The 133,348-nt window shown below is 38.4% G+C and overlaps 5 protein-coding genes across 9 annotated transcripts in view; 2 read left to right on the top strand and 3 right to left on the bottom strand.

Moving 5' to 3' along the window:
• Positions 1–17,544: 17,544 nt before the first annotated feature.
• Positions 17,545–30,073, bottom strand: LOC121958645 (uncharacterized). Of its 3 annotated transcripts, none has more exons than XM_088070119.1 (6): positions 29,867–30,073; positions 25,276–27,947; positions 22,863–22,956; positions 21,976–22,028; positions 21,730–21,795; positions 17,545–20,648 (listed from the first exon to the last, which is right to left on the bottom strand). In XM_088070119.1, exons 2-5 carry the CDS (start codon positions 27,940–27,942, stop codon positions 21,748–21,750), a joined length of 2,862 nt encoding a protein of 953 aa, XP_087926245.1. In that variant the 5' UTR covers positions 27,943–27,947; positions 29,867–30,073; the 3' UTR covers positions 17,545–20,648; positions 21,730–21,747. The 3 variants fall into 3 exon arrangements, with proteins under 3 accessions (XP_087926245.1, XP_042363649.2, XP_087926246.1); XM_042507715.2 differs by having other exon boundaries at positions 21,976–22,025; XM_088070120.1 differs by lacking the exon at positions 29,867–30,073 and adding an exon at positions 29,691–29,841.
• Positions 30,074–32,970: 2,897 nt separating this feature from the next.
• Positions 32,971–78,320, bottom strand: mpripb (myosin phosphatase Rho interacting protein b). Of its 3 annotated transcripts, XM_042507292.2 has the most exons (25): positions 77,348–78,320; positions 71,343–71,420; positions 70,962–71,027; positions 63,686–63,837; positions 62,588–62,672; positions 61,491–61,662; positions 60,931–61,369; positions 58,205–58,331; positions 57,157–57,261; positions 54,157–54,213; positions 53,031–53,099; positions 52,401–52,490; positions 51,740–51,849; positions 50,600–51,167; positions 49,630–49,767; positions 45,354–47,957; positions 41,719–41,866; positions 40,779–40,896; positions 39,778–39,937; positions 38,348–38,461; positions 37,218–37,304; positions 36,937–37,099; positions 35,924–36,009; positions 35,464–35,538; positions 32,971–34,114 (listed from the first exon to the last, which is right to left on the bottom strand). In XM_042507292.2, exons 1-24 carry the CDS (start codon positions 77,468–77,470, stop codon positions 35,497–35,499), a joined length of 5,901 nt encoding a protein of 1,966 aa, XP_042363226.2. In that variant the 5' UTR covers positions 77,471–78,320; the 3' UTR covers positions 32,971–34,114; positions 35,464–35,496. The 3 variants fall into 3 exon arrangements, with proteins under 3 accessions (XP_042363226.2, XP_042363225.2, XP_042363228.1); XM_042507291.2 differs by lacking the exon at positions 35,464–35,538 and having other exon boundaries at positions 77,348–78,319; XM_042507294.2 differs by lacking the exons at positions 35,464–35,538; positions 45,354–47,957 and having other exon boundaries at positions 77,348–78,311.
• Positions 78,321–78,926: 606 nt separating this feature from the next.
• dhrs7cb (dehydrogenase/reductase (SDR family) member 7Cb) lies at positions 78,927–86,258 on the top strand. The gene is made up of 7 exons (XM_042508397.2): positions 78,927–79,095; positions 81,312–81,468; positions 83,081–83,193; positions 83,764–83,974; positions 84,099–84,191; positions 85,241–85,402; positions 85,547–86,258. The coding sequence occupies exons 2-7, from the start codon at positions 81,315–81,317 to the stop codon at positions 85,744–85,746; spliced, it is 933 nt and encodes a 310-aa protein (XP_042364331.2). The 5' UTR covers positions 78,927–79,095; positions 81,312–81,314; the 3' UTR covers positions 85,747–86,258.
• Positions 86,259–110,910: 24,652 nt separating this feature from the next.
• hs3st3l (heparan sulfate (glucosamine) 3-O-sulfotransferase 3-like) lies at positions 110,911–129,558 on the top strand. The gene is made up of 3 exons (XM_042508145.2): positions 110,911–111,694; positions 125,750–125,979; positions 127,308–129,558. Exons 1-3 carry the CDS (start codon positions 111,216–111,218, stop codon positions 127,694–127,696), a joined length of 1,098 nt encoding a protein of 365 aa, XP_042364079.1. The 5' UTR covers positions 110,911–111,215; the 3' UTR covers positions 127,697–129,558.
• A 3,524-nt stretch (positions 129,559–133,082) lies between these two features.
• The window catches only part of crym (crystallin, mu), a 5,181-nt gene continuing 4,915 nt past the window's right edge, over positions 133,083–133,348 (bottom strand). Inside the window, exon 8 of the mRNA XM_042508463.2 lies at positions 133,083–133,348. This exon is cut by the window's right edge and continues 713 nt beyond it. The gene's annotated coding sequence lies outside the window, so the exon portion shown is untranslated.

The following is a 133,348-nucleotide window of genomic DNA, read 5'->3' as shown; positions in this document are numbered from 1 at the left end:
GCCTTTTTGGTCATTTTTTCAACATGCTATTTTATGGGTTTTTCGGCCTTACTATGAAGTTTTTTCAACACTGTATGCAATAACACATTTCTATATGCTATACTAAGTGGTTTTAAGCTATTTTTCTGACATGTCAAATTTTGACATTTTCGCCATACTATAGCCTTGCCTTTTTGGTCATTTTTTCAACATGCTATTTTATGGGTTTTTGGGCCTTACTATGAAGTTTTTTCAACATGGTATGCAATAACACGGTTCTTTATGCTATACTAAGTGGTTTTCAGCTGTTTTTTGGACATGTCAAATTTTGACATTTAAGCCATACTATAGCCTTGCCTTTTTGGTCATTTCTTCAACATGCTATTTTATGGGTTTTTGGGCCTTATTATGAAGTTTTTCAACATTGTATGCAATAACACACCTCTATATCCTATACTGAGTGGTTTTCAGCTGTTTTTGGACATTTCAAATTTTGACATTTTGCCATACTATAGCCTTGCCTTTTTGTCATTTTTCAACATGCTATTTTATGGGTTTTGGGCCTTACTATGAAGTTTTTTCAACACTATATGCAACAACACGCCTCTTTATGCTATACTAAGTGGTTTTCAGCTGTTTTTTGGACATGTCAAATTTTGACATTTTCGCCATACTATAGCCTTGCCTTTTTGGTCATTTTTTCAACATGCTATTTTATGGGTTTTTGGGCCTTATTATGAAGTATTTTCAACATTGTATGCAATAACACACCTCTATATCCTATACTGAGTGGTTTTCAGCTGTTTTTTGGACATGTCAAATTTTGACATTTTCGCCATACTATAGCCTTGCCTTTTTGGTCATTTTTTCAACATGCTATTTTATGGGTTTTTGGGCCTTACTATGAAGTTTTTTCAACACTGTATGCAATAACACATTTCTATATGCTATACTAAGTCGTTTTAAGCTGTTTTTCTGACATGTCAAATTTTGACATTTTCGCCATACTATAGCCTTGCCTTTTTGGTCATTTTTCAACATGCTATTTTATGGGTTTTTCGCCTTACTATTAAGTTATTTCAGCATTGTATGCAATAACACGCCTCTATTTGCTGTAGTGATTGGTTTTCAGCTGTTTTTCTGACATGTCAAATTTTGACATTTTCGCCATACTATAGCCTTGCCTTTTTGGTCATTTTTTCAACATGCTATTTTATGGGTTTTTGGGCCTTACTATGGAGTTTTTTCAACACTATATGCAATAACACGCCTCTTTATGCTATACTAAGTGGTTTTCAGCTGTTTTTTGGACATGTCAAATTTTGACATTTTCGCCATACTATAGCCTTGCCTTTTTGGTCATTTCTTCAACATGCTATTTTATGGGTTTTTGGGCCTTATTATGAAGTTTTTTCAACATTGTATGCAATAACACACCTCTATATCCTATACTGAGTGGTTTTCAGCTGTTTTTTGGACATGTCAAATTTTGACATTTTTGGCCATACTATAGCCTTGCCTTTTTGGTCATTTTTTCAACATGCTATTTTATGGGTTTTTCGGCCTTACTATGAAGTTTTTTCAACACTGTATGCAATAACACATTTCTATATGCTATACTAAGTGGTTTTAAGCTATTTTTCTGACATGTCAAATTTTGACATTTTCGCCATACTATAGCCTTGCCTTTTTGGTCATTTTTCAACATGCTATTTTATGGGTTTTGGGCCTTACTCTGAAGTTTTTTCAACATGGTATGCAATAACACGGTTCTTTATGCTATACTAAGTGGTTTTCAGCTGTTTTTTGGACATGTCAAATTTTGACATTTTCGCCATACTATAGCCTTGCCTTTTTGGTCATTTCTTCAACATGCTATTTTATGGGTTTTTGGGCCTTATTATGAAGTTTTTTCAACATTGTATGCAATAACACACCTCTATATCCTATACTGAGTGGTTTTCAGCTGTTTTTTGGACATTTCAAATTTTGACATTTTTGCCATACTATAGCCTTGCCTTTTTTGTCATTTTTTCAACATGCTATTTTATGGGTTTTTGGGCCTTACTATGAAGTTTTTTCAACACTATATGCAACAACACGCCTCTTTATGCTATACTAAGTGGTTTTCAGCTGTTTTTTGGACATGTCAAATTTTGACATTTTCGCCATACTATAGCCTTGCCTTTTTGGTCATTTTTTCAACATGCTATTTTATGGGTTTTTGGGCCTTATTATGAAGTATTTTCAACATTGTATGCAATAACACACCTCTATATCCTATACTGAGTGGTTTTCAGCTGTTTTTTGGACATGTCAAATTTTGACATTTTCGCCATACTATAGCCTTGCCTTTTTGGTCATTTTTTCAACATGCTATTTTATGGGTTTTTGGGCCTTACTATGAAGTTTTTTCAACACTGTATGCAATAACACATTTCTATATGCTATACTAAGTCGTTTTAAGCTGTTTTTCTGACATGTCAAATTTTGACATTTTCGCCATACTATAGCCTTGCCTTTTTGGTCATTTTTTCAACATGCTATTTTATGGGTTTTTGGGCCTTACTATGGAGTTTTTTCAACACTATATGCAATAACACGCCTCTTTATGCTATACTAAGTGGTTTTCAGCTGTTTTTTGGACATGTCAAATTTTGACATTTTCGCCATACTATAGCCTTGCCTTTTTGGTCATTTCTTCAACATGCTATTTTATGCATTTTTGGGCCTTACTATGAAGTTTTTTCGACATGGTATGCAATAACACGCCTCTTTATGCTATACTAAGTGGTTTTCAGCTGTTTTTAGACATGTCAAATTTTGACATTTTCGCCATACTATAGCCTTGCCTTTTTGGTCATTTTTTCAACATGCTATTTTATGGGGTTTTGGGCCTCATTATGAAGTATTTTCAACACTGTATGCAATAATACACCTCTATATCCTATACTGAGTGGTTTTCAGCTGTTATTTGGAGATGTCAAATTTTGACATTTTCGCCATACTATAGCCTTGCCTTTTTGGTCATTTTTTTCAACATGCTATTTTATGGGTTTTTGGGCCTTACTATGAAGTTTTTTCAACACTGCATGAAATTACACACCTCTATATCCTATACTGAGTGGTTTTCAGCTGTTTTTCTGACATCTCAAATTTTGACATTTTCGCCATACTATAGCCTTGCCTTTTTGGTCATTTTTTCAACATGCTATTTCATGGGTTTTTGGCCTTACTATGAAGTATTTTCAACATGGTATGCAATAACACGCCTCTTTATGCTATACTAAGTGGTTTTAAGCTGTTTTTCTGACATGTCAAATTTTGACATTTTCGCCATACTATAGCCTTGCCTTTTTGGTCATTTTTTCAACGTGCTATTTTATGGGTTTTTGGGCCTTATTATGAAGTTTTTTCAACACTATATGCAATAACATGCCTCTTTATGCTATACTAAGTGGTTTTCACCTGTTTTTCTGACATGTCAAATTTTGACATTTTCGCCATACTATAGCCTTGCCTTTTTGGTCATTTCTTCAACATGCTATTTTATGCATTTTTGGGCCTTACTATGAAGTTTTTTCGACATGGTATGCAATAACACGCCTCTTTATGCTATACTAAGTGGTTTTCAGCTGTTTTTTGGACATGTCAAATTTTGACATTTTCGCCATACTATAGCCTTGCCTTTTTGGTCATTTTTTCAACATGCTATTTTATGGGGTTTTGGGCCTCATTATGAAGTATTTTCAACACTGTATGCAATAATACACCTCTATATCCTATACTGAGTGGTTTTCAGCTGTTATTTGGACATGTCAAATTTTGACATTTTCGCCATACTATAGCCTTGCCTTTTTGGTCATTTTTTTCAACATGCTATTTTATGGGTTTTTGGGCCTTACTATGAAGTTTTTTCAACACTGCATGAAATTACACACCTCTATATCCTATACTGAGTGGTTTTCAGCTGTTTTTCTGACATCTCAAATTTTGACATTTTCGCCATACTATAGCCTTGCCTTTTTGGTCATTTTTTCAACATGCTATTTTATGGGTTTTTGGGCCTTACTATGAAGTTTTTTCAACACTGTATGCAATAACACATTTCTATATGCTATACTAAGTCGTTTTAAGCTGTTTTTCTGACATGTCAAATTTTGACATTTTCGCCATACTATAGCCTTGCCTTTTTGGTCATTTTTTCAACATGCTATTTTATGGGTTTTTCGGCCTTACTATTAAGTTATTTCAGCATGGTATGCAATAACACGCCTCTATTTGCTATAGTGATTGGTTTTCAGCTGTTTTTTGGACATGTCAAATTTTGACATTTTCGCCATACTATAGCCTTGCCTTTTTGGTCATTTTTTCAACATGCTATTTTATGGGTTTTTGGGCCTTACTATGAAGTTTTTTCAACACTGTATGCAATAACACATTTCTATATGCTATACTAAGTCGTTTTAAGCTGTTTTTCTGACATGTCAAATTTTGACATTTTCGCCATACTATAGCCTTGCCTTTTTGGTCATTTTTTCAACATGCTATTTTATGGGTTTTTGGGCCTTACTATGGAGTTTTTTCAACACTATATGCAATAACACGCCTCTTTATGCTATACTAAGTGGTTTTCAGCTGTTTTTTGGACATGTCAAATTTTGACATTTTCGCCATACTATAGCCTTGCCTTTTTGGTCATTTTTTCAACATGCTATTTTATGGGTTTTTGGGCCTTACTATGAAGTTTTTTCAACATGGTATGCAATAACACACCTCTATATCCTATACTGAGTGGTTTTCAGCTGTTTTTTGGACATGTCAAACTTTGACATTTTCGCCATACTATAGCCTTGCCTTTTTGGTCATTTTTTCAACATGCTATTTTATGGGTTTTTGGGCCTTACTATGAAGTTTTTTCAACACTGTATGCAATAACACATTTCTATATGCTATACTAAGTGGTTTTAAGCTGTTTTTCTGACATGTCAAATTTTGACATTTTCGCCATACTATAGCCTTGCCTTTTTGGTCATTTTTTCAACATGCTATTTTATGGGTTTTTGGGCCTTACTATGAAGTTTTTTCAACACTATATGCAATAACATGCCTCTTTATGCTATACTAAGTGGTTTTCACCTGTTTTTCTGACATGTCAAATTTTGACATTTTCGCCATACTATAGCCTTGCCTTTTTGGTCATTTCTTCAACATGCTATTTTATGCATTTTTGGGCCTTACTATGAAGTTTTTTCGACATGGTATGCAATAACACGCCTCTTTATGCTATACTAAGTGGTTTTCAGCTGTTTTTTGGACATGTCAAATTTTGACATTTTCGCCATACTATAGCCTTGCCTTTTTGGTCATTTTTTCAACATGCTATTTTATGGGGTTTTGGGCCTCATTATGAAGTATTTTTAACACTGTATGCAATAATACACCTCTATATCCTATACTGAGTGGTTTTCAGCTGTTATTTGGAGATGTCAAATTTTGACATTTTCGCCATACTATAGCCTTGCCTTTTTGGTCATTTTTTTCAACATGCTATTTTATGGGTTTTTGGGCCTTACTATGAAGTTTTTTCAACACTGCATGAAATTACACACCTCTATATCCTATACTGAGTGGTTTTCAGCTGTTTTTCTGACATCTCAAATTTTGACATTTTCGCCATACTATAGCCTTGCCTTTTTGGTCATTTTTTCAACATGCTATTTCATGGGTTTTTGGCCTTACTATGAAGTATTTTCAACATGGTATGCAATAACACGCCTCTTTATGCTATACTAAGTGGTTTTAAGCTGTTTTTCTGACATGTCAAATTTTGACATTTTCGCCATACTATAGCCTTGCCTTTTTGGTCATTTTTTCAACGTGCTATTTTATGGGTTTTTGGGCCTTATTATGAAGTTTTTTCAACACTATATGCAATAACATGCCTCTTTATGCTATACTAAGTGGTTTTCACCTGTTTTTCTGACATGTCAAATTTTGACATTTTCGCCATACTATAGCCTTGCCTTTTTGGTCATTTCTTCAACATGCTATTTTATGCATTTTTGGGCCTTACTATGAAGTTTTTTCGACATGGTATGCAATAACACGCCTCTTTATGCTATACTAAGTGGTTTTCAGCTGTTTTTTGGACATGTCAAATTTTGACATTTTCGCCATACTATAGCCTTGCCTTTTTGGTCATTTTTTCAACATGCTATTTTATGGGTTTTTGGGCCTTATTATGAAGTATTTTCAACACTGTATGCAATAACACACCTCTATATCCTATACTGAGTGGTTTTCAGCTGTTTTTTGGACATGTCAAATTTTGACATTTTCGCCATACTATAGCCTTGCCTTTTTGGTCATTTTTTTCAACATGCTATTTTATGGGTTTTTGGGCCTTACTATGAAGTTTTTTCAACACTGCATGAAATTACACACCTCTATATCCTATACTGAGTGGTTTTCAGCTGTTTTTCTGACATCTCAAATTTTGACATTTTCGCCATACTATAGCCTTGCCTTTTTGGTCATTTTTTCAACATGCTATTTTATGGGTTTTTCGGCCTTACTATTAAGTTATTTCAACACTGTATGCAATAACACATTTCTATATGCTATACTAAGTCGTTTTAAGCTGTTTTTCTGACATGTCAAATTTTGACATTTTCGCCATACTATAGCCTTGCCTTTTTGGTCATTTTTTCAACATGCTATTTTATGGGGTTTTGGGCCTTATTATGAAGTATTTTCAACATTGTATGCAATAACACACCTCTATTTGCTATAGTGATTGGTTTTCAGCTGTTTTTTGGACATGTCAAATTTTGACATTTTCGCCATACTATAGCCTTGCCTTTTTGGTCATTTCTTCAACATGCTATTTTATGGGTTTTTGGGCCTTACTATGAAGTATTTTCAACATGGTATGCAATAACACGCCTCTTTATGCTATACTAAGTGGTTTTCAGCTGTTTTTTGGACATGTCAAATTTTGACATTTTCGCCATACTATAGCCTTGCCTTTTTTGTCATTTTTCAACATGCTATTTTATGGGTTTTTGGGCCTTATTATGAAGTATTTTCAACACTGTATGCAATAACACGCCTCTATTTGCTATAGTGATTGGTTTTCAGCTGTTTTTCTGACATGTCAAATTTTGACATTTTCGCCATACTATAGCCTTGCCTTTTTTGTCATTTTTTCAACATGCTATTTTATGGGTTTTTCGGCCTTACTATGAAGTTTTTTCAACATTGTATGCAATAACACACCTCTATATCCTATACTGAGTGGTTTTCAGCTGTTTTTTGGACATGTCAAATTTTGACATTTTCGCCATACTATAGCCTTGCCTTTTTGGTCATTTTTTCAACATGCTATTTTATGGGTTTTTCGGCCTTACTATGAAGTTTTTTCAACACTGTATGCAATAACACGGTTCTTTATGCTATACTAAGTGGTTTTCAGCTGTTTTTTGGACATGTCAAATTTTGACATTTTCGCCATACTATAGCCTTGCCTTTTTGGTCATTTCTTCAACATGCTATTTTATGGGTTTTTGGGCCTTATTATGAAGTTTTTTCAACATTGTATGCAATAACACACCTCTATATCCTATACTGAGTGGTTTTCAGCTGTTTTTTGGACATGTCAAATTTTGACATTTTCGCCATACTATAGCCTTGCCTTTTTGGTCATTTTTTCAACATGCTATTTTATGGGTTTTTGGGCCTTACTATGAAGTTTTTTCAACACTATATGCAATAACATGCCTCTTTATGCTATACTAAGTGGTTTTCACCTGTTTTTCTGACATGTCAAATTTTGACATTTTCGCCATACTATAGCCTTGCCTTTTTGGTCATTTCTTCAACATGCTATTTTATGCATTTTTGGGCCTTACTATGAAGTTTTTTCGACATGGTATGCAATAACACGCCTCTTTATGCTATACTAAGTGGTTTTCAGCTGTTTTTTGGACATGTCAAATTTTGACATTTTCGCCATACTATAGCCTTGCCTTTTTGGTCATTTTTTCAACATGCTATTTTATGGGGTTTTGGGCCTTATTATGAAGTATTTTCAACATTGTATGCAATAACACACCTCTATATCCTCTACTGAGTGGTTTTAAGCTGTTTTTCTGACATGTCAAATTTTGACATTTTCGCCATACTATAGCCTTGCCTTTTTGGTCATTTTTTCAACATGCTATTTTATGGGTTTTTCGGCCTTACTATTAAGTTATTTCAGCATGGTATGCAATAACACGCCTCTATTTGCTGTAGTGATTGGTTTTCAGCTGTTTTTCTGACATGTCAAATTTTGACATTTTCGCCATACTATAGCCTTGCCTTTTTGGTCATTTTTTCAACATGCTATTTTATGGGTTTTTGGGCCTTACTATGAAGTTTTTTCAACACTATATGCAATAACACGCCTCTTTATGCTATACTAAGTGGTTTTCAGCTGTTTTTTGGACATGTCAAATTTTGACATTTTCGCCATACTATAGCCTTGCCTTTTTGGTCATTTTTTCAACATGCTATTTTATGGGGTTTTGGGCCTTATTATGAAGTATTTTCAACATTGTATGCAATAACACACCTCTATATCCTCTACTGAGTGGTTTTCAGCTGTTTTTTGGACATGTCAAATTTTGACATTTTCGCCATACTATAGCCTTGCCTTTTTGGTCATTTTTTCAACATGCTATTTTATGGGTTTTTGGGCCTTACTATGAAGTTTTTTCAACACTGTATGCAATAACACATTTCTATATGCTATACTAAGTGGTTTTAAGCTGTTTTTCTGACATGTCAAATTTTGACATTTTCGCCATACTATAGCCTTGCCTTTTTGGTCATTTTTTCAACATGCTATTTTATGGGTTTTTGGGCCTTACTATGAAGTTTTTTCAACACTATATGCAATAACACGCCTCTTTATGCTATACTAAGTGGTTTTCAGCTGTTTTTTGGACATGTCAAATTTTGACATTTTCGCCATACTATAGCCTTGCCTTTTTGGTCATTTTTTCAACATGCTATTTTATAGGTTTTTGGGCCTTATTATGAAGTTTTTTCAACATGGTATGCAATAACACACCTCTATATCCTATACTGAGTGGTTTTCAGCTGTTTTTTGGACATGTCAAATTTTGACATTTTCGCCATACTATAGCCTTGCCTTTTTGGTCATTTTTTCAACATGCTATTTTATGGGGTTTTGGGCCTTATTATGAAGTTTTTCCAACACTGTATGCAATAACACACCTCTATATCCTATACTGAGTGGTTTTCAGCTGTTTTTTGGACATGTCAAATTTTGACATTTTCGCCATACTATAGCCTTGCCTTTTTGGTCATTTTTTCAACATGCTATTTTATGGGTTTTTCGGCCTTACTATTAAGTTATTTCAGCATGGTATGCAATAATACGCTTCTTTATGTTATACTAAGTGGTTTTAAGCTGTTTTTCTGACATGTCAAATTTTGACATTTTCGCCATACTATAGCCTTGCCTTTTTGGTCATTTTTTCAACATGCTATTTTATGGGTTTTTGGGCCTTATTATGAAGTTTTTTCAACACTGTATGCAATAACACGCCTCTATTTGCTATAGTGATTGGTTTTCAGCTGTTTTTCTGACATGTCAAATTTTGACATTTTCGCCATACTATAGCCTTGCCTTTTTGGTCATTTTTTCAACATGCTATTTTATAGGTTTTTGGGCCTTACTATGAAGTTTTTTCAACACTGTATGAAATAACACGCCTCTATATGCTATACTGAGTGGTGTTTAGCTGTTTTTCTGACATGTCAAATTTTGACATTTTGCCATACTATAGCCTTGCCTTTTTGGTCATTTTTTCAACATGCTAATTTATGGGTTTTGGGCCTTACTATTAAGTTATTTCAACACTATATGCAATAACACGCCTCTTTATGCTATACTAAGTGGTTTTCAGCTGTTTTTCTGACATGTCAAATTTTGACATTTTCGCCATACTATAGCCTTGCCTTTTGGTCATTTTTCAACATGCTATTTTATGGGTTTTTGGGCCTTACTATGAAGTTTTTTCAACACTATATGCAATAACACGGTTCTTTATGCTATACTAAGTGGTTTTCACCTGTTTTTCTGACATGTCAAATTTTGACATTTTCGCCATACTATAGCCTTGCCTTTTTGGTCATTTTTTCAACATGCTATTTTATGGGGTTTTGGGCCTTATTATGAAGTATTTTCAACATTCTATGCAATAACACGCTTCTATATGCTATAGTGAGTGGTTTTCAGCTGTTTTTTGGACATGTCAAATTTTGACATTTTCGCCATACTATAGCCTTGCCTTTTTGGTCATTTTTTCAACATGCTATTTTATGGGTTTTTGGGCCTTACTATGAAGTATTTTCAACATGGTATGCAATAACACGCCTCTTTATCCTATACTGAGTGGTTTTCAGCTGTTTTTTGGACATGTCAAATTTTGACATTTTCGCCATACTATAGCCTTGCCTTTTTGGTCATTTTTTCAACGTGCTATTTTATGGGTTTTTGGGCCTTACTATGAAGTTTTTTCAACACTGTATGCAATAACACGCCTCTATTTGCTATAGTGATTGGTTTTCAGCTGTTTTTCTGACATGTCAAATTTTGACATTTTCGCCATACTATAGCCTTGCCTTTTTGGTCATTTTTTCAACATGCTAATTTATGGGTTTTTCGGCCTTACTATTAAGTTATTTCAGCATGGTATGCAATAATACGCTTCTTTATGCTATACTAAGTGGTTTTAAGCTGTTTTTCTGACATGTCAAATTTTGACATTTTCGCCATACTATAGCCTTGCCTTTTTGGTCATTTTTTCAACATGCTATTTTATGGGTTTTTGGGCCTTACTATGAAGTTTTTTTAACACTATATGCAATAATATGCCTCTTTATGCTGTAGTGATTGGTTTTCAGCTGTTTTTCTGACCTGTCAAATTTTGACATTTTCGCCATACTATAGCCTTGCCTTTTTGGTCATTTCTTCAACATGCTATTTTATGCATTTTTGGGCCTTACTATGAAGTATTTTCAACATGGTATGCAATAACACGCCTCTTTATGCTATACTAAGTGGTTTTCAGCTGTTTTTTGGACATGTCAAATTTTGACATTTTCGCCATACTATAGCCTTGCCTTTTTGGTCATTTTTTCAACATGCTATTTTATGGGTTTTTGGGCCTGACTATGAAGTTTTTTCAACATGGTATGCAATAACACACCTCTATATCCTATACTGAGTGGTTTTCAGCTGTTTTTTGGACATGTCAAACTTTGACATTTTCGCCATACTATAGCCTTGCCTTTTTGGTCATTTTTTCAACATGCTAATTTATGGGTTTTTCGGCCTTACTATTATGTTATTTTCAACATGGTATGAAATTACACGCTTCTATATCCTATACTGAGTGGTTTTCAGCTGTTTTTCTGACATCTCAAATTTTGACATTTTCGCCATACTATAGCCTTGCCTTTTTGGTCATTTTTTCAACATGCTATTTTATGGGTTTTTGGGCCTTACTATGAAGTTTTTTCAACATGGTATGCAATAATACGCTTCTTTATGCTATACTAAGTGGTTTTAAGCTGTTTTTCTGACATGTCAAATTTTGACATTTTCGCCATACTATAGCCTTGCCTTTTTGGTCATTTTTTCAACATGCTATTTTATGGGTTTTTGGGCCTTATTATGAAGTTTTTTCAACACTATATGCAATAACATGCCTCTTTATGCTATACTAAGTGGTTTTCACCTGTTTTTCTGACATGTCAAATTTTGACATTTTCGCCATACTATAGCCTTGCCTTTTTGGTCATTTTTTCAACATGCTATTTTATGCATTTTTGGGCCTTACTATGAAGTTTTTTCGACATGGTATGCAATAACACGCCTCTTTATGCTATACTAAGTGGTTTTCAGCTGTTTTTTGGACATGTCAAATTTTGACATTTTCGCCATACTATAGCCTTGCCTTTTTGGTCATTTTTTCAACATGCTATTTTATGGGGTTTTGGGCCTCATTATGAAGTATTTTCAACACTGTATGCAATAATACACCTCTATATCCTATACTGAGTGGTTTTCAGCTGTTATTTGGACATGTCAAATTTTGACATTTTCGCCATACTATAGCCTTGCCTTTTTGGTCATTTTTTTCAACATGCTATTTTATGGGTTTTTGGGCCTTACTATGAAGTTTTTTCAACACTGCATGAAATTACACACCTCTATATCCTATACTGAGTGGTTTTCAGCTGTTTTTCTGACATCTCAAATTTTGACATTTTCGCCATACTATAGCCTTGCCTTTTTGGTCATTTTTTCAACATGCTATTTCATGGGTTTTTGGCCTTACTATGAAGTATTTTCAACATGGTATGCAATAACACGCCTCTTTATGCTATACTAAGTGGTTTTCAGCTGTTTTTTGGACATGTCAAATTTTGACATTTTCGCCATACTATAGCCTTGCCTTTTTGGTCATTTTTTCAACGTGCTATTTTATGGGTTTTTGGGCCTTATTATGAAGTTTTTTCAACACTGTATGCAATAACATGCCTCTATATGCTATAGTGATTGGTTTTCAGCTATTTTTTGGACATGTCAAATTTTGACATTTTCGCCATACTATAGCCTTGCGTTTTTGGTCATTTTTTCAACATGCTATTTTATGAGTTTTGGGGCCGCTTTGGGAATTTTTTTCAACACTGTATGCAATAACACCCCTCTATATATTATACTAAATCCTTCTCAGCTGTGTTTAGGACATGTGGAATTTTGACATTTTCGCCATACTAAAGTCATACTCTTTGTTCATAATGTGACATCTTTTGGCATACTAATGTGTGTCATCTTTGGTTGTTTTTTCCACGTTATGCCATGACGTGTCTCGATATACCATTTCCTGCAGTTTTTCCAACATGTTATATTTTGACATTTTTTAAAGTACTATACTACGTCATTGCTGGTTGTGTTTTCTTGTCAAAAAAACATCTGAAAACGACACAATAACGTATGTGAAGACATGTCATAGCATATCGTGTCAAAAAAATTGCCACAAAAGCTATCCACCTTACAACAATCAAAACAACGAGGAGGACTAGAAGCACCAAATTTCTAATACCACTACTTATCAAACCAGTTACAATACCTTATCAAATGAATCCACACAACCCATTACCACCACCCATGGCTTGACATAGAACAAACTGCATGCTAAGACATAACAGTTTCAAACATACCATTCATCAGTGACATAATCAAAAACACAACTGCTTCAAAAACCTTGCAATATCCACAACTCTGAACAGCATAGTGGAAAGACACCCTCTTGGCACAATCCAGACTTCACTGCAAATAAATCACCTCTAACAGGCACTGAATGGAAAGAGAAAAGCATCACACAACTCCACCACATCTTGCATCATAATATCCTACTTACATTCCAACAGCTCATCGACACATACGGCATTGATAAACAACAATTCTTATAATACATCACATTAAAACATTCAATTAAGGCAAAACTACATTCCACACACTTAAGACAACCACTACTACCGGACAAGATTTATAAAACAGCAAATTCAAATAAACAACTCTCAGAATTGTATAAACTCATATCCACTACTGACAGCAAACCATATTTTCCAATAAACAAATGGGAAAAAGACCTCAACATTCACACTGACAATCTGTAACAACATCTTCAGCATGTCCAGGAACACTAACATAAGACTAATACAATGCAAGATTATCCACAGAACTCTGACACACGCACCCACTGTACCCTTAACACAACTGACAACTACCTCCACACACTCTGCCTCTGTTCACCAATACTGCATTTCTGGCAGCAAGTAACTACCACACTATCCCAACTCCCTGGGTGCACTATTCCACACTATACCCATCTCTATGCATACTTGGTGATTTACATACACTCAACATATGTTCAGTCCAAGTCCTAACTATTGCCAAGTAAACAATAGTACTTAACTGAAAAAAGCAAACAGCAAAAGGGTAAATATTTCACAATGGTTAGATCTTCCAACACATCAGATATCACTGGAAAAACATTCAGCTCTACAATCGAATGAACTTGAAAAAATATATTCAACATTTCTCAGCTCCATCAAATTGCCGGTGAGCTGATGCCACAATACAACACAATTGTAAATGTAAACACAACTGTGTAGCTGTGGAAGTGAATGGAATAAAAGGAGGGGAAAAGGAGGGAAGCTGGAAAGGAAAAGAGAAAGAGGGTTTAAAAGAAGAGGGTTTAAATTTAAAAATAAAAAAATGTGTGTGTGTGTGAATAGACACCAGTAGAAAGAATAACGCCAGAACAAACTTACCCTGCAGCTCTTCATGAAATACAACTAAACCCAAGCGATCAACACCCTAGTCTCTGTTGTTTACTTTTTTTTTTTTATCTAAAAAGCCAAGAATAATATAGTATGGGGAAAAAATGGCCAAAGACAACACAGTAATGTATGTCGAAAAATGTCAAAATATAAAATTGGGAAAAAAACAGCTGAAAATCCCATAGTATAGTATGTCAAGACACATTCATAGTTTAGCATGTTGAAAAAATATACCTTAAACATCATAAGATAGCATGTCGAAAAAAAACCCGACACACAACAACACAGTATAGTATGTAAAAAAAATGTCAAAATAAGACATGTCGAAAAAAACTGCTTAAAACCACTTAGTATAGCATGTCAAGACACGTCATAGTAATAGATACATACATACAAAAAACAGCCAAAAATGTCATGATATAGCCGCTATATTATGATGTTTTTGGCTATTTGTCATCCAAAATGGCACGAAATTATATAAAAACGTCATAGTATGCCGTCCAAAAATTGCATAAAAATGTTATAGTATAGTATGTTGTTCAAAATGGTCTAAAAATGTCATATTATAGTATTTTGTCCAAAATGGTATAAAAAAGTCATACAATACAGCATAAAAACATCATAGTATGGTATGTCGTCCGAAATGGCATAAAATTGTCATGCTATTATATGTCGTGCAAAATAGCACAAAAATGTCATATTATGGTATGTTGTCCAAAATGGAACGAAAATGCCATAGTATAGTATTGTGTCCACAATGGCACAAAAAAGTCATAGTATGACATGTTTGCTGAAAAATTTCAAAAAAGTCTTTGCAGAGTACATCTTTTAAAACTGCATCACAAAGTTATAGTTTTCTATATCTTTTCACTTCATGTCACATAAAAATGTCATATTATAGTATGTTGTCCAAAACAGCATAAAAATATCATAGTTAAGAATATCTTACAGAATAGCACAAAGGCATCACTTTAGGGCTGGGCGATATGACGATCATTTTTTTCATATTAGTCGATATTGATATATATCATGATATGCATCAAATCACTATTTCTTTGAAGCTTAAAGGTTCCCTTTTACTCCTAAGTGAGATATGAAGATATCATAAAGTTAATTTGGGTTTGAATATTTAATTTCTGTCAGACATTGAACATGACAATTATACTGTAGAACAAGAATCACCAAGTGGCAGACCTATTCAACTAAAATTCAAAGAGGTCCAGTTTCTAAAATTCCCTGCCAGCAAAGGTCCGAACCTCATACCTAAAATCATCAATATCACAACTAATTGAACATTTTACTTCAATTACGATTAATGAACGATTGTTTCGCTTTTTATTGTATTGTTTTTTGCCCTCACAGTTCACTGACAGTTTCATTTGACCATGGTGTGTTGGAGTGTAATAAATATGATTTATTATTATTTATTAAACTGTCCAGCTTTATATAAAAACTAAAAGCTCTTAAATCTTAAATAAACTTGGTAAACAGGTCAATTTAAGCACATTGTGCTAAAAGGCCAACCTCTCCTGACTGCAGGACTCTGACTTGACTTCTGTGAAACTTCTGTGAAAAGTCGGTGCTATTAGTCATTTTAAACAGGCAAACAGCTTGCCAACATTCACAGTTAGAGAAAGGTTGAAAATAAGGCCATGTGCTTTTGGCCCCAGGCCCCAAAAACATTACATCTGGTAATAATAATGAGAGCTCAGCGCGAGCAGCGGGATGACACATGGAGTGTTGTGTCCTGGTATTTCTAAATGATTCCATCCAAAATCTGATTAAACCTAAAACTAACACAAAGTAGTCTGTAGATGACTAAAGAAGACACTCTTCGCCTTTGCAAATGTGGCTGTTTCAGACACTTTGGTGCTGTGAATAGCGAAACGTTGTGGGAGCACATACGACTTGGTTGTCAAACACTCAGCTGTATTCTAGATTCAAAGTCGTTCCCTGAATTTGGTTCGCCGTGGGGCTATTCTTATCATTCGCTGTTTGAATGGCTGGAATCGACATTCTATCAACTATTTCTCATATTTCAATAGAAGAAAAGTTTTTTATTTTCATCGCCTAGCCCTGTCATATTATACTTTTTGTCACAAAAGCATGAAAACGTCATAATAAAGTATGTCATCAAATAGCACAAAAAATTCATAGTATGCCATCCAAGTATCCATTAAAAAAAGATTATAGTATAGCTTGTTGTCTAAAATTACAAAGAAGACAGTTATGTATTTCTTTAAAAATAGCATAAAATTGTTGCTGTTTAGTATGTCAAAAAGCATCATGGCATGTTATATTACATCAGAAAAAGATTATGCCTCAAAAATGCAAAAGAACGCCACAATATAGCATTATCTCATAAATGGCAAAATTAAAGCATAGCGTGTCAAATAAACATCACAGTAAAGAGTGTAAGAACAAGAGGTCATAGTATTTTGTGCCAAAAAAGAAGTAAGTCTTTATATGTCATCATACAGTTTGTCTCCCACAAAAAAGTCTAGAAAAATGTAACAGAGGTGATTTCATAGGATGTCATAAACTTTCAAAAAGAATGCAATGTTGTAGTATGTCATTAAAGTCAGAAAATAAGTCACGGTGTAGTATGTCATCAAAATGAAAAAACAAAACTCATAGTATCGTACGTCCTTAAAAAATGTCACAGTGTAGTATGCTACAAAAAATTACAAATTTCAAAGAACAGGGCATCATAAACATGCAACAAATAAACTCATCTTAGGCCATAGTATGTATTAAATGCAAAATAAATAAATTTGTAAATAAAAGGCCATCATAGTATGTCATAAAAATGAGCTATAGTGCAGTATGTTTTGTTTAATTTAATTTTGTATAGTAGTTATATTTGTTTTTGCCTTTGGTGTTTTTCAGTGCATCAGTGTTATTCTTTGCTAATCTGCATTTTATTATTATGCTGTGTGCTTAGCACCGGTTGGTGATTAAGCAAGCAGCAAATCTGATGAAGCAACATGCAAACCACATAGTTCACTTCATTTTTTTAATGTAAGGGGACAATAATATCAGTGTCAACCTGAGTATCCCGGCTCGCACTGAAACTTCCTTTTTGGTTCATGTGTTTTATCTTGCACCGACTGCTAACAGAAGACAGACACAAGCTATCTTCAGTTATTTAATTTCACGTCTACCCGACATTGTTCCATCTGGAATTTTATATTATCAAAAACTACAGAATCTAAAAATTCGCCACCAGCCACCCAAAAACACAAATATCTCACACAATGTTGAACAAAATATTCATTGACAATTACATGACCTCTGATTCCCCAAGAGGTGAGCGAGACAGTTCAAAAAAGTCGCCATAAAATAAGGACCATGAAAAAAAAGTGGCATGGAATGTGATGAGTAGTGTGTACCAGGACAGACGGCTTTGCATCTGAGAAAAAAAACACATCCTGCGACATGTGTCATTGATCTAGTCAACGTAGGGTTAACACAACAAGCCCAGCACTCAGAAAAGAAAAAACACAAAATCAAATTTAAATTATTAGAATATCTGAGATTCAGCCCTGAGATTAACACACAGACAATTACATGGAGGAAGGGGGGTGGAGGGGTGGGGGGGTGGGGGGGGGGTCAATCCAAACATTCTCCAAAATCTGTATTTGGTACAATGCACACAGCTGACTGTTATTGAGAATAATAGCAGTACAAACGTCACCGCAAAGAAATACAAAATGCACAAAACATAAGGATGGCACAGATTAAATAGACTCCAGGATGTGTGTGTGGCTTGTGTCTTTTGCTGCTGGTGAGAAGCAGACATAGCTTTTGGATTCCTCTGTATGGATATCCGTTAACAAGGAGCCATGGCTTAATGGACATCAGAGAGCACAACGCTGCCCCTAATGGCGCTATACAAAATAGAGCAGAAGTGGAGATGTTACACCAGTCCTGATAGATGTTGGTGTAATGTCTTTAAAACAGACACGCAGGCTGACAGGCCAAAGCCCTGACCTCAGCACCGATGTCACCAAGTACTAATGATACTCAGTACATGGTTTACACAAGTCCTAAAGAGTGTGTCGAAGGGTGCATCAGGAATAGTAAAGTCTGCAGAAGAAAGTGCATGCAAGCTGCCTCAGTCATCAAGAAGTCCAAAGAAAGGTGATGTACATCCACTGATTTGTCATTGCACCACAAGCTAGTCAGAATAGGAGAAACTGTATATACCTCTTGTCTGTCAGATAAGGCCCTTTGTTTTTTTGATTTTTTTTTTAGAAAGGTTCAGGTGGAAATTCACCATTTAGGCCCAAGTCAAGAAAGGAAAATAGATTATCATGAATCTTTATATTACTTTATATACATGGCCGTTCCTATTTAAATTAGGATTCTTAATGTTAGCGTAGAAATCTGCAAACAAACAACCCTCTTAAACTTAAGTGACACAGGTGAAGCGGGGTGGTCCTTTAATTCCAAAAGAGGGTTTGTTGAGGTACAATCAAAGCAATGTGAATACTGTGCTGCGAAATTCAGAAAATGAAACTGAACAGAAATTATTTTTTGCAGTTCTGGGGAGGAATCCAAATAAACAGCAGGTGACTTGAAGTGAAAGGAATCGCTTTCCTAAGCCGCCTTTAATTTATTATCCCCTTACAGGGCTCTCAACAAACCCTATTGAAATCCCATTAAAGGGTAACTTCAGCATTTTTAAACCTGTACATCCATTATATGTGGTTATTTCTGCAACAGACAGGCTCGTATTGTTATGACTAAAATTACGTGTCTAAAGTGTCTTATCTTTCACTTGATCCAATCTGTTAGCTACAGTGACTAAGTCTCACTCAAGGAGAATTCTCATTTTGAAATCTCATGAGACAAATTCAAAGACATCAGCTAAAAACATTATCCATGACATCTAAAAACTTTTAAACAGCTCAAAGCTATGCTCTCTTCACTGCAACATAGCACACTTTTCACTTTCGCTCTCACGTCCTGCGTTGTCTTCCTGTAGCAAAACAGATTTCTGAGACTACAGAAAAGGACTTCTTAAATAACCACTTTAAATGGATGTACACCGATGTTGCACTACTGTCTCTTATGCTTACACTGCAGGCGTTACACGGCTGCAGCCTGCTCTCTCAACACTGGACCGATTTCAAAAATTGTTGGTCACATCAGTCATGTACACGCAATGACATAACAAAAAGAGTCAAAGTTGAAATATGCTGGAGTTTCCCTTGAAGGTATTGATTTAAGGGTCGTACACACAAACAACACAGGCACATTTAAATTCTCCCAGCCTAAGGCGGGGGGCCAAATGAAATTACAAGGTGTCAACCTGATTGGATGACCTGTGAAGCTCAAAGAGCTTCATATTTGAGCCTGAAGTAAATGATACGACAGGCAGGGAGGCAGAGGACCAGAAATGTTGAGTGTTACAAGACCTTCTTGCAAAAGTTTCTCACATGGGGGAAGAATACATTCAAACACACTGTTTAGTCCCCTGGATAACATCAATTAGACACAACATGTAGCATAAGTGTCATTTGGGTGCATTTGAGTTTAGCCTTTTGAACCACTCTTAGCGAAACAAAATGTAATGCCATGTGCTCTGATCCAAAAGGGGTTCTGCTGAATAAGGAGCCCTGTTGTGTTGACAGTTATATCAGGTACCTTGTTCTGTCACTGACAAGTCCCTTCTCTGTCCTACCTTGTAATAAAACCAGCATGTCCTTGACTGGCTTGATATTTCAGCATTTAAACTACTTTACCAATAACTTAAAAACACAAAATCAAACCTCTTGGACAACCGCTAAAGAAGCCAATAAGAAAACTCCAAGAATAAATAAACCAAATATAATCAAATACTTAAAAAAAATCTTTTTAAAAAAATTAAATACCTTTGATTGTTATTCATATTTCATCCAGGAACAAAAATTCCATATAAATAACTACACACTTATACCACAAACAACAAATTCAGCATTTAAACTTTATGTGAAGTTGAGAGGAGGTTTCGGCAGTCTGCAGGTGTTATTGGCGTCTGTTTAAGTACCGTAAGACTGGACTGAGGGAGGTTTTGGGTGACTGGGTGCCTCCAGCAGCCACAGTGCTCGGGGTTAACAGTGCAGTTGAAAAGCAGAGGGTGAAGTTAAGGTTTACAGGTGCTAGCTGTCAGTCAAGAGAACCCTGGTCCACAGTTACCATGGTGACCAGCAGAAGGGGAAGGAAAGCCTCTGCAGGATGCTGCAGCTGAATGTCTGCATGAATAAAGAGAAAAACATATTTCAAAGTAATGAATTCATTTGAACACATCTCTGCTTGTTTTGGAGGAAAGGGGCTCGACTTTAATACGTCTGATTTAGAAGTTAAACAGACGGCTCATACTTTTTGTCTGTAATGGCCAGTTGCGGTCACTGCCTCCGTCAGCACAAAGACCAAACAGAGACTAACTACCTGAGCTAACTGAGTTATTGACGTGAATCAAACTTCAAGTCAATAAAACTCACAGTGTGAAAAGCCTAGCCTTATTTCTTATTCTGTCTGGGTTTCTTTGTTTTTTGGTTCTTTTTTTAATCCACTCCCTTTTGCCATGATAAATTTCATGCATCGCACCATCATTTCAAATTCACCATTTCCTGTATCCGTTTCAAATTAAAAGCCCTATGTCATTTTGGTGGAGAGAATCCCTTTAATTTCTAAAAAAAAAAAAAAGGCTTCCATCGTGAAACATTTGCAGGATGTTGTTGTTGTGGAGAATTTAGTGGATTGCACAGTTTTATGTGGTAGTGTTAGGTTTGGAAAATAACTTTTTTGTTCACCTGTCACTGTTGCTGGTGAACTCAAAAATCTCCCAATCAATTACCAGTGGGTTTTTTTTGGCTTGTGAGTGAAGCAAATCTATCAGCCACTTTTATACTTTACATGCTGGTGCTAATTTTCAACCCGGGGTAGTATATGTAGCTCCTACCTTCAGTTGGCGCTTATTAATCTACAACAAAAACGGTTCGATTGAGACTGAGTGACTGTAATAATAATAGTTATAATAATAATAATAATAATAATAATAATAGTTATAATAATAATAATAATAATAATTTAAAAAAGAGGACAAGAATAATCTGATAATATCACACATAATGTAAAAGACAGCGAGCAGTGATTATTCGGTGACAAACTTGTGGCCTGTCATGTCTGATAGCAAAGACACTGCAAGATTTTATGACCGTAATGACCATAATCACCCAATCTGGCATAGTTACAGTCGAAGCAAACAAACATATCGTGTAGTCTGAACCTGCATTATACATTTGCAGTCACTAACTGCAGGTATGTACTAACCTCATGAGATTTCCTTTGTCACCTGCCATCGCGTCGGTTTCCTAGAGGGGCTATGAATGTCTTGTTCTGGGGATGGATGAGGAATCACAAATTATTTCGCTGATTGTACAGTCACACGCAATATCTTTCATATAGCAGACCACTGTTTTTCTGCGATAGCAAAAACACAACTAATTCTCCAGAGTTTTTTAATCAGCGTACATTTTCACTCACCACAGAAGTTAAAATGCAGTTATTTTTGCTCACCTTGTGCTTTTTACACTTCATGGAAAAGTTTTCTTCAATGAGTACACAGTCTGCTAGAACAAGAGCAGAACAGTCGGTAAAGACGACACACCGATTCACCCAATTGTTCAACCACCCACACATGCAGATTCAGGCTTTGCAGACAGCGAAGGAACGCCGCCCTGTTTGAGCCACAAAAAATACATAATCCTGATGATCATGATTGATATCCAAAGGCATTTACCTGAAAGGTGCTGTATACCATACAGAAATGATGATAACGGTGTATTTAGAGATGCAGACTTCCTTCTTCAAAATGGACCATAATTCTCTTAATTTCACCTTTTGTGAGTTTCTTCAAAAATGAACATTTCTATGTTAAAAGCCATCTGATTGTTTGTTATTGTATTCACAATTAATAAATTAACAAAGCAAATTGGATTGATTTCTTTCAGAAACATGGGAAGAAGGCAAGTAGGAATAAAAAAAAAAACCAAAGTTAAACAAAAGTTTTAAAAAAAACAACAAACAAGCAAGCAAATAATCTACAAGAAATTGATTAAAGATCACAGTAAGTCTATATATTTTTAAATATACAATTATGATAATTATAAAGATAGTTTTTTAGACTTTTTTTCCAACCAGAACAACCAGTCAATTTATCTGTACACCCTGAGACACAGATGATCAGTCCGCCCCTGCAGGCTGGACAATAACCTGAACAAATGAAACATGAACTGAAGGTGTAGCTAGATACAACAAAAAATAAATTGGCAGCCCGACCCTTTAAAATTAGAGACAAAACCAGTTAAAAATAGCTATGCACACTGTAACCATGCAGACAGATAAGTAAGTAAACTGTGTTTCCAAGTGATTCGTGGAGATGGTTGGCAGAGAGCAGCACTTACCTGACATGAGAGCACACCTGTAGTGGTACTTGTTTGGACAGCCTTTGAAGAAGCAGCCCAGTGTAGCGCCCGTGTCGCTGCACGATGAACACATCTAAAGACACAGCAGATAAAAGGTTGAATGAAGACATCATGTACATGCTAACTGTGCTTTGATACAAAGAAAACAAAATCTGATATACCACACAAACATCACAAAGAATGGCTATTAAAAGGACGCAGGTAGTACTAACAAATGACAAGCAAATGTGTATGACTGAACCCCCGATTCATAACCAGTGCTGACTGAACCCCGTTACAGCACTAACAATGGCTATGTTCTATTCAAGTCTCCCAGTAAGACATGACAGTGAAACCATGCATACCTTAGCTAAACATTTACCATCACAGATCTTCCCTTCATAAACTGCAAAGTATATTTCTGATTATCAGCCCTTTAGGAAACTAGAAGTGAACTTTGGACACATTGCTGGCAGCAAGTCCTGAGAGAGAAAACTAAGTCTACTGCAGCCCTGCTCCCCTTTGAACCTGAAGTATCCATCATTAGTCATCAGGGGGGACTTTGGTCATGAAGCCCTGTGTTACTGCACAATTCTCAGGTTTTCTGATTTATCAGTAAAGTCTGCGGAGTGACAGAGTGATAGCCAAATCGCAGGTTGAATGTCCATGTTATACACCTTGCGTCTTCAGTATGAAACGTCTGTACAGTTGGTGTGCTGCAGTCTTATAAACGTATCTTTTGCCAGCATCCAGACACTGTCTCACCTTCTTACTGTTGCACAGTAAACTACAATTATTAAGTAAAAAAGCGATCGATTCCATTCACACACACATATAGTGTAAAGCTGCATCACACTGGTGCCACCGTGATAATTTCGTTCATTACACGATTGATTTTTACATAGCGACTGCAACGTAGCTTATATGTTGCGCTACAAAGCCCTGCTGTAAATGCCAAATATGTTGGGTTAAGATTAGGCATCTTCCTGGGGACGGTGGGACAGGCATAGCAGTTACCTCCACCAGTACTGCTGGGTCTGGGCTGGGCTGTTCAGGGCCATGAACGAAACAACAATCAGTAGGTCTCTTTATTTTAAATTACTAGTATGTTCTAAGGTTTTGATTTTGCTCGGGGAGTAGCTGCCTACAGTCGCGGCATCACACATACACACACTGAGACAACCAGTTACACCGGTGAAAAGACATTCAGCCAAATATTTTTCTCACATGTGCACCCAAAATGATCACACTCTGGAGAAATGGATCATGAACTTGGAAAATGTAATAGCATTTTGCAAAATATACTAGATCACAAGGCAGTTTGTGTGAAAGCCAACATTTTAGTTTGAGGGTGTTACAAAACAGAAAGGATTTGCTGTGGATTGCACTGTGCCCTTGTGTGCACACGTGGGGTTAGAGATGAAGTCATTCATCAATTAAATGAGATCAACATAAAGTTAATCTGCAACTGTTTCATTCTCAATAATCATTGAAGTCATTTTTGGCCAATAACTGACTGAGTTCAGCTTCTTATGTGTGAATATTTACATTTTGTCGTCTTGTATGATTTGATTTAGATTATATAACAGGTGGTTGTGTAAATACACATTCAGAAACCCCAGAGTTCAATATTGAGGTCATATGATGAGAACTGGAAAACCATAAGAACGTTTACTGAGGAAGACTACGATGAAGTTGAAAGGTAAGAGGAAAAAATGTAATAAGTGGACACTGACTTCAGCTCTATTTCTGTTTCCAAAGGGAATAATCAACATTCACCTTTGTCTTAGTGTTGTTTACCTGCACCAATCATTTCTAAATAATTGTCAATAATGCCTGTTTACTCATGCTGTGATTTTAAAATACATCCGAAATGTATTAGTATCCTAGAACAATAACACTCAACTTAAAGCCCAGAGGGCCAAATTTGGCCCCCTATAGGGTGCCAGGTCGACCCTTTACCATTGTCTAATTTCCAATAAAAAGAAAGTAATTTAAACTGGGAATAGTTTTTGTGCTTTTAGTAAACATATGGCGTCAGAGTATATTGAACGGGATCAAAAAACTGGAGCTAAGCCCCTGATGTCCTAAAATCCTGGAAACGTCCTGAAACAGACTAGAATCCTAGTAAGGTCCTAAAATCCTGGAAATGTCCTACAAACTAGAAACATCTTAAAATCCTAAAAAGTTCCTAAAATCCAAGAGATTTCCTAAAATTCTAGAAACATTTATGGTGCTGCTGCAACCGGCCCCTGGCCTCTTGTCATTTTGCAAAGCAAGTTGAGTCTTCCTGTCCTCAAGGCTTAGAAAACAGGTGAATAAAAAGCAGACTATTTATGGATCATCATCCTTAATGTTCCAGGAGGAATTATGTAACAACATATTCACAATACGGGCTTAAAGTGCTGTTTACCGTCTCCTGGGCCACTTTGACAGCCTCCTCCAGACCGTAGACTCTGCCCTTCACAAGGAACACACCCGCAGACCAGATGCCGCAGTCTTCGTGAAGCCAATATTCACAGGGCTCTAGAGGCAGCACAGGGGGGCTGTACCAGTCCTCCACATCAGCAGAGCCAGCGTCTGACCGAGCCAGCTTAGCTGCAGGACTGCCAGCATTGTCAGCTGTCCACTGGTGGCTCCCCGAGAGGCCCCTCTGCTTTAGCTGAGTTCCTGGCCTGAGGGGCCGCGGTGTGGGTGGAATGGCACACTTCCTCCCTCTGCCTCTGATACTGCAGGACGAAGAGTCCGAGTCGCTGTAGTCGTCCTCGTCCTCTTTGAGGCCCAACATGCTGGCAGGTCTTTTGGTGCTTGGCTGGTACCCTTCGGGGTAATAGGGGCCATGAAGGTCCCCCAAGTCCATGGCGTTAGCCGCCTGTCCACACAGGCAGCAGACTAGAGCGGCCTGGTGCTGGCCGTGCATGGTCGCCCGGCCCAGCTGCAGACAGGATGTGCTGGGTATGACTGCAGAAATGAAGCCACAGGGGTGAGCCTGCTGCTGCTGACTCCTCTTGTGTTGTGACCTTACCTCCTCCGGGTAATTGACTACGGTACACAGCGATGACGATGACTGCTGACGCTCCACACGGATAAACGGTGAGAAACTGTCTAACCTCAAGTCCCTTTTCTCCTCCTTGTAGTTGACGTACTTCAACTTGATCTCTGGCTCCTTGGGGGCGAACATGGAGGAAGACTGGCTCCACTTGTGTTTCTTTTGCCTCCTCGACTTGGCAGTGGGAGATGTTTTGCTACCTGTAGCCTTGCCTTTGGCTTTGCCTTTGATTTTCTTTGGAGATTTTGATGATGGGGATGGTGCTGGGGAAAGTCTTGCCATATGAATTTTGACTGAGAGGTCAGGGTGAGGAAGATGCTCTGGCTCCTTTGAGTTTTTGTGCACATCAAACTGAGGACTTGAGAGTGAAGAGGTTCTCCTCTTTGACTTCACAGTGCGTGTCTGTGGTGAGTGTGCAGGGTCTGAAACATCCTCTGGGTCTGTCTTTGACTTCTTGTGCACAGCAGACTGAGGGCTTTTTAGAGGTGTGCTGCCGTTAGACCTGCTAGAATTATTGATTTTAGAATCAGAGGTATTGTCTTTGCAACGCTCAGTCTTAATGTTAATAGATTTACCCCTTGTCATTGAAGTTACTGTTTTCCTTTTCTTTGTTTTTACTGAGAAAGGTGCTTTTGCTCTGCTTTTCCTTTTTCTTACCGATATGGTGTCATTCCTCTTAGGACTGGCTAACTTAGAATCATTAGCTGTTGATTGGGAAGTGTTTGCTTTTCTATTGGTGCGTATGCATCCTGACACTGAATACCTGCTTGAATTTATGTTCATAACAATAGCCTCTAACCGCGTCCCTCTGCCGGAGCGCACTGGCAGTTTCTTTTCTTTTAAAGTTCTCTGTAGTGCCTTTGTATTCCCGTTGATGTGAGGAATGACAGTCTTGGGTTTGCTTTCTGAAACATCTGACATACAAGTATCATCTGTCAAGTCAATCAAAGGCTCCAACACTGCTTTCCGCCGATGGATCAGCTGCTTATTGTCATTGCTTGAATCTAACCTTGTATCGCTCATGCCAGAGCCTGGCTGATTGACCCCCTCTTTACTCACATCATCCCACACAACCTCATCTAGATAAGAGTTGTCGCCACTGGGTGAGCTGGAGGCTTGAGGCAGGATGAATACATCATCCACATCGTCCAATGAGGTAGCGGAGGGGGAGACAGGGTCCTCCAGAGGACTGATGTACTCCCTACTTAGTGAACACAGGTTTCTAGCACCAACACTGTCTGCAACGACCGCTGGGTCCTGTTTCTTAGACGTGACAAAGAGCACCTTGGAGCTGCCCCTCTCTTCATCCTCTCCTGTGGCAGGGGTGAGTGTCTCCGGTGAGGACTCGGCACACACTCCTGAAGTCGAACAGCTATCGCCCTGGCCATTCTCTTCACTCTTTTCCAGAGAAAGGTTGTTTTCCTCTTCACCTGTTAAAGACTTATCCACATCCTCATCGCTGGAAATGACTCCACCATTGATCTCCTGTGTTAGACATACTGCCCCATCATGCTCTGGTCCCACCTGAGCCTGAGACAATGACTGAAAATGTTCTGTCTGAGTGGCAAGGTCCACAGGCCCATCAACCTGCTCCAAGTAATGCTGGTTCAGTGCACCGCCAGTCTCCCGTAGCCCTTTATCTGAGTCACAAGGAGGGTGGAGGGACAACTTACTAATAGGCGGTACGCCGTACAGAGGCGAATGCTGAGACAGGGAATCGTGAGTGGGGAAAACGTGAGACCTGCTCACGTAGGAGAGGGTGACTGTAGTGTGGGAGAAGGCAATGTCTGGTTGAATTTGATCCCCTGATTGGAGCGCGGTGTCTGAGGAGCTGGTCTCTGAGAAGGCTGATTCGGGGTTCCCTGAGTTTGGGTACCAGCCAGGGCTCTTGACCATCTGCAGGGCATCAAGGGACGTGCTGTTGAGGACACAATCCCCACCTTTCCTGGTGAGGTCAATAACAGTGGGGATGCTGGAGGTGGAGAGGTCTTGAGGCTGCAGATCATCAAAGCTCCCTGGTGGCTGCTCCATAACAGCTGCAATGGATGGAGGAGAAACAAGTTATAGGAGAAGTTTAGAAGGAAACTGATTTTTTTTTTATCTTAGGGTGAAGACAGGTAATTTAGGAGATTTGGTAAAGGCAAATAATGTTTAACATCTTGGGCTCTTTGAATATTTACAGCTAATCACCAAACATATTCTTGAGTTGTTGATACAAATGTGCTTTACATGAAACAATCATTTTTAGTGTTTCAAAAAATGGTTGTAGGGTGTTAATTTTTGCCTGACTTATAATTAAACACTGTTGTTTATGGAGAAATCTGCTTCATGCATTCAAGTAGAATTAGACAAAAAATTAAGCTAAAATGGGACATTTTTCTAAAGTAAAACCAGCTACCATTTACTATTAAATTGTGACTTGTGCTATTGTGTGCCACCCTGTCACATTTCAGACATTTGTAGTACTTTTGTCACTTAAAAAATATTAAATATGATGCTGTGAGTCCATAATCACCACAATACTCCAGGTGAAGCCATAACTGTTACATACGCCTGCATGTCCATTGTCAAAAGTATGGCACCAATGAAATGGGTAACAAAAGAACAGGAAAAGCATGGCAACAAGGTTGGGCCATCTTTTTAATTTAATTGCTACAGATTACATTGGGAGTTAAGGAATTAATTACTAATGGATTTAATTTTTTTTAAAAGACAAATAAATATGGCAGTCCCATTTTATCTAAACATGCTAGGAAAGTGAGATAAGGTTCTTGATATGTTTGATGGCCCAAAGTGAACAAAATATTTTACTTAACGGCATATTTTCTTCAGAGAAATACTGAACCAGTACAAGTTATAAATGTAACACTTAAGGTAGTCTACAGTGCTTAGGGGTTTTCTTGGTAATCGACCAAAAAGTGTCCTATCTTACCTAGCTTTACACAATTATTAGTCCCCTTTTTTGGGTTGGTCAACAACTCTTTTCGTCTATCCAGAATACATACAGTGAGCAAAAGAGCTCTTTTCCAGTCAGTTAAGGTCATAGATGAACTACTTTCGACCACGTAGCCGCATTACCTTCACTTACCACTTTGTTGGTTCGTTATTTAATCAAAACGCCCCCTTATATCTTAAATCACACCGTTAACATTAGCTTGGAAACTAGCATGTGCTTGAATTTCAATACGAGAACATAGTTAGCATTAATGACAAATAATGGGTCATTTCCGTTTTGGCTCATTTCCAATTAACATTAACATTTTTTAATTGTTTGTAAGGTTCAGCGGAAAATGTCTTTCAAGACAACCAGCTGACTTTCTACCAACAACGTTGTCAAGTCAGTGTTGCTAACATAGTTAGCTTAGCTTAGCTACGGCTAACGTTAGCTAGCAAGGCCCGGCTTTGCTCCGGTGACGTTCCCGTACGCCGAACTACATGATACATCTGGCAGCTTTAAGCGATTTTCATTTAACACAGCAAGTCTTTCGTCACAAAGGTGACTTTGAAGCTTGTACCTATCGATAGCGATCACTCTTGATTTCGGCGATGTCTACTTCGCCAAGAAGCTCATTATTACTTTAAATTTCCAACTTTCACACCGTTGTGGTCCACATGGTTTGTTATTACCCACTACCACATTATAACTTTGTTGCGAGAACATCAATTTGAAAAAATTAAATCTTGTTTCAAATGGTAATCTTTGCTGTTTAATGTGCATCCCGAATTGAGGAGTAGGTCTTAGCGGTTAACAAAAGTACATTTTGCGGTCTCCTGCTTACCAAAATTCAACGATTTATCAACGTCTTATTAAATTACAAAATACTTTTCGTGGAGTTTGGCAACACGTTCTCTGCATTTACTAGAACGGTTCGCATCGGGGCAAGGCCCGGCTGGATGAAACAAAGACAGAGCGGAGGTGATGGGCTGAGCTGAGCTGCTGCTGATCAAAACTTACCCGGACGGGAGAGATCGTAGCGTTTTAAAACGTCCAGTTAATAATTCGTCCCACCCTGCATCTCTTCTAACAATTCATCTACTCTAACGAATACTGATAACACCACAACGACACAAAGCCCCAAATTAAATTAAGATCCACACACTTTCCAGGAACACACTACTCTGATGGCAGCAGCGTCAAGTTGTTAAGAGTATAATGTCAAACTTCCGGATTCCTCCTTCATAATAAAACAATTAGTGATGCGTCTCAGGTTTTTTTCTTTTTGTTTGTTTGTTTTTTTACATTTGAAATAATACACATAAAAGCTACAATAAGCCATATATCAGAAGGGTTAAAATGACTAAACACATAATATCTCTAAACGTTAGTTCAAGAGGGCAGTCTGTTGTGTTGTTCAGTCAGAATACTTTGTCCTTGACTCAGCTGTTGCATGTATAGCAGTGATACTAAATCTGGCCCCTATTAGGGTGCCATGTGCTGGGTGCCCCCCCAATCCCCTCACCCTTTCTCTAATTCACAAAAAAGTTATTCACACTGTGAATTATTTTCGTACTTTTAGTAAACATAGAGCTTGTTTATCAAAAAAGTGCCAATGGAGGATCCCCCGCACCCCCCAACAGGAGTCCCCTAATGTCCAAAAATCCAAGAAATGTTCCAAAAATCTAGAAACGTCCTAAACTCATGGAAATGTCCTAAAGTCCTGAAAACGTACTGAAAATTCTAGAAACGTCCTAAAAGCCTAGAAATGTCCTAAAATCCGAGAAACTCCCTAGAATCCTAGACACATCTGAAAATCCTAGAAACATCCAAATCCGAGAAACATCCCAAAATCCCAGAAATGCCCTGAAACCCTGGAAACGTTCTGAAATCCTAGAAACGTCCTGAAATCCTAGAAATGTCCTAAAATCTTACAAACGTCCTGAAATTCTAGAAATGTCCTAAAATCTTACAAACGTCCTGAAATTCTAGAAATGTGCTAAAATCTTAAAAAACATCTAACAAAAAATCTAAAATCCTGGAAACTTCCTAAAATCCTGGAAACATGTTAGGAGCTGCTGCAACTGGCCCCTGGCCCCCTGTCACTTTGCAAAATTGGCCCTAAGCAAAGCAAATTGAATATCCCTGATGTGTAGTGTCAAAGCTTCAGGGGCCACCCCCCTCCCCAAAAAACAGGAACAAAATAGGCTGGCCAACCCAGGACTACAAACTGCCTTTTTCCTTTTTCTTGGAGTGACATAATAGTTGTGTATTACTCTGAGTAGTATGCTGTCTATGGTGGCCTGACAAGTGAAACTGAGCAGCAGCAGAACAGTTCCAAGTTACTGACCCACAAAGAAGTGGTGTCCATTTCCAGTTAGGTTTTAAAACAACTCTAAATTTCTATTTTTTTAGAATAATTTGCAAACTTTTTTTAGTTGCCAAATCAGTTTGTTTTTCACACCGACTTTATTTGATACAGTGATATGCGGTGAGAAATGAAATTAATAAATAAAAAATAAAACGTGAGCGGAATTTCAGGTTTTCTAATCAGAAGGATGTCAAATGACATTCAAGCGGTATTCTAGGCGCAATTTAATATTCAAATGCCATTAAATTGGGACACTTGAGAGAAACATATTAGGGGAAAAAGAGTGATTAAAGTAAAGCAGCAGAGGTAGACATTCTAACTTTTGTCCAGACTGTGTCTCTATATAATATAATATAATATAATATAACAGCTCTATTTTGATGAAATGAATGACAGTGAATCAGCATGTGGAGTCTAAAGTGCAACACCTGAATGTAATAAAGCCAGTGTTGGGAAATAACTAGTTACATGTAACTAATTACAGTTATTCAATTACAAAAGAAATGTAATTGTAATCAGTTAGTTACTGAGAAAAAAATCTGTAATTAAATTACAGTTACTAATCAAAATGTTGGTGATTACAAAGGGAATACATATTAAAAAAAACATTTCAGAAAAAAAGGTTAGATGTTGAATTAAACATATTTTTGCTGTGCAGGAAAGCTGTTGGGACAAATTTTAGCGCAACATTTATTCACTTTTGTTTTTAGGTCTTTTCAGCTTTATGCCCTGTGTAAAGATTTATTAGAAAAGTTATCAAATGTAAAAAGTAACATTATTTTGATGAAGTAATTACTGACATACTGTAACTTATTGCATTTTTAACAGGGTAACTAGTAATCTGAAACCTATTACATTTCAAAAGTAACCTTGCCAACACTGAATACAACCACACTTTACACACACTTTGTTTTTTATCTCAATTTTTCAGTCATTAGTAAATACTTATTGTCCAGCTGTCTGTACTAATGGTAACACTACTTCCAATATATATATAAATTTTATTTTGGGGCTTTTATTGCATTTAATTGACAGGACAGGGTAAAGGGGGGGGGGAGAGAGAGAGAGAGAGAGAGAGAGAGAGAGAGAGAGAGAGAGAGAGAGAGAGAGAGAGAGAGAGGGGGGGAGACATGCAGCAAAGGGCCGAGACCGGATTCAAACCTGCAGCTGCTGCAGCGAGGACACAGCCTCTGTACATGGGGCGCCGCTCTATCCACTGAGCCACCAGACGCCCTTTCCAATATACATTAAACGGCATGCTGTTGTATTCAAGACAAGACTTCTGACCTGTTTCATGAGATACAATCTAGTGTACATTTTTAAACTGAAAAAATATAAATGACTGTGACGGAGTTGCTTTAAGCAATATTGAGCATGATCAGTCTCAATTTTGTAGACACCATGAGATGGACAAAGAAGCTGATATGACAGAACAAGACAGACTTTTCAGAGTTAAGTCCATCTGATATAGACTTTTATGTCACACTAAGACAGATATATGTCTGCTGGATGGTCCTAGCATAAAACTTAAGTATGCTGTTCACGTCTTTTCACCTCTAAAAATGACATCAAAAAGACAATATTCATATGACATGCAATCAGTCAACCAGTATGAATTGACTATGTTTGCTAGCATGCAGTGTTAAAGTCCTATTATCTGTATTATATTGCAATTGAATAAAAAACTGAACATGTATTTGTTTAAATGTGTTCTTAAAAGAAAAAAAAACTTTCAAAACAGTCACACCAAAAAAAGGGTGCAAAAATATTTATTGCTAATAAACCTGTTGTCAGTTGGCGTATATTTGCTTTATATTTACAATAATAGAGTACAGAGGAATGGGAATGTGAAAGAAAAATCCCAACCATTTAAATAAATACAAAGGGACTGCCACTAAACAAGACTGCACACGTAACCAACTCCAACAACTCCAATGCAGCTGGACCAATGATTGCAGTGAGAAAAATGTCCATTTCTAAAACACACACACGCAGTGAATGTGTGTATATATATATATACACACACACACACACACTCACAAAAGTTTAAATGCTACACTTTTTTTTCTTTGCTCCCATTTTCACGAGGACTTTATGCACTCAATAGATGTGTTTGTCTGCACTTCTTAGCTCTTTGACTTCAACCTGGGAAAAAAATGGAAGCAAAAACAAAAGTACTGAGTTCTTGTTTAGTACACACACACACACACACACACACACACATATACATGTATATATGTATATACATATACGATATGTGTATATATGTATATACATATACAGTGTGTGTGTGTGTGTGTGTGTGTATATATATATTAAGTGGATTCTTCCATCCATATGCATTCAGCTGTTGTATAATAATGCAGATGAGTATTAGAGCGGCAGGGCGTTAACGGACCTGAACGCCAGACTCATTCCTATGGTTTTGTTATGCAAGTATTACTCAGTCAACAATATGTAGTTGTGTTTAGCGTTTAGCCTTTTAACATCACATTTATGCCTTTGGCTAGCAAGAGTCTAGGGAGTTAAAACAGTAGCTTACACAGTCATAGTTTTAGTGTATGCATGACAGATTCGCCATTAAAAACAGTATTTACAATAAGACATGGCAGCAAAAAATAAACAATACAAAAAAATGTCACAGTTAACTGAAGTGCATGGAATGCAAAATCTAGACATGAAATTCAAACTTCATACCATATATATTTTTTAATAATATGATCTGTGTTTTGTGACCAGTGTGTAGTGTTACTAAATAAGTAATTACAGAGCTAAAATATAGTGGGCTTCTAAACATGCAGGTCGGTGGACATGATGCGTCACTGTCAGAACTCCTTGGTGTCTTTGTTTTCAAAGAGGTGGAGTCTCTGCTCTGCCGTGAGTCCTTCCTTTAGACTCTGCAGGGATAAAGAGAGGTCAAGCAGATATTAATAAAGAGAATGATGAATCAAACGTCTTCTGAACACGTGCTGTTCCTAAGCAGGGAAGTGTTTCCCTTGTCAATCTAAATCTGTTGCCTCCAACACCACCTTACTGTTGACTCTACGCCCTGTGTGCTTTGGAGCCTCAGAACTGACAAGAGGCAGTAAAAGATTATCAGATGAGTCAAAAATAGTTGTAAAAAGAATACCACTGACTGTACAGTTTTCCTTTATGGCAGTCAGGGATAGGAGTGTGTGTGTGTGTGTTAAACATCAGTGCAGACAAGGGCAATAAAGAAGACTGTGCAGCAAGCGAGCCAGCCTGAAAACACTGGTAGCTCGCGTACAGACACACATTAGCCTTTCAGCTATCCACCTCGCCACAGCTGACGTTCCTCATAAAACCACAGCAGTGCAGGTTCTGTTAACCATCTATATATCATGGATATGCCCTATGTTTTACAGGAGGGATGTCCCCCAATCCTGATCTGACTCATTTGATACTGAGTTGATACCGAGTCCCGAACCAGTAATATTTAACTGGATAATACAGCTGCACAATGGACACTTTAAATACTAAAAGGCTATTAAAATCAATCTAGTGTATATCCTTGAGAGTTTGAACAGCTCCACTTCATGTATCTTTTTTTAAACAAAATAACAAAGTACTCAAACCAAAAAGTATCTTCAGAAATTGCTCTCAAATCGTCTTAGTGTAGCATTGTAATGATAGTACAGAACACTGTAAATGAGTAATATCGTCACAATTCAAAGATGTTTTTTCAGCTGATGAAATAAAAAATGGCGTTTACTGGGCCCCGATACTGATCCTTCCAATCCCATCAGGACATCCCTATTTTATATGATAATTATTTATCATCACTGTGTAGCTCTTTATTGACTGTACAATCATTTACATACTTTGTAAAACAGTACAAAATACATAAATGATTCCATCACCTGCACTGCAGTCTAACGACAAAGTTAGCTGTAGCTGGGTGTGAGCTAATAAGACTGCTGCTGTGTTTTAGCTATCAATGTGTTTTTGCTTTTTGGGGGGCTCCACAGTATGACAATGTCAGTCTGTTAGCAACCTATTCACAAAATATATGACCACTAATGTGAAAGCACACACAATAATCATCAACAACCCAGTGATATCTTTGACACTCTATGCTCATTTGTTCTTCAATGTTACGTGTCTGTAGAGTGGGATATTAGTGCATATATATATAATCTGAGCAGTGACTCAGGTCTATAGAGTTCCTTAGAGGTGGAGGACAAGAGGATGTGCTTAAACCAGCTGTGGATCTGCTTTGGTTTACCTAAAGGAGAAGGGGAAGGAGGCCTACACGTCCTCAGCAGCCCTGACTGTCACAGGGCAAGTCTCGACTCACAGACTGAGGACAGAAGGGGAAAACACACCAGCAAGTGTGTTAGACTACTGAGCATTTTAGTTTACACCACAATCCCAAGATCCCAGTTTTGATGGAGTCACAAAATGGACAAATAAAATGAAGCCCAGCAGAAACACTGCTAATAATAATGATGCAACAGTGGGCATGCAGAGCTGCATGCAACTTTGCAGATGGCCAGTAGATGGCAATAAATTACTTGAAACTGCTTCTCAGCCTTTGCTTTGTGGGAGATATCTTTGCTCTGTCAGTTCTAAATGTGTTGGTAGCACAAAGGATGACGCAGTTCCAAGAAAAATCCTGTACGAACTCCACAGTGGGATGAAGGATTTGATTTTACTTGTCATTGCCCACTAAAAGGCAAACTCACCTTTGACCTCATAGTGCGCTCTGAGCGTTTGGCTGCAGCGGCTGCCATCTTCAGGATGTCTGGGTTGCTTTTGGATTTCATGATATCTAGGAGGGAGGATGTGTCAGAGTTTGAATGATGGCAAACAACAGAGAAAGGGTGTAGTCCTCAGGTGTACTGAATGCTAATTTAGTTGACACACAATGAGCCTCATGCAAGAACCACAAGATAAATTAATAATTGCAGCAAAGGCCTGAGAGCCAGCGAAACTCATTTGTCATTTGGTGGAGTTTCTTCTTGGGTTTAGAAGGGATATCTGGGCACTGGTTAGATTAAGGAAAGTTTACTACAGTTCATCCACACATACTACCTGCACTGTTTTGATATGAAGATGGTTGAACATTGGTGAAATATTCCTTTAAATACCATAATGCCTTGGAGCAGCCCTGTGGCTTAGAGGTTAAGATGGTGGCCATGAAGTGCAACATCCCCTTTGCTGCACGCTTTCGCCCTCATTTCCTGTATTTACATTATTGCTGTCTAATAAAGGCAAAAATTTAAAAAGAAACAATTCATCATGACTCAATCCGAATGAATTTGGAGTTTAAAAATACTTCAGACGGAAACAAACTAAAATAAACATGAATGACTAAACACACTCGATGTGAACATAATGTTCTGTTCCCCACAACATCAAAAAGCCTCTGCGTCCTTTATGAAGGCCCCTATCCATCTGGGTACTCTCCAGTCCACCTTCTTGACTGCAATCTAAATAACGGAGCACTTTGGTTTTTTTTATGTTTTTAACATCTAACTTCATATCAAACCATTCACCATTTATTTATTTCGGTCATAGTACGTCACTGCTGATATTTTCCTTTTGTTTAGGGTCCCTACAACAACCGAAGCTGCTAATTCAGTATTAAAGCTCTGCAGCGTCAAAGTCTTCTTTCCACTCTTGATTTTTCTGTCTTTTAGAATGAGAGAACTTTTTTTTCTTGCACAAGGCTTGCTGTGTTTTTATTTTTTCATACCATATCCTCCTCGCTCCACCTCCTCCAGTGACGGCTCCCCGAGTGCCTCGTGAGCCAGCTGCAGCTGGTCTCTGAGCCGGCCCAGATCCCGCTCTGCTTTGGCCTTGACAATGCTCAGTTCTGTGTAGATGTCCTTGTACTTATCTGTTGCATATTTCTTGTCCTGTAACACATTGTTTTGCAGTTCAGATAAAGGGCATTCGTGTTATCTCTCACCTACTAATTCATGATTGTCCTCAGTTAAAAGGGCTTTCCAGTGTTATCTAAACAGAAAACTGTACTCTTTGGGCAGCTTGGAGTTCGTCTTTCAAGGAATTGATTTCCTGTTTCAGGTACTGGACCTCGGACTCCTTCACTCTCAGCATCACCTAGAAAAGAAGAGCGAAATGACAAAAGTAGATAAAAAGATGAAGTAAGCCACAAGGCCCTGCACCAAGAGTATCTGCTTTTATTTCAAACCTCACTAGTATAGACTTGATATTATAACTTTCCACATATAAAATATCCACTAACTGAAATATACATTTGATTAAGTATAAATTAATGACAATAATATATTACAGTAGAGATAAAATTCATACATTCAACACTGGTGCCTCCGATGGATGTCTAAAATATGGCATTCAGGGAGACTCCCACATACATGTCTTTGTGAGGAACTTGGGAGGATACTGAAAAATGGATTTCAAGAACCTGCAACTGTATAGTAGATGTTTCACCAACAAATGTTGGGAAAATAAAATTCCCTGAAGGATGGAAAATTCATTTTTTTCCTCTTTAGTTTATAAGAAGGTCATATAACAAAACTGGAAAAATAAGGAAGCACCCACTCTTCAAAAATGAAAAGCTTTAATGAAATATTACCTGTGTATTGAAAGGGCAGTGTTGGAAGACAGCAACAAAAAGAAACAATTTAACAAGATCTGGAGCTCAGTCTAGGAAGCTCTAAGGATCTGATCGCAAATGACTCTGCACCAATAAACTCTAAGGAACCTGTGTAGTATATTTGTCCTGTCTTGTTTATGGTGTTTCTGTGTTTGTGTGAATTTGTGTGTATGTATGTATTTATGTATGCATGTATGCATGTATGTATGTGTCTGTGGGTATGGATCAGGCAAAAGTGTGTGAGTATGTGTCTGTGTGTAATGTGTGTGGGCGGGGATACAATAACTTGTGTGATGACAGCTGTATATGACTGCAGTGTATTTGTTGAAGTACCCAAAACATATTTAGGTCACACAATGTAATTTCTTGAAGAAATAATGATTACGTAACATACTAGTGTACTGTATTTAAAGCCATGCTCACTCAATAAAATAAATAATTACATATATAAAAAAATAAGAGGTCTTTAGGCACATTTTTAGATTTGATTGCTTCGTTTGAGGTGATTTTTTTGCTTGAACCTTACTTCTAACTCGTAGATCTCTTTTCCTTGTATTGTGGCGTTCGTGTCGCCTATGCCATCCTCAGATGTCATGGCGCGCATCTTGGTGATCTCTGCTGCAAGACGGTTGTTCAGCTCCTAAAAATGCAATAAAGAAGAAGCTTGTATAAGTTTAGCATAGTGGCAGGTATGCTTTCATGCACATGGTGTGTGAAAAAAAAGAGTCCAAGAGGACACAAAAAATATTTCAGTGGTGTAGTCTATCGTGACAAAACTTTAACGAACTATTTATCAAATACAGAGTCAAGAGATGTGACAGCAAACTTAACAAATGCTGCAAAAAATGTAGAGGCTGATCGTGTTTCTTTGCCCCGCCCCACTGAGCTGTGCATGATGTGAGAGTGGTTGAGCAACTTTGTCGGAATAATTAAATTTGTCAGTTTTTGCATACCTTATGATATATCGTATCTCATTCTCAAGACACAGCTGATATGAAAGCTCTTCCTTTTCAAACATAAAAGTTCAAACATAATTTCAATGTCCCCAATGATGCGTTCAAGGACCATCGTAAATTCAAAAAGCCAACAGTAATTTCTTTTTCTTTTTTTCTTTTTTTTAACAGTTTTTAGCTTTGATAAGCGGTAGTGTTTGAGTGGGTTTTTTTTTTTTAAAGGAAAACATGCATTCCAAACCTGTTTTCTTAATAAATGAAATAAAATAAAATACGAAATTAAATAAAAAATTTTTTAAAAAATTTAAAAATCTCTCAGTTTTCTATAAAAAGCTCCATATATATATATATATATATATATATATATATATATATATATATATATATATATATATATATATTTAAAAAGAAAGACAAAGAAAACAAGCCTTCTTGCCTTCTAAACCCACAGACCTGCGGGTTTAGAGGGCATGTTTAATACAGCCATTTAACGTTGTATGCCATTCCCCTCAGCCAAAAGTGCATAAAAAAATATTTGACATGCCTGGTGGGCGTACATGAAGGGAAAGACGGAACATGGGGAGAAATGAAGAAACTTTCGTGATGAATAAATAAACAAAAACAATGATATCTAAGACACATATTAAAGCTATGTTATGTCGTCAGCTACAGAAAATAAATTCACCGTTATGTCATACCAATGTCATTTTCAATTATTTTAACTTACTAGTTCCATGACATTTTCAGGTTTTTCAAATATAAATGTTTAAGCTTTTGTCAATGTGGACATACTACACCTTAATAGCTTGACTAAATTCTGCACTATGCAATCATTCTCTAGATTTCACTGAAACCCTGAGCACCAAAGTGTAATTAATTTAGATTTATCAGCGTGGTAATCAATAGAGACAATGCTACATTAATCTACATTACAACACTGAAATATTTGTATACAGCTGTGTTGTGTCTATTAATGATTGTATATTACAGTGTGTGACTGCACCTGGTTGTGTGCGTTGAGCTCCTGGTTCTCTCTCTGACACTGCCTGAGGGCCTGCCTCTCAGCCTCCAGCGCCTGGGCTAGGTGGGCGTTTTCTAGGCACTTCTGGGAATACTGCTCCGACAACACCTCGATCTCCCGCTGGAACGAACACAGCTCCTCCCTGAAAAATAACACAATACCACACTGAGAGAAAATCTAATGCCACCAGTTTGGATTCAGGAGTAAAATGGTGCAAATACAGTGATATGTTCAGGCTCTGGTGGTCGGAACAAAGTCTGGAATGTGGTTAGTGCTGGGCGAAAATCCAACGTCACAGTATTTTTCAATGTTTGATGGTATCGCTGTATTGAAAGTATTTTGTATGATAACAGAGACAAAAACATACAACTAGATTTTCTGACGAGTGTATGACTACAGAATATCCCAGTAAGTGAATTTTTGGTGTTTTAAAAAGATTTATTGTTCATTCTGACTGTAATATTAAAACTGAACTGACATGCAACTATGACTACCACAAAGTTTAAGCAATATAATAATTAAAAAAACAGTATCAAAAATATCACTTCATTTCCATCTGTTGTTTCCATCATTAAATAAAAGTGGAATATTAACAATTTGTATAGTCCTGATGAAATTCATTGACTTTTTTTAAGCACTTGAAGATCCAGTCATCATTGAGGTGCCATGCTATAATGCAATGTTGGCTGAGTTTCTTTTTTAATCACACACAAAAAAAGTTTTTGTCTGTTTTTTAAAGAATTGAGACCAAGAGGTCACATTTTACAATTAAAAATGAACTTTTTACTGGTGGAAAACCTACTTTGTTATAGTGTCACCTCAAACATTTGGCATTTCTGTGCTGCTATGTACTGCTGTCCATGTCACTTTAACCAACAGACTAATGCAACTGAGGAACAGAATTTATGATCAGATGTCCTGGATCAACATCAGCCTGGTTTTAAAGATCATACCACATACTGCATACATCATGCAACACTTACTCGTGCTGTCTGCGAATCTCTTCTATGTCTGCATTTTCTGTGTTGCTGTTGGCCTTGCGAGCCTTGTCCAGCTCCTTCTCCAACTCTGTCCGATGGGCATTCTTCATCGCTTCAATAGCTAAAGTAACAGACAAAAATGCTTTGATATATGCAAAACAAATTTTAAACATTATCATAAAAAATAAAATAATAAACTTTATTTATAGAGCACCTTTCATACAAGAAATGTAGCAAAAAGTGCTTTGCAATAGGGACAATATAAGCACAGAGTGCTTTATTACACCTTGCAAGATCATGCATTCTTTGATTAAGGACCATGAGAGTGTGTGTCCATGACTTTATTTCTGAACGTCCTCATGATTGAGTTGCATGTTGAGGTCACCATTATTTTGGATATATGTAAGCTCTCTGAGGCAAATTGTAATTTGTAACACTGGACTTTATAAATGAGACTGAATTGTATTCCCTTTCAACATGCTCTGTGCTTTCTCAGAAATTTCTTTTTTCAAATCGATCATGTTCAGACGAAAGATATTTCTTTCTGTTAGGTCAAAGGTTATTTGGTCTAGGACAGTGATACTCAATTTATGGCCGGGTCAAATCTGGCCCCTGATAGGGTGTTGGGTGCCCCCCCCAACCATTTTTCAATTTACTATAAGAGTGCATATAAAAGCATTAAAAAAAGAACTTGTTCATTAAAAAAAGTGTCATTGGAGGATCCCATAGCACCACCCAATAGAGGTTCTAGCAAAGCCCCTAAAAATGTCCCGATATCTAAGAAATGTCCCAAAATCCTAGAAATGTCCTTAAATCCTTGAAACATCCTAAAATCCAAGAAATGTCCTAAAATCCTGCAACTGGCCCCTAGCCACCTGTCTTTTTGCAAAAGTGGCCTCCAAGCAAAGCATGTTGAGTATCACTGCTCTAGGATGTTATTTACCAGCGATGGTGGCTGCTGTCTCCTCTGCTAGCAGTCGCTCTTTCTCCTCCTTAAGGTTCTCCAGCTCTCTCTGATGTTTCCTCTGCAGCTCATCTATCACCTTCTGATGGGACTCCTCCATGGCAGCAAAGCCCCTCTCACACGTGGCCTACGAGACAGGAAAACATGGTGCAACTGTAAGTTCATGGGCCAGCGACACATGAGCCAAAAGGTTCTCCTGACCATATAAGCAAGGCAGGAAAAACCTCAGGCCCTACAGCAGCCAGTGCACATCACCACGGTCATTCATTTCCAGCAAATGACTTGCAAGATACAGCCTGTTAGAAATGAGTAAGTTGAGCCTGTGCGAGTACAAAAAGGGTTAAAAGGAACGACAGGATACACTGAAGGAATGCATAGACAATGAGAGAGGAGGGGCGTACAGAACTATATGATGCCATTTCCTATCCACAGCAAAGCATTCACTGATAATGCTTATAAAGTCCTTATTCCAAACTGAGCTCATGTTGTTCATGGTGGCTATAATCCTAATCTGCCTATGGGCCAAATCTTTGATGGAATGTAGGTTTAAGATGATAACCTGATACAATCACAAAGCTGCACGTCTGAGAAACTGCAGTACTGAAGGGCATTTTTACAACCTACTACAACCTTTTGGATGCTATGGAGAAAAGGAGAGAGGACTAATCTTCATCACGCACTTTCATAAAAAGCCATTTCACTGCTATCATAACTACAGTGCAAGTTTCCACAAGAAAGGACTTCAATGGCCTTTCCACAAGCTCAACTAAAAACTTTGTCCTGCTTCCGGCCTCTATTCACTGCCACTAATCTGCAGACTCAGTCAACGGCTGTGCCCTGGCCTGCATTCCCGCCTCTGCCTCTATCTAACTCCAACCAAACAGGGGAAATGAAGGTCCAGTGTGTTTTCACAGGGCTAAAGCCCCCTGAAAGTTTATGCGTAGGAAACCTACTGTGACAGGCTGAAAAGTCTCCCCCACAGAGCAAACATAAACTTCCTGCTCTGACATCACACCGGCACAAACTCTATTTGGAAGCATGTCATTCTATGTATCTTGTGTGTAAATATATCCTGGGTCATGGCAGGGGCATGGACTACTCAGACACAGTAGAGTATTAAGTCAGCTAAGACATAAGCTGGCTATCTGAGTAAGCTGAATATCAAACACGTTGTTTTACAGTCTGCCACAAGGAAAACTCACTTTTCAAGTCACAGCTTAAAAAATGCTGATGTTTGTGTCACAAAGTTACCAATCTGTCTCATTGGGCCAAACTGAAAACTGACAATAAGCCTCCGGGTCAATAATTATTGTGCGAAACTTTGATTTGCTGTTGACATTTTTTTTTTTACTTTATTGTTTAAGTGTTAAGTGGACTTCTCTCCTCTGTCTTATCAACTACAATCTCATTAACATCTAATTGCTAAATTTAAATTAAAGAGTTCAACTAACAAATAAGAAAATAGCCTTTTCTTTAAAGTGTAACTAAATCCCCAAACCACTTTTTCTGTTGAAAAGCAATATATATGGATATTTAGTGTTTTTGATTGATTAAGGTCCATCTCTTGACATTTGAGTGCAAAGCATTAAAATTCTAAATTTTCTGTTGTAAATATGCATAGTGACTGCCCTCCAAAGGTTGAAACATGGCTATTGCAACTGGATTTTACAATTGGCTGATCCTGGTAGCAAGAGCCTGCTTACATCACCAACCCATTGCCGCCGCAACCACCCTCTAACCCACAGACTACTTTGTGTGTGGGGGGGCAGGGAGGTGCTGTGGATCGAGAGGCTGACAGTTGGGTGGCTGGGCATTTCTTAGCCCCCCTCCTAGCCCTGCCCATTTTTGAGACTTTTTTAACATTCCAGGGAGGAGGTATTCAAACCAAAAGTGGGTGGTTTAGTTACTTTTTAAGTCTGGGCCTTCAGTTAGATTCAAGTCTTTGGTAGCAACCCGTGGGCATGGGGCAGAGAGCCACAGACAGACTAAGGAAGTAACAAAGAGACAAGAATACCTGTTGTTTTTGGTCTTTCCATGGGATTTGTTGACAGTATGAAACATATAGAATGACACCAGCTTTATACTTTAAATGCACAAACTGAGATAATAACAAACTCTTCGAAAATCAAGGGAAATTTTACCATGCCTTAAAGAGTTTGTTCACTCAAATCCTAAAAATACATTTTTCGATGTATCCCATGCTGTCTAGCCATGCATGTGCACCACAGAAAAAATACTTTCACCTCCATTGTGTTGGGAAAACCTCCACAAAGAAAACCAAAACTATCTGCTTGGCCAAATACCATTATGGGTAAGTGAGAAAATATGTTTTTTTTAAGTTAGTTTGGCTAACTGTTGATTTTTCATGGTGTGAAATTCATAAGCCTATACTTTTGGATCTGTTCATGGGGTTGTGAGTTACAGTTTTACAAAATACTCAGAGTCAAGCTATTAGCAAGCTTTTCCATGAGCTTTCAACCACCGCTTATTGCCTCCGCCAGCAAATTAAGTTGTTGGCTCAGTTGTCATCGAATTATCTTATATATAACTACTTCTTCTGCGCAGCTATGGCTCAGGAAGCAGAGTGGGTTATCCAATAATCAAAAGATCAGTGGTTGGATCCCCAGCTCCTCCAGTTTGCGTGTCAAAGAATCGAAGGGCAAGATACTTAACCACAAAATGCTCCCGATGGCTGTATCATCCGTGTGAGTGGGTTTAAAACTGAGAAACAGGTAGCACCTAGTAACCTTAGCCAACAATGTTTGAATGTAACAGAATTGTTTAAAACCTTTGAGTGGTCAGAAAAGTAAAAAGGCACTATATATTTTCAATTCTTACCAAATGACCTAAGTTCCATACTTGAGTTGCATTATCACAACTGAGTAAACAACTCCATTTGATGCTGATGACTTAGATGCATATGAGAGCTCTAGAAAAACTTAGTATGTAGATACTGAAAAATACTAAAATTACTCAAAAAATTAATATGTTATGTCCTTATTATTCAGAAAAAGTAGGGATTCAAATTTAACTGTTAGTGGAAACAGCCAAAGGAAAAGAGATCAGACCCATACAATTTAAGATAACAGCCAAAATAATTTCAAAATATAACTGGCTGTTTTGATTGTAAATATTCATAAGTTTAAAGGTGTTAAATGGGTTCAACTCTTTGCCCTTAACAATTAAAATGCTGCATAGCTGAGTCAAAGGGTTAGATCAATTAGCACACTGAACTACGACCAGAGGAACTCATTTCAGAGAGAGGCTGATACGATGTGGTAGTGTAAAAGAATTTCATAGGTTCTATTCAGTGTTTTTATTGGCTATTCCAATCTTTCAGTCACTCAAAGTACTTCAACTTATTGTAATAAATTTCAACAAAATGGGTTCCTCAGTACACGACAACTGCAGCGTCAGTGATCACATAAAACCTAAATAAGGTTAGTTTTCATGCAACACAGAAGAAAAGTGGTTTACAGAACAGAGAGCGAGAGTTGGGTGAGCGAGGTTAGGTAGGGAAACGGGGATCGGGGAAGGAAGGGGGCTCTGGGAATGCCACAAAGGAACACAAGGCATCACAGATGAAGGACGGCAAGGACAAGGAGCGCTTCCACCTTGAGGTTTTCCAGGTCTTTCTCATATTTCAGCCGTAGGGTCGTAATGTCTCCCTGCTCTTCACGTCGTCTCATCTCTTGGGTCATGATGGAGACTTGGCTCAGCAGCTCTTGAATGCACTCTTTCAGAGTGGATGTTTGGGCCAAGGTGTGATGCAGCTGTCTGTCCTCGTCCGTCGAGTTGTTGTCTGGATTTGCAGGACTCATCATGCTTCTCAGCTCTTCCATTTCCCTGTCAAACCTCTCCATGAGGTTTTTCCTCTCCATCTCATGCTTCTTCTTCAGGTTCTCCATGCAATTTGTTAGCGAGTCAATCTCTTTCACATTTTCTTCTGAACGGACACGCAGTGTCTCACCTGCCTTAGCGATTTCCTGCCTCAACATTTCAGCTTCCTGCTCATAGCTGTCTTTGACCTCTCGTAGCTCCTTTTTATGCCTGGCTATCATGTCATCATGCTCAATGTATTTATCCAATGAGTCTATGGGCTCTCCTTCAATCTGGATCAAAGTTTGTGGCCCTGTGGTGGTTTTCAGAGAAGCCTTGAATAGTTGGCTCTCAAGATCTGCCAGTTGGGACTCCAGATCTCTGGCGGCTTCTCTCAATTTAGGACAATTTGGACAATCCAAGCTACCAAACTCAACTTCTGTATGCGTTTGCATTATTTTTTTCTCATGTTGGACATTCAGCCTAGTTATCATATAAGACATGAACGCTTCTTTAAGGGCATCACACAGATACTCAGAGGACTGTTTCTGTTCTCTACCAAAAACAAAGCTTGATAGAGCCAAAGAGACAAGCTGGTCATCTCTGGCTAACTTCACACTGGAAGCAATCTGCTTCAAAACATTTGACTTTGCCTCCAAGGTCTCCGTTAACTCTTTAAGAATCAGAGCATTAGTTTCATCATCAAGCCATTTATACATCGCTGCAAAATCTGGCTCTATCACTACCCCACTCTCAAGTTTTACTTGTGGACCAATCCCACTAATCAAGAGCATCAAGCGCTTCTGTGCCATCATCTGTTGTGCCACACCTCTTTCACAGCTGTGTTGGTTTTCCTCTGGTTGGATTTCGAATGTACCCAACAGCTGGCTCCAAAACTCTCCCTCTATTACCAACCTCATGTCTTTCTGACTCACACAGAGTGGCTCCTCTTTCGAAGAACCAAATAAAGTGCTTTTTAAATCACTGAGCATTTTTTCTACATCAACATCTACCTTTGATAGCATCTCTACAACCTGATCAATTGCCTCAGACCTCATCTCTATCTCTTCTACTACTTGCTTTGTAAGTCCTTTATCATCAACCTGCTTCTCTTCTGCTTCAACACACTCGCTAACTGTCTTTTTAACTTTACCCGTCTTCATTTCTAACTTCTCTCTTAGCATTGTTATTTCACTTTCTGCTTCTTTTAGCTTCTCTCTGACTTTCTCAGATTCCTCATTAAGTGTAATAAGTTCATTGTTCCTGACTTCAAGTTCCAAACAGCGCTGCTCTGTAGACCTAAGATTTGCATCCATCTCAAACAACTTTGATTGTGACGTTTCCAGCAGCTCTTTGAGCTGCTCTTTCTCGGGATGTAACTCCTTGTCCTCACTGTCTGTGTGAAAGCCCAGACCTTTTAGTGTAGCTTCTTTCAAATGCAGCTTCTTCTCAGTGTCTTTTAGGGTGATGCCAAGCTCCTCCAATGTAACCAGAGCTTCATGAAGCCTCAAGGATTTCTCATTCAGCTCCCTCTCGTAATACTCCCTGTCTATTGCATTCGCCTGGTTTTCAGCCAGTTCAGCCTTCAGTCTTTTCAGCTCTTCCATGACCACTTGATGCTGTTTGCCACCCTGCTGGCCAATCAGCTCGGCTTTCAGTCTATCTATTTCCCTGTCAGCTTCAGTCAGCTGGTTCACTATCTCCTGACACCGTTGTTTCAATGCCCCGTTTTCATTAGTTAAAACTTCAACCCTCTGAGAGAGCATCCCAACTGACATCTCGTTTGTCTCGGAATGCTTTTCAATTTCTGAGAGAGGACCATAGGGACTTTTTAGGCTTTCAAACTTCTGTTTCTGAACCTTCCCCACCAAATCCTCCATGGTTAGAAGACGGGTTTCATAGTCACGAATGTTTTCTCCTGCCCTGGCTAAACTCTTTTTTAATATTTCATTTTCTATTTCCTGTTGGTACTTCCAGGTCTCCAAGAGTTTCTGAAGTTGATGTTTCTCTGCTGTCTCTTGATTACAACTATAGAATCTTAACACTTTAGACAGCTCCGTTAAGGACAGAGGTTTATCAGTTATCAAGTCTTCTAGTTCTTGAATTGCTTCCGTGCTGTCCTGGAGCAAAAAGCTAACTGTTTTTTGGACAGGTTCAGGGGGAGGGACCTCCAGAATGGATGGTTTTGGGGATTCAGAGAAATAAGGTTGCTTGATGGGCAGGTGAGAAAGGGAGAGGCCAAGCTGTGCCTGCATATTGCGCTTTTTCAGCTCTTGCAGCTTCAGGAGCTCTTTGGTCTCCAGGTACTTCTTTGTTAAACTCTGTGCTTGAGAACTAACCAGTTCGGGCCTCTTCGTCTGGGGCATCACATCAGCCTCCAGACCCAAAGGGTGCTCCAGCTTGGGAAAGGGGACCAGACAGTTGGTTAACACACAGCAGGGGAGACACAAAGCTTTCTAATAATTTTTCGTTAACTAGTAATCATTTTCCCTCATTCAAAAAGTGACATTACATTAGATTTCCCACATGACAATCCCATATTATGTAAATGTAAACTTACTTAAAACAAATTTAAAATTCCAATAAGTTTTAATGATGTAAATTCAAAGCAAAGGAAATTGATTAAATGGCCAGGGTTAGTTAATCACAACAGAGCATGCATATTAAAGGGTTAAATGTTACTTCATGTGGTAAGTAATGCAATATTAGTTTCAGCTAGATGGTTTACTCAAGGATGGAAGGCATACCAGGTCCTATAAACACATTTCAGGTTCTCGGGTCCAAGCTCATGTCTTACGCCAAAGCAATTCATTCCTGAGCGGAGACAGTCAATAGTACTAACCAACTAAATCTAATGTTCAAATATATTTTCACACGTACTCCATAATGTGCTTTAAGTAAACTCTGTTCTGTTTCTCAAACAAAAACAAAAACACTACATACACTATCATCTAAAAATGACAGCAGTGCCTAACTGTTCCTTAACCCCTAACAAACTGAACCGTCTGTAAGTAATCATTCAGTCTCACAGCCGTGTATCCACCCATACTTCCACACACAAGCGCAGACATTTCTCCAACATTACATAGCTACATACAATGCATCACACGGCTTTATACAACATGTTAAGAGCAAAATATGGGTGGTCTGTATAGCAGTTAATAGAAGATGAGAATCTGACGCCCATGCAAATAATTAGAAAACAAGCCAAGAGGTTATTAATCATACATGTATAGCCAAACATTTTTGCAAATAGAGCTATGGTGCCAGTGACCATGAAGGATATTGTCACTCTAAATTCAATTAAGTGATCAAATGTTTGTAGCCAGTGACTAGAGAGTTGATTAAATGATCAAATATTACCCTGAACATGTAAAATTGATATCAAAAAGTAATTTAAAAATGAATAGACATCTGAATTCTCTAAATCATAGTTTTCCCTCCAAACCTCATGCCCAACTTTTCCATTTTAATTTTCATATTTTGAACTGCATGGTTGTCATGTAACTTAGGAGACAACAATATGTGTGTTGAATTTTGCATTAAAAAGAAAAACAGAGAGGACATTTTTAGTAAAAACATTACTTAAGGTTCTTGTGCATAACTGGGAGGTATCTCTAAAAAACAAAATGAAACTTAGTGTTGTTGTTCCTAGCAGTCTGATGCATTTTTCTCTTTCTTATTTAGAGTGAAATAATCCTCAGAAAGTCACTTGAACAGCCACAAAACTTGAATTCCAAATCAACACCTCACTAAAGCAATTGCTAGCATGAGTTCAGATACAGTAGCGACCTATAACAGAGAGACAGGGAATTAACTAGTAGAGGCCATTGTTGTAAGATCTCGATGTTTTTTTTCATGCAATGAACTCATGCAGAGGCACATATCTGTAGCCACTTTGTTGCTTCAATGTCAGTTTGTTTGATGTTTTCTTACAATAAAATACAACATGCAAAGAATGTTACAAAACGGAGGAGAAAACACTGCTCAATTTAGAATATAGGCATATAATTTACAAAAGGATATCCCACCATAGCAGCTGCAAACTGAATACAGAGACTAACAACTCACCGGAGAGATGTAACCCGTTCGGACATCCTGCTCTCTTTCCAGAGCTGTTCTCAGCTGGAGCTCCAGCTCCTGCTTGTGCTTGTTTGAGTCAAGGAGCTGCTGGTGACAATTCTTCAACTGTGCCTTCAGGTCCTCAATCTGAAGGAGCAGCAGGGAAAAAGATCTACGTTTAGCCATTTCGAAGCTGAACAAGTTTTGATTAAAAGAAAACATTATTTTAAAGTGTCAATTTTTTAAATTGCAGTGGCTGAGATTTTAATCAGCTTATGATTCACACAATTAACAATGAACTCACAACTTGAAAGTATGTTTTTATGATGAGATCCACCAAGAAATTTACTCAGCTGTGGTCAATTAATGCTAATTATATGTAAAAAAAACTATAAAACTGAAAATCATGGTTGATTCCTATTTAATATGTTCTCTGCTGGCTGGTGTTCATGTAGTTTGCCATTAAAAAAAATGTTGGAAGAAGAAACACCACTGTCAGTTTACGTGATTGAAAAAAAAAGGCATAAATGAATTGAATGTATTATTTTTAGGGCTGTCAAACAATTTTTTTTATCGTAATTAATTGCACAATTTAAACATCTAATCTCAATTTAATTTTAACTGCACTTTTAATCACATCTTCAATTCCATTATTTGCATTACAAAAGAGTTCTGAAGTACATATTGATAAATTCTTACAAATATTATAAGATTACAAGATTGTCTCAATTCGGAATCATATGACTACAAAAAACTGCATGGGACTAGCATTAAGTGGGCATGTCTGTAAAGGGGAGACTCATGGGTACCAAGAGAATCTGTTTTAATTGAGATATCTTGAGGTTAAAGGTCAAAGGATCCCTGTGAAAATGGCCGCGCGATTAATGTAATAAAAAAATACATAAAATAAAAAAAATAAAATATTTTTGTTATTATTTTACATTATACAAAATTATATAACCACGTTTAGGAAACATACCCCTTGCTTGTAATTCTCCAGCAGCTGCTCAATCTCCACAGTCTCTCTGGGTTGCACTGTGGTGGCCAGAGGCACCCTCCTTTCCTCCCGTATGGGCGTCTTCTCCACTTGTTGCCAGTGTTGTTCAATCACCTCTTCCACCCTCTGCTGCCTCTCCAAAGATGTTGGACCTAAGGAATCTGTCTGTCCGACTCCCTCTCCACTTTCACAGTCTGTCCTCCCTCCTTCTTTACTGGATGTTTGCTCTGTCGATGAGCTGGTAACAGACTCATACCTTTTCCGCCTCTCTTCTCTTCTCCGACTGCGTTCAAGCTCTCCCAGGTCTGCTTGGAGGCTCTCGGCCTCCTGCGCCCGCTGCTGAGCCAGAGCCTGAGCAATAGGTCTGAACTCTGCCCAGTCGAAGGTCTTAGAGCGACCCTCTCTTCTGCGTTCACGTGCCCGACTCTTTATGACGCCCGAAGTGGATTCTCTCTCCACAGATGAGGTCTCAGAGGAGGGAGAGTCCTGGGTGACATCTGGCCTAACCAGACCCTCCAAGGGAGAGAAGGTGCCATGATCCTCAGTTGAGCTGAAAAGCAGTGAAAAAGGTAGGCGAGTAAGTTTTAGCTTCAAAATGTTCATCATCCATCGTCCACAGACTCTTAACAGTTGATGTTCACTGTGCAGATGTCTGTGGCCATTTTTACACTGAGCTTATGTCCACTGTGGCTCTGTTTATCACTCCATTATCTACACCGTGTCTATTTCTGCTAGAGCAATCTGTGTCTCTTAAACATTAAATTTACACCTATTAATAATTTTTCGACAATTGGAAATTTTAGTATCTTATATTGGCTTTATTAGTTAACATATATTGACATCCAGATGACATCTTTTTCAGCGACGTCACTGCTTATTCCAGCAAGACAATGAGACACGTTCTGCACGTGTAGCAGTCCAGACCCAGTCCACTCTCCCACTGAGAATATAAATAAATTCATTAATATTATTAAAAAATAATATTATAAAGGGCAAAACAGGACAATGACGACCCCAACTGAAAAGGTGATGTAAAACAGTGCTAAATTTGCCCTGTCTTAACTTTTTTGTAAACATGTTGCAGGCATAAAATTCAGAATGAGTGTTCTTCTTTTTACTAACCTTGCCACATCAGGGGCAGTTGAGGGTCTGACGTTCTTCATGACTGCCTGAATCCAGTTCCTGCGTATGCCTGCTGTCATAGCTGACAGAGTATGCACGCCTTCCTGGGTCTAAACATTTAAAAGAACCATGAAAAATACACTGTGAACCACAAAAAGAAATAGATATGCCTACACGTAATGTGGATACAACAGCTCCTAACGTTCTGTTTTTGTTTAGACAAAGGGTTGGGTGATACATCAGTGTAGACCACAGAATTATATAACTTCTGTAGGGCTGTTTATACTGTGGTAGCTATCTGTTTAATATTTTTGGGTGTTGTAGGCTAATATGGCACTGTGTTACGTAAACACGGTTATAGTAAATATACTGTTGGTGGTTGCCAGGATAAAAGGGGGAGAATTAAAAGATGAATTTATCTTATTTATGATTAAACCCAGTCAATCAGTCAGAAGAATAACCATAAGTGTTGTGCTTATATTTTTGTTCAGTTTCTAATCATTTTTAATGACTTTTCAGGACTGTTATATGAAATTAATCACAGTGCAACGTATAAAGGCTTTAAAACACAAGACAAAAATAAAAAACCTTTCCTATGCTAACAAATGCCTGAATTAAGATTCGTAGTAAAACCATTTGTCCTTTTTAGAAGGCCTCTTACATGTATTTGGAAGCCATAGTTGCGTTGAGCCTGGTATTCAGTTACACTGTAGCAAGAAGACAGGTCAATCTCACCATCCAGGTCAGACGCCTGAGGTAACAAAGAGGAGACAAAGAAAAAACATGAAATAAAACAGAACATTATGTCTACTCAACAAAATACACATAGACTGATAGAATTAAAAAAAACAATATAAACAAGGTATAGCACATCAGCAATCAAAGGCTACTGGAAAATACTGCTGACGTGCCAAACATTGTTTATATTGATTGTTTTTAAACTATATTATACTATTTTAATCTATGTGTATTTTGTTAAATTGATTGCAGAGAAGTAACATATTTGATATTGGGAGGTGCTTTTAATAAGCTAAATACACACAGAGTGTGAACCTCATTGTGAACTCAGCTCACAGTCTCAGATTGTAAAGTCCTAAATATGTTTTCCAATTTTCTTTTTTCTGTTATTCAATCTTATGAAGGTCTGACGACTGAAACGTAACTGGACAGTGTGCAGGAATTCTCTCTTTTTTGGAATTAGTTTTCCTCCTACGTACCTGTCCACAAGTTTTTGAAGGTGTACATGAGCCTCCACATTCAACAAGTATCAACACAGAATGAATAACCTTACCTCCTCTGCAATGGAGTCCTTGTAGTATCTCAGGCTGTGATCCGTCAAAACAAACCAGTATTTCTTCCACTATAACATAAACAGGAAAAAAGACAAGAGTTCTATAAAGAAGCTACTTACATCCACAGAGCATGTTAAGGTAGTAAGATATGAAGAAGTAGTCACACACTGAACGTGTAGTCAATAAACTGCTTGCCTTTCTCTATATCATACAAAAATGTGCTTTAAAGGCTCGAGGCTCCACCCTAATCTTTTAAGTCCATTGAAGATACAACATCAAAGTGTGACCGCACCTCTGTAAAGGCCATAGAATGCTTCAGACGTTCAACAGAGCTTTAGGTGGACAGTTCAGATACTGTTTGAACTGGTTTTAGACTCCCTTTTTGAGGTCATTATTTTTCAGAGAGAAATCCAAAATGTGAAACTTCATTGGTTGGTATTTTTTCTTTAAATAAATGGCAACATTATACCTCTTTGTTGCTCTGTGTCAATATGTCTGGATGAAAAACAGTGATTTATTTTTTGTATTTGGCACATGGGTGCATGTTGTTATTTCTTTTGTTTCCATTTATCACAACTTTTTACAGACAAAAGCAAATTAACCCTCTGAAAACAGGCCCCTTGCTGGCAGCCACTGGATGTTGTTGTTTTCTTGATCCTGTTTAAAATTGATTTAAAATAAAAACTACAACAGACAGAAAGTTCATTTTTTGGAGCAGAAAGCCAAGACTTCTGTTTTTTGTGCTATCATGTTGTCAGCATGCGATGATGTCAGTGCAACATAGTAACACAAAAGCAGATTTCTATGAATGTCTGTTGCTTTTTTTAAAAAAAATTATGACACAATTTCAGTATTTTTCTCGATTATTATGGTTTACGGACTTACATAAGCTTTTACATTTTAGGTTATTTCAGATGAAACTATCTAACACTTTTGTACTCTTCTTTTAAACTAAAAAATGGACATAGTTCAAATAAGTCTTTTAGCTTAGGTTGTGCAGATTTTAAGGTTATGACACATTTAAAGATACTCCAAGAAATAACATCACAATGAGCAAAAATACCAACATATGCACTGGCCGATCGTTTCTATGGCAGAGCTTAAAGGGTTAATAGTTCATAGTACCTGGCCTTGCTCATCCAGCTTCACCATCCAACCTTTCTTGAAGTTCAGTAAATCCGGCTAATAAAAAAAAAAGACCAAAAAGATAATGAATGAACACCTTTCTGAAATAGTACAGCAAAGCAACAACAACAACAAAATAATATGTCAAACTCTTCAACATGCAAAAATGATCTCAGAAGCACTCAAATACAAATATAAACAATGTCATTGTTCTTTTTAAAAGTGTTGCAGTTGATTACCACCACTTACCTTAATAAATAATACAATAAAGCAAAGAACAAATTCATCTTAAAAATAGCCAGATTCACACACGTTCAAGTACAAAATCAAAATGTCAATACATAGTTCAGAAGTTAAGCGCAACAAAACACATGCTCACTCAAGTCAGCTGAGGGTAGAAGTTGACCCTACCAATGAATCAAAGACAAATTTAGAATATGTGAGGTTATCTAAATGGGGGCCACTGGCCAGGGGCAACTTCTGCCGTTCGTTTGTCTGTGCTATTCCAGCTGAGAATGCAGAACCCAGTGCTCAGTACGGTTGTAGTCTGCCGTGATTCCACGCAGTGGATGAAACACACAAACAATGGTGACCTCAGGAAGCGGTGGTAAGTTGTGATATATACTGTCACACACACAGAAGGACAGCCACCTGCTTCGCTTCTCTAGCCAACAAAAATACAATAACACACATGACACAGAATGGGTGCAATAAATACACGCAGCGGGAAAAATCTGCACAGATAGGGAGCAGAATGAGGAGTATAACCTGAAGAGGAGAGGGAGAGAACGGGGCTGCACTGTCCCTGCAGCACGGAGGTTTGGCCTACAACATCCACACCCTTTCACCACAACACCAAGATCAAAGAAAAAGGCAACTTTAACTACAAAAGAAACAATGCAACTCACGCAATTTGAAAATGGGATGACTGACAGTGTGTAAAAAAAAGTCTCTTTTGTTCAAATTAATGAGAGATCAAAGTTGAAAGGTGTGAGTTACTTTAAGGGAAACTTTGCCAAAGATGTAATTGAACTTTTGCTGATACAGACCTTTGCTGATACAGACTCAAACTCACAATACTGCACTACGCAGCTGTTTCATCAACATGGTTTTCTCAGCAAAGCTGTCATGCTGTCGTTTCTCAATGTTAAATTAACTTAATTGTGTTACCTATCAGAATCTACCTGCTCAGACCCAACAAAAACCCAGCGAGGTCTTTTCACACAGCTGAAGACCTGGCACTGATGCTGACCATGAATCCTACAGCTTAGCTGTGAGACCAGAGACACACCTAAACACACAGGATTCTTTCGGACTTTCAATTAAAAAAAAGAATTTATTAACCCTATGAAAGCTGGATTGACATCAGTTTTCTTATGCTGTGTTCACACACTTTTTACAAGCATTCAAAATTTGAAACCTGAGGTAATTAGTGAAAATAATTTTAAAAGCATTGTAAAAAAAAAAAAAAAGATCAGCAACTTCCCATGACATATCCCGCAAATTGTTCAAAGTAAAAAAAAAAAGAAAATTAAATTAAAATTATTTAATAACTGGGGAAAAATAACGAATTTTTATAATTTATTATAATTTATATAAATTATTCATTCTGAATTATTTTACAGAAAAATTCTAATCATTATTGATATTTATTATTTTTATTTTATTATATCACTTTTATCTGATTATTATTATTTTGTTCTTTTAGCTTTTTCTTTTCATGCTAATTTCAGGTAATTTATTTCTTGCTTTTTTTGGTCATTTCTTGTTAAGTTACTCATTGCATTTTTTTCAAGTACATTAATTTGTTTATAGCTCATACGCATACAACGAGCAGCCTAATGAACGGACTAAAACTCTGGTATAGACTTGAAACAATTACTCGAGTAACTGTTTAACAGAAAACCATTCTTCAATTTGAGCATCTAGTGATTCAGATATATATATATGTAGAAGGGGGGAAAAAAGCAGAGAGGAGAGCGACCGGGAAAATGATTACTGTGTAATAATCAGAGTCATAGGCAACGCAAGGAGCCACACTTAATTAACAACTCAACCAACTCTGTAGTGAAAAAACAACATTACTCAGTCATCACAAAAACCCTGCGCTAAACCCACTCTTAACTTTCCCCGGAGCTAATGGTGCAGCAGAGAGGCTGCTCTCCACTGCTGGAGACATAAACGCAGCCGAGCACTCCTCCCCTAATTTTGCATTTCTTATACAGGCAGGAGACAGCAAGGTGCTTTCAAATGAATTAATTGATTAATAAATGCAGTCAACTTTCTAATAAAAAAAGTTTGCTGCAGACCATATATTTTAATTGGAAACCAGTTTGGCCAAACTATTCTACACATACAATATGTATTATTTAATACGCTAAAACAGCAGGCGATATTCGATTTTTTACTATGTCTCTGAAACTTTAGTATGAAAGCAACAGTAGGTGAATGCATACAGTTTCCAGTGAAATATTACAGTATGGACACTACACCGACATGAATATCCCATAATTGGTTATCATGAGCAGCCACAGGTGGATACAATCTGGCAACCCCTGTTAAAAAGCAAGCGTATTAAAGCATTGTTGTGATGTTACAAGAGCCACGATTTATGCAAGTAGATTCGTCTGTTTATTTACTTATGGATTATTATAAATCATGATCAACAGAAGCGTGTGAGAGTGTATATATTTATCAAAATTGGGTCATAATTACATCATAGCCCTCTGAATCATAATCAGATTTAATTGTGAGGTGCACAGAGATTTCCACCTGTATTAGATATGTCGTGTGCTACACGAGTCCTGCCATTTATGAGGAAGATACATAACATAAGACATACTCATTGTGGTCCTACTGAGAAAAAAATGTCTCTATAAAAATATCTGGATGATTTGTCTTTAAATCCATCATGAACTTTGACAGTCACAAAAGGTGCTTGCATAGATGAACACTAGACCTTGATGAGCTCAATTTACAAAAGTGAGAGTAAACACTCACCGTCATGACCGACTCAGTGGTCCTTCTGTCCAGGGACTTGGCTCTCCTCAAAGGAGGCAGGGTGGAGGGAAAATCCAGACCCTGACCCATGTCATGCCTCTGCTCCTACACAACACATACAGTAAAGACACGTTTTTCGACTTTGTATTTATACTTGTCCAGAATCATATACAGCCATGACAGCAGACAAAGCTTCAAATACGTATGTTGTATGTTGTTTCCAAGGAAGCTACATATGCTAAAATATGAATGCTTCACACATATCTTCTACTCAGCAGCAGAGAAGATATAAACAATGAGCACCGTTGCAAAGTGGGCAGGATTAATAAATGGATGGTGTACTTTTCTAGTCATTCATCCACTCAAAAGCACTTTCACACTACAAGTCACATTCACACACACATTCATACACTGGTGACCGGGTCTACTGTACAAGGTGCCACCTGCTACCCACTTTTTAATCAGTTTGCATTATGAAGAAAGGAAAAATAGCACAGAGAAACAATGTATGCTGGAACTTCCAATTTCAATTTTCAGCGGAGCTATGACGTCTGCGGCACACTGCTGAACAGAGAGTTTGTAGGATAATGTGCAATGCTAATAATGCACGTTGCGACGTTGCTAAGTGTTGGGTCTCTGCGTCTCTAAAGTTGGGTTTCAAGTAGTTCTAGCTGAACACAGAGGGTCGGGATGGGAAAGGAAGCAAAATCAACAGGGGAATCCCAGCACAGAATGGAAACTGGAAATGAATACAGCACACGCTGCTGACCTCTGACCTAAAACCAAAACAAAGACAGGACAGAGAGAGGGAGAAATTGAGGGAAGAGGGCGAGGGTGAAGGGAAAAGATAAAAGAGTGGGGGGAGGTGCTGGGACGGGGGGGGGGGAGGAAAAACCCAAACTGGCAGGTCGAATGCGGCTCCCACATCTGCTCTGACGTGTGACGTTCTGATGTTGGTGTTTACAAGTTTTCCCATATCTACTGTGAAATGCTGCAAAATGCCGGCACTGTTTGATCAAATATCTTTGCACGCAAACAGCAGCGTTACCTCTCTGTGGAAGCGTCTGTGCTCACTTCGGCCCTGTCTGGCTCCACTCCTCCCAGACTCTTCCACCTCCATTTTCTCTGGATTCTCCAGCTCCAAGGCCTCCAACTTCTCAATAACACCGGAGCGACTGCAAAGAAACCCACAGACACACACACACTTTGTTAGTATTTCCTTTTTATTTTCAGTCATAATTTTTTTAAAAAGCATCACGTCCTTGTATGTATATTATTGTGTATTTCATAATGTATTTATTATTTTGCAGCCTTTTTATAGTGCAGGATATCTGCATCTGTCACTTTAATTGTGGTTGTCGTGTGTTTCTTGCCACCTTCGGCATTGCACAGTGTGCACTGTCTGTAAAAGTAACTTGATCACTTTAAAGATGTGATTATTGTGTATACCGTGTTGTGTGCTGTCAGGTGTGTGCTTTGTTGTTTTGGGATTCTGCTTTTCTTTGTCTTCCACATTGTAACCATTTGTACTGCATCAGTCTGTTGATTGTTGGACTACAGATGACATCAAAGACATCAATCCCCAAACTATGAGGGTGTTAAGTTTACATGAGAAAAGGATCTTAGAGCACTAATTCATGAGGAAGCCTGGAGAAAAGCAAAAAGCAACAGAGTTGTGGTACTCCATGGCTTGAGAAATACAGACACAACTAATTACATACAAAGTAATGATTAGGAATAACTAGACTTCACTGAAAATGTCAAGGTTGAGGCTTAGGGAGGATGACAGCAGCTGGAGATGCAGCAAAGAAAGAAATGTTGGTTCAGTAAGCCTCCACTGGTAAGATGCCCGAAATAATGCTGGACTCTGAGAGAATACTGTTTTCAGTATATTGTTAATACAGTTGACAATAGTGGACCAGAGATCATGCACCATTTCACATTCTGTCGTCACAACTTCATACCTATGCTTTTGGGTGAAACTAGCCCTCATCATGGGAAGCAGGATAGTGCTGAGACATTGGAGGTCAGAAGAGTAATCAGCTTTAAAAAATAAAGAGACGAGCTGGCCAGGATAGCTTCTTTTGAGCAGCTTATCCACAGAGCAAATAATAGTTTAACAGTTTTTAGAAATATCTGAAAGTGATAGGTAGAGATGGTTAACATATCTGTGTGCATTATCCCTGCTTTCTGTGTATTACAGAATTGCTTATGCTAAGTGAATGACCATGAAGCATAATATTAATTTGTTTGACAGTCTATTTAAGGATTTTCTGTCAGGATTTAAAGTGCATCACAGCACAAAGACAGCACTGGTAAAAATTACAAATGACCGGATTGCCTTGGACAAACATCTTGTCTTTGTACTTTCCTTATTTGATCTTAGTACTGCATTTGACACAACTGACCAACATATCCTATTACAGAGACTGGAACATTAAATTGACCTTAATGGAACAGCACTAAGCTGGTTTAAGTCCTATATCAGACTGATCTCAGTGTGTGCATGTTACTGATGGATACTCCATGCATGCTAGAGTTAGTTACTGAGTGACACAAGGTTTAATGCTTGGACAAGTTCTATTCACTTTATATATGCTTTACCTTGGCCATATTATTAGAAATACTCTATAAAATTTCATTTTTATGCAGATAATACCCAATTGTATCTATCTATCGATCAAGCAAGAAAATAAAAATCAGTTGACTTAGTTTCAAGAATTTTTTAAGGACAAAAAAACCTGGATGACCTGATGTTTAACTCAGACAAAACTGAAGTGATTGTACTTGGCCCCAAAAACCTCAGAAACTCATTATGGAAATATATAATTTCTGTAGATGGCATTGTGCTGGCCTCCAGCACCATCATAACGCTGGCTTCACACTGAAGCTGCCTGCTTCCTTTTGGTGACCATGTAGAGCAATCAGACTACTCACACTGGACACGCGGCGGCCCAAAGCTGCGCGGCACGCCCACAATGTGAAGCGGTAGTTTCTGCATCTAGACTAACCTAATCACAGCTGTGTCAGTGTTAATGCAGGTGTCTTGAACTGTCAAAGGTCTTGATCCTACCCAGCTTTCAGGTTTTAAGGGTCCATACAGTCTTAGCCCTGCAATTGCTACTTGTGGCTGTAGTTCAGTTTGAATTTGCTTGCATGATATTCAGGATTTTAACCATGTAACTGGACATGACTAAAAGTAAAAAAAAAAAAAATAATGGAGAAGGACATGTTTGTACAAGGGGTCTTTTTTTTCCATTTTAATAATTATTTTGTGTGTATTTTTCTGTCTTTATTTGATGGCTGATGGCCAAGGGATAATTAGAAATAAAGACTGTAGTATGGGGAATGAGATGCAACACACGTCACTGGCCAAATGCTAGACATCGTCCTGGTCATGGACTTGCAAGAGGAAATAATCTATTCTATGGACTGATCTGACATCACAATAATCTTTCTAAAAATGATTAATTGGTTGCTGTCCTGACTTCTACGTAAAATTGGTTGAAGTGCTTATTCAGACTCACGGCCGACATTTTAAATCACCACTGCATACATGTATGAGGTAATATCTGAAAGGGGCTATAGTCATTGCCTTTGTGGCTGTTGTATGGGCATGTCTGTAGAGAGGCAGAGTTTGTGTCAAATCCCAAACTGGCTCAGTAATGTGTTAATGGGGCAGTATGTAAGTATTTTTCCTTTCCTCCTGCTTTAAAAAAAAAAAGGGGCGCTGTTATGGAATAACAGCAGCTGGCAGAGGAAGCAGACACTGACCTCCTCTCGGGGCTCAGGACAGCCTCCCTCTCCTGCCTGTTGGGGCTCCTAAACCGGCTCCTCTTCTCAGCCTTTCTTGCTTCTGCCTCCAACCTTCGGGATCTAGATGTGTCGTGGTGGCTGTAGGAGTGGCCGCCCCTCTGGTTGGTCGGGTGGCTGTCGGTGCTGGTCACGGTGCTGCCACTGGCGTCTGAGTCCAGAGAGCTGACTGAGCCGCTGATGTGGGAGCCATTAGAGAGCAGGGAGCTGCCAGAGGGGAAGGGGTCGCTGGGTGCAGGAGAGAGGCAGCGTGGGACGCCCCCCAGGCTGGAGCATGAGCCTGTCGGGGAGAGCAGGTCGCTGGGGGGCTGGGGCACAGAGCCATGAAGTGCCAGGCTGCCTTGGTCCACCTCATCTCCATTCACTGAGCCGGCGTCAGAGCCCTGTAGTACACAGTCACCTAGAAAAAAATAAACCGAAGACACAACAGAACTGCTTAAATTTATTTATTTATTTTTAGGTACTTTATGAACACTATGCAGAGTTCCTCTCTACATACTGTAGATGTTATCCCTCCTTACCTGTGGGAGGCAGTGGTGATTCTGAAGGTAGGTCAGCAGGGGCCCAGACAGGGGCCCCTTCAGCCTCTCTCTGGTTCAGCTCCTCCTGCCAGATGATGGAGCTTGAATCTGGGACCTTCTCCGCATCAGGGATACCAGAGCCGGTCACTGCTACCTTGGCTGGACCTGGCTCCTAGATGTGAACACATGGAACAGCCAAAAACAATAAAATGAGGAAAGTGGAATTTGAAATCAAGGTATGACTTTTGGGGATTTTTTGTACTTTTGGCCCAACCAAGTAAAACCATGCCGCACGTTTCCACCATCAGGTAAACATGCCTGGCCCTGCCGAGAAGGGCTGGAGCCCTCTTCATCTCTAGGGTTGGGCAAAAGTGTGTCTGACCGCCTCTGAGCAGTCAACATCTGTTCGACCACAGCCAACCTCTGACGACCCCCCTCTTCCCACTATGTCTCCTTCAAAGACATCTATGTGTGTGTTGTGAGACTCAACTGATGTCTGCTAAGGAGATAAGGGAGAAAGACCATATTTTAACACTCTGTGTGTTCAGCTCTCAGTACAGTTGTAGCTTTTAACTGAATCTCTTTGGCTTGGAATTAATTTCCTCTCTGGCGTCCTTGTTTGTACTTTTAGTTATCTGCGTTATTTTACTGCTTTATGTTCGCTTTCAGCTGTATAGGAATTATGTTAAATTACTGCTGATGAAAACTCAATATTTCCTTAGTTTGCTAATTCACAATAAAAGCTTTTACATAACAAAATAACGTGGGACTTTTAATGTGACTGGAGGTGCCAGTGACCAAACCGCACACAAGTGTACTGATACCACAGGGAAGAACAGTATAAGCAGAACAGCTACAGTGGGATGTTAGATGAAGAGCTGCAGACAACAGGCTCTAACTGCATCTCTGCAAACAGCTATGCAATACAAACATAACAATAATGGGGGACCTTTTGCTGTGGATCAGCCTGCTGGTTTTAAACATACCTCAAGACAAGCCATCGTCAGTTACAGAAACACCTGCAAGCAGGTATCCCAAGCCAAGCCAGCACATTTATATGGAAAAATGGTATATATGCACTATATAAGGAGTGTTACCTGGGAGGTTGCAGGCTCCACCTTGCGTTTCTTCTTCTGGTTCTGTTTGTTGGTCCGGGGGTATACCACCAGCTGTTCACTCCACCTGGAGAAAGAGGAGAGTGTTTCCGTTATCTGGTAATTACCAGTAGACTACTTATCAGCTGTGTGCTCAACTGGAAATGCAACCACCAAAAAGATGAGCAAGTACTCCACTGTTTTTATTGAAAACACAAATACTTTCAGCTTCCTCCTGCCAGCTGTCATCTTATTTAGGTTTTTGTAGTGAAATGATGAGGTATCACATAGATAACGCTTCAATTCAGCTTAAGAATCAACCATTCCTCCTCCATAGTGGATCTTTAAAAGTGAGTGACAGGAATGAATAGAAATGCGGTAAAAGACAAAAGTTTTGCAGCACTGAGTCACTCGTGGCCAGTTAAGATATTCCAGCAGAAAACAGTGCAATCAAACTGATATTGTCACTGACACTCACTCATGTCACATTCAGTTAGTACACATAAAGCTAAAAGAAATTATTTTCGTTTATGCGTTGCCCTAACAAACATAGGCTAGCACAGGAGTCGGCAACCTTTTTGGTATGAGGTGTCATTTAAAAATGTTCATGTAAATCAGTGCGCCATGTTAAATAGTCAGTCTCTTACTCTTTAAAATGCTCCTTAAAAACTCTGGCTATGTCCTAACCTTTTATTGTTTGTTTGTTTGTTTGTTTGTTTACAGTCAAATCACAGTATCTTGCTTCAGCGAACAAACGTGGTATGTCATTCACATCCAGGCTGTCATTAAGCACAATGCTATATACTGTGGTTTCTCCCAAATCAGCTGTCTGTTGCACTCTTATGTTTTCAAATTTCATCACATTTATTGCTAGTGTGCCTTTGGTTAAGCTACCGCGTGACACCCGTACCCAAGGTTGCTGACCCCTGGGTTAGCATAATTATTTATTTTTGATACTGTCATTATACTGTCACTATGTATGTGAGTCTATTCAATAAACACAGGTAATATTTGACATCTTTTTACATCTGTCTAGGACACTGAAATCTTCCAGGACTTGTCCTCACCAGACCCATCGCCAGACACATCAAGACCGCTTACCCATTGATGATCTCTTTATTCTCTCCTCTGATGAAGTACTCCTGCTCCGGGGTGATGATGCACAGGGAGTTCTTCTGACCTGTCTTGGGCTCAGCGTCTATGACGTCCGTACAGAGGTTCATGTTCACTGTGCCCTGAGGCAGCGTGCTTGGCTAGAGGAGACACAACATGACACATGAGCTGTTGTATTAGTCCATGTGATTTAAATTTTGGACAAAATAAAACCCGGAATGCTGGAGCAGACAACTGAAAACAGAATATTAGGATATGTAAAACAATGTTTACAACACTAAAAATGTAAAGAGCAAATTACAACAAAGGACGACAATTTGAAACCATATGCTTAAGTCACCGGTTTGTCTCCATCTATGTCCTTCTGCTGGTTTGCTCTCATATCGAATGGGTAACTGCCTGACCAAACAATGATATCACTGATATTACATTTCAAATAGTTTAAAACTCAAACACACAAGATGTGAGGAAAAACATGCCTCAGTGCTGCAGTGTTTCACAGACTTGGCTCGGCAGCTTTCCCACTAAGTCTCTTCCAATCCTCATTCCTCATCTGCCTCTCTTTTTAAGGGGCAGATTTCAGGGCACATCAGGCCCATACTGTATGGACACTCTGCTGTTATCACCAGATCACCATGGTGACTAGGCAAATCCTTTCAGTTGTAGCACATACTGAGTGAAAAGGGGAGATGACAGCAAAGGGATGCCGGACCAAAGCTGCTTTGTGTGTGTGATCAGTGAAGAATGTAGAGCTGTGTCTGCTTTGTAAACCAGCTACAACACAGACGTGCTTCACACTAAAAAGCCTCAATATCTTGGTAGTGAAAAATAAATAAAGTTTCCTGTATGTTCAGTGTGACAGGATAATAAACACACTATCATTTGAACCCAATAACTTAATATCTCGTTAACATGAGAGCAAAGAAATCCCCTAAACTTCCTCTCCAACTTTGTCTGCTCAGAAACTTCGACTCTGTTATCGGGCCTTGCGGCTACAGATGTAAAACAGGTGCTGGGTCTCTTTCCAGCTCCTTTTAAGGACACTACACAGATCCAGCTTTATTAAGATCTGCCTGTAAACCCCCAGGGGCTGCCAAATATGGCAATGACACTGCATTGCACTTTAGAACTCAGACGCTGTGGAACAATTTCCTCCACTCAAAAAAAAAAACAATCATGTTTTAGGATACGTAGCAGTGTGGAACTATAAAAAACGCTGCACTGTGGTAAAATGTGGCCACATGTTTATCGTAGTGATATTTGCTTGGATGAGAACGGTAACATACATGCAGTACAGAGACTGTATATATTACGTCATCTAGAAATCTATTACCATTAATAGTCCTTTTTGGCAAAACAGTTACAGAAAGTATGGAGCCACAGGCAGGGGCATAATTTACAGAGGGGACACAGAGGACCAGTCCCTTGATAGCAGTCCAAAAACTGATGCTGATATGACGCTGAAACCGATATTATAAAAAACAGATTGCAGTTGGAATATTTATAAGTTGTTGGATATTAAATAAAGACTGAATAAACAACTTGGGTGCTGGCCACAAAAATGAAAGTTGAGCTATGCGTCACTTTGTGCCAAGTGTAAAATAGGGGCCAATATCTTTGGAGTTTTAGACTGCTAGTCGAACAAAACAGACATTTGTTGATATAGTCATTCTTAATCGATCAAACTGACACTGTTAATCTCTTAAATGAGAAAATGATCTGCATATAATAACAATAATCATTAGTTGAAACCGGAACTGAAACACAGATTTTTAGCTCTGCAGTCCATAGATGCTTAAACCAAAAGCCTAGCTGCAAATTGTTTTATCTACCAAATACCTCAACATCATCTTTTCACAGTCTGCAGCTAGTCCTAGATAGTCTGAGACCTCAGAGAATAGAAGATAGAATCACATTTCAATAGAATCAGATTCTGCTTCACTGTCCAAGAAAATGTGATGCTTACAGTACATTGAGGTGAATTTTTTATGCTTTTAGGTTGGGCCTGGATTACTAAAGCAAAGCTGAAAGTAGCTGAAAGTAAAAAAGCAACTTGCTGCTTTGAAATTGCCCACCACGACTGGCACCAAACAAAGAAGGAGATCTGCCAAGGCTGCCATTCAAACACAATTGAATTGTCATTGGTTTGATTTCTACGCAACTGGGCCTATTCCTTATCCTCCAATTGTGTTTGCTTTCCGTGGGGCTCACTATTTTTAGGTTTCCAATGGGATATTATTACAATCAACAACTTTCTCACAGACTCCTCTTGAGATTTCCGTCACTCTGGCTAACATGACACGAGAGGCCATAAAACACACCGAGACATGAATTAAACAAAGACAATACAACCCACAAGAGACTGAAAAGTAAAATGCTTTATACAAAAACTGGGATTTGTCTATAACACATTCAACACATGCTAAAATATTTGGTTTATTGCAGCCCATACCCAATAGTATACTTTCCAAATCCTGTAAAAACGGCATGAAAAAAAAACAACAGAGCCAGCTTTAGAATTAAGTGGAGTACACCCACTCCATAAATAATAAATCTTCCAGGAGAGTTTTACAGGCTGAGCCAAAGGCAAGTCCGCCACAGCGGGCTCTGGAGAGGAGAATGCTGCTTCAAATGCTACATGTGCCTTGACAAAGCACCCTGGATCAAAACTTTTAACGGACAGAAACTGCAAGTCTGACTTAACCATCATGGAAACACTCAGAAAACCAACAATGTAGGATTCAAATTTCTGAACCTAATTATATGTGACAGAACAGCTTGTAATTTTCTGAAAAATAGTGTAGGAAAGAAGAAGCGCCGACCCCTCCTTCAGCATGGTCTCATGGTCATTGACCTTTTAACCTTAAAGCTTTCAGGGTGGTCTCACTATATTTCCATCCTACTTGAAAATTGGATTTTTCCATGACAGTCCATCTCACTATGTATCCATTTATAGTCTTCAACTCAATTTGATTTTCCTGATATGCAACAGTTACGCACTTGTTAATTTATTCCTCTGACTGTTAAACTATTTGATGCAGATTCAGCGCTAGTATGAGCAGAGCTTGGGTGCTTGCTCTGGCAGGCCATGTGTGGAATGTCTGGGTCTGGGGCATATCTGACGTTTCCTCTGTGGTTTTTTGGGGCTATGTCTCCCTTTCTCTTGCTCTCTGTGGTCCCAGGGCTGCAAGCTCACTGCAGTTCACCAAATAAGGGCATTAGAGGAGGAATGCTGATTTAGATGAGAGAGCATCTTTCCCTCTGCTCGTGGTGAAAATAGTTCCATTTAAAGAGGCCAAAGCTTCCAGATAGCACCCTGCTGTCTACTGGGCAGAAAATAGCAGACCATGTCGTCGTTCCCTGGACCTTGTTCTTTTAGAGGAATCAGATGTCTGAAGCATCAATATGGGCCAAACTGTTCAATACGATAACTTTTTTCCTTTATAATCTGTAGTGTAATGTAGTGACTGGGAGCTGACAACAGGCTGTGTTTCAATAAGGGTTGGGAATCTCTTGGCACCTCAACTTTCAATAAGATTTTAAAACGATTATCGATGCGGACGCATCAGCATTTTTTAAGGGTTTTTCTGGTGAAACAGACCGAGCAGAGTTATTTTCTTCACCTAGAGTTACTTTAAGTTGTTTACTGATGCAGTGTATGCTGGTCAGCTGGTGTCGTTTGCTTACGTTACTGCTGATGGCTGCTTCGCTCCATTAACGTTAGTCTCTGAGTGATGGTGTAGAGAGTATTAATAATACTGTTACTTATTATTAATGGAAATGACAACAAATGGTTACCATGTGTATTACTCAACTTGGTTGATCGAACAAAGTAATTCGCTTATAAGAGCCAAGATGATGTTATCGACAATAAACCTTACTAACTTTTTGTAATCCTGTGTTCAATGCATACAAAAAAATTAACAGGAATTCACCATTGGTGGTGTAGACAAGGGTGACGACGCATCCACGCAAGTCATGACAGAACAAAATGGACCGAACAGTTAGTTTTGAGACAGAGTCTGTGGCTTAGTTGTCAACACACACAAAGGTGGAACAAAAATCTAAATGCAACACTTCCATTTTGCTCCCATTTTCACAGGTTACATATCTGAGACATTTTCAATGCAAACAAAAGACTTTTTCCTCTGAAATTTTTTTACTGCATTTTTGTTCAAATCCATGTTGGGCCCAAATCACACTGTGACGTGTCAGGAGGGCATCGCCAGAAAGGTGTTGCCAACAGAACCGATGTTTTTCTATGGTGTGGCCCATGAGCCTTCATCACAATACAGTATTTTAATGATTCTTTCGACAATGATACAATATGTGCAGATATAACAAAGTCTGCAACGCTATGATGTAGATTTGATTCGATTCAGGGGCCTAGGATCAATATGTAACAATATCATAAGTCTATTTAGCACAGTCTGTTACAGAAGAAGCTGCCACACCTGACAAAGATAACTACATCACATCAATAATGTTAATAACTGTAACATCTTAAGTGCAGTAAAGTTTACTTTAAATTAACTCTACTAACACTAGCACATCAGACAGCGCATGGGATGAATTTACCTTCAGGGCTTCCTGTCAGAAAGCACTTTCTGGAAGAAATGTTTTCATTTGAACTGAAATTATGATCTTTTTCAAAAACGTTCAACTTTGGCTGAAATCGCAGAGGGCAAACTTCTCCCAACAGCCATAAAACATGAATTAACAACAAGACCATTTAATAAAAGCCAGCCCCCCAAATCAAAAATTCAAGCTGATAAGATCCACACGAATCAAACAAATTACTGTTTTTGGATTAAAAACAGCTATTTTTGCTGAAAGGTGCGTAACCCCTCCGCCCCTGTGCCCATGTAGAGATAATGTGAACAAATGAATCATATGACAGAGTGGGTGGGTGTGGTTTCTGTAAATCACTGTATAAAAGCCACATGAGAGTAAGGGGTTACATGAAAATAAAACTCAACTAAATCACATCTGCCCTCCACTGGTGGCTTGAGCCATTGAGTAAACAATGATGAGCTTGATGAGATCAAGACCCTGAATGTGTTCTTATCAGCTCAGAGGTTTCAGAGAGTTCCTATCCTAAGGGTCCAGAGCACAAAGCAGCGATTTCCCTGACCCAGTTTTCCTGCCATGTGGAGCACATGAAAAGACCAAAGGACAATGAGGCAGACAGTTTTGGAATCACTGTTACAATGAGAGGAAAACACAACTGCACACCAGCCTGGGTGTCACTGGAAACACATTACACAGTGGAAACACACACACACACACACACGCACTCACTCAAACGCAACAAAGTTTCCTCCCATTGTCATCGATGGAAACATGAAAAGATTCACCAAATGTGACTTCAAATGGTTGGCTAATACACACAGGCGTAGTCAGCTCATCTCCTTTCCCCTTGCTATCCTACTCACTTACAGGGTCACACCTGTGTTAATAATAAATATCGTTATATAAAAAGCAAATAAAGACATAATCGAAAATGTTGTTATCCTGGAGAGTAGTTTATTTAAAAGTTTGAAATTTTGCCATCCTGCATTTTGTCTTCACAACATTCGAAAAGTAAATGCATATGTGTTTCTGGCAGAATGGTTGGCAGTGTGTGGCCCCCAGTGTTTACACACAAGCAGTTTAATCTCCAGCCTGATCAGCCAGTATGGGTTTGGTCACCCGTGTCACATTCCCCTAGCGACACATTACCACCACAAACACAGGCCTACACTGGGCAGCAGGAGGTGACTTCCCAGCTTTTACCCCTGGAGTTCTCAGAGCCTTTTCACTGCACATTGCTTACCCAGGAATCTCTTTTAAAACATGCGGCTATGATGGGGCTATTACTTTCAACAGGTGTTTTATCAACACTTACATAACAGTTAGTTTCGACAAAGCAATTTGATTGGACAAGAGGCATACTATGAATGCTGATATCGAGTATAACTGCACGGGGCGTTTAACGCATGCATGTATCAGTCCGCTTTACAGTAGAGCTGAACCATTAATTACTTAACCGTTAATTAGTGGACATTAATGGTCGTTGTGACATACTTTGCACTGCAAATAGGATGTAGAAAATTATAGATTTTTTAAAAATCATATATATATATATATATATATTCAATTAAATAATATGACAAAACAAGGAAAAGGTCCACAAAACTATATTGTTATTATCTTGATTATATAATTGAAGTTATGTTACAAAAATATAATTATTTCATGCACTTTTTCAGGTTGTTTCCTTGTTTGTAATTGACTTTGCCCTTTTTGTAATTTTTAGGCCATTTTCTTGTATTTTTTAAAAATTAATTTCTTGCAAACTTTCGGATCATTTCTTTTTTAAGTTTCTCATTGTCTTCTTTCCAGGTTTTTGAGATAAATCAAGCCAAATTGCTCAGGTTTCCAAAGATTAAATGTGTCCGAAAAGTCCTATCCTAAAACACCCCGAAAAGTGTTTTAAAAGTCTAATGGTAAACCATCTATTCCTGCCTTGCCTGACGCCATCTGAGACAGCAGTCAGTTCATCCAGAGTTATGTCCAAGCTTAGAGTATCCTAATCCTCTGGACTGAGCTGAGGAAGCCCCTGCAGCGCAGCTATCCGCCCTGAACAGGTCTGTTTATAAGTCCACTGCATGCTTTCCCATCTCAGCTGGCTCTATGGTCACCCTTCCCTCTGGGGAGATGAAGACACTCCATTTATTTCCTCTGAATAACTGACTTCTCTAATAAAAAAAGAAAGTAGTTGGTTTGTTCATCTCCTTGGGTCTGGTGAAGCGTGCTCAGACTAAAGCTCTGGTTCTTTCTTGCATGAAGGAGTTCAGCTCCTGCATCTTTGAGTATAAGAGAGCGGTGTTCTGCTGCTGCTCAGTTTATGAAAATGGATTGGTACTGCTGACAGAACACCTTAATTTTGGCCTTTCTTCCCACTACAGCATAATAGAAAGAAAATTGTCTTCACAAGATCTCCAATAAGCCCAAAACATTTTTTTCACAGAAGTCACGATCATGTAATAATTTAACAATAAAAAGACAAAACGATTACCAGTGGAAGATAGGATCAGCAGGCAGAGAGACAAATGCAATCTCGATTGATCACATTTTTTTTAAAATGTTGTGGCATCTGTTGCCAAAGACTGTAGATGAAAGCCATGACAACACTCCACAAGTGAAGCCATCATCCCAACATCTCAATCTGGCCTCGGGTTCAGTTTCACTATGGGAAAAGGAAGTCTAACGCATTACTTACTGATTCGTCCAGGGCAAAGCGTAGACAGCCATGTTCGTACAGCACAAAGAATCTCCGTTGCCATTTCTGCCAGGAGAAATACATGGTATGAGATAAGCCTTATTTTGAACCACAGTAGGTGAAAGTCACATAAAACACAGACACATTGACTCTTTCTAAATAGACAATCTAAAATAAAAAAAATTTAACAAAGGATTACAGTTTAGCCCTACTTTTCATTATATCAGAGGGGGCTGTCAGGACAGTTAATGGAGATTCAACCTGCTACTATTCCTACTACAATTAAATCCTGCTGATTCAGTGGACGTATCAGCATCTGTGTGTATCGTGTGTACAACTGTTTAGTGAACAAACACATGGGCCTATAATGCATGCCCTTACCCGGGATCTCTGCATAGGATTGTCAAAATCAGTTCCCTCGGGAGCCAAGCACAACCATCCACCATAAATAGGTTTAGCCTGTAAAAGAGAGAGGGGTAGAGAAAAACAGCAATTTAAGTAATCATTAAAAACTAGAAGAGAGTGTGAACTGAGGGGGATGGAAGGGAAAGGGGTGATGTGAACATGAACGAAAGAAGACTTTTGGGGTCAAGATATTGCTTCCTTTCCCTAATGTTTTCTGTAAAAACACAGGAAGACAGCCAAGTGCTCGCCCATCATTTTGGTGGTTACATCTCCATTCAAGAGCACAGCTAATAGGTAGTCTACAGGGTTTGTTTACACGATGTAACAAAAGTGCATAATTAACAGATTCAGTGCGAACAGAGAGCAACGCTCGCTTGCTGTCAGGACACTGTGTTAGGTCTACATATTCTCACTGGGAATTATTTTCACTCATGACCAAGGAGACTTAAATATGTGGGACTTCAACAGATATATCTCAGCCAAAAACTGGTAATCACCAAATAATGTAAACTAGAGAGAGCTCCCCCCATTGAGCAGCAGGTAGGCTCTTTAAAATGGCTGCTCTTTGCACTCCATTAACACTGACATAATCTCTCTGCTTTAAGTGTTAACCATTAGCAAGCAGCTCTCATACCAGCATTCACTCCCCCAACTCTTCCACTGGAAGGTAAAGGGATCTGATTATTAGTCTGCTACTCTATTACTGGCCCTGTTACTGCTCCACGTCACTGCATGCCTGCCATAAAGCTATATGCTTTGCTTGAACTTGTATGGACGTGCCTATGGAAGCACTTTTTATGGGCTAAAACTATTAGATTATTTCAGTGGGGCATCACTAGGGTTGGGAATCAAAGGGTAACTCATGATATGATATTATCCCAATACTTCACCCATGATAATGATACTATCAAGATATTACGGTTCTGCAATAATTGATATACTACAAGTATAAGACAATTCATCTGTGATATATCACAATATCTGTGACTGAAGGTGAGAAAAATACCCCTCAAAAGGTAAAAAGGAGTAATTATGCATTAATTCACTACACTGAGGTGTCAGTTACACAGAATTTGAAAACTAAACACACACAACAAAGCGCACAGTTTTAGCAAAGTACCTATTACACACTGACTGCAACTTGTCCACGACGTGTGGCATCATTCCAATGGCAAAATGACAAACTGCCAGAGAGCACAATAGTTCTGGAGTTGCTACAATGCTGCTGCACAGCTGCCTGCTGCTGTAACCTCTGTGTTTTCCACAATTAAAAGCACATCCTCCACCAACCCTGTAAGCCACTGTGATGTCAACAACACAGCCCTGCAAATAAAATGCCTTGTGTTATCAAGTGATGGAATACATTACAATTATATTATCAACATAAATTGTAGGTGGGCGCCATTATAATGGTATTTATTTCTTGAATAAAAAGATTTCAAACTTTTTGATTATACTGCTAATTAAATAATCTTGTATTTAATACAATTATTTACATTTGTTACATTAAACATTTCCTTTATGTTTTACATTAAAATACTAATGACAGTGGCAGTAGCTGACGATGGGGGTGGGGGTATTTTTTTCCTTCTTTCTTCTTTAAAATGTCTGCTTGTCCCTTTGTATCATTGTGTCCTCTCTCTCTAAAGAAGTTAGAAGTCAGAAGTTAAACATGGACATGGTCACAGCTGTAACTGCAACTCTTAAGCACATGTTCATTCTAGTAGGGGTGTCACTGACCAGGATGTGGGTGACAAAAAACAGTGTGGCTAGGTGTGAGGGAACCCATGTGAAAGTCATCCATTATCAAAACAGTGATCCTCAACACAAGAGGCCCTTACAAAAACACTTTTTTAGGCTGGGAGGAGTCACATGAGCTTTAGTCTATTTGGTATTAAGTGATGGCAAATATCTTTGACTTATGAAAACGGATGAGCAAACTAAGAACAGACCACAGTCACTTATTGCATTGACAGATTTGGTGCATATTAAAGCTATGGGCTTTGTAAAGTTTGACTCCACCTTTAATCCTTAAAACCAGCAGCAACAACAACTGGGAAACTCTACTCAATTTCCCAACCCCATACTTCCTTTCTCTCCTATTGTCTCCTGTTCTCCTTCCTTAAAGGGGAACTATGCCCATTTTCAGTATTCATGTATGTCATTCCTATGGTCTAAGACAGTCCAGAATCATTTGTAAAAATAAAAAACTCCTTCCCAAATCCAGCTACTATAGTGCTAAAACTCAGACTTGTGAAGTCATAGGGTATGAAGTATGGAGCTTCTCCTAACGCTCGGGCCAAACTGCATGCCTGAGTAGCGCATGACGGCTACCTCGCTGACATGCAGTCTTGCAGTGTTCACACAGACAGCGTTGCCGTTGTTGTGGCACTGCTGCTGAGCTGCCTGCTGCTATAACTACTGTATTTGCACAATTAAAAACCCATACTCAACACACAATTTATGGAGTTATGCCAGCCACTCTATTGTCAACAACACAGTCGTACAATATTTTGAAATAAATAGCATTGTTAACCACTGAAGGGATTCTGTCGACAGATGTGTTGTCAGGGGCTTTTATTTCGAAACGGAAACAGGAAGGTTGAGTAAAACAGCTATATTTTTTAGGAATGCACAATATTGGATTTTTTTTCCAATATACCAATATATATAAACTCATTTAGCCAATAATATCTCGACATAATTTTAGTGATCATCAAGTCTCTTCTGTAGTGAAATTAACATCACATTATGCATACTCTTATCATGACGGCCCACTAGCAGATGGAGACGTAAAATTCAATGCTTTTCATTGTATGTAATATTCATTCATCTTGCAAAATATGAAAAAGCATATTGGTCGATTCCAATGTTTCATCTTAAAGCCAATATCCCCCGATATTGATTATGTGGTGACATTATAATGCATCCCTTATAGTTTTATCTCTTCACATCTGTGACAGATTTTGACATTGAAACTGGAGTGGAAGGTGGTATAATGTCAATATGATTATCAAAAGACAATTTTTACCATCTGTTTTTGCCAAAAAGTGTTGGCTATTTTCTAGTTGTGCAGCAGCTGAGCAGTAGCTGAGTCACGCCGAGGCAGCGCTGCTCACACAGGCAGTGTGGCCTGGACGTTAGACAATGAACTGGGAAAAATGTTAGAGATGATCCTTAAAGTACCAAGGGGAATGCTCTGAGTATATGAGCACATTTTCTGTTTCAGAGCTGAGCACACTACAATTGAATAAAACTAATTTGGGTATGAAAAGAAAACGATGGGTCCACAAAATCAGGCTCCCATTTGTTGTCCAAGGAGCAGCCCCAGACTTTATACCCTGACTTTATAACATTAGACAGTTACTTCTCTGGTTTCTGGCTTTGAGAAAGAAGCTCATGTTCACAAAAATGTTGATTGAACTTTTCTTGACTGTGAAAATAACAATGGAATTCTAAATTTAGGCAGTGTTCCCCTTTAAGTTCCCTCACATCCCTGCCTGTATTTCTCTGTCTCTCCCACGTACGTGTAAACTTTAGCCTGTCTGCATCCTTCATCACTGCCCTGCCTCCCACCACCTCTCCAGCATAGCGTGATCACTTTCTCCTAACAGGGAGGGCCCGCCAAGCCTGACGAACATCTCAACTCTCTGTGGACAAACAATTCATGTGACCAAGTGAAAACTGTGACACACACTTGGAACTCGAGGAGACATAAAAAGTCCTTACGGACCACGTTGACTGAAATAAAAGAATGCACTCGGGCTTCAGCAGCAGCCCCTCCCCCAGCCCACCTTTTATTCTTGCACTGTTGAACAAAGAGATTGTTTATAGACAATACTGTCCTTCCGACATTCAGCTTTTTCCTTTTGCATAACTTTTCCACATGGGCTATCTGTTCCAAACATTTCTCAAGCTCCAGTTAAATTCTGAATAACTTGAATTTTATTTAGGGCTCATATTCAACTATTCACGTTATTTTAACAGCTTTACAGGAGCTTTCTTTCCAGTGGGTTATTGAGTTTATCTCCTCTAAGAGAGCCTGTTTATGAACACTAGGAACATTTTACAAAGCCTTAGTCTTACCTTGGGCCTGCTAAACGAGGCTCAGAAGTTTAACACTGTTTATGTGATGTTACATAATACAGCTTTAGGCCAGTAATGGCCTGGTGTGTAGCCATAACTGGTTTGAGGACTGTCCAGACAGAATCCTTACAAAACCTGTTTGTGCAACAGAGCTCCTTGTTAACTGTTTGGATAGCTGACAGACTGGAGACATTTTCAAAAGGCAAGGCAGTGATGAGCAATGACTGATGCTATATTAATCTCAAAGGCCAGGGCAGTAAGCCTCTCTGGCCCCAGGTGTTGTCACACAGGCTGCGGGAGAGTGTGGGCCAGGTCACAGTGAGATTAGAGGAAGTGATGTAACTATAAATCGGCTATCCTGACTCAGGAGCCTCACATATGAATGGCTAACCTGCAATAAACTTACTGCAACAAGCCTGTGCCCCCACACACTCACAGAGGGAGATGCAGAGGGGAAGAGGATGCTGACGTTGCTGTTTGGCTTTTACGCTGTGTTCAAGGGCCCATCTGGGCCTCATGTCTGGGATCAATTACAGGATACAACAGAGACTAAACCAATGATCCGAGAGAGAAAACATGCCTATAATATGATCTCCATAGCTGAGTGAAGCTTCATTTTATCTTTGCTCTGCTCATCCTTAATGTTCTTCAATCAGGTCTCATTTAGCTTCAACACAGTGATCTAGTCTGCCTGAGATCACACTAAAAACAAACAACTGCAGATAAACAACAGCTGAGTGTTACACAATCAATCACAGAGACCAAACGGCCAGGCAAATGTAGTCATTATAGTGAGAAGAAATCCACTTTCAGCACTCTGGTTCAGTAAAACAGAAAGAGACAGACTTTAGAAGGAAGTGAAATAAACGTAGATGTCCTGTGCTTCAGCCAAAATAAACATCACAACTTTCTCTGCACCTTAGCTGTAATGGCACTGTTGCCTTTTATGACATGACTTTCTCTTCAATAGACACCCTGCTAATCATGAAAACACAAATTAAATATGTAACTCAGTAGGAGAGCTGCTGTCAACATTTTAAATGCAAAATAGATATTAGGGCAAGCAAGGTTTTCAAGCTGCAAGGATAGAGCTGTCAGCCTAAATGCTCAAGAGCTTGACAAGCCGGTTACATGGTTTCTGGCCAACAACAATTTTCTACGTCTTGCAGCATCAACAGTTCTTGAAAATGATTATCTTAGTTGGCAGGCAATTTACTTTTTAAAACATGACCAAATTGGCTTGACTGGCTTGAAGGCAATGAGCAACATCAGAAGAAAGAACACAAAAAATAGCAAGAGGTTAAAAAAGATAAGGTTCAAACAACATCGTCAAGACTTGGAAAAAAATGCTTAAAAATAGAATAATTCTGTTATATAACTTTAGATGTGTAAATTTAATACGTATAAAAATAATTTTCCCTATTTTTTGTCTTTTTTTCCCCACAGTTTTGAAAGAACTTGCACCAATTTGCTTAGGGTTTAAAGACTTGCAAGTACAGTAGAAAATACAAGAATATACGAGAAAATTATCTGAAAATTAGTCCCCCACCCACCCGAAGAAAATGAAACTTTAAGATAATTCTGTAACATAATTCATACATGTAATTATAATTATAATTATAACAATAACAATATAGTCCCCTCCCCTATATGTTCCCTTCTTGCGAATTGTGGAACATTTCTTACCATGTTGCTCATTGGGTTTCTTTTTAACTTGTTTTGAAAGAGACTGCATCAATTTGCTCAGGGCTCAAAGGTTTAAAGACTTATGAAAGACATTTAAAAGCAGCACAATAAAAGAGATGTCGCTCCGGGATTCAAAGGGTTAAATATACTCGGAAATCTTAATGTGATTATTAATATAAATATTACTGTTCGTAACATGCATTGCTTACCTGGGTCAAGTCCTGGTCAGTCAATAGATGCAACTCTCGTGGTTTGAAGCAGTTTTGACATTTACTTTTGTTGAAGAAATTCGCCTGGAACTTCCTACAGGGGTTTTCTTTTGCGGCAGACATTATCTTTCACCTCTTTTTAAACTCCCTGGAGTAATTTCTCTGGAGGACTTTTATAAACAGTGGGGTAATCCCGCTGTTTCCTTGCGTGTCTCTTCTATCCCAACTTGGAAAGAGATCCAGCACTCCGATGCATTTTCCAATAAAAGGACCAGTCAGGAGGTGAATTGTTGAGGGAACAATTTTCAGATCATCTGTTGTCGGTTAAGTTGGATCCAGTTGCTGCTTCCCAACAGATAATTACCTGCCATCAAGCCAGTCGTCTCATCAGTCAGTGATGTATGCTTTTCAGTCCATGGCCTGCAACCACAAAGCGCAGTGTCGAGAAAGGTGGCTAATATCCTGTTAGCTCACCAGTGGATTTCCAGATCAATAACAGCGAACGCCAAAAAAACAACATTTGCACAGTTGTCGCCTTTAAGCTCCGAGGCGATAGTGTCCATTAAGTAACGACAGACTCCCATGAAAAGGACCAAAAGAAAGCTTGAAGTCAAACAGCAGTTCCCAGTCAGTCAGTCAGTCTGTGCGAAGTTCATTCGGTGCTCCTGTGCTAGGCTAAGGCTAGCCCGGTTAGCTAACTCGCTGCTAATGGAAACCTCTAACGTTAGTGGCCGGCGTCGTTAACTTGACTTTTAAAAATCAGATAGACCAAATATCCAAACGGGTTCAATGCTGCTCTTCCAGGTCGAGACACTGCATGCAGGGAAAGCATCTCTTGGTCAGTCACAGAGGGCAAAAGGGGCATTTAGGGGTTGGTTCCATGACTAGCTTGATTAGCAGCAGAAGGTTTATTTTCTTCTATCCCAGAGGAGCGAGCGAGGGGGAGCGGACTCAGCTCACACAGGATCCTGGAATTCTGTCAAGTCTCGCGATGACTGCTCACTGTCGCCGCCCACAGAGGGAGCACAGTTTTGTTATTGTGCTTTTGTGAGGCTTGATTAGATAACCATACACACTCAAATCGTGGTTCGTGTATTTATATTAAGTTAAAAAAAGTATAAATATATATTGTGGGAGAATGCCACTCAGTTTATTTTGAAAGGGAAAAAAATTGTGGGGCAAGATGCCCCCTTACAATATTTTTATTTTTGTGCTATAACAACAAATTTGTCAAATCTAATCATCATCCTGCACATGCTAAAATCACATCACAAATACTTTTAAAGGGGGCTTCTTCCCCCATTTTACCCTATTAAGTCCAAGCAATCTTGAAAGTGTATACTCACCTAGAAAGTGCCTTGATCAGGTTTTTTTTTTAAATTAATAGTCATTTATTATTTGAAAAAAACATAACTAACTATAACAGCAGTAGGATACAAACACTCGCTTCTCAAGACAACTGAAACTTTCACTTGTCATCCATCCCTTCATGCTGGCAACAAGGGAACATGCTTTAGCTACCACATGCTGTATGTGTGTATTAATGGCTGACTGAAGCAGAGGCTATTATAAGCAGCAGGTTCTAGTGGACAGCACTGGGACACACAGACAGACGGATAGACAGCGAGAGGAAGAGTTGTGTGAATGGACAAGGGACAGAGAGGGAGAAGGGCCTCGGGGACCTAACTAAATCCAAAAAAAAACAACAACAGCCAGTCCTGCTGAAGGATTAGCGCCCTGTTCATGCTGTAAGTGAACCAAGAATAACACAGATTACAGGTGTGTGTGCGTTGTTGCTATTGATGTGCACTTTAAAGCTGACTAACCCACTACGATCCAATCATGTATCATCTGGGCTGAGCTGGGAAGTGGGTCTCTGGAGTCATCATGAATGCTAGTTTTAATGTGGATTAGGGGTTATCTTAATGAGTTTTCCCAACTAATGCAGGGCAAGTAAGGTCACCCATTGCTTATAAATGTGGGCGTCTTCAGTTGCCCCTCTTAGGGTATCCTATGACAATATCCTGGAGGTGACATAGCGCAAGGGCCTCTGTGGTAGCAGCATGGTCAGAATATATTTAGCTGTTGTCCTCACTTTACATGGTAAGTGTGTTAGCAAGGCCAGCAAATATACTCTGTCCTCAAGGGGCTCAACACCTTTAGAGCAGAAAACTAGAGTTGGTAAGAGTCAAATCACAAGTACACATACAGTATTGATCTGATATATTGGACTACAAGCTATCTTTGGACACACTGAACTTAAAAATTGCTGGAGTCAAAGTAAATTACGCTGGCTTTAGCATGATATGTGCTGCCAACTTAACAGTCATACTGCATGCTTATTCAGCATCTTGCCAAGAGTTACTGTGAAAGAGAAGATCCATACTAATCTTTACATCTAACACTGCACACCCCAGTTCGCTCGCTCAACTTAAAAGTGTACTGGAAACAGCTTGTACTCTTTAAGTCAAGCACAATACAGCAATATGAAAGTTATGAGTCGACCAGACACAAAATAAATGTCACATGACCTTTGTCGGACGGTAAATTTATCTCCATTCAACAGAACTTTTTTGTTTTTTGTAGCATTAAATAGCAAATATATTAAAATAGCATCATATATTAAAATAGCATCATATCATGTAAAACTACTAAGTTGCTAAATGTTTATTTTTATGCTTATCAAGCAAAAATAAAATAATGAGTTATAACTTAGTCATTTTATGTACATTGTAAAAATATAATATTTGTTTCAACTTAAACATGTTCATGTCCAGTCTAACTATATTTTTTAAGTTGACTGAATGTGAGAAGATAAATTAAATCATTACACAATTACCTCAACTTGTCTTTTACAGTGAGCGTATTTCCCAAAATGTCAAACCACAGCTTTAACCCTTTGAAATCTGGAGAGGCATTACTTTGCTTGTGCTGCTCTCAGATGACTTTTACAGATATTTAAGCCTTTGAATCCTGAGCAAATTGGTTCAATTTCTTTCAAAGTCATAAGAAAAAGGCAATGAGCAACCTGGTAGTAAATGTTTAACAAATAAAAAAAAAATAGTAGATTTATAACATTATTTTTTAAAAGCTAGGGAAGAATGTCTGAGTTAAAAAGAAATAAAGCTAGGGAAAGACTATATTCATAATTATAAGAATTAAATATTTTAAATTATGTTACAAAATTAATATAACTTTTAAGCATGCTTTCTACATCATTTCCTTGTTTGTTTGTTTTTCTACTTTTTTTAAAAACAAAATTTCAGGTAATTTCACAATAGCTTTTACCAGTTTCTTGCTAATTTTTGGGCCAGTTGCAGCGGTCCCATACAGATTTAAGGATATTTCCAGGATTTTAGGACATTGCTAGAAATTTTAGGGCATTTCTAGGATTTTAGGACATATTCAAGATTTTAGGACGTTTCTGGGATTTAAGGACATTTCTCGTATTTTAATATTTTTTTAGGATTTCAGGACATTCTAGGATTGTAGGACATTAGGGGCTTAGCCACGACCTCTGTCGGGGGCTGCAGGGGGTCCTCAAATGGCACTGTTTTGATGAACAAGCTCTATTTTGAAGCTGTTTTATGCACTCTGGGACCTGGGAAGTATACTACAAGTATAAAACCAAATCTTAGTGTGAATCACTTACTTTTATTATGAATTTGAAAATGGTTGTAAGGGCCACCCGGCACTCATTCAAGGGCCAGATTAAGTCCACAGGCTGTAAGTTGAGTATCACTGATTTAGAGAATGGATTCTTAGCTTTCAGATAAGTTAGATATGTTCTGCACATACATATGTTTTTATTATTGATACTGTGTTAGTTAACGCCACAAATGAGACAAATCTTAGGAGACCTAAAACGTTATCCAAGTTGTCATGTCAGCACAGGCAGCTTCTAATGCAGGTCATTAGGTCTGTAGCCGTTCCCTGCACTGATCCTGTGCTCTCTCCTCAACAGAACATGTCCCTGCCCTTTGTGATGACGTTGCCCCTGCTGATTGTCTTGGCAGCGGGGGTGTACTACATCTACAATGAGGTCATCCAGTTCATGTCCGCATCCTTAGTGCGAAATAAGGTGGTAGTGATCACTGATGCTGTGTCCGGAGTGGGAACTGGTAAATTATCTCACTCGTGTTTCTAATATTCAACCTTACTGTTATCACCATGGGAGTTTTGTTTTCACCCTGTCTGCCAGCAGGATGTCTCAAAGGCATATTCCATGAAATTTCCCCTGACTTGTAATCTTTTGGGACTAAAGAACAATTGATGTTTAGTTATACTGATCTATTGTGGCTAAATGGTAACCCTAGATTTGCGAAACTCTCATGGGCAAAAATGTTCTTGTTTTGCTGTCTTGTTTTGTGGTTGGTCGGTAGGTCTGGTTATGTTTAGGCACAAAAGGCACTTGGCTACGGTTGGGAAACAACAATGATTTGGCTTTCAAATGATCACTTGAAACATGGAACATGAAATCTCGCATGACTTCTGCGGGTTACCATCAAGACACTTGAAATTGTGTAATTTGATAATTATTGTATTATACCCAGGACTATAGAGTAATGGAGACTGACTCAGTTCAAAGTATGTTACTTTGAACTGTATTGCATTTGTAGCAACTAGTGAAGTGCCTATTCAAAATATGCCTGTTCAAAACAGGCTGATTGCTTGGTCTGTGGTAATACTGCTTACAGCTTTCTCAAGAACCGTTCATACAAAAAAACTCAACTTTCGATAAAAAGCTTCGTTGGCTTCTGAGCACTACACCAGAGCTGCAAACAGCTATAGATTTATCATGATGCTGAGATACATAAAATATTAATTTATGTTGCTACTTTAGCTTATTATACCCAGAAATACTGTGCAAATAGTCAGGGCTGCATTATATGTAAAAAAAAAAACCCAAAAGGCATATATATGTTTTATATATGATTCATATATATATGTGTGTGTGTGTGTAGCACCATAATGCTTCATTTGTAATGGCATGTGTGACACATTTTATCATTATCAAAAATGTACAGCTCCTTCGATTTGGGTATTGTACTTGGCCATATTCTAATTTTAATAATATTTAATTAATTGTGCAACTAAAGGTCCACCCTACTATTTACTTACACTGTAGCCTACTTAATAGCTTACCAGCATTCCCAGTTAGAGAAAGTGTGAAAAGTAAAGCAAAACAGTGTATCTCAGCTGCCATCCATTACTGGGTTAGGGTTAAAGAGTTCTGTCAGGTTGATGGCCCCAAGAGAGGCTAAAAGGAGAGCACCCAAACAGCACCTTAGCGGACACTATCCCACTATATATACCCTACCCTCCAACATCGCCGCTCCAGTTACATTGTGCTATACCCCATAGCTCATATGGGGTCAAAGAGCGTGTCCCAGCCTCCATTGAATAGCCTTGTTCAGAAGCAGTCACTGTGATGACAAGACCCCAGAAAGTCACTGCTGCTGCCCAAATACTCTGGCACATAACCCTTCATATCGAGATATGTTAATTACTGAGCTTTAAGGTGCTGGTGGACATATTTTTATCCTTTGAACAGAGCCAGGCTGGCTGTAGCCTGATGCTTAGCATTATAGGCATGATGGTGGTATCAATTTTCTTATCTAACTATCTAACTCTTAACAAGAAAGGCAATAAGTGTTTATCACAAAATGTCAAACTGCTCCTTTGAATGAAGTGATAAAGTTATTCAACAGGTTTATTTTCCTTTCTGTGCAGAGTGTGCCCATCTCTTCCATAAGGGTGGTGCCAGACTGATCCTGTGTGGGACGAGCTGGGATAAGCTGGAGTCTCTATATGACTCTCTGACTAGTGACACCGACTGCAGAGAGGTGAGGGAATTCATTCAATACAAACTTCAGTAACAACTTCAGTGCATTGCTGGCATAAATTTCAGTATGAAATAGCATAAACATGCCACTGAATAAACCCTTCAAACCTAAACCAATTCAAATCCAAACAGGTTTAATTCCACACTGATGACAATAATATTGCAAAGCTACACAGCAAACCAAAAGATTCTGCAGAAATTCAAGACAATTCAAACATAAAACCAAATCATCAACAATATGAGATAGATGATCATATTTGTATCTTATTTGTATCTCAAAGATGAAACTAGCCAGAAAGGGGGGCAGCCTCACAGGATGGCACCCTGTGCAGTTGGGGGATTAGTGCAAAGCTCAAAAGCACCCTGATAGCTAAAAACATCAGTAGTCATACAGGAGGCAACCTGGACCCTCTCCAGCCACCAGCTCTCACTCCATACTTGGTCCATACAGGGACTTTCAACCAGTGATCCTCCAGTTCCTAAGCCTTGTCCCAATAGACTGCGCTACTGCAACCCATTATGTACAGAACATATTAGTGTAGTGATGTAAGACAAACCTGTGTCTCCCTAGACGTTTCCCCCAAAGCTGGTAATTCTGGACTTCAGTGATATGGACAGCATGGAGGACGTGGTGGCAGAGGTAGTGGAGTGTTATGGCTGTGTGGACGTGTTGATCTGTAACAGCAGCATGAAGCTGAAAGCCCCGGTGCAGAGTGTCTCCCTGGAAGTGGACAGAAACATCATGGACATTAACTACTTTGGCCCTAGCACTCTGGCCAGAGGTGGGCTGAACATTCCTGAGAAAATCATCACCAAATAGACTTCCACTGCTATTTATATGATGTTGGTTCTTTGTGATCTTTTTAAAAAAAATCTAAATGATTATGCATTCACATAATATGGCAGGTGTTCTTCCAACAATGATGTCCAGAAGATCGGGACACATTGTGCTGGTCAACAGTATCCAGGGAAGACTGGCTGTCCCATTCAGAAGTTCATGTGAGTTGCCCATATAAGAGCTTTTATCCACCAATTTAAGGGATTGGTTCACCTAACAAACTCTCTTCTTATGGTAACATTACACCTAGGCAGAGTAGCAGAAAACTGTATTCAGTAGCAGTACTGTTACTTGTAGTATTTATAAGAGTTGGGCTGGTGTAAAAATTTTCATACCTGTTTGGTATAAGCCAAACACTGGACCAGACCGCTTTACCTAGTCTTACCAAGTGTTCAACGTGATTCAGTGGTCAATCCTGAGCGGAAGGTTGTGACACCATGTCCCAACCACACACAGTCTCTGGTCACAACAGAAAGCAAGAGTCTAACTATCACGTAGCATCCCGTAATAGCAGAGTTCTCTGTCCAACACTGAATCCATAAACATGCACTTCTGTCTCTTAATATAAAGAAACCATGTAGCTATCAGCTGTGCAATGGAAATCAGACCAGAGACGTAAACACTTAAAAGATGAGTGAGTAACCTACTTGCTGTTTTTCTACATTTGTAACATTTCTATTTTAAATCAGAGACCACATTTAATATTGTAATATTTACTGGAAATTACATAGAATATTGCCAACAGTGTGCAACAACATTACCCAAGCCTGTTTTTAGTTATGGTCCTGAAACTTAGGAGAAACTTTGAGCTTCCTGATCTCCCTCCAGCCAGCTGACACTGTATTTAAGTTTTTACAGAGAAATAAGAAGGTTTTGTATGAATAATTCCTCAGTTCGACTATATGAATCAGCTGTTTCTGGTCAGCTGCAGTGCTTTTAAAGCGAGCATCAGATATAAATAGTAACAAACTGCTGACAAAAGTTTCCAAAAAAGTAAGTTTCCAAACATGATACTATATTAATCACACTGTAATATTGTTTATGACTCCTGCAATTTGACTTGGATTTAGAGCTGTGACCTGGGATTCTTTTTTAAATTGCCAAAACGTGAAAGAAATTGAAAGATTAAAATGTTTTTGTTGAAAGTGTTTAAGAAAGTAATTAACTGGATGGTCATTTTTAGAAGATGTCTTTTGTGGTGCTCTTTCAGATGCTGCATCTAAGCATGCCGCACAGGCCTTTTTCGATTGCCTGCGGACTGAAGTGGAGGAGTATGGGATAGTTGTCAGCACCATCAGTCATACCTTCATTAACACCTCCGTCGTGCCGCCTGTGGAGGAGCCTTCCCCTGAACCAAACATCGTGGCTGCATGTGAGTAACAGAACTGGTGACTGAAAGGGTAAAAAATCATTCCAAAAGTTTCAGTTTATGGGAAATGGATAGGTGGTGTGAGGTCTATTTTGGTAGTACATAGACAAATGATAGACAAATTTACATGTATCTGTTCTTCCACAGATATCGCCAGCCAGTTGACCCATGGTGTGCGCCCATCAGTCCTGGCCAATGAGATTATGCAAACGGTAAACAGGAAGAGGAAGGAGGTTGTGCTGGCCCACCCCATCCCCAGGGTGGCCCTCTACCTCCGCTCCCTTTTCCCCTCCTTCCTCTTTGCTGTGCTGGCTGCTGGGGTGAAGGACTCAGTCCTGACTGATTAAATGCAGTAAGAGAAAATCTGAGGTGGAATGACAAGAAGATGTGAAATTAAGAAAGGATGTTTTTGGAAATGATGGATATATGTAATGTATGCATACATATCCCTTGAGCCGGGCTCAGACTACAGGAGTAGTGTCTCTTTATCTGCGAGATACAACTCAATGTCAAAATAGGTTAGGATTTTAAAACCACTGTAGTGTGAGCCCGAGGCTTCAGGTTTATCCTCCTTTGGCAATTAGTTTGTGGTCATTTAATTATAGTTTTAAGCCTCATCATTTTACATTTACTCTCTGTAATGACCTCTTAATAGTTTTTGTTGTTAGCAGCGGAGTTCGCCATTCCCATGCTGCATTCAAATTGCCTTCACAGCACAAAGGATTCACCTAAAACAACGCATGAATGTAATCCGGCAGTACTGTTTGTACTTTTATTTCCTTTATAGCCCCATTGTTTACTTTTAGCTCCTCCTACCATTGTATGGCAAATCAAATAAATGTAATAAATATTCACCTTGCATTTTGTCATGTGTGCTCAGTAAGTTTTCATTTGATACAGATTAATGTAATGCACTTGTATGTACAGAAATACAGTGCAGAATACTCACAGTTAGTATTTGCAGGTGGAAAAGGCTCAATAGGCTATTTGCAAGGATATGCATTGGTGTATTTTAACTAAGTGTGTTTACTCAAGTCCTATATTTAAGCACAATTTACTGTGCTTAAAGGTACTGTTACTTTACGTGAGTATTTCTGTTTTATGCTACTTTATGGAAGCAAAAAAAAGGCCAAAAGGATTTGAATTCTGTAAGCCAATAAATAACTCATTTTAAAACTTACTCACGTCTGAATACTTGAAATTTGGTGAAATTTAAATACCACCAAATTTATAGTGTTAGAATAATTTATTTCTGCAGTCATCTATCTGAATTTATGCACTCTGTTACCCCCTCTTTCAGGAGATAATCTAAATTTAGACAAGATATACAAGAGTCGAATACTCAAAAAACTTGATTCAGGTTGTTTAGATTCAGCTGCTTTTTTTCATGCTGAGAGAAATCTAAATTTGTTGACAGATCAAAACCTGAACATTTAGGCTGATGAATAATCAGAAAAATCTGAAAAGAACTGATCAGACATTAGTTTTAATCTTCATCTTTATAATTTGATGTAAAAAAATATATGAATATATGTTATGAGAGAGAAAATCTGAAAACTTCTGTATCTGAAATGACATAATGTGAAAGTAACCTCTGGAAATCATTAAGTTTCCAAAGTAAAAGATCCTAGTTTATTTATGTTAACTTTTCAACACTGGAGTTGAGTTTGGTCTTATGTTATCGTAAAATTATAATTATTATGACTTCACACTTCTATATTCTTCTAATCCACAACGTTCGAGAGAAAAAATACTGTACTTTTTACTGCACTACTTTTATCGAACAGCTATAGTTACATTATAGATCAGTATTTTACACATAAAAAGAAAAGTCTATAAACAGTCGTGTAATGTAACAAAGTAATAACACTAAGTTGCAGTACTTAAATATTTCATCTGTATTTAACTTGAGTTTTTAGATTTCCATCAACTTTCACTTTTACTCCACTACATGTCCTGAGTAAAATCAATACTTTAACCCCACTACATTTCCTCTCAGCATTTTAGTTACTTACTACAAAATAGAGGACAAAGGGAGGAAGTGAAGAGGGGATGGACAGATGGATAAAAGAATAAGAGGGGGAAAAAAATGGATTTTGTTCTTTGACCTTGTTTTTCTTTGAGTTTAATGCAGGCTTCATTTTTAAGGTGGTGTATGTTATGAGGAAATAAAATTCATGATCACTATAATTCTGACCACTTGCTTTTTTTATGAACAGCATTTACTTGTACTTTTACTGTCATTCTTAAGTACATTTAATATCTTTAAATTACTAATTACCAAGTACAGTAAATATCAGATATGTTTTTTCTATTGTGGTTTTATGACATTTAGTTAATAAATAATCTGAATATTTTTTCAGAATTTTTTAATGTAATGATTATTCACTATATTATACTTACTCTAATAAAGGGTCTGACTAAATGTAATGATCTAGTATTCTATATTGAACGCATACGCAAAGAGTGAGGCCATAGAGTGATTTTAATAGATCAATGTTGTTCTCTGTATGTCCTCTAGGTGGCAGCAATATACAGTTGTTATGGATACTGTCTGACTTCTGATGCTGAGGAGAGCAGCCATCGCACGCCTCCTATAACAATCAATTGTCAATATGGGTGTGTCAAAGTGTCTCAGTATCATCTGTTTTGAAATATTAACTAACTCTCCAAATTTGTCGAGGATGATTTATTTTATTATATTTTTGTTTCCTATTAGACATTTTTTTGCATATACTATTCATTTCTGTTCTGTTAATGTTGTAATAATTGCTTGCATTTCAATAAAAAATACAATTAAAGAGTTCTTGAAATACATAATGTTTGCTGTATACAAAAAACCTTCTTCAGGCAGCTATGACGTTCACACAGAGGCAAGATGTCCAATTACATGTCACTGAGATTTATTGCACTCATCACTTTAGGGCTGGAGGACAGGAGCCTGCTTGGTATTATCCTACAAGGATTACATTGGTGGGGTCAATGCTGGTCAATGTGCTCTCAACATGATGTATGTTGTATTTGGTGATTACTTGATGCATAAAATAACATCTGGTTGATTCATGTCACATTATATCAGAAATAAAATGTCACAGGATGCCAACTCTGTGACAAAAGCTCATCACACTTCTGTGATGTAAATGAGGAGCACACTTGGAGGGGCCGGTTCAAGCAGTGTGTGTGTGTGTGTGTGTGTGTGTGTGTGTGAGTGTGTGTGTGTGTGTGTGTGTGTGTGTGTGTGTGTGAAACTCTATTGGTATCATGTCCAGCTGGTATGCTTGAGTCCTCCAGGTCACCCTCCTCTGGGGAGTTTAACATCTTTTGTCTCCAGGGCCGGCGGGCAGGAATGTGACTCAAGTGTTCACATGAATAAATGCAGTTTTATGACATTTCCACCTGTCAAACAGGAAGGATTTCTTTGGAGCACTCAGCTGGACTCTGCAAATTGGCATTTTAATCTAACACATTTATTTGTGTCACATAGCACTGCCCCACCATGTACATGTACCAGATCTTTATAGCATGCAAAGACGGTCAGCCTCAAATATGAAGTATTGTTTAGCAAGAGAGGCATGTTGTATCATATCAGCACTGATGGAAGAAGTATATAGCTTCTTTACTCAAGTAGAAGTACTACTATCACACTGTAAAAATACTCTGTTATAAGAAAAGGTCCTGCATTAAAAATGCTACTTAAGTAGAAATAAGTAAGTATACTACTTAAAGTATCAAAAGTAAAAGTACCTAATGCTGAGAAATAAAAAAAAAAGATTAGAAAAAAACACCCCCAAACCTCACAATTATGAAAAAAAAATAGAAAAATTCGGTACAAAGTAACAGTACTTGCATTCACACAACTCCCTTTCCCAACCCTTAACCCCAAACCACCCTTTTTATTTTCTAACTACTTCTTTTATCTCATCATCGTTATCATTTTTATTATTACTATTATTATTATTATTATTAATAGTAGTAGAATTATTTTATTTATCTATTTATGGCTTTTTAATCCATTATTATTAAATGTTGTATGGGCTAAGAGGATGCAATGGAGAAAACATGAAAAAAGGGAGGAAAAAAACTGTGAGTAAGACTGTGAATATGATTGTATGAGCTGTTGTAACAGAAATAAAAAAAGAAGTCTAAAGGTAACTTAAAGGTAAATGAAACAGAAATGCATTTAGGAGTGCACTAATATCTGAGAATGGTCTAAACCTAAGAACTTCTCTCAATCATTATCTGGGCCAAACACAGCGAAGATGATAGTCCTGAAGCTATATTCAGAGTGAGGCGTCCTGAATGTGAGACATGACTTATGAGAATCACCTCGCAGGGACGTCTACTGCTCAGAAATGGCCTTTCCATGAGAGAAGTAATCACCCTTATCAATTTTTAAGGCTCAGGTTATTGACACGAACCTGACTTATGGAGGTAATGCAGAGGCCATGGTAATGATTCCCTAAGATTTTGCATACAACACCAGAGGGGCCGCCTCTTTCCTTAAAAATCTTGGATAATAGCGAACATTATTGCTCCAAAGAGTATTAAAAAAATGGGCTCTATTTAAGCTATCTATAGTTAATGCTCTTAAGTGCATCGCGTACGTTCATTTCAGACATGTCCAATTCCACTTTTGCTAGTAAAAATAAAATAAATTTCTGTTTCAATTTTTGTAATATTATTTTTAAATAATTAGTTGTAAATATAGCTGTTCTGGGGCTTAAGGGAAAATAACTGGTTTAGTCCCCATCAGGGTCCCCCCAGATAAGCATGAAATATAATTTTTAAAAATCAATTACTTTTGTATTTAATTCTCAGTTTATACTTTATGTCATTTCAGTTCAGCATTGTATCAAGTCATACCAGTCCACTTTACTAATTATTATTTTTTTGTTTCTTTTCTCTTTTTTAAAACTTTAATCTGCACACAACATTTGCAGATTTTCAAACGGCTCTGTGTTGCCACACTGGGGGCGGTTTGTGCAGATGAGCAGGTTTTGGCTTCCCTTTCAATCAGTCTGCAGCTCCCTGCTCATCTCATGGTGGGGATTACCAGGTTTTGCAAGGAACTCCAGAAGCTGGCAGCCCGGGGGGAGACTAATGTTAATGCTAACGTTAATATTTTATTTTGTCAGGTCCACTCCATAAAGTATTGAACTTGTGCTATTTTGGTGAACTAGTTTGAGGTAGTTTTCAACAGATGCAATGTACAGAGTTTTAACTTTGTTTCAGCTTGAAATGATCCCAAACAGTGAAAATGTTCTGTCATTTTCTCTAACCGGTCTCTTCTCCTCGCCCCTTGTAATTTCCTTTGTTGCGTCATTTTGCAGTCTAGGCTATGAAATCACATCTTCTAATTTTTAGCACAAATTTATGATTTTGAGATATATTCTTCACGTCACATGTTGACAATGTAAGATCATTCTGCCACAGTAAAAATCATCCATGCAAACACAATGCTCTGTGAATTAGACGGATTAAACAAAGCATCAATGTGGTAACTGAGTTACCTGAGTTTCTCAAGGAACCGTTTCAGCCTGAATAGGCAATTGCTGCTGTTTTAATGTAGAAGTCCAAAGAGGATCATCTGAAATGTCATCCAACTGTGGCTGCTTTCTTCTGGATTATGTCCAGTATTCACACGCATTATGTCCTATGAATCACAGGCATGCACTGAGTGATATATAGTGATGACATGTCGATATTATCATGCATCCCTTGTTCAACCATATAAGATATTACTTTAACAAGAAAAATGATTACTAAATACAATTTATGATGACACCAAAATACACAGTCCTTGTGGCAAATTGTTACTTTTTCTTGACAGTTCACCATTTAGCTCATAACTATATGGAGTGATTTGACAATATCTGTTAACTCTAACCCCATTTGCTCACCGTGTTATTTTTAAATACTGGATTCTAAAAAATCCCTTTACCCTTACCAGTCCTGCACACTGAAGTGAAAGAATTTACACAGACACACCCTATCAGCCAGAGAGCACTATACAGGATTTAACTATTCTCTCAAAGCATAATCTCAGCATCACATGTCATCTTAAGAATTTTTTTTATTCATACAAGTTTCGTTAATCCTCCTTGTTTGATTTCAAGATTACACATCTTAAGGAGAAAGTTTGCCTTAATCTTCTATAAATCCCAGTGTGCACTGCTTCTCATACCCCCTCACTTTCTACAGACACACAGCAGTCTCCACAAGATTAAGACTGCACTACCAGCTACAGAATAGCTGCTAAACCCTTTGATAAAGCACATTTATATCTTAAAGAAATATGTTTTGAATTTCAATCAACCCAAATAATCTATCTCTACCATTCAGTTTTATAACTGTACTACAAATTGCAAGAAATTACTAGGTATAGACTTTTTTTAAAGGGGGGAAAATGAAAAAAGAATATACTTTAAATTATTTTCCAGAATTATTAAAACTCTTTTGTTTTGTTTTGTTTGTTTTGTTTTTTGCTTGTTTGTTTTTGGGTTTTTTTTTAACTTTCACATTTTTTAAAATTTTGTTTTTGCTCATTTTCAGGTAAAAGTGTACTTTTTTACTTTTTTTTAACTAATTTCTTTCTTATTTCTGGGCCATTTCCTCTCAAGTTGCTCATTGCCCTCCTTCCATGTTTTTGAAAAAAAAATCTAAGCAATTTGCTCAGGTTTCAAGGAGTTAATGTCACGCAACATATATATACTAAAATAATTTCAGAAAAAAAGATTATACTTACTGTAGCTAAATCCATATATTTGATGTGATTCCATCTTATATTTGATTATATATTATTGCCCCAAAGGAATTTTTACTCTTGTGCACATTAAAGGGTTAAATACTTTTAATGTTGGTTACCATAATCCTTCAATTTTCTTGCTTTTGGACAGAAAAGCATTAAAATGTTCATGACCCTCAAATCAAGAGGGACCACCGATATAATTATGTTATCAGGAGATGTCGGAGAGAGATTTAAATCAGCCTAAACTTGAGGGAATGAGCACGACAGTTGGCAAATGCAAAATCCTTTATGTGCAAATGCAACAAAGGCCAAATTGAAGCAGGAATCCTTGTACTGAAAATAGATCTGGATTAATTTTATAAGTGCAAAGCTTATCTTTTCTTTTTGGAGTCTGATTTGGGTCTGAACAGCTCTTTGTTAGAATGTCAGCATGTCAGTGTGTTAGACTGGGTTTAAGTGGCGATGATAATAAAGTTCACAACACTCTCTGTTAAATGTCTGCATATTATCAGTCCGAGTATTGGGTGGTAACTCAATGTTCAGCTTCAGGGTCTGGCTTGACTGCCTTTATCGCTGCCATTGGAAATAACCACAACTTACTTTGAGTTACAAACACAAATAATGGTAGGGTGAAGTCAGGTAATTTGGGACATCAGGTAAAATGAGACAAATAAGATTTTACATCTCGAGCTTTTTAAATATAAACTGCTAGTCACCAAACATTACGTTTACAAACATTACACGTTATTGCATTGCTCCTACAAATGTGCTTTCCATAAAACAATCATTTTTATTGAGATATTATGGGCACACTAACGATTCAAAAATCCACTGTTCACAGAGCTTCGTAGATATCTTATTTGATGCAGAATATGTGCAACCAAAGCAATTTCAGACCAATCCATAAGTAGGAGCAACAGATACCACAAATGTGTACCTGAAATTGGGGATGACAGAATTTCAGCAAAATTGGGGGCAAGTATTAACCACGATATAAAGATTCATAATGATTCATGCATATAGGCGTTGCCTATTGAATATTATATATTAAATCATATCTTTGGATCAGTTTAAAGTGAACAGGAATTAGCTAGAGAAATAAAAATTTGCATCACAGATAGAAATGATGCCCTAATGCTTTACATCAAATTTCATCCCATTTGGCCCGATTGTGGTGCTATAATTTACAGCCCTGCCTTTAAATGTCCATATTCCTCACAGAGTTAATCTTCTTCTTCTATACCTTCTTCTATATACTTCTATATCTCAATGTCCTTTACAAAAAAGCCTTTTGACAATCACGGACACCATTATGGATTGCTTGCTAATTTGCATAATGTAAACTGGAATTGCCGCAGTTGTATACTTGTGCAAACCACTCAAGTTGCAGTTACAGTTTACATCCATGTCTGTGAAAACACGGATGTTTCACAGACATCTTTCCCCTCAGCAGCACAGAAGATCTATACAATCAGCGCAGTTTGAAGGTGGGAACCCAAGATTGGCATCACCAATTCAGTATCTGACCAAATGTAAATGGTAAATGGACCTGCACTTTTACAGCACTTTTATAGTCATTTTTTCTACCACTTTAGGCACTTTGCCACTCCAGGTCACATTCACACACACACAGTCACTGGTGGCCGAGGCTACCGTACAAGGTGCCACCTGCTACTCAGTTTTTAACCTTTCACACACACACTGATGGAACAGCCATCAGGAGCAAGGACACTTCAACATGTTGATTGGAGAAGCTGAGGATCAAACCACTGACGATCCGCTCTACCTCTGAGCCACAGCCGCACCCTTCTGTTCCTGAGTTATGGTGTAAAATAATGGCCTGAAAATTAGAACTTTATGATGTCAAAGAGAAGTTGGCCTTTGACTATATATACTATATAAAATGTAATCATGATGATCATTTCATCCTTTTAGATATCTGTGTGAAAAATGTGAAAATTAGAATACAAATTCTTATGAGTTATAACCCAAAACATATTTTGTGAGGTTACAAAGACCTTGACCTTTAACCTTCGACCACCAAAATCGAAGCAGTACAAACTGTTTGTTTCAAATTGTAATTTCCAAGCATAAACTGAGATAATGTTAATGCAATGATCAAGGGTTATTTTCTCAGACTTTGCAAAGCTCCTCCTGAGCCTCAGAGGACTTTTTTTTTTTTTATAGGCCGACACAGTATTTCGCTCATGACCAGGAAGCTGAACTATCATTCTGATGAAGTTTAACAACATATTGTTAACTATACATTTATGGGATACTATCACACTTGCTTTTATTATTATTTCATTTTTTATTTTTTTGAAAAATCGGCCTTCTCTTTCTGTGCCCATCAAAAAGTAAAGAATTTTACCATAAAATAATAGTTAAATGTAGGCAGAAGACACTATATCTTATAGTGTAACTGGAATAATGGACAATTGCCAAAGCACCAACTTCAAAAGCAGAGATGCTTTAAAAAAAGACATTTTGACACACACATAGATTTGAACCAAAGCGCAGAATAATATAAACAGTGACAGTCTGCAACATGAGATCAGTGTTTATGCACCAGGACGGAGTTGGGAAGCTCCAGCGTATTGAGTTCTGATGTGCCATCGCTCTTTGTGCATATTATATGCGAGCTATGGGAATCCAAATGCAACAATATTGACACGCTGCAATTAGAGTGGGGTCATTAGGTCTGCTGCTATTTTAGAGGAAAAAAAGAAAGTTGCATCACCGGAATCCTGCCTGACACAAGCAAATACACTTGAACACATGCACACACAAACAGTCCCGATCCTACCCACCCCCACCCTCACACACATGCTCACACCCTAATTTAGAGGGGGAAGATAAAGGGAGGAGGGGGTGGCTAATGAAACAGAAGGGGCACGCAGGGCGAGCAGGGATTTCTAAAGCCTGTCATCGCTGGATGCCTTGACCCCTGCTCAATTCCTCGCCTTCTTGGCCTCCTTAGGCCATCATGTTCTAAGGCTCGAGGAGAGGTTGAGGCTTTTCAAAATTCTTGATTGGATTTTTCTGTGAAACGTAACAGGACCACCCGCTGGTGTGAGTTCTGACAATCTGCTCGTTGGCAATGAACAAATCTGGACCCACAAACGACAGACAGCTGATTCAACATGGACATCTTTTCAGCAATGCTACTAAAAGACTATTCTAGTGTCCCAGAGCTTGCTAACAGCACTCAGAACATGTTGAAGTCACCTGCACAAAGAGGAACATCTAGTGGCAATCATTGTTAATGTAAGCAAGCTCGGCTAACTAGCTTTTATGTTCCAAATTTTAATGTTTAGAGCGGGGATACTAAACTTTGTTTGCTTGGGGGCCACTTTTGCAGAATGACAGGAGGCCAGGAGTCAGGCCCAGCAGCCCTGTGTTTGTAGGATTTTAAGACATTTCTAGGATTTTAGGAGATTTCTTGGACTTAAGGGCATTTTTAGGATTTTAGGACAGTTTTAGGATTTTTTGAAATAAGACAAATTTTTATTTATTATATTTAAGGATTAAATAAGGATTAATCAATAGATAAATATACAAAGAATTGATCAAAGAAAGAGCTTACAATGTGCAACCCTATTTTTACCAAAACATTATCATGACTTTTCAATAACTTTGCAGCAAATTTTTAAGACTAGACATTTCTCTGAATGATTTCTACCTGTCGATACTCCTTAGTGGTCCGTTTCTTTATAAATACTGTATATCTATGAGATAGCATTTAAAAAATATATTAATTTAAAATAATGAAGTCAGGAAAGGATTAAAACAGAGTATTTTACATATAACTAAATGTTGTTTCTTAAGCAGCAGCAAAAATGTTTACGACTGCCAAGTCACTATATAAACCTATAACATTTCACTGTAAACAACTGTAAGATCAGTACAATAAAACGGATTCCTGGTGTCATCATAAATCTGCAATAGGCTTAGCAGGCTTGCTGTGTTTTAACATAATGGGTGAGAGACTGCAGACAGAGCAGATTCAAATATTGCTTTCTACATGTTTGTGCTTGTTGAACAGGTGCACTGATAAAGAATTGGCTTTTATTCACTATGGTTTTATTGCTCATACTTAAACTAGTGAGCACTGTTTGTTGGCTCCACTGCAGCCTCTGCGCTGTTCACTGACTTCAGTCATTTTCGTGTGTATTAAAAAAGTAGCCTACCGATAAAAATGAAGTCAAAGTCAGACTTCGTCCCAGGCCCGAAAAAGACTACAAGTTAACAGCACATCTCCTGGTAATGTCAATCAAATGCAATAGCAAATGCGTACAAAGATGCTGAAAACCACAAATATGTTTCCCAAACATTTCCACCCACCTTTGAAAATTTAAAAATATGAAAAAAATATGCATAGTACATTAAGTACCATTATATTCTGTATTTTCTAAAGCGAGTCACTTTTGGCCTCAGCTACACCTTAAATGAGCGTCAATGACATTCTCCCACTGGCCCTTATGTAAACAGTTTTGGTGTCCTGCCTCTTTCAGACTATTTTTCTTTGGTCCTAGTTGAAGCTGACAGTTACCATAAACAGGCCTGAAGGAGGTTCAGTTCAGGGGGCGCAGAGGGGGACATGGATGGAAGAGTGGGATCAGAGTGGGAATAGGAAAATATGGGAGAAAAAGAGGAGGCATTCATGGATGCAGACGAGGACAGAAGCAGGAATTCTAATTGTCTGTTAAGAAGACTTTTGTTCTCTTAAACAGGGCTGACAGCATGTTTCTTTATGTACCCGCTAAAAGGTCCAGCGTATGTGTGTGTGTCTTTTACATGGTCGCTAACATGTCTTGGATCAGTGATTATGAAAGGAGCGTCTGTTATTCGTTGTTTTTCTGCTGGTGGAGCTCTGCCCTTTGATTGGCTGGCAGGAGTTGGGCTGCTGCTGCAGGCAAGAAGGGCTGGTTTGGATCTGTGAATGGAGGCCATGTTGCCTGCTGGGTAATCTTTGTGACCAGTTACTGCGAACCATTTCTATAATGTAGCAAAGCATGTGACCTTTATTGGTGATATACTGACATAAATAGAAATTGATCAGTGACAACTGTTAACATATGCTCATTTTTTTATTACAATTTAGAGAAAAGCTTTTAAAGTTTTCAGGCTGGCTGTAAAACTGTGTAACAGACACAAAGACTTGAATGCCATAATTTAAGGCTGATTTTATTACCTAAAAGCATCGTATAACAGCACTCCACCAATTCAACATTGTACCCCTATGACTTCTGTGGACGTTTTTTTTTAAATAAAAAAAAAGTCAAAACTGATGCAGCAGACATAGAGATATCTTTTTATATTCCATTCAAACTTCCTTGAGAAAACCTGGCAGCAACATGAACCGTGATGCAACTCAAGAGCTGACGGTTCAGTTGGAGACGATGATACAAAGTTTAATATGGTTTTACTGGAGAGCGTTTTATGAAATAGAAAGGTTAAGTCACCTCAAATAACACTTTAGCACATTCAAATGAGGTATTTCTTTTAAAAAACTCCCTTATACATTAAAGGAAATTTTAAAAGGATTTAAGCTCAGGATGATGCTGATTATGTCCTTGCAAAATTTCATGTAATTTTACTATAGTGTTTTTGCAAAATTAAAAGGGAGGTTCGCTCAGACTAAGTCAGCTTAGAGATTAGTATTTGGGTCTCTAAGACCAAAAAAACCCAGTTAAACACTGTAAAACAAACACTTATCAGGACAATCAGACCTGAGAACACTCATGCTGCCATCTTGGGTGATAGATTGATTGACTGAATTTCAAAACTTGACAGTTTGAACAGTTGCTTCATCTCCTTCCTTGCATCTTGGCTCTTTTGATCAATTTTGTATCTTTTTCTGTAGTGCAGCATCAGACAGTGAAGTTAGCAGCATTATTACACACTCAAAGAGTTTTCTCTGTCCCCGGAACAACAAGGCTGTGTACGTTTGTGTGTGTGCCTGTGTTTGTTGTATACATGTGAGCAGTGTCTATGGGTGCATCCATTAGGTGAGTGCAGCATATGTCAGATAGGCGTCTGTCTCAGTGGGAATACACTACAGCTGGCATTCACAGGGGAACAAACACACACACACACACGTGCGCCAAGAGGAATACATCGACAAAGCTGTCCTTCATGCTTAACCTCTTTACAAGATGGGATTATTCTCATTGTATAATTAGGAGTCGTGGGGTGAATTGGGGCCATTTAGAAACAAAAATAATAACAATTTAAAGGGACTTACGCATGTTGTTTTGTGCTGCTCAAATACATACTGTCAGCTAAAAAAAAGACAAAATAAGCACCTTAATGGTCAGTCCTCCAAAATATCACTCGTTGAATTTGCCCTTTAAAACCTGAGAAAATTGACACGATTTCTTTCACAAACATGGAAAGAAGGTCATGAGCAAAGAAAGAAAAAATGACCCAAAAATTAGCAAGAAATTACAAAAAATATAAAAAATACAGAAATTACCTTGAAAAATAAAAAAATATATACAATATACAATCATGATCATTACAAATATACTTTTACCCTCGACATTTTCCCTCACCTTTTAAAAATAAATCTCTTAATCTACTAACTTCTTTCAGTTTCGAAAACATTTATTAGTGAGTTGCTCATTGCTTTTTTTAACATGTTTGCAAAAGAAATCAAGTCAATTTGCTCAAGGTTATGTCTAAATTCTTGCTTTAAGTCTAAATTCTTGCTTGTGTTGTACGTCGCTTTGGATAAAAGCGTCTGCTAAATGAAATTGTAGAATTGTAGAATTGTAGGTTCAAAGATTTAAATACTTGCAAAACACATCTGACAGCAGAAAAAGGAATGTGATGTCACTCCAGGTTTTAAAGGGTTAATTTCCCATATTTTTGCTGTTCAGTATAAGAAGTGAAAGAAAGGTTTAATTCCTATGTCAAATGTCCTTAGGTGGCACATTTGTTATGTTGATTCTACTCAATATACACTGCAGACAGGATACAAGCCATAATAAAATAAAATGAAATAAAACATGGAAAGGCCTATATGTATCAATATTTGCAAATGACTCCCAAATTTGCACCACTGAACAAGAGCCAGCTGTATTGACAGTGCTGACCTTTAAGGGAATGGAAAAAATGGATTTTGAAAAAAGTCCAAAATCGAGGAAACTAACCAAGCTTAGCTGTGCCACTCGATATTGTTTAACTTGCTTCTCTCAGAGTATAAACTGTTCTACAAACTGCTGGAGCCTTTCACAACCATTCACTCTCATACCTACAGGTAATTTAGAGCCCCCAGTTAAGGTTACCCTGCATGTCTTTGGAGATGGAAGACTCCACATGGAACAGCCCCCGATGGCCAGCAGGTTAAAACCTGGAACCCCTCTTGTTGTGGGATGACAGTGCTAAGCCCTGACAGACTTAAAAAAATATATATATATGTTCATATGGAACATGAGCTGCATTTAATGGTAAATGGACCTGCCCCTGTACAGCACTTTGTTAGTCATTCACAGCACTTTCACACAAGTCACATTCATCCATCCACATACACATTCACATACTGCAGGCAGAGGCTACCGTACAAGGTGCTACCTGCTACTCAGTTTTAAACACACACACATCGATGGAACAGGAGCAATTTGGGGTTCAGTATCTTACCCAAGAACACTTCGACATGCGGACTGAAGGAGGTAGGGATCAAACCGCCACCAGCCACAGCCACAGCCACAGCTACCCATACGGGCCGAAAACACTCCAACACACTAATTCTAGTCCCCTGCACACCAAAACCTGAGGAGGAGTCTGTCAGATTCTTCATCACACACCCCGTTCATACTTGAAGTCAACAAAGACGGAAGAGCCCCTCCACGGGTACACTGGACGCCATCGCTGTTGTCAGAATGTCTGCTGATTTTTTTCCTTTTGGGACATTATGCCTATAACTAAGAACTTGTGTAACACAAGTGACAACATAACTGTTTTATTAGTAACTGTAATGTGATTACAGTAAACACTGGTCTCCATATGTGCGTGTCCTGTTAGGTAGGAGCCAATGACATGAAGGCAAAATGCATATGGCAATTTGGGGGTTTGTGGATAATATTTTTGTTAAAATGTGGATAAAGGGATGCCATTATGAGCATAATTGAGTACTGATTAATGCCTGTATCTGTCATGTGATAACATTTAAGAACAATGAGTTCAGGATTTAAGGTCAAAAATAGTTTAGAGAAAATAAACAACTGGATTTGACTGAAATTTTTGGAACAATCAAAAATCCTGCTTTGCACTGAAAAGAAATTAATCAACCATTATCTGGACGTGAGTGGATTTCAAAGTTGCCACTAAGAGAATCACTGCAAATATTTCACTCATCAGCACTTGTAGGAGAGCTTCTGGTAACCAAATCTGATGAAAGGTGGATAAATACTTTAGGATTACGGGTCAAAGGGGGCGCTAATCTATTGGTGGAAGATGCAAGAGGAAAAACTTCACCCCTCGTTCAGCCATGCATGATATATTTCGATATCACACTTCACTGAACATATATGAGTGACACATATTCACTCATCCTATGTCAGGTGTTGACAAGGTTACAGGCAGAATCAAATGTAACACCACATTTGTGGTTTACCTGTTCAAATGTCCATGTAACATGGATTATTTTGGAAAATGTTATGTTATGTTAGACTTCGATGTTTAAAGATCAAGGTCACTGTGACCTTGCATACGTCTCATTTTCATGAACACAATATCTGACAATGGCCTTGAGGGAGTTTCCACAGGTTTGGCACAAACGTCCACATGGACTCAAGAATGACCTGATTAGAATCTGGTGGTCAAAGGTAAAAGGTCAAGGTCATGAAAAACAAGTCTTAAGAATTCATACACTCAAATTTCACACAAATGTCTGATGGGACAGAATGATGAAGTTCTGACATTTTTTATCTAAGAGGTCAAAGGTCAACTGTGACATAATGCTCTGCAAAAACACACTTTAGGAACAGAAGTGGAGGTATTTGTACGGATACTGAATTGGTGACACTAATCTTGGGTGTTCACATTGAAATTGTGCTGATAGATCTTCGGTGCTGCCACTTGAAGTAAATTATTGATTGAAAATGAGTGTGAACAAAAGTCCAATTGTTTAACTTTAAGCTGTACAAAATGTGAAAATATATATTGAACTCACGTTATTTAGTTAGGAGAATTTGCTTTTTTTCTAAAACCAAAGCTAAGTATATGTAGTGCTAACTTGATAACATAACATACGTTGATTTTTACGTTTTTCTGAAATGATACTCACCTTGAAAATGATCTTTGTGTCATAGCTGTTTGGCCTACAGGTCTCTAATACACAGTCTGAGCTGTCTGATTTTTTCCAGGAATATCCAGCCAATTTCATCAAGTTACGACAACTTGAATTGTGTTTTAAATCAATTAAGACATAAATTTGTATTTAAATTTCACACAATATTAAGTTAAAGTAATTATCAACATTATCACACAACTTATCAAATAATGTTTGCAATTTGAAAGGATTATCTAAATCAATAAATTAGGATTTTTATACTGCAACAATGCGTTTAATTAGGGGGTGCAGGATAGTTCCCATAAATTACTTTCATGATAATCTACAAGGGTGTGTTTGTGAAAAATAAAAGCTCATATAAAGGTTCAGTACTGTACATATAAGCTTTTATTTTTTCACAAACACACCCTTGTAGTCTATCATGAAGAGAAGTCCTTTCCATGACAAACAGGAAACTGGATGGGATTACTCGCATATTGTTATACTCTCTGTGTTTTTAATCCCGTTGCAGAGAGTATCCCTGTACAAACCCTGGATAACAGATTTATCTGGGATAACGTCCATGTCATTACATAGTCTCCTTCCTCTCAGAGGCCAAGGGGAGCAATAATCCATCTCTCATTACAATGGGGATGTTAAACAATGCTAGCAGATGTGTCTGGAAGCCTGCAGAAATGAGGACAGGCTTTCCAGCAGGTAGTCATAATCTCTTTTTCCTGATCTGTTTCGCTCTCTGTCACACACACACACACACACACACACACACACACACACACACACACACACACACACACACACACACACACACACACACACACACACACACACACACACACACACACTATGCCTCTGAGTACCGGGACATTAACCTGTTGTCTCTTGCGGTTACAGTCTGGTAATGCAGCTGGGGTTGGACTCTGCAAAGTTGGGTACTATCGGCTCTCTCTCTCTCTGTGTGTGTGTGTGTGTGTGTGTGTGTGTGTGTGTGTGTGTGTGTGTGTGTGTGTGTGTGTTCATGCTAGTGTGTACAATTCCTCTGGTCTGTATAATACTTTTTTTTTTTTTTTTGGATTACCTTTGGTCATTTCTGAAGTTACATTGTCAAAGCTCTTCAGTCAGTGAAACAGGTCTATGTGGTCCAAACTCTCATTTTTCATTGCTGTCACAAAAAAATGCATTCAATGATTACAATTTACAAATCCATTATATCTTTTTTCATTGAAGAAAAATTGTGGAGAACAAAGAAGAGGAAGGCCAAAGCTCGGTATTGTACGGTATAACTAATTATATGTTGTTGATCAAATTGTTTTTAGTTATCACTTTGCAGCCCTGGAATTTCTGGATTTTTTTTTTGTTTCAACTTTTTTATTTTTCCACCAGTAAATTACCACATGCAAAGGAAAGATAAAGAGTATTGGACCAAATTGCTGCACTTCTATTTCATTCTTGCTACATCTGCTTTAGGACTCTCTGGAAAGTTAAACGGAGTTGTTCTTGATATATGTGAAAAAACTTTTAGCTCTTTGAAACCTGAGCAAATTGGCTTGATCTCTTAAAGAAAAAACACAAGAGGAAGGCAACAAGCAGCTTAAAAAAAATACCCAAAACTTATCAATTAAAAAAAGCTAAAATATTACAAGAAAATTACCGGAAAATTAGCAAGAAAAGACAAGTTAAAAACAACAACAATCGAGGAAAAGACCTGAAAAAATGCTGCTAATTAAAAGATACATATATTTAAAAATATTCTTTAACAAAATTTTGACCCTTTAAAACCTGAGCAAATTGGCTTGATTTCTCTCAAAAACATTGGAAGAACGCATGAGCAATAAAAAAAATAAAATAAAATAAATAAAGTAAAAAATTGTACAGGAAAATTACTTAAAATTACCTGAGTTTTGTTTTTTCCTTTTTGCCCTACACATTTCCCCTAGCTTTTTTTAAAATCATTTCCTAAATCTAGTAGTAAATCTGTAATTTGTGGAACATGTCTAATCACGTTGCTTATTGCCCATGATTTCCCTATGTTTTTTGAAAGAAAGTGCATTAATTCGATCAGGTTTCAAAGGTTTAAATACTTGTGAAAGGCCTCTGAAAGCAGCACAAGAAGAGTGATGTCACTCCAGGTTTCAAGGGGTTAAACATTACAAGTAAATTTGTCTGTGGCTCGACGACATGCTGAATAGCCCGGTTCGATTGAAACAAACTGCGACCTTAACACTGACCCTTTTACCTCACTTTATCTCTACTCTTCACTGTCAGGGGTTACGGTTTGCCTCGCCTCCTCCAGAGCTCAAGAACAGGCAGCGGGGTTTAATGGGCTCGCTAGGCCGACCCTAATCTGCCCTAATGCCCTGCTGCTGGTGCCAACGCCACTATCAGCAAGGCTGCATCTCCACAGTGCAGCAGAGTCGGGCTAATCAGCTGAGCCACACCCTCTAACCCCTTTTAGTTACAAGATTAACACAGTTGAGGGGATGAAGTCGTCTCGTATGAAAGGACACACGAAATTTACAGAAGTTGAAGCAAGCCTGCAAGTGCTGCACGGCTCTGCATTGACAGAAGTGTTTCTCTATGGATCCTAATGGAATAATAATGAAATGTAATTGCAAAAAGCCTCTCTCCGGGTCTTGATGCACTTTTGATATTGACCCATCTGCAGTCAGCTGAAGCATGAACACCTCACATATATTGATTGGGCTTTTACAAGGAGAGCCAGCAGCGTGACCTGTTTCTTTTTTTTTTTTCCCCCGAATAGTTTTCGGCCATTAAAATATATTACAGTTTTACTTTTAATTGCTAACATGCATAGACCAATACGAAAGCCACTTTTTCAAAACTCAGTCTGCATTAGCAAAATATATCCTAGCCTCATGGTTATTTTCACCACCAAAACTCACTCAAACCACAGAAAAACTTCATAAATCATAATTCATCTTCTTAAAATAAGCCCATTGTACTATAACTCATCAGTTCTCACTCAGAGAGCCTACAGTATCACTCATAACACACTGACCTTAATTACCTCCACTAACAACAGCGAGCATTACATCAATGACAAATTTCTATTTTTGAAGTTTAATCCTTTGAAAACTCGATGATTTTCACAAGCAACTAGACCTTTAAAACGTGAGCAAACTGGTATGATTTATTCTGAAAACTCAAAAAGGCAACGAGCAAGAAATCCGTAAAACGTGAAAAGAAAGCGACCTGAAAATTTGTTTTTAAGAGATACAGAGAGAAAATTCTAGAAAAAAAATATTAGGGAAAAATGTCCAGAAAACTATATTTATGATTATTATTGTTATATATTTAATGGTCACACTCAAAGACAGGGGGAATTTTCTTTTTTTTAACTCTGCATTCTTTTAATTTCTACCCCTCCCACCTTCCCTATTAGGCACCCTCGTGTTCCTTATATTAGGTCGTTACCGGTAGCATTTCAACCTGATGCCAAAAACTATATTCATGCTAATTGTAATAATCTTAAATTAGAAACTGTGTTACATAAATAAAGTATTATAAAATAAATACATATTTTTTATCTTTTACACTCAACAAGAGTTTCAAGTCTATTCAAGCCTTGGAAATACACTGAAAGATTTCCCATCAGATGCTGACAACAAATGGTGAAGTTTTATCCATCTTTGGACAACTGTGACAGATCAGCCTAAAAAGAATTTTCTTTTGATTACAGGATGCACATTTTCCCTTTTTTTTGGCTGTAAGCATTTTGTTTTGTTTTTTTTATGATTGGCTTATTACACTCCCATTCTTTTGAATTGGGAATGAATAATGAATGAGAGCAGATGAGGTCACAAAGACAAATCTTCATCTCTGCAGAGATGGACAACACCAAGTGGGTGATGTCAGAAATTTAATACAACAATAAACTTGGACTGCTCCTTTCCAAAAATCTGAGAAATTAATGTCATCATTTTGCAGGTTTTGAAAACCTCACAAATAAACCCTGGAGCCACAACCTACAGACTTACTTAATTGAAACAGCTCAGTGGATCAGCGGACCATGACCTGTATTTTACAACTGCACAAAAACCTCATCGCAACTACGCCATGGAGGGGTCAAACAAGCACATTGCTCATTAAAACCAAAACCATATACACATGAAAAGGCCTGAGGGGCTCACACAAAGGAATCTCACACACACACACACACACACACACACACACACACACACACACACACACACACACACACACACACACACACACACACACACACACACACACACACACACACACACAAAGCTCTCCCCAAAGCAGCATAAGTAGAGCTTATCCCTTCTTGGAGTGCTCTGATCTGATCTGGCACCTCTCATCCCTGTTCACCCTATGGGTCAAACGAACATGCACGCGCACACACACACACACACACACACACTTCATCAAGGCACTGTGTGGTTCTTTGCCAGTGTGTGGATCAATGACAGGTGAAGGAGGTACTGGGGGAGCAGGAGGTGCAGGCCTCTGATCTGGATGCAGCTCTTGCACACCTCAATGACCATACAGGCCCTTAATCAAGGTACATGAGCAGGACATCACAGCTCTACAAGGGAACTAAATTAGGCCACTACTACATCACCTCCTTATTCCAAATCCAGTTTTGCAGAGACTTAAGAGAAGTTAAATGATTCACTTTCTTTTTAACACAATGTAATTAGATATCAGTATTATTCATCAGTCACACGGAATCATGAAAGAGACACGTTTGTGATTCTTGTGACACAAAATTTTAAGCATCACACCGTGGTGCATTTTTCAACCAAAGCCATCAGCAAAACTATCAGCTATCACCAAGTCACATACACTGCAGCTCTGTTTAGCAAAACTGTTGAAAAGGCCTGAAACACATATGAAGTGTGAGTTTAACTTATCCTGATGCTCTCCTCACTACTTCCTGTAAAAACATACAAAAGTACCTTATTACAGTAAAATCTGGGGCTCTGACCAGATTTCTGACACCTAATGCTGATCTCCTCACTGGTCTCAATCACTGCACAATGCATGTGTCTCACTGATGCTGTTCACATTAAACCAGGAGCGCCATTATTTACTTCAAGTATTTGCCTATTGTTATTGCTAATTTCTGCTCTCATGGCTCCACAGAAAGACTTCCAGAATTTGAACCCTTTGAAACCTGGATCACCATCAGTTTTCTTGTCCGGCATTCTGTCACTTTGAAACCTGAGTAAATGGGTTGGATTTCTTTCAAAAACATGGCGGAAAAAAGAAAACAATGACCAACTTAATAAGAAATGTCCCACAGATTGCAAGAAAATAGTAAAAGCAATACTGGATTTTAAAAAGAGGGGATGCTTATTAGAGAATTATCACCAAAAAAAAGCAAAAACATTTTTTTAGAAAACTATACTCATAATCATAATAACTTTAATTTTTAAATTGTGATACAGAAAAAATACTATAAAATAAATACATACCCTTTTTTAATTTTCAGCACTTTTTCAGGTCATAGGTTTGTTGTTGTTTGTTTTTGTTTTATATCTTTTTTTTCTTATTTTCTGGTATTTTTTTCTCATTATGGGGCAATTTCTTGTTAAAATTGCCATTACCTTTATTTCTATGTTTTTAAAAAGAAATCAAGCCAATTGTTCAGCTTTCAAAGAGTTAAGCTAGGTCATTTCACCTAAATCTAAATCAATAAATAAATCCTCTCAATTTACTGTATGCTATCTGCATGAGTTGATGCCACTAGGAACAAGAAGGAAAATATGCTTTTATTTGTAAATTGGGTGAACTGACCCTTTAAGAGCACCAACCAGAAAAACCTCTGACGTAGCCTGTGGTGCTCAGAGAAGCTGATTCCGGGTCCTTATGTTTAAAATGGACGGTGTGATCGACGGTCAGTGAGTGCGCTTCATTAGTTTTTGTCTGTGATTGGCTTGCGGGTTTAGGGCTCTCCACTGAGTGACTTATGGCTGTAATTTAGCCTTGACTGTATACACCATTAATTTAGCTCTAATTAGACGTTCAATCAGGGTGTGGATAAAGGATGCACACAAACTTACCATAAGGGATTCAAAGATGCAGGGTTGTCAAATATGTGAATTTTTAAGGAAGATCCCAGTGCAATAAAATGTAGAAGCATTGGAATATCTGCAATAAGAACGGGGATCTAAAGTCAAAAACATCCAAAACGTTTATCAGGATAAACAGCAAGCAAATTAAACACTGATTCATGTTCAAGTTAAAAATACACGTATTTGTAAAACCTCCTCCATTCATACACTGTGATGCAGGAGTATATTAATCAGCGTGCTCAGGCCCTGTTACGGATAATGAATCACTGCCTGTGCTCTGGCCCTGACCTCAGGGTCACGCTTTTATAGACGACCACTTCATCACGGAGCAATCTGCTGCACTACTGCAGACAAAAGACACACAACCTCACCTGATGACCTCACCTCCTGATCCATGGATGGAGGTTGGCGAATGAGATCAACAGAAAACAATAAGAACGATATAGATTTATTATGTCTGTGTATAAATTTGGTTCTAGCCCACTGCATGAATGTTTGTCATGTCATGGTGGTATAAAGGCATACTTTAGGGTGACTCTGACGGTAAGTGTTATTGAGTAATCAGGGCACATAATTATTGTTTTATTTCAGGGTCAGTTGAGCACGGCACTTGCATACTTTCCAAAATCTAATATCTATCTATCAGATCGAGACAGGGACCTGCCCCTCTTTCTCTCGCCCAAACTCAGGCCAAACTGATGAAACTGTAAAGCAAAACAGCGCTGGTCAAATATAAACCAAGATTCTGTCACTGCATGTCTATTTGTCACATACCAGGTTTTGAGACACGCTGTAAAATTAAGCCGTGATGACTCTGTTACTGTGCTGCCTTCTCACCTCAAATGTTTTCAGAAACATATGATTTGCTTGGGTGACACTTTTGTAAAATGACAGAGGCCAGTCACAGAAGCCCCTTAAATGTTTCTAGGATTTTAGGACATTTCTTGGATTTTAGGACATTTCTAGGATTTTAAGACATTTCTTGGATTTTAGGACATTTCTAGGATTTTAAGACATTTCTAGGATTTAAGCTTGTTTCTAGGATTTTCTGATATTCGGGGCTGAGCTAGGGACCTCTGTTGGAGTCTGCAGGGATCTTTCACTGACACCTTTTTGATAAACAAGCTCTATTTTTATGCTGTTTTATGCACTCCGTCACCTTGTGTATACTGAAAGTACAAAAACAAATGGTTGAGGGGTCATCCAGCACCCTATCAGTGGCCATATTTAGCCCACTGGCCATAACTTGACTATCACTGATTTAATTGCTCTACCGCTCGAGCAATAGTGAATGGAGACAGGAAAAACTGCATTTATGGAGGGCTCTACATTTTTATCAGACGAGATTAGATTATATCTCCCTTTGTTTTAGCCTAAATGAAAACTAATTAAAAGCAATGGCATGAATTTACATAGTCATAAAGTCATCTCACATTATATGTAGTTTATTCTGTCATATCTGGTGATTGTGTTATTTAACTATATTGTTTACTTGTCATAGAGACAGAAAACAGCCAAAGTTTTATCTTGTTGTTGACAATGGATGAAGGATCTTTTTAGTCTCTCATTGCAGGACAATGCAGTGGTTTTGTGGCATGGGTCACATCTGCTACGGGATAATGACAGGGGTAAGCCAAATGGAACGTGAATTATGTGTGTATTTGCGTGTGTGAGTGAATGTGTGTGTGTAAGTACGTGTGTGTGTGTGTGTGTGTGTGTGTGTGCGTGCAAGCTTGTGCAAGTGCATGTGTGGTTGAGAGGGGGAACTAATGAGTCTCCTATGAGCTATTATCCATACCTTAGCTCCGCACTCTGCAATAATAAAAGCCAACATTGCAGAGCTCCCTAACAGGAGACTGCAACACACAACACACGCCTCTGCTAATGCAAGTGATCAAGCATCCACTTATGAAGTGCAAACCTTTCCTTGGACCAAAAACAGTAAATCAGCAGATTGTTTTTTTCATAACATGTGTTAGTTGTTTAAGAATTATATAATTTTTATGTTGCTTTTTGTTAAATTGGGTGAAAATTTAGTGACTCAAGAGGAATTGCTGCATTATTTGATTCTAAATTATGAGATATTTATGCATGACGTGGGTCTTTTCCTTTGAGGTCAGGATCAGACAACTACTGGCAGCTGCACTATATAGTAATGCTGTCTGACCACTAAGCCAATTATGTGATTGGTCTTAGAGTGAAGAGTGTCAGCTGAGCGTGTGATAAACCCAGTTCCAAATGGCACCAATGACCGCTGTTTACTTGCTGACAGATTCATGACGGGATCCACTGATCACAGCATTTCTATGGTTACGTAAGTGTCTGTATCATACAAGAAATGTTATAAGATGCACTACAGAGCATACATCACAACATATGACAGAATCCATCACCGGTGGTGTAATGAGTAACAAAGTAATAATTCTAAGTATTTTTTGGGAGTAACTTATTTTTCTCCAAGTGTAATGTAGGCTCAATTTTTAAGGTGGTGTATGTTATGAAGAAATAAACTTGATAATCCTCAAAATTCTGACCGCTTGATTTTCAATACTTCAGTACATTAAATATAATGAAATTACTTTTCACATTTGATGTACAATAAATATCAGATAAGACAGAGATACTCATCTTGCTTTGATTGTGGGCCACTTTTAAAAAATGACAGAAGGTCAGGGGCTAGTGGCAGCAGCTGCATGCACATTTCTAGGATTTCAGTACATTTCTAGGATTTTAGAACATTTCTAGGATTTTAGTACATTTCTAGGACTTTAAGACATTAGGGACTTATCTAGGACCTCGGTCGGGGGTTGCAGGGTATCCTCTGACGCTTTTTAACAAGCTCTATTTCAATGATGTCTTATGCACTCTGGCACCTTATGTGTACCAAAAGTACAAAGACAATTCCCAGTGTGAATCATTGTTTTTTTGTGCTGAATTAGAAAATGTTTTGGAGGTCACTTGGCACCCTATCGAGGGCCTGCTTTGGCACATAGTCCGTATGTTGAGTGTCACTGCTGTTAGTAATATTCTAATAGACGACTCTAACTTCCGTCAAAGTAATTTTCTGGTAAGATATCTGTACTTTTACTTTAGTATGGCTTTCAGGTACTTCATCCACCACTGTCAATCACTCATATTGGATGAGGACACCATTGTCTGCCCACTGGATGCATCTCATCCCAGGTTCCCCCAATAAATAATACTGGAATTATACAGCCACAGGCAACTACTCTCCAGTCAAAGTCACCTAAAGAGAGAGGGCGACTGACAGAGAGGGGGAGAGCAAGAGAGACAGAGAGACAAAGACAGAAATTGAGGGGTTGAGAGAGAGAGAGAGAGACAGAGAGAGAGAGAAAGACAGAGAGAGAGAGAGATCCCTGGATGCGCACCCTCGTGGGATGAGCCGTAGAGCAGCAGAGTAATCCCGTGGAGTGGAAAGAGTGACAGATACCCGCAGTCGTCCGGCTCAGACAGACATTAAAGCTAAATTAACTGGGCGCACACTCGGGATGTCACGCAAAAACTAGCCCCGATTCGCTGAGACTGGTATGTTGGCAGGTTTATGTCGCTCAATGCGCTCCCGAGGTGCAACGGAGCGCACTGAGAGAGACTCGCCAAGAATCAGCGCTGTGTTGCCGGCGTCAGAGTATGAAGGGATGTGAGCTGGACTTGGGGTAGAATGGCATCCTATCTCACATGGATCTCTGAGGGATGGCAGCTTTTCACCACCATCATCATCACCACCATCCGAGCGCGGACCTGCGGCGGCTCTTCCATCGACTCACCATCGCGTCCTCTCTGAGCATCCTCTGCTTCTCCCTGGTATATCTCCTCACCGGATGCTGCGAGTCGGAGCTTGCAGAAAACTCTGAGATCAAGTCACCCACGCGCGAATTCCTCGCGTCGGGGTCAGGATGGTCGTACGAGAGAAACGGAACCAACGTGGCCAAGGAAATTACTACCGCGGTTGGCGAAGGCGCGTTCAGCGGTCATCCCGGGCTGGAGCCAAACAGCTCGGCCAAAGACTGGACAGCCACTCGGAGGTTACCCCAGGCTCTGATCATAGGGGTTAAAAAGGGAGGCACCAGGGCGCTGCTGGAGTTCCTCCGGCTGCACCCGGACATCCGCGCCCTGGGGTCGGAGCCGCACTTCTTTGACCGGCATTACGCACGGGGACTTGACTGGTACAGGTACGCACGCATTACGCAGGGAAGGAAAGTCTTTGTATTTACCACTGAGTGCCCAAATTGTATTAAGCTTTACGTTTCCTTAATATTATATACTTTTATTTAAGGGTATTCGTGGAAGAAGTATGCCGATCCTTTACTTAAGTAAAAGCACTAATACCACACTGTGAAATTACTCTGTTACAAATCAAAGTCCCGCATAGAAAATGTAACTAAAGTAAAAAAGTACAATCAGGAAAATGTACCTAAGTATTAAAAGTAAAAGTACCCAAATGTAGAAAAACCTTCAAACAAAATACATTTTTTTAAAAAAGAGTTATAATAATAAAGAATGATAATGACAACGTATAAGAATAAAAACATCCAAATAACTTAAAATTGTCAAAAAAAACAGACTATGTTTACTGTGTTTACTACTATAAGGACTATGTTTTTCAAAATACTTGACAATTAATTTTCTGTAAATCAGAATTGAATAATCAACTAATCCATTCAGCTGTACTTGTATAAACTGTTGGGGAGTTTAATTTATGACCAAGAAATAATATTTTATAACTCTTCTTGTGTTTTTGGTATGCAAAAAAAAATCCTAATATGTGAAGTAACTAAATCTTAAATGTAGTAAAGTAAAAGGTGCAATATTTTCCTCTGGTATAAAAGAGAGATAAAAATATAAAATGGGACGAAAAGAAAATATTCCAGTAAAGTATCTCACATTTTTACTTAAGTGCGGTACTTGAGTAAATGTACTTAGTTACACCCCACCAGGGAATCTTATTTTGGCTGAATCTGCTCTCCTAAAAGCAAGAGAGATTTTTACTCCCTTAGCATTTTTTTCCCTTCACAATCACAAAATTGAATTCTACTATACTGGAAAAAAACACTTGACTGACTCTTTGTCATTTAAATAAGGCAGTTTTAATATCATCGTAAGTCGGAGAGTCAAATAGGAGCCTCCGGCTTCTAATCAAAGAAGTGATTGTCTGTGCTGTTTGCATTCCCAAACATATCCACAGCTATTCTGTGGAGGTTTAGGTGACAGTCAAAGAGACTCTGCCATCTGGCTATGCCAATCTGTGCATGTGTGCATGCATGTGCTTGCAGTGCTTTCTGTGTGTTTGTGCATGTGTGTGTGTGTGTGTGTGTGTGTGTGTGTGTACAGTAGGGAGAGAGAGGGGCCTTGCAGGATAAGTTCTTACAGAGCAGCAGAGTAATCATCTCTGGAGCCTGAGCCAGATGTTACTGTTGTCATGTGGCTTTGTTCTCAGCCTGTTCATGAAACTTGGAACTCACGCACTCATGACTGAGATTCAGGGGAACCAGATTCAAGTCACTCAGACCCAGCTAGTCACCAGCGTCATTAGACATTGATAGGTCAGGCAATGTGCAAAGGTTAATTTGACATCAAATACTGAGGACAGATTATGGTCATATGTTGTTGGTTTTGACCCTTTGAAACCTTAGCAAACTGGCTTGATTTCTTTTTAAAAACGTGGGAAGAAGGCAATGAGTAACATAAGAAGAAATGACCCAGAAATCAGCATGAAATTACTAAAAAGTACAAGAAAATTAGGAAGTGAAAGGAAAGGAAACGCACCCATGATTTCAGATTTCTGGGCTTCTTTTTTTCTCTTTCCAACTGTCTGTACTGTAGGTGCACGCCCCTATAGACCCACAAAATGCTCAAAATATGTCAGATTAAAAATGCATCCAAATCTGGACTGTGTGGTGTGCTGTTAACCAGCTTACGTTATATGACCGGGGCTCAATAATGACACAGCTCTGGGAGCCTCTTTGGCATATCAGCAACAATTCAACCTATGATGATGGAGATCAAGATAGAGGATGAATTTTCACCACTGATATTGTTTATCTGTCGATGTGATGATGCTCACAGACCGAAAAACACCACTATGTCAAAGCTGCAGGATGTAAACAGAGCCAGGAAATGTGTAAAATCTAGAGGCAGCCTCTCCTGTCTGCCAGCGTGTGCAGCCTGTCTGTTTAGTGTGTGTCACACCAGGTGATGGGAACGTGACACCAGATTGTCACGTCTCCCCGGCGGGTCATATGGGACTCGCTCCATGTCGGGCCACTTGACATCACTGTCAGCTTTGTCAATTGGCCTTTGACTCCAGGTCACCTACGCTGGGAGTTAATGATGTGCTCACACCACTTCATGACAAACAAGCACACACCCAGAGTACACACACTGACCAAAGAAACATGTCTTTGTTTTGGCTGAAAAGTATAAAGAAGCTGAAGACACCGCTGGCTATGCTCTTTATACGTACTGCCAACATATTAGGCCAAACACAACAACAATCTGCTTATAGATGATATCATCATTTCATCATGACTTATAACCAGGGTCTTGAGCCATGATAAATATAAGAGAAGAAAAAACATATTAATTACAGAATAGTTAACAAATTTATTCAACAAAAGTAACTCAATTAAACCCGTAACTGAACATAAACAAGCTGTGGAGTGTGACGATCAGTGGAATCAGCGTGCATGTTTGTCAGTGTTGTAAAACTGTGGATTGAATGTCACCTGACTTGGCCTTTTTCCAGGACATTTACTAGTTAAATCACATAATATTACTGTTTTATTCTTGTAATATATAAACTTTTTCTTCTTGAAATGGTATCATTTTGTTCTTAGTCAATCGTGTACAACACGTTTGTCTTCACAGAAAAAGAAAAGGACGAATAATAGCAAATTTTAACACTACAGCACTCTTTGGAAAAATGAAACCTATCATAGGTACATCTCAGAGAGGGAATACAGACTTAAGTCAATAATGCAACTCATTTTGCTCTACAAAGAAAGTCTCCTGGACAACTAAGGTCACCATCATTGGTTGATTTGTCAAAACAGTTATATCAGTGACACCTACTTTTTGGATTTTTGACTTTATTTATACCAAATTTGGGATACAGCATTGGGGGATTGAACTACACATTTCTATTATAAATAAGCAAGACTGGTCAAAAAACTGACCACCATTAAAACCTGTTCTTCCCAGAGCCCCCGCCTGTGGGATGACGCCACTCCCTCATTTGAATATGCGTCACATAGTTCAGGTGAGGACACGGTCATGCTACATATCGTTTCGACCCAAAGAAGCTCAACTATAGAGCGAGCTTAAAGGACGTTTTTCCAGCTGCTTCTCTGCAAGCTCCACCTAATATGTGCTAAATTAGTGCCGAATTTAGGCTCTTCTGTCTATATTGCAAGTCTTGGTGGTGCTTTTTGTGGCTGGCTTTGGATCAATGGTGGGGTGTGGCTGTGAATCACTCATAGGAATGTGGAAATCAACTGATTTAATTCAAATTGAGTATATTGTTCAAGGATTTTTTTTAAAGGTATTGACATCATAAAATGATAGACATTCAAAGTTTCATTCAAAAACCTCAAAATGAAATAAAATGACATTCCATACATCCATTATTTATGTTATTTCTCATTATCACGTGTTCATATAGAAAAGTTTCTATTTGAATTCTAATGATAAAGCACTGAACTGTTTCCTTCGTTTTCTCTTCCAAATAAGTTCAGCTGACTTCGGGTGTTGTACAAAAACTGTGACTGCCCAACTGCTCATTTTTTCTTACCTGTGGACCTTTTTTAAAATGACATCACCAAATCCCCACATTTCAATGGCTACCTTTTCAGTTACAATGTCAATATTAGTGTTATGGCAGAACAAATGAAAACAACTCCCAGGTTGTAATAAAGTAGAATTATCCTTTAAGGCAGAAGCACACTTTGATGTCACGCAGCCAATGGAAGCTTTAGCACTTACTCAGTTAACATCACGTTTCTCTGTAGATGCTATATTCTCTCGAAGCTTATCATGAACAAAAGGATGAGATATAGTGTATCTCCTTCTGAATCACTTCTTGTCTCTCTTCAAGTGAAATAACATTTAGCTTCACCAGGGCAATTGAGATCAGAGCCCCTGACAAAGATCCACTAATGGTGTTTGGAGCGGAGATTGGATCTGGAACAGCGCTGTGATGAGGCCTGAGATGCACTGGAAGTTTCCTCCTTACTGTGTTGTCTGGGATCGATAACTCTATCTCCTCGCTCTGACCTTGGGTTGACTCCAGCATAAGAGCGGTTAGTGTTGGTCAGCTCAGCTTCTGTTACAATTAGCAGGAAGCTTTATTCTACATTGGCATAATCCCCCTCATAGGCGCACAGGGGTCATGTTACACACAGCTTCTTTTTCTCTGTGAATAGCTCTGGAGGAATCCATTAATCTATCAGTCAGCTGGAAATTCACATCTCACATGTGTTGGTTTCATATTGAGCCCCTGATGAGACGTGAGGTTACAAAGAAAATAGTTGAGTGGGAAAAAAATGCTTTTGCATTCTCTGAAATTTATGGATGCTTACAGTCATCAATGTTTTATTATTAATTAAATTTTAATACTACTGTGGTGCTCCCAAATTTGTTTTTGTTTCAGGGGAAACAGAAAATATTTTTTTTTCAGTGCAATTATTTTTTAACCCTTCGAAACCTGGATCGACATAAGTTTTCTTGTGCTGCGCTCAGATGGCTTTCATTAAATATTGAACTCTTTGAAATCTAAGCAGATTGATTTGACTTCTTTCAAAAACACTGCGGGAAAAGGCAATGAGCAACTTCGCAAAAAATGTACCACAAATTGCAAAAACTTAGTTAAAAGTGTCAAGAAAATGCCCTGAAAATTAGTTCTAAAAAGGGGAATTTAAAAAACTAAGGAAAAATGTCAAGAAAACTATATTTATAATTATCATTATTATATTCAGGTCATTTTCTTGATTTTGTTAAATCAATTTTAATTTTAGGTAATTTTTAGGTAATTTCTTGCTTATTTTTGGGCCATGTCTTGTTAAGTTGTTCAGATAAAATTATCTCATTTTGCTCAGGTTTCAAAGGGTAAACTAAAAAAAAGATCCCTGTTTTTGCAAGTGTCACATAGACTGCAACAACAGATTAATGCAAAATCAAACAATAAAACACATGCTGCAAAGACTGATCAATGTTAAAAAAAAATATAAAATATATGCAAAACATGTATATATATACAGTATATAAAAAACATTTAATGTGGTAAAAAGCAGGTAAAATTAGTCTGCACTGATCGATGAATGAATGTGGGCGATTCTTACGGTATCTGTTAGAGGCTTTTTTACTGTATGAAAAGCTTCTCCTTAAGTTCATGAAATGCCTGCAGGATCTGAGAGCAACGGGACTGATATACGCAGTGCAGTTACTCATAGCCGTTAAACACGACTATTCACCATTTACCTTCATCAAATCACCCCTCAAGGACAACAGGCTACAATAAAACACACACACCTCTACACACACCAGATTGGTCAGTTATACCTCCATTCTTGAAACACATTGCAGTGAAAACGCTATTGTATATCATTAATTACTAAATCATATGGCCGTGCATGAGGTGAGACACATTTTTTTATTGCCATCATACTCCATGTGTCTTAGGGTGCAGATTTGTGGTGATTTGTGTTCATATCCTGACACTCTGAACCATCCAGAGCTCATTTTCCTCTTTAACAGTGGCACAGCTGTTTTAGAGCCATGAGACCAGTGATGTGACGGACTGAGACAGTATTAAATAATGACCATACCTGCTGATCTATGCTATAATTCACCTTCACCCAGGCCTTTGCAAGCTGTCAAAATATTTCTCAGGAAAATGCAAAAGTCTTATGAGGAAAGGCAAAAGTTTCTAAGGAGAATTCCAAAGTATTTCTTTTTTTCTGACCCATTTAGTTTTTCCTCCTCCATATCCCCTTAGCCCAGTGATAATCAACTCATGGCTGGCAGGCCAAATCTGGCCTCTGATAGGGTGCCAGGTGGATCCACAACCATTTTTTAATTTGCAATAAAAAAATAAAGTGATTCACACTGGCAATTGTTTTTGTACTTTTAGTTTACAGAAGGTGCCAGAGTACATAAAAGAGCATCAAAATAGAGCTTGTTTATCACAAAAAAGCCCCCACTCGTACCCCCGAAAGAGGTATGAGCTAAGCCCCTAATGTCCCAAAATCCTAGAAACCTCCCTAAATCCTAGAAACATCCTAAAATCTGAAAAATGTCTTTGAATCCTAGAATTTCCAACAATCCTAGAAATGTGCAAAATCCTAGAAATGTTCTAAAATCTGAGAAATATCCTAAAATCCCAGAAACATGTATGGGGCTGCTGCGACTGGCCCCTGGCCTCCTGTCATTTTGCAAAAGTGGCCCTAAAGCAAAGCAAGTTAAGTCTTGGGGGCAACAGGTTTTTGCTGTAAGAGGGCATGATTAGTGACATGTCAAAAAAAAAAGGGGGGGGGGATACTGTTGAGGTTAGAGTTAAATTTTTAGGTGTTAGTGTTGCAGCAACCTCACATCTTTTCTGACCTTTGCTTCAACCCAGGGGACTGTCATCTGAGCTGCGTGTGTGTGTGTTTGTGTGTGAAGGCTGATTCTGCAGGTTCTGTCACACTATAGAGACCGTTCTGTCCTGCAGACAGCGGGGCAGGTTGCATTTTGTTCTTGAGGCTACAGTAATATCTATCAATACAAGGCTATATCAGTGACCCTGAGTTACTGGCACAGCCTTAACCTGATACAGCAGGTTGCATTGTCAGTGTTTGTTGCTCCTGTTCAATTAGAAGAGGTCCCGTTTTTACACCAAAAAAAAAAAAGAAAAAATTAATGGCTTGTCGTTAAATTCTTCTCTTATGGAAAAATTGCTAACCCCCCTCAGACGCTTCCTGGCTGAGAGATTTTAATGTCATTTTTGAAATTGGAAAAGATAAAATTCTCTGTCTGTGGCTCAGCTGAGAAATTCTGCAAACACTGGCAGCCTCTCATCTCCTATTTTGAAACAATACAAACCATCTCTTTGCACTAGAGCACGCCAGGCTGACATGTTGACATGGTTAATCTTGTGTATTGCCAGTTGATCCTTTTTTCTTTCTTTTTCTTCTTCTTTTAATTATTTTTATTTTCTTTGTTTGCTAGTTTCTTTTTTATTTAATTACCACTTGATAGTTATGTGTGTTATTTTATCATTTCATTTATTTGCCTTTATGAGTAAAGAGGGGATTGCGGGGAGGGGGGATAAAGGGGGATATTTCTGCTTTTATAAAAAAAAAAAATCACAAATCTGTACTACTGTACTTTACTACTGTGAAAAAAAGGTTTCAAAAAAGAACAAAAGTTAGTCATTCATCCCCACACTTGGCTGGAGTCTCTAGTGCACATGTTCTATGGGCCCCGGCCCCCGCCTCAATAGCTGTATCCAGTTCTCTTAATTCATCCATGCTTTGATGGGCACAGATAAATTGAACGGAGAAGCAGCAGTTATTAAGTGGCGCTGAGTGTTGGATGTATGGCTGCAGATATTCACTGTAATAAAAATCACAATTCTCTATGCGGAAGTTGGAAAACACCCCGTGTTTCCGCTGGTAACGTTCTGCTCTCAGTAGTTACTTGATGTAACTTCAGTTGTATGATTACAATAACTGCAAGGAGAGGGAGAAAGCACCCAGAAACAACAAGATATATGACCCACGACCAGATGATCATAGTTCGTAATAACGGAGCACAGTGACGACACGGCCCTTTAATACACCAGACATACAGAATGCAGACCTGCCAATATTCAACCTGCGTTGATGGCATTGATATGAGTCAGCTGTCCCGTCACTCTGTTTGGCACTTTTAGTAGAGACTTCAGCCCTCAGTGTAAGTGGCACACTTCACTAATGAGCCAGAGAGTTATACAAAGAAAGTTTTTGTATTCCCACCCCCACAACCCCAGCTGCTCCTGCCACAAATGGTTTATAATTCTGTGAGATTAGGAATTGTTGTGGCAAACATAAAGACCTCTGAGTATGCTCTTCCTGTATGACCTAACCTTTTCTTTTCTGTTTGGAGTGAATTTCTGTCAAGTTTTTCAGATTTTGATATTAATGACACTTTGAGCACACAATTTGTTGTACATGCCAAATACATTTTTCCCAAAGATGATTTCTGTCACTGAAAGTAGTTCATTAAATAGTTTGTTAAAAAGCTTGTTATTATGATAAGTTCAGTTTTAATAAGTTATTCAGTTTTTTGTACAATAAGGGGATTTTCTGCCATGACTGATAGCCAATCCATGCACTCACATTCACTGGAGCTGCTCTTGATTGGCTGGACGGGTGTTTTGGCGGGAACTCCCCCACTGTGGATTGCTACTGTGCAAACTCTTCTCAATGACATTACCATCACAAGATGGCAACACCCATATCTCGAATATTTTAACCTCACGTAAGCATAGCGGGGGTTGTCCATCTTTATATACAGTCTATGCTCGTTAAGATTGGGTTTTAAAATCCATACCCATACAGTGGTGTAACTTTTGAACAATGGATATAATTGCCATGCAAATTGCAGAAGAATGGCTGCCAAAACATAGTATTTTCTGATTAATCTGTTGTACGTATGCGGGGAATTTAATATTTATACTTATAATATTATTTGACATGTCTTTACACTACAAAACACACTACAAAAGTGATAAAATATATGAAAGCAGATTTAATTTTGGCTGCCACACTGAGTTTTGTTCGTTATGTATGTAACTGGGGTTCAGGTGTGGTCTGTCCTGTCCCTGTACTGTACTGGAGGTGATCACCATAAGGCCCAGACGGGTGGGGCGATCTGGCACTCATTAAGGCCCTCCCCTGGGGCTTGAGAAGCGAATGTGGGGGGGCTCTGGGGCCTCTCTATGATGGATGTCTCCTAGAAGTGGACAGGGCATAGTCACGATGGATCGACCCCTTAATGGTCCCCCATACACAGGAAATGGGTGAGCGGTCCCCCAATAACACACACAATAACACATTCATGCATGCATACGGACAGATGAATACACACTCAAATCTCATATCTGACTCACAAATAGGCAGTCACGTGTGTATAATGAACTCAGTCGATACTCTGCTTTTTGATGGGTTAACGTTTCCTCCTTGAATCAAACATCAAAGATAAACAGGCCAGATTTTACATCTTTGAACCAGCGCACCCTCAAATCCCCCAGTCCTTTGCTGCATTTTTCCTGTTGTACATGTCATTGCAAACGCTTCACATTTGTTAACACACACACACACACACAAACACACACTCCTCACAGCATGCTACTGATGGGACTCCAGAGGGTCCTCGCTCCCCCAGTCTCCACCTGCCACTCTTGGTCCCAGCTGAGGCTCAAAGCCCAGTGCTGCATTACCATTCTCAGTCCATTTCCTTACATTTGCACACAATCCCTACTGTCATACGCCATCGACACCCACCTTCATGTAACCACCCTAAGCCCCCATAGGATCAATAGCCAGTGGCTTTGGCTGGCCTAAGGTTATTCACTTGGGAGGCCTGCTGAAAAATTGGGAAATAGACGACAAAAGAGAGCTTCCTCAAAGGACAAACAGAGGCTTATTTTAAGCTGCTGGATAATCCCTGTGTTCATCATTCTGGATGTTTGATCTCACACTCAGCGGTAAATGAACAGTGTAAGGATGTTATGCTAAAAAAGGGATTTTAAAATGCCAATTAATTGAGCTATATTTTGGTCGGGGGATTTTCTCTGTAACACATGGTGTCGCCAGACGGTTCTATTCACCTGCCAGTGATTGGCCCTAATACTCGGGAGTTTAATTCCCCAACGCTTTCCCCTTCTACTCCCCCACTGTGCAGGTGCCCCGGCCAACCAGTAGGAGTCACCAGTGCAGTAAGAAGGTGAAGATCCCTCACTGGCTTCCAACTCATGAACACAGCCAATAAATCGGCCCCCACTCTGTAAAAGCGGGCAAGCACTTTAGCCTTTCTAGACCCTGAGATCAGGGTTGACATAAATGCAGTTTTGCCTCTCTATGCAAAAACAAATATGCCTCCCCTCTATTTACAATGTAGACGACCATAACAGCAATAACAAACAAACGCCAGCATGCCACAAACATAAATCAAACAACAGGAACAACAAAAGTCAATATGCCCTACACATAAAGCAAAAAAGAGTCAATCAGGGTTCCCACACATTTTTATGGAACAAATTTCCAAACTTTTCCATGACTTTTTAAGGACCCATAATAATAAGAATTTTTCTTGACAAACTTGCCTGCTGTTTTTTAAATGTGTCTGATCAAACTCTGTTAAAACATAATTCCAGCTATCTTGCATACAAAAAATAGAGAGACAGGATGTGGGGAGAAAATAAACAAATCAATGTGGTGGTAAACAAAACTTAACATTGACGCATATTAAAGCTACGTTACATCAGCTGTTACAGAAAATGAATTTTTCGTTACGTTGCATTACGTGGACTGTTATCCACCGGAGATTACTCTAACTACTTCATGACAAAAGCAAAAAAAAATCAATGCCTTTTCCAAAACTTATTTAATCTACTTAACTAATGATTTTCACTAATTCCACAACATTTCCAGGCCTGAAAAATGTGATTTTAAAATTCCATGACTTTTCCAGGTTTTCCATGACTGTGAGAACCCTGAACAGTAACAACAACATGGCCTGTACCTGTAGATAGCTAAACACAAGATATCAGCATGTCAAATGATTGAATGAGTGGAAAAGTAATAGTAAGCTTCAGCCTCTACAGTTTGTCTGGACACTCACCATCAGCCCAACATTGACCGACGACTGACCATTGGTTTGGCGTTTCAAGGCATTTAGGCCAAAGACATAGTCTAAGTTAGAAAATGAATATCTAATCTTTTCATGATATTTTGTTTAACTTTTCACTAGCATTATTTTATGACTTAAAAAAAGCAAAATTGTGATTCTTTAGCTCTGTCCACTGAGGTTTGAGGCAACCAATGACATTGTTTTGGATTCTGAGAAAATGTTGCATAACTAAAACTACAGTCTGCATTTATTCAGGTCTGAAATGTAATTAAAGTCACAGACTAAGCCCTGAGATCACAAACTTTTCTTTGCCAAAAGTGGAATAAGGCTTAGTTATTAGGAAACACTAACAGCTATTTTGTGTGTCAATTAGTGTGTCTGTGCAAAGCTCATTGCAGAAGCATATTTCATAACAGATCTTTTCTTTTGATGGTGCTCTCAGGGGCAGTAATTAGCTCTTTGTGCTTAGGTAATGGCAAAGGGCTTTTGGCTCTGAGGCTATTCACAGATTGCTAATGGAGGCGCGTTTGTATCCACTCCCATCACTCCTTCATCAGTCACCCACCCCTTTCATTTAAAACACTCTAGCAAATGCACTGACACACACGCAGTCTCTAAAGGGTCTGGTAAAAATCCACCACACCCACCCTCAGATTTCAGAGTATTTGTATGTGTATGGGTTTTTTTGCGATGTTTTTTTTTTAAATATATATATTTTCTTATATGTGTGTGTGCGCGCGTGTGCTTGTGTGTGAGATATAGGTGTATTGGGAGGCCAGAAATGCTTGACTAAAGAGTGAATAATGAGTGATGTGCCTATGTGCTGTCTACATGTTTGTGTGTGTAACAGACTGTACGGCTCCTCCTGCTCAGGACAGGGTATTGGAGTTACAAGGGAAATCTTGAGGCTAAGTGGTGGTAAGAGCTGCCTCACACCGATCAGATCAAGTCAAATCTGTGTGTGTGTGTGTGTGTGTGTGTATATGTGTGTGTGAGAAAGAGAGAGAGTGTGTTTGTGGGGTCTGTTTTGGGAGGGGGGGGGGCTATTGACAGGAGGTCATATTGCAGGAGCAGTTCCCGAGTTGAAACCAGATACCCCTCAGGTCTCTTTTTGTTCGTCCTTTTATTAATGTCTGATACATCCCTAAAATAGGAGACTGCATGAAAAACAAGAGCACCTCTGTGCTCACTCATGAATTTTCTCATTATGAGGGAAAATGAGAAAGCGAAAAAACACTTACATCTCATATAAACAATAATTGATTGCCATTTATACTATAAGAGAATTCAGAAAAGCAGTGGCTTAGCTGTAGCTTATCTTGTTAATGTCAGCAAATGTATATGTGTTTTTTAATCCATCTCAGTAAACACCAAATCTGGTTTGGGTTTTTTTTTTGGAGTTTTTTGGGTCAAAGTTAAATTAATGTTTCAAAAATCTAGAAGTAAACTGCATGGAAACTAATGGGTGTCTGAAACGGTAAGGAAAATACCTCTAAAAGTAAAAGTATACAGCATGCATTTGAAACCTGTCAGCAAACACTAGCGAACTGTGTGTTGTTTGTTTTTTAAAACATGGTGGGAAAAGGGCAATGCATAACTTGGTAAAAAAAAGTCCCACAAACTACAAGATATTAGTAAAAGGTGACAAGAAATCAACGGTTTTTGAAAAGGGGGGATTATTAGAAAATAATTTTTACAAAAAAGGGAAACTGTCCAGATTGATGATTATAATAATTCTACATTTCAAATTGTGTCACAGAAAAATATATAAAATATTTTATTATTTTATTTCCAGTTTTTTAAAGTCACTTTCTTACTTTTTATTATTTGTTTCTTGTTTTTGCTTATTTACGGGTAATTTACGGGTAACTTTTTTTTTATACTAATTTTTTGCAAATTTTTGAGCCATGTCTTATTCAGTTGTTTATTGCCTTCAAGAAATCAAACCAATTTGCTAAGGTTTTCAAGGGTTAAACAAGCCGAGATGCTGTTTCAGAGCTTTGTGTGACCATGCCAAGGGCTGTGTGTTTTGGTCAGTCATTCAGGTGTGTGGCAGGTGTGTTAGCAGATGTCCCAGAGAGCTCAGCCGGTCCTGTGGGCCCTCTGGAGTCATTTAACTCTAAATGAGTCCCATCTGCTGGGCTTCTGGTGTGGAGGCTGAGGTGAGCAGAGTGAGACACATTCGAGAAAACTCCTGTGTTTATTTAGCACAGCACCTGCCTGTGTGTCTGTGTCAGTGGAGACATACTCTGTGGACACTGTCACTGCTCTGACTGCTAGAGCAGGATGTCTGTCAAAGTGACTAATGGGGGATTGCATTTGGAAGCATGTGTGTGTGTGTGTGTGTGTGTGTGTGTGTGTGTGTGTGTGTGTGTCTTGCACCTTTAATATTTGTGTCCTTGTACTGGTTGTTTTTATGTGGACATAAATAAATGTTAAAATGTATCCATAGGCGCCAAGTTATATTTCTACCTGTGGGTGCACAAAACAGAGCAACCCCCACCCACTCATATTTCTAATCTATGGTATGTATTGTGTCCTCTTAATTTTTTTGTTAAATATCAGCTTTACATAACTGCACTAACATAATTAAACAAACTTAATGAGATGACTGCAAATGAACAGCAAAATGTAACTGCAATCTAACCAGCTATCACTTGCAGTTTTATTTTATTTCTTTTTGTACAGAAAACAAAATGAGTATAGTGTCTCTAAGTTTGCTCTCAAAAGAAGTTAAACTGGCAATATAGTCTGTACATCAGCAGGAAAAACATTACGGAAAACGTTAGTAAGTCACACAAGCACAGCGCAGTACACACAACAAACAGCTCTGTCCATGGTCCTGAAATTTTAGCCACCCTATTCATAATACCTCTCCTGGCCCGACACAAGCAAAATATTTATCAATCAATTCATCACCAAGGATATACAACATGAAATGCACTGAAAACTAATATTAAATACAACCCAAATTATTTAGTAAAAAGGCTCATATGACCACAAATCAGAGGCCAAGTGCACAAATCAAGGAAGTCAAACACATTATAAAGGGCCACTTAAAACCGTTACATGTGCACAGAAACCATACAAGCGCACTATTTTAGAATCTTTAATAGATCCTCAATAAAATAAAGTTCCTGGTCCTGAAATAAAATTCAGTGGATTCTGAGTGATGCTGAAGACATTGACACCTTAATTTAAAACATGTAAAACCGATTGCAGCTATGTAGAAATAGAGTCTTTTAGCTCTGTGACGTATCATCTGCCCATTTCATCACTATTAATGCTGCCTGCATATCATATAATCTGATCTTAAAAAGTGCAGTCCTCTTAACAACATATTTTTCTTGTACTTTCAGAAGTATGATGCCCAAAGCCCTGGATGGTCAGATTGTCATGGAGAAGACACCTCGTTACTTTGTTGCTGCTGAAACGCCAGCTCGAATCTACGCTATGTCGCAGGATGTGAAGCTGATTGTTGTTGTCCGTGACCCCGTGACCAGAGCCATATCTGACTACACACAGATCATCTCCAAGACCCCCGACATCCCTCCCTTTGAGAGTCTGGCCTTCAAGAACCGCACCACAGGTAGGTTTCTGCGCCTGGTGTTTGACTTCAAAATTTCCCAGGTTTGTATTTTTTCTGTATTGTTGTGCTGATTCAGTGCTCAAAAACCTTGAATTTATCAAGCTGATCTTTCCCTCTCAGCATTTGTTTTTTTCTCTATTTTGCAAAACATAAAAGGATATAATACAGTAAATCCCAAGGTGCAGATTTACAAGCAAGCATCGTAAGACAAATCATAACGGAGGAGGAGGAGGAGGAGTCCATGCAAGGTTACGAGAAAAACAAAAAAAAATTAAACTAAGGTTAATTCTAATGGGATGACAGAATCAAGTTTAAACAATGCAAGAAATGCATTGATGTGTGGCATGAGTACAGTGGAGTTGTTGAAACTGCAAAACTAAAAGACAGTGATACAGAGCGGATGTCAGCTGTAGGAAGAGAGGGACAGAGCGAGCACATGGACCAGCCTCTATAGCCTGGAAGGCCCCGGTGAACTATATCAAACCAAAGACCCTCCAATGTCAGCAAACTGCCTACTGACACTCTGTAGAAAGGAGAGATTTTTGGTGTGTTTGTAAAACTCTGGAAAACTGAACAGTACATTCCAACTGGGTTCCCAATTTACGCACAGTCCAGTTTGTGTAGAGTGCCTTGCTAAGCCCCTATTGGCCCAAAATCCTAGAAACGTCCTGAAATCCTTCAAATGTCTTAAAATCTGAAAAATGTCATACATCCAAGAAAGGTCCCACAATCTTAGAAATGTTCTAAAATCCGAGAAATATCCTAAAATATTAGAAATGTCCTATAATCCTAAAAATGTCCTAAAATCCTTCAAATGTCCTAAAATCCTTCAAATGTCCTAAAATCCTAGAACACATTCTTAAATCCTAGAAACACACTAAAATCCTACAAATGTCCAAAATCCTACAACTGTCCAAAAATATGAAAACTGTCGTAAATCCAAGAAAGGTCTTAAAATCCTCGAAGTGTCCTGAAATCCTAAAAATGTCCTAAAATCCTACAAATGCTGACACGTCCTAAAATCCTAGAAACGTCCTAAAATCCTGCAGTTCTCTTGAAATCCTACAAACATGCTAAAATCCTAGAAACATGTATAGGGCTAATGCGATTGTCATTTTGCAAAAGTGGCCCCCAAGCAAAGCAAGCTGAGTATCCCTGGTGTATGTTGTTACAGTTGTCTCCATTTTGCCTTCGGGGCGGCCACCATTGAAAACTCCTGGACTAGACCAATGAATGTGTTGAAGTTGATTGTGGGTTTGAGATGATTTTGACTGTAGTAATGATGATTTTAAATACAGAGCTTTGGTCTATTCCTCACTTGTCTCCAGGTCAGATCGACTCTCTGTGGAGCCCGCTGTGGATCGGCCTCTATGCCCAGCACCTGGAGCGCTGGCTGGCCTGGTTCCCCAGGACACAGATCCATCTGGTCAGCGGGGAGAGGCTCATATCCGACCCAGCCGGAGAACTGGGCAAAGTCCAGGACTTTCTGGGTCTCCAGAGGATCGTCACGGACAAGCACTTCTACTTTAACAAAACGAAAGGCTTCCCCTGCCTGAAGAAGCCGGAGGGCAGCAGTAAACCTCACTGCCTGGGGAAGACAAAAGGGAGGACGCACGCTTCCATCGACCCGGAGGTGATGCAGAGACTGAGGGATTTCTACAAGTCACATAACCAGCGCTTCTATCAGATGGTGGGCCAGGACTTTGGATGGCAGTGACCCTTTGAATTTGCATACACAGCGGTGTTTGGTGGCATCACACTGCTTTGGGTAGAAGCTTCTGACTGAGATTGATGGAGAGCAAAATCTTTGGAGAACAGACTCAATTATACGCTTGTGAACAGCAGAGGGACATCTCACAGACTCAATAATGAAAACCCAGTGTCAGTGCATTCACCATTATCAGTCAATCATTTTGTTCAAGTGCTGGAAAGACTGTTGTGTCATTTTATCTATCATAGGTGTTCAGTAAAAGATGTGCTTTTGTGGTATTAAACTGGGGTGTGTGCTCACACCTCTCTTGTTTGGTAGGCTACTTATTCCTATGTCAGGTGGTTAAAGAAGTATGTCATCGATATAAAGAAGGCCCTCACATAGAACTAGGCTGTCTCTGCAGTAGCAAGACACAAATACTTTTGAAATTGGTGCTACATGACCAGAGAAAACTGAGAAAAAGGACGTTTTTGCTCCAAAGGTAGAAAACCTACAACTACCAGAATGCTATGTGCCAGATCTGGTATTACAGATTCGCAAAGACATGTCTCCGAAAACATTTAAAGCAAGAAATATGCAAATCAGGAACAGAATCTTGGTTTATATTCGATGAGCGCTGCTTAATTTTACTGTTTGATCTCCAATTTTCAGCTTCCAAGATCACTGTGCAGGAAACAGTGTGGCACCCACTTCCTGTTCACAAACTCAACTTTTACGGCGAAACGGAGCATTAAGATACATTTCTGAAATCACATCTGGAGAGAAAAAGGCAGTGCTGTAACAAAATCTTGATTTATATTCGATTGTCACTGCGAAGTTTTACCGTTTAATTAGATTTCGGTCCGAGTTTGAGAGACAGAGAGATGGGCGGATGCATTTCTTTATCAGCTATGTGCTCTTTGATTATTTGATGAAGTGGCCACGGTGTTGGTGGCATTTTGCGGGCAACACGAAAATGCAGAAATACAGGCAGTAGTTTGAGCAACAGCCCCAAGAACCGGCGAAACTGCGAAATGATGTCATTTACGTCATTTGAAGAAGTTTCTTTGGGGAAAAAGAGGGATATCTAGGCACTGGTTAAATGCAGGACAAGTGTACCACAGATCATTTACACATACTTCTCACATCATATAAAGCTGGTTGAAAATCGGCAAAGTATCCCTTTAAATAAAACGTGCACAGTTGTGGTTGCTACAGGTTACAGCTGTAAAATGTTGAATTCTGAAATACACAGTGTAGCTTTTAGTATCTCTGGTTTGCATTTTAATCCTGATACTCTAGTCGGTAGGCTGTAGGGGCGCAATTAACCCAGAACAGATGTATTTTCAAATTCCTGAATTTCCATGACCATCTTTTTCTACCTGTTTGTTCTTCAGTCTCGCTGGTGAAGAATTTAAGGGTAATAAATGCATATATATTGAGTATCGTCTAAGCATTGTTCCCGAAACAGGGGGGGATGAATCTTTCATGTGGCGAGCAGTATAGAAAATCTTTTTATGGGCTGAGATTTGACTGAGTGGTTTTGTATTCCTGAATAATGAATGTGGATAAATGGATGCCGGGGAACTGGTGTGGATCACTTGCCTCCTCGCCTTTTGGCACATTTATGTGCCACGCTAATGTTAGCATCCGACTGCAAAACCACCCTACTGAGTGAAGGGACCACTGGAGGACGACCAAAACAAGACCAGGTAAAATCAATAAGGTCGAGCCACTGCATCAACGGCCATTTCTCTGAACATGATTATGAAGCTTTCAGGCTTTACTGTGTTAATGTGAGAGGGCCTGCTCACAGGGTTGTCTATTTTCAGTTTGCACGTATTTGCACTAGTTTGAAAGCATAAAAATAAAACTATTTTTAAGCAAAAGATTTGCAATTGATTTTGTTTGTGCTGATCCTTCTCATATGTCTTCTTTTTCCACATTGTTTACCACCAGATGCTGTTGTTATAAGGTCGCACTGAGCCTTAATGAGTGTGGTTTGAATTTATGTTTAATGAGAGTGCAGACATTAGTGCAATTGCTTTGCAAATGTAAATCTGTTTACGTCAGAGATGTAGGGCCCACAAGCTGCCTTGTTCATAAGATGCAAAAAGATGGTCCCTGTAATTATGCCAATAGAACTGATGATTTTTTATTATTTTATTATTATAGTTATACTATTGGATTGAATGGGTGATTCTCATTTTAAAAGGGGTAAATTACAATTAACCAATTAAGAGTATAATTTGGTATTTCCAGTCACGTGTGTATATATACATAGGCCTATGGCTAAGTTAACCCTTTGAAACCAGACTTAATTGGCTTGATTTCCCCCAAAAACACATCATGAGGTTAAAAAATAAAATAAAATAAAATAAAATAAAATAAAATAAAATAAAATAAAATAAAATAAAATAAAATTGCTGATAATAATTGTCATAAATATATATATTCTGGATATGTTTCCCTTTTTTATTGTTAATTTCTGACCATTCTATTTTTCCTTGTCTCTCTGCTTTTTTAAAAACTAATTTTCAGGTCTTTTCCTTTTCCTAATTTCTTCAATTTATTGGATATCTCTTGCCAAGTTGCTTATTGCCTTTTTAGCCATGTTTTCAAAAGACCAATTTTCTCAGGTGCTGACGGTTTAAATGCATTTGAAAGGCGACTGAACACAGCACAAGAAAACTGATACCAATCCAGGTTTTAAAGGGTTAAAGACGAACCAAAGGCCTAATTTTATTATAAAATTAAAAGCTGCTGAAAAAAAAGACATTCTGCTGATGCCAGTGCAAGACAACACTGCCATCTTGTGGACATGTTGCTTATCTATTATAATGTTCCCTTCTTGTTTACCCCCTAAATAATATTTCTGATATTATTAAATTAGAATAAATACTAATCCGCAAAATTATTATTCATTAAATATTTACCCACAAAAATATCAAAGGACACTACACAAACATTGCCACAGAGAACAAATCTGACACACACAAAAAGACACAACAGTCCATGCATCAGCAAATATAGCTTAGTCATCCTAACTAAAAAATTGTCCTAACCAAGGAGAAACTGCATTCCTAATGCTTCACACATTAAAAGTATACCTTCATGGATTATGGATTTTTTTCTCCAAATTTTTCCCTCCAAGTTTGAGCCACACTGCTCCTATGGGTGTATCTGCATCTAAACTTTTCATAAATCGTTCTTTATAGAAATATGTGTAGTATCTATAATGTCATCGTTTATTTTAAGTTTGATTCTTATGTATGGAAATATAGCACAGGGGAGACAAAGGGTTGGAAAATGATGATGACACTGATCGACACAGGTGGGAAAAAGATTCGGTCAAGGAGAAACACTAAAATATTTCTATGCTAAAGTTACAGACAGCATGTTTCACAGCTCCAGGATGACTGAGAAATTCACAACTATCGGAGAAATGGGGCTGGAAGATCCAAGACTTAGGCCTCATTCCCTATCATTACAACCAGGAAACCTGCTCCCCAATCCTTATTGGAGCTTGTGTGCTGCATAGATGCCCCTAAATCATACAGCAGACTTAAAAAAAAAAAACAAAACTGAAATATCCATAACATAGCAAACTGATGCTTCACTATGCCTTCCAGTATTGTATTATTAATATTATTGTTAAAAGTTTTACGTTGATGAACTGAAATTTAAATTAGACAGTGATATTTGTACTTTAGTTAATATTCTGCAATGTTTACTTGCCAGAGTTGAGAGAAAATTAAACTAATTTGGGGAAAAACGGGACCAATAATCCTATATTTTGTTTCCTTATATTGTATTACAGTTCATTTGAATTTTAGTCATTGCATTTGACAGATGGTTGCATGATATTCTCTGGGATTAAAAGACATAACGTTCCTCTTCTTTTTATACACTGATGAATTATGGTTTAAGAACATATTTTATTTACCCATTTTGGCTTTTAAACTCATGTTAGATCAATTTCCAGCTACAATGTATAGATTATTAAAGCCGTATGTGTTTTGAAACCCTAGGCATCTCGTGTAGTTTGGGATTAAACAGGATACAATTATACTGTTTTCATAGAAACCATCTGCCACTTAGTCAAACTTTAAAATCTTTTTTTTTTGAACTGCATGATAATGCCAGTGGCTCAAGCGCAGGACATGATGTGGCAGATTTTGTGATTTAAGTTAATAAATAAAGAGTATGATGTGGCTGCATTGGTGCAAGAATTTACCTCAGTTCTGTGACAGAATTGCTGACTGGATCCGATCCCTGTTGTTACAGGTGGTCTTTCTGGAGCTTCTTGTATTCTAAAAGAAAAAAAAAGGAAATATACAGGTCAACAATGGGCACACAATGACATGAAAAACATGCTGTACTTTTTTTCCTCCATTCTTTACTTTCACATCAAAATGACACTATGTATAACTGCGTCCCACCTTATTTTTCGGGCTGTCCTAAAAACACGTTCAGGGCTCCAGAGCTTTTGCAGTGACATTTCATGGACCTTATTAGTAAAGTTAAAAAACTCAAACTGGTTCATAGATTATTTCAATACAGTAATTTGTGTCCAGTGTTCTAAATCAGTCTGTTAAATTGCATTGTGCATCTATAATGATAAGTGTCCTAACTATGGAAGATACATCAAAATTTGCTCACTCGAATACCTACTTAATAAACAAATCTCTGAATATTAGGTTACAGCCCTACTTAACCCTGTGGTGTCATTACGGATATTTCTGTCCAAATGGGTTATTTGTCTATTTTGATTTGGTGATCATTTTGTAACTGCATATGGAATGATTTTTGTAAAGAAAGATTTTTTTTTTTCTTGGCAAATTTTGGAGTTCCAATTTCAATTTTCTAATGGGACTATAATAAACTGCGTACAAATACACTACCATAGTAGTTTTGATCGGAACTGAAGTCGATTAAAAGATTTAACCCCAAAAAGTGAGGGGGAAAATATTTCAAGATAATATTTTTAAGAAGGTTTTTGAAAGTGGACCTTTTTGTCCTTAATGTCCACATATGGTAGTAAACTTAAGTGATACCAGAGAGTTAGCTCTCCTAATTAAACAGTCATGTCACTTACCACGTGATTCTGATGGTCTTCATCATCACCTCCTGCATCACCATCAATGCTGTCATCATCATCATCACACCTGTCAGCAGGCTGATTAATACTTGTAACGTTAACACTCACTGGTTAACGTCGTTGGTGCTAACAACAAGAAACCGAGCTGCGGATGAAGTTTGTCATCTTCTTGTTTTCCTCCGTTTTTGTGCGCCGCTTTCAGAGCTCCTGTTCGTTTTCAGATTGGACCTGTATCTCTTTCCGTCTTCTTTTTCTCTTTCAGACCATTAACACCACACACACACACACAAACACACACACCACATGGATGTATCAGTGAAATCAAACAGCCCGCTGTTTACTTCCTCAAACTTGACATCCTCGGCTCGCGATTGGTCATTGGCTTTTTTTTTTTCTTCGATCTTTATTTACACAACAAATTGTAACAAAATCAGTATACAATTTACCGTAACCAAACAAAATAATTACAAAAGGCCATGTGGATATTACTTTTTTTAAAAAAAAAAAAAAAACATATATAAAATATACAAATATCAAGTGTCTTGTTATAGACTTTTTAGTGGAATCACTGAGTAGTT

The sequence above is a fragment of the Plectropomus leopardus genome, chromosome 19 (genome assembly GCF_026936395.1).
Source record: "Plectropomus leopardus strain MGB_pleo_1.0 chromosome 19, ASM2693639v1, whole genome shotgun sequence".
Taxonomy (NCBI): Eukaryota; Metazoa; Chordata; class Actinopteri; order Perciformes; family Serranidae; genus Plectropomus; species Plectropomus leopardus.
The sequence above is the reverse complement of the archived record's forward strand: the minus strand, read 5'-3'. Positions and strand labels throughout refer to the sequence as shown.

Coding starts and splice junctions, on each gene's coding strand:
- LOC121958645 (XM_088070119.1), bottom strand. CDS start 27,942: ATGGAGCAGCCACCAGGGAGCTTTGATGATCTGCAGCCTCAAGACCTC. Junction 22,029..22,862: donor CAGGTGTGCTCTCATGTCAG/GTAAGTGCTGCT, acceptor CTCTTGTTCTAG/CAGACTGTGTACTCATTGAA. Junction 21,796..21,975: donor TGAAGTGTAAAAAGCACAAG/GTGAGCAAAAAT, acceptor ATCCATCCCCAG/AACAAGACATTCATAGCCCC.
- dhrs7cb (XM_042508397.2), top strand. CDS start 81,315: ATGTCCCTGCCCTTTGTGATGACGTTGCCCCTGCTGATTGTCTTGGCA. Junction 81,469..83,080: donor TGTGTCCGGAGTGGGAACTG/GTAAATTATCTC, acceptor CTTTCTGTGCAG/AGTGTGCCCATCTCTTCCAT. Junction 83,194..83,763: donor GTGACACCGACTGCAGAGAG/GTGAGGGAATTC, acceptor GTGTCTCCCTAG/ACGTTTCCCCCAAAGCTGGT.
- mpripb (XM_042507291.2), bottom strand. CDS start 77,470: ATGTCTGCCGCAAAAGAAAACCCCTGTAGGAAGTTCCAGGCGAATTTC. Junction 62,673..63,685: donor AATAAAGAGATCATCAATGG/GTAAGCGGTCTT, acceptor CTCTTTCTCCAG/GTGGAGTGAACAGCTGGTGG. Junction 61,370..61,490: donor ATCACCACTGCCTCCCACAG/GTAAGGAGGGAT, acceptor ATTTTTTTCTAG/GTGACTGTGTACTACAGGGC.
- hs3st3l (XM_042508145.2), top strand. CDS start 111,216: ATGGCAGCTTTTCACCACCATCATCATCACCACCATCCGAGCGCGGAC. Junction 111,695..125,749: donor CGGGGACTTGACTGGTACAG/GTACGCACGCAT, acceptor TTGTACTTTCAG/AAGTATGATGCCCAAAGCCC. Junction 125,980..127,307: donor CTTCAAGAACCGCACCACAG/GTAGGTTTCTGC, acceptor ACTTGTCTCCAG/GTCAGATCGACTCTCTGTGG.